This window comes from Pleurodeles waltl, unplaced genomic scaffold (genome assembly GCF_031143425.1).
Source record: "Pleurodeles waltl isolate 20211129_DDA unplaced genomic scaffold, aPleWal1.hap1.20221129 scaffold_91, whole genome shotgun sequence".
Classification (NCBI taxonomy): Eukaryota; Metazoa; Chordata; class Amphibia; order Caudata; family Salamandridae; genus Pleurodeles; species Pleurodeles waltl.
This window is the reverse complement of record NW_027150403.1, coordinates 741,456-869,690: the sequence shown is the minus strand read 5'-3', so window position 1 is coordinate 869,690 and position 128,235 is coordinate 741,456. Positions and strand designations below refer to the sequence as shown.

At 48.5% G+C, this 128,235-nt stretch overlaps 25 non-coding genes across 25 annotated transcripts; all 25 read right to left on the bottom strand.

The window, feature by feature from the left end:
• Window positions 1–9,975: 9,975 nt before the first annotated feature.
• TRNAP-CGG (transfer RNA proline (anticodon CGG)) lies at window positions 9,976–10,047 on the bottom strand. Its single transcript has one exon. It is a non-coding gene; the product is annotated as a tRNA-Pro (tRNA).
• A 3,504-nt stretch (window positions 10,048–13,551) lies between these two features.
• On the bottom strand, window positions 13,552–13,623 carry TRNAP-CGG (transfer RNA proline (anticodon CGG)). The gene has a single exon. It is a non-coding gene; the product is annotated as a tRNA-Pro (tRNA).
• Window positions 13,624–17,128: 3,505 nt separating this feature from the next.
• On the bottom strand, window positions 17,129–17,201 carry TRNAP-CGG (transfer RNA proline (anticodon CGG)). The gene has a single exon. It is a non-coding gene; the product is annotated as a tRNA-Pro (tRNA).
• Window positions 17,202–20,706: 3,505 nt separating this feature from the next.
• TRNAP-CGG (transfer RNA proline (anticodon CGG)) lies at window positions 20,707–20,778 on the bottom strand. The gene has a single exon. It is a non-coding gene; the product is annotated as a tRNA-Pro (tRNA).
• Window positions 20,779–24,280: 3,502 nt separating this feature from the next.
• TRNAP-CGG (transfer RNA proline (anticodon CGG)) lies at window positions 24,281–24,352 on the bottom strand. The gene has a single exon. It is a non-coding gene; the product is annotated as a tRNA-Pro (tRNA).
• Window positions 24,353–35,570: 11,218 nt separating this feature from the next.
• On the bottom strand, window positions 35,571–35,642 carry TRNAP-CGG (transfer RNA proline (anticodon CGG)). Its single transcript has one exon. It is a non-coding gene; the product is annotated as a tRNA-Pro (tRNA).
• Window positions 35,643–39,155: 3,513 nt separating this feature from the next.
• Window positions 39,156–39,227, bottom strand: TRNAP-CGG (transfer RNA proline (anticodon CGG)). Its single transcript has one exon. It is a non-coding gene; the product is annotated as a tRNA-Pro (tRNA).
• Window positions 39,228–41,939: 2,712 nt separating this feature from the next.
• On the bottom strand, window positions 41,940–42,011 carry TRNAT-CGU (transfer RNA threonine (anticodon CGU)). Its single transcript has one exon. It is a non-coding gene; the product is annotated as a tRNA-Thr (tRNA).
• A 4,868-nt stretch (window positions 42,012–46,879) lies between these two features.
• Window positions 46,880–46,951, bottom strand: TRNAP-CGG (transfer RNA proline (anticodon CGG)). Its single transcript has one exon. It is a non-coding gene; the product is annotated as a tRNA-Pro (tRNA).
• A 4,856-nt stretch (window positions 46,952–51,807) lies between these two features.
• TRNAP-CGG (transfer RNA proline (anticodon CGG)) lies at window positions 51,808–51,879 on the bottom strand. The gene has a single exon. It is a non-coding gene; the product is annotated as a tRNA-Pro (tRNA).
• A 4,429-nt stretch (window positions 51,880–56,308) lies between these two features.
• TRNAP-CGG (transfer RNA proline (anticodon CGG)) lies at window positions 56,309–56,380 on the bottom strand. Its single transcript has one exon. It is a non-coding gene; the product is annotated as a tRNA-Pro (tRNA).
• Window positions 56,381–60,807: 4,427 nt separating this feature from the next.
• Window positions 60,808–60,879, bottom strand: TRNAP-CGG (transfer RNA proline (anticodon CGG)). Its single transcript has one exon. It is a non-coding gene; the product is annotated as a tRNA-Pro (tRNA).
• Window positions 60,880–65,310: 4,431 nt separating this feature from the next.
• On the bottom strand, window positions 65,311–65,382 carry TRNAP-CGG (transfer RNA proline (anticodon CGG)). Its single transcript has one exon. It is a non-coding gene; the product is annotated as a tRNA-Pro (tRNA).
• Window positions 65,383–72,455: 7,073 nt separating this feature from the next.
• TRNAP-CGG (transfer RNA proline (anticodon CGG)) lies at window positions 72,456–72,527 on the bottom strand. The gene has a single exon. It is a non-coding gene; the product is annotated as a tRNA-Pro (tRNA).
• Window positions 72,528–79,613: 7,086 nt separating this feature from the next.
• On the bottom strand, window positions 79,614–79,685 carry TRNAP-CGG (transfer RNA proline (anticodon CGG)). The gene has a single exon. It is a non-coding gene; the product is annotated as a tRNA-Pro (tRNA).
• Window positions 79,686–83,197: 3,512 nt separating this feature from the next.
• On the bottom strand, window positions 83,198–83,269 carry TRNAP-UGG (transfer RNA proline (anticodon UGG)). The gene has a single exon. It is a non-coding gene; the product is annotated as a tRNA-Pro (tRNA).
• Window positions 83,270–86,783: 3,514 nt separating this feature from the next.
• On the bottom strand, window positions 86,784–86,855 carry TRNAT-CGU (transfer RNA threonine (anticodon CGU)). Its single transcript has one exon. It is a non-coding gene; the product is annotated as a tRNA-Thr (tRNA).
• Window positions 86,856–91,724: 4,869 nt separating this feature from the next.
• Window positions 91,725–91,796, bottom strand: TRNAP-CGG (transfer RNA proline (anticodon CGG)). The gene has a single exon. It is a non-coding gene; the product is annotated as a tRNA-Pro (tRNA).
• Window positions 91,797–93,085: 1,289 nt separating this feature from the next.
• TRNAP-CGG (transfer RNA proline (anticodon CGG)) lies at window positions 93,086–93,157 on the bottom strand. Its single transcript has one exon. It is a non-coding gene; the product is annotated as a tRNA-Pro (tRNA).
• A 3,495-nt stretch (window positions 93,158–96,652) lies between these two features.
• TRNAP-CGG (transfer RNA proline (anticodon CGG)) lies at window positions 96,653–96,724 on the bottom strand. Its single transcript has one exon. It is a non-coding gene; the product is annotated as a tRNA-Pro (tRNA).
• An 8,930-nt stretch (window positions 96,725–105,654) lies between these two features.
• On the bottom strand, window positions 105,655–105,726 carry TRNAP-CGG (transfer RNA proline (anticodon CGG)). The gene has a single exon. It is a non-coding gene; the product is annotated as a tRNA-Pro (tRNA).
• A 4,428-nt stretch (window positions 105,727–110,154) lies between these two features.
• Window positions 110,155–110,226, bottom strand: TRNAP-UGG (transfer RNA proline (anticodon UGG)). The gene has a single exon. It is a non-coding gene; the product is annotated as a tRNA-Pro (tRNA).
• Window positions 110,227–113,724: 3,498 nt separating this feature from the next.
• Window positions 113,725–113,796, bottom strand: TRNAP-CGG (transfer RNA proline (anticodon CGG)). Its single transcript has one exon. It is a non-coding gene; the product is annotated as a tRNA-Pro (tRNA).
• A 4,431-nt stretch (window positions 113,797–118,227) lies between these two features.
• TRNAP-UGG (transfer RNA proline (anticodon UGG)) lies at window positions 118,228–118,299 on the bottom strand. Its single transcript has one exon. It is a non-coding gene; the product is annotated as a tRNA-Pro (tRNA).
• A 7,995-nt stretch (window positions 118,300–126,294) lies between these two features.
• On the bottom strand, window positions 126,295–126,365 carry TRNAP-CGG (transfer RNA proline (anticodon CGG)). Its single transcript has one exon. It is a non-coding gene; the product is annotated as a tRNA-Pro (tRNA).
• Between the last annotated feature and the right edge of the window lie 1,870 nt (window positions 126,366–128,235).

The window sequence follows — 128,235 nt, the reverse complement described above, 5'->3', positions numbered from 1 at the left end:
AGGGAAAGCGCTGAATGCTAAGGTGCCGTATTTACAAGGTGGTGTTAAGCCACAAAAAGTGGCTGAACGCCATCTTGTAAATACCGCGCAGTGCATAGTGCCACTGGGGCGTCACTAAAAGTGATGCTCCGTTGGCGATTGGGCCTTGTAAGTCTGGCACCTTATTTGCTCAAGGTGTGTGTTCTTGGTGAGGGCAGGAAAGCTATTTTCGCTCTCATACCTTCCTTCCTTGGCTGGCTTGAATGCGGTAGGCTCAGGCTTCAATGCAAAGGTCAAACAGTGAGCAACTGACTGACGTAAGCTGGCGCAACTCCTCTTGGTGAGCAGTGACAGATGCCCCAGGAGCGTAGTACCTCACGATGGTGAGGGATAGACACAGTCTCTTTTATCTCAGCTTGCCTGTCAGCTGAGTCAGGAAATGCAAATACTGGGAAAAAGCCCAGCGACTTGCTGTTTTTGCTTGGCTTCGAACCAGGGACCTTTTGCATGTGAGGTGCGCATGATAACCACTACACTACACAAACAGACACACTTGCCGGTTTGCTTCATGTGGCTATGCATTGTACTGGAACCACCACACTATGGAAACAGACACACCTGCTTGCTTTATGTGGCTCTGCATTGGACTGGGATGCAAGGACTGAGGGCCAATGTTCATGACGCTCAAAGCTGAGCCTTCCGGAACACGATCTCTTGCCTTGGAAGAAAGGAACTGGCATCACTTTCATTCCAAGAGGTGATTTCAGAACTGGACCTGAAATTACCATGGAGAAGCACTGTGCATTTAATGTTCCTATGAGCACTGCTGCTCCAGCACAGAAAAGCAGTTGCAAAGAAATCTCGCATACCTTCATGATGCTGAACCGTCTCAACGCAGGTATAAAGCATGTATTGCATTGCAACATGACATCTTACAAGAGTGAAAAGCAGAAATACTCCTGTTTAAAACACAGACTGAACCTATAAAGGTAAGGGTTTGTCTAAGATATGAACCAAGGTCCTCTCACACCCGAAGCGAGAATCATACCCCTATACCAACTAGACTGCTGCTGCAGAGGCATTTGAAACATCTTCTGAAGCGTCTTTCAGAAAAGCAGGGCCATTCGGAGGCTCTCTCTCTAAGCGTGCCATAGCAATTGATGTTTTCTGTCAAGGATTTTTTGTTTGTCTCTAGTAAGAAAAGAGGTAGTCAAGATGCCCTGTGCCAGTGAGCTGAACTAGGGCACTGATGTGAAAAGCAGACCCTTTCTGGTAGTTGTAACCCTCTGCAAGTCCTGGACCCTTGCACCTTAGACTTCCAGACCAAAAGCACTGAAGGGCCTGCTAGCTCTTGAGCCAGAGAAGCATGCCTCTTGGGTTCAAGCACACTTGCTCGCTCAGCGCTCGATCAGGCGAGATTTATAGTAGTGGCTCATAGGCCTGAAACACTCACCTGGGAGACGCGGGGTGGCTGATTTCCCGGAATGGCCCTTGATGGGGAAATCACCTCCTTTCCCCCGCCTCATTTCAGAATTGTGTGCAAGTCGCAAGACAGTGTTCAGGGGTTCATGGGTACTGCCTACTCCCAGCTGCCTCTCTGTCTTCTTCATGTAAATTGCAAGTCACGAGGAGGCACCATTGCCAATATGCTCCGCCCACCTAACCAAGAAACCCAGTTTGAGCTTGTCTGCCTGTGTTGTTGCAGGGGCAGTGTCTTCTTTGCCCAAAAGGTGGCAGGAGAGACTCACTTCAAACGATAGAATCAACTGCTTAAGTAGAAACCAGCATGGTAGTTACTGTCATAAAGTGCAGCTCTAACAGAAGGTGTGCCTGAGATGCCCCTTCCAGTAATACACAGAATTTTGATTGAGGGCCCAGCCGATGGGTTGGTGGATTTCTCCTCACATGCCACAGCAGCTTCCAAAGATAGTGGTGTGAGGAGCTGGCTGTGCAAGCAGAGCAAGCTTTAAGGTAAGAAAACACACCTGTTAGGAGTGGGATTTGAACCCACGCCTCCATGAAGAGACCAGAAGGCTCAGCTTCACTGAAGATCAAGCTCTCTTGAGTGTGGCACCTTAGACCACTCGGCCATCCTGACAGCCAAAACATTGTGCAGGTCTGACTCTTCAGTCTGCACTTGTTGATGCTGCCGCTTGCAATGTTCCTATCAAAGTCACAGCTTTAAAGGCCCCACAATATAACATGGCCAAGAAAAAAAAAAAAAACAGAACAAGAAACAAGGCACATGCACGACCACCGAGGGATGCAGATAACTTTTTATCGTCCTGCAATAGTAAAGCACATTTTACACAGGTCACAAGTTTTTAAAGGTCATTTCTGTCTAAGTGTGCATTGAGAGAGACTGAGGTTTTAGTGAGCAAACACAAAAGCTACTGCTGCCCAGTGTCGAACCGGGGACCTTTTGCGTGTGAGGCAAATGTGATAACCACTACACTACAGAAACAAGCTTGCTGGCTTGACTGAAGGAGCACAGTTCCCCTCATATGTTTGCCCGATTTCCTCTATACTTGATCAGCAGTTGCTCAGAATGCGAGGGGTAAGTGTGAAAATTGCAGCGGTGTCAGCCAGCATGCATACACTCAGACGTCCTGAAAAGTCACAGCTGCGGGCAGAGACAGACAAATATCTGATGCCTAAATGCCAGGAATGCAAGCCTGTGAAATCATCACACAGGGCGCACTGAGAGCAAGCAGGAAGGAAGCCAAGGCATTGTAATCCATTTTTCGCCTGAGGCAAAAAATATGTTTTGCGCAACAATGCTTCGAGTGGAATGAGAAATGTTGAGGGGTTGTGTATTTTGAGCAGGATTTGATTGTTTTCCGCTAAAATGGGCTCGTCTGGGATTTGAACCCGGGACCTCTCGCATCCAAAGCGAGAATCATAGCCCTAGACCAACGAGTCTGGGCACAGAAGCGCTACGGCTCCCACCCTGCTCCGAGGGTTGGTGGCAGAGAGTGGGAGACTACATCCCAAAGCAAGAAACGCCACATGGTGCTCTCTTCTGCAGTATGACTAGAGTAATTTGCATGGTCGTCATCGAACATGACATAAAAAGCCTCTATCCTTTAGACATTTTGTCCCAGATTTACAAGAAAATGACTGAGCGCGACGCTGTGCCAAATTTGCAAGCCCCATGCTCCGTCATTTTCAAAATGCAGGGAAGCGCCGTATTAAGTAGAATACAGCGCACCCCTGTGCTTCCCCCTGCGCCAGCTCTAAATTAGCTGCTGAGCGCCAACGCAGCCGTTCTTGCACCATGGTACAAGGATGACTGCGTTGAGGGGGAAATTGTTTTTGTGCAGGAAGGGACACCTTCCTGGCCAAAAGAAAAATCTTCAATGGTGATTTGCTCTTACTTCTATGTGTGCTGCAGAATGCAGCACACATAGAAAGAGAAAAAACGAGGAGAAATGAAAACATTTCTCCTCAGTGCGCCACTCTAACGATACCCCTGGGATGGCGTTGGATTTTGGCGCTGACGCAGATTTACGACAACTCCTAAATCTGGAGCAGCATCAAAATGCTATGGTGTTGCTGTGGCACACTCACAGCAACACCCATTGCACGCCCCTTCCAGGGAAAGCGCTGAATGCTAAGGTGCCGTATTTACAAGGTGGTGTTAAGCCACAAAAAGTCGCTGAACGCCATCTTGTAAATACCGCGCAGTGCATAGTGCCACTGGGGCGTCACTAAAAGTGATGCTCCGTTGGCGATTGGGCCTTGTAAGTCTGGCACCTTATTTGCTCAAGGTGTGTTTTCTTGGTGAGGGCAGGAAAGCTATTTTCGCTCTCATACCTTCCTTCCTTGGCTGGCTTGAATGCGGTAGGCTCAGGCTTCAATGCAAAGGTCAAACAGTGAGCAACTGACTGACGTAAGCTGGCGCAACTCCTCTTGGTGAGCAGTGACAGATGCCCCAGGAGCGTAGTACCTCACGATGGTGAGGGATAGACACAGTCTCTTTTATCTCAGCTTGCCTGTCAGCTGAGTCAGGAAATGCAAATACTGGGAAAAAGCCCAGCGACTTGCTGTATTTGCTTGGCTTCGAACCAGGGACCTTTTGCATGTGAGGTGCGCATGATAACCACTACACTACACAAACAGACACACTTGCCGGTTTGCTTCATGTGGCTATGCATTGTACTGGAACCACCACACTATGGAAACAGACACACCTGCTTGCTTTATGTGGCTCTGCATTGGACTGGGATGCAAGGACTGAGGGCCAATGTTCATGACGCTCAAAGCTGAGCCTTCCGGAACACGATCTCTTGCCTTGGAAGAAAGGAACTGGCATCACTTTCATTCCAAGAGGTGATTTCAGAACTGGACCCGAAATTACCATGGAGAAGCACTGTGCATTTAATGTTCCTATGAGCACTGCTGCTCCAGCACAGAAAAGCAGTTGCAAAGAAATCTCGCATACCTTCATGATGCTGAACCGTCTCAACGCAGGTATAAAGCATGTATTGCATTGCAACATGACATCTTACAAGAGTGAAAAGCAGAAATACTCCTGTTTAAAACACAGACTGAACCTATAAAGGTAAGGGTTTGTCAGGGATTTGAACCAAGGTCCTCTCACACCCGAAGCGAGAATCATACCCCTATACCAACTAGACTGCTGCTGCAGAGGCATTTGAAACATCTTCTGAAGCGTCTTTCAGAAAAGCAGGGCCATTCGGAGGCTCTCTCTCTATGCGTGCCATAGAAATTGATGTTTTCTGTCAAGGATTTTTTGTTTGTCTCTAGTAAGAAAAGAGGTAGTCAAGATGCCCTGTGCCAGTGAGCTGAACTAGGGCACTGATGTGAAAAGCAGACCCTTTCTGGTAGTTGTAACCCTCTGCAAGTCCTGGACCCTTGCACCTTAGACTTCCAGACCAGAAGCACTGAAGGGCCTGCTAGCTCTTGAGCCAGAGAAGCATGCCTCTTGGGTTCAAGCACACTTGCTCGCTCAGCGCTCGATCAGGCGAGATTTATAGTAGTGGCTCATAGGCCTGAAACACTCACCTGGGAGACGCGGGGTGGCTGATTTCCCGGAATGGCCCTTGATGGGGAAATCACCTCCTTTCCCCCGCCTCATTTCAGAATTGTGTGCAAGTCGCAAGACAGTGTTCAGGGGTTCATGGGTACTGCCTACTCCCAGCTGCCTCTCTGTCTTCTTCATGTAAATTGCAAGTCACGAGGAGGCACCATTGCCAATATGCTCCGCCCACCTAACCAAGAAACCCAGTTTGAGCTTGTCTGCCTGTGTTGTTGCAGGGGCAGTGTCTTCTTTGCCCAAAAGGTGGCAGGAGAGACTCACTTCAAACGATAGAATCAACTGCTTAAGTAGAAATCAGCATGGTAGTTACTGTCATAAAGTGCAGCTCTAACAGAAGGTGTGCCTGAGATGCCCCTTCCAGTAATACACAGAATTTTGATTGAGGGCCCAGCCGATGGGTTGGTGGATTTCTCCTCACATGCCACAGCAGCTTCCAAAGATAGTGGTGTGAGGAGCTGGCTGTGCAAGCAGAGCAAGATTTAAGGTAAGAAAACACACCTGTTAGGAGTGGGATTTGAACCCACGCCTCCATGAAGAGACCACAAGGCTCAGCTTCACTGAAGATCAAGCTCTCTTGAGTGTGGCACCTTAGACCACTCGGCCATCCTGACAGCCAAAACATTGTGCAGGTCTGACTCTTCAGTCTGCACTTGTTGATGCTGCTGCTTGCAATGTTCCTATCAAAGTCACAGCTTTAAAGGCCCCACAATATAACATGGCCAAGAAAAAGAAAAAAAAACAGAACAAGAAACAAGGCACATGCACGACCACCGAGGGATGCAGATAACTTTTTATCGTCCTGCAATAGTAAAGCACATTTTACACAGGTCACAAGTTTTTAAAGGTCATTTCTGTCTAAGTGTGCATTGAGAGAGACTGAGGTTTTAGTGAGCAAACACAAAAGCTACTGCTGCCCAGTGTCGAAACGGGGACCTTTTGCGTGTGAGGCAAATGTGATAACCACTACTCTACAGAAACAAGCTTGCTGGCTTGACTGAAGGAGCACAGTTCCCCTCATATGTTTGCCCGATTTCCTCTATACTTGATCAGCAGTTGCTCAGAATGCGAGGGGTAAGTGTGAAAATTGCAGCGGTGTCAGCCAGCATGCATACACTCAGACGTCCTGAAAAGTCACAGCTGCGGGCAGAGACAGACAAATATCTCATGCCTAAATGCCAGGAACGCAAGCCTGTGAAATCATCACACAGGGCGCACTGAGAGCAAGCAGGAAGGAAGCCAAGGCATTGTAATCCATTTTTCGCCTGAGGCAAAAAATATGTTTTGCGCAACAATGCTTCGAGTGGAATGAGAAATGTTGAGGGGTTGTGTATTTTGAGCAGGATTTGATTGTTTTCCGCTAAAATGGGCTCGTATGGGATTTGAACCCGGGACCTCTCGCACCCGAAGCGAGAATCATACCCCTAGACCAACGAGCCTGGGCACAGAAGCGCTACGGCTCCCACCCTGCTCCGAGGGTTGGTGGCAGAGAGTGGGAGACTACATCCCAAAGCAAGAAACGCCACATGGTGCTCTCTTCTGCAGTATGACTAGAGTCATTTGCATGGTCGTCATCGAACATGACATAAAAAGCCTCTATCCTTTAGACATTTTGTCCCAGATTTACAAGAAAATGACTGAGCGCGACGCTGTGCCAAATTTGCAAGCCCCATGCTCCGTCATTTTCAAAATGCAGGGAAGCGCCGTATTTAGTAGAATACAGCGCACCCCTGTGCGTCCCCCTGCGCCAGCTCTAAATTAGCTGCTGAGCGCCAACGCAGCCGTTCTTGCACCATGGTACAAGGATGACTGCGTTGAGGGGGAAATTGTTTTGGTGCAGGAAGGGACACCTTCCTGGCCAAAAGAAAAATCTTCAATGGTGATTTGTTCTTACTTCTATGTGTGCTGCAGAATGCAGCACACATAGAAAGAGAAAAAACGAGGAGAAATGAAAACATTTCTCCTCAGTGCGCCACTCTAACGATACCCCTGGGATGGCGTTGGATTTTGGCGCTGACGCAGATTTACGACAACTCCTAAATCTGGAGCAGCATCAAAATGCTATGGTGTTGCTGTGGCACACTCACAGCAACACCCATTGCACGCCCCTTCCAGGGAAAGCGCTGAATGCTACGGTGCCGTATTTACAAGGTGGTGTTAAGCCACAAAAAGTGGCTGAACGCCATCTTGTAAATACCGCGCAGTGCATAGTGCCACCGGGGCGTCACTAAAAGTGATGCTCCGTTGGCGATTGGGCCTTGTAAGTCTGGCACCTTATTTGCTCAAGGTGTGTGTTCTTGGTGAGGGCAGGAAAGCTATTTTCGCTCTCATACCTTCCTTGGCTGGCTTGAATGCGGTAGGCTCAGGCTTCAATGCAAAGGTCAAACAGTGAGTAACTGACTGACGTAAGCTGGCGCAACTCCTCTTGGTGAGCTGTGACAGATGCCCCAGGAGCGTAGTACCTCACGATGGTGAGGGATAGACATAGTCTCTTTTATCTCAACTTGCCTGTCAGCTGAGTCAGGAAATGCAAATACTGGGAAAAAGCCCAGCGACTTGCTGTTTTTGTTTGGCTTCGAACCAGGGACCTTTTGCATGTGAGGTGCGCATGATAACCACTACACTACACAAACAGACACACTTGCCGGTTTGCTTCATGTGGCTATGCATTGTACTGGAACCACCACAGTATGGAAACAGACACACCTGCTTGCTTTATGTGGCTCTGCATTGGACTGGGATGCAAGGACTGAGGGCCAATGTTCATGACGCTCAAAGCTGAGCCTTCCGGAACACGACCTCTTGCCTTGGAAGAAAGGAACTGGCATCACTTTCATTCCAAGAGGTGATTTCAGAACTGGACCCGAAATTACCAGGGAGAAGCACTGTGCATTTAATGTTCCTATGAGCACTGCTGCTCCAGCACAGAAAAGCAGTTGCAAAGAAATCTCGCATACCTTCATGATGCTGAACCGTCTCAACGCAGGTATAAAGCATGTATTGCATTGCAACATGACATCTTACAAGAGTGAAAAGCAGAAATACTCCTGTTTAAAACACAGACTGAACCTATAAAGGTAAGGGTTTGTCTGGGATTTGAACCAAGGTCCTCTCACACCCGAAGCAAGAATCATACCCCTATACCAACTAGACTGCTGCTGCAGAGGCATTTGAAACATCTTCTGAAGCGTCTTTCAGAAAAGCAGGGCCATTCGGAGGCTCTCTCTCTAAGCGTGCCATAGCAATTGATGTTTTCTGTCAAGGATTTTTTGTTTGTCTCTAGCAAGGAAAGAGGTAGTCAAGATGCCCTGTGCCAGTGAGCTGAACTAGGGCACTGATGTGAAAAGCAAACCCTTTCTGGTAGTTGTAACCCTCTGCAAGTCCTGGACCCTTGCACCTTAGACTTCCAGACCAGAAGCACTGAAGGGCCTGCTAGCTCTTGAGCCAGAGAAGCATGCCTCTTGGATTCAAGCACACTTGCTCACTCAGCGCTCGATCAGGCTCGATTTATAGTAGTGGCTCATAGGCCTGAAACACTCACCTGGGAGACGCGGGGTGGCTGATTTCCCGGAATGGCCCTTGATGGGGAAATCACCTCCTTTCCCCCGCCTCATTTCAGAATTGTGTGCAAGTCGCAAGACAGTGTTCAGGGGTTCATGGGTACTGCCTACTCCCAGCTGCCTCTCTGTCTTCTTCATGTAAATTGCAAGTCACGAGGAGGCACCATTGCCAATATGCTCTGCCCACCTAACCAAGAAACCCAGTTTGAGCTTGTCTGCCTGTGTTGTTGCAGGGGCAGTGTCTTCTTTGCCTAAAAGGTGGCAGGAGAGACTCACTTCAAACGATAGAATCAACTGCTTAAGTAGAAACCAGCATGGTAGTTACTGTCATAAAGTGCAGCTCTAACAGAAGGTGTGCCTGAGATGCCCCTTCCAGTAATTACCAGAATTTTGATTGAGGGCCCAGCCGATTGGTTGGTGGATTTCTCCTCACATGCCACAGCAGCTTCCAAAGATAGTGGTGTGAGGAGCTGGCTGTGCAAGCAGAGCAAGATTTAATGTAAGAAAACACACCTGATAGGAGTGGGATTTGAACCCACGCCTCCATGAAGAGACCAGAAGGCTCAGCTTCACTGAAGATCAAGCTCTCTTGAGTCTGGCACCTTAGAGCACTCGGCCATCCTGACAGCCAAAACATTGTGCAGGTCTGACTCTTCAGTCTGCACTTGTTGATGCTGCCGCTTGCAATGTTCCTATCAAAGTCACAGCTTTAAAGGCCCCACAATATAACATGGCCAAGAAAAAAAAAAAAACAGAACAAGAAACAAGGCACATGCACGACCACCGAGGGATGCAGATAACTTTTTATCGTCCTGCAATAGTAAAGCACATTTTACACAGGTCACAAGTTTTTAAAGGTCATTTCTGTCTAAGTGTGCATTGAGAGAGACTGAGGTTTTAGTGAGCAAACACAAAAGCTACTGCTGCCCAGTGTCGAACCGGGGACCTTTTGCGTGTGAGGCAAATGTGATAACCACTACACTACAGAAACAAGCTTGCTGGCTTGACTGAAGGAGCACAGTTCCCCTCATATGTTTGCCCGATTTCCTCTATACTTGATCAGCAGTTGCTCAGAATGCGAGGGGTAAGTGTGAAAATTGCAGCGGTGTCAGCCAGCATGCATACACTCAGACGTCCTGAAAAGTCACAGCTGCGGGCAGAGACAGACAAATATCTGATGCCTAAATGCCAGGAACGCAAGCCTGTGAAATCATCACACAGGGCGCACTGAGAGCAAGCAGGAAGGAAGCCAAGGCATTGTAATCCATTTTTCACCTGAGGCAAAAAATATGTTTTGCGCAACAATGCTTCGAGTGGAATGAGAAATGTTGAGGGGTTGTGTATTTTGAGCAGGATTTGATTGTTTTCCGCTAAAATGGGCTCGTCCGGGATTTGAACCCGGGACCTCTCGCACCCGAAGCAAGAATCATACCCCTAGACCAACGAGCCTGGGCACAGAAGCGCTACGGCTCCCACCCTGCTCCGAGGGTTGGTGGCAGAGAGTGGGAGTCTACATCCCAAAGCAAGAAACGCCACATGGTGCTCTCTTCTGCAGTATGACTAGAGTCATTTGCATGGTCGTCATCGAACATGACATAAAAAGCCTCTATCCTTTAGACATTTTGTCCCAGATTTACAAGAAAATGACTGAGCGCGACGCTGTGCCAAATTTGCAAGCCCCACGCTCCGTCATTTTCAAAATGCAGGGAAGTGCCGTATTTAGTAGAATACAGCGCACCCCTGTGCTTCCCCCTGCGCCAGCTCTAAATTAGCTGCTGAGCGCCAACGCAGCCGTTCTTGCACCATGGTACAAGGATGACTGCGTTGAGGGGGAAATTGTTTTTGTGCAGGAAGGGACACCTTCCTGGCCAAAAGAAAAATCTTCAATGGTGATTTGCTCTTACTTCTATGTGTGCTGCAGAATGCAGCACACATAGAAAGAGAAAAAACGAGGAGAAATGAAAACATTTCTCCTCAGTGCGCCACTCTAACGATACCCCTGGGATGGCGTTGGATTTTGGCGCTGACGCAGATTTACGACAACTCCTAAATCTGGAGCAGCATCAAAATGCTATGGTGTTGCTGTGGCACACTCACAGCAACACCCATTGCACGCCCCTTCCAGGGAAAGCGCTGAATGCTAAGGTGCCGTATTTACAAGGTGGTGTTAAGCCACAAAAAGTGGCTGAACGCCATCTTGTAAATACCGCGCAGTGCATAGTGCCACCGGGGCGTCACTAAAAGTGATGCTCCGTTGGCGATTGGGCCTTGTAAGTCTGGCACCTTATTTGCTCAAGGTGTGTGTTCTTGGTGAGGGCAGGAAAGCTATTTTCGCTCTCATACCTTCCTTCCTTGGCTGGCTTGAATGCGGTAGGCTCAGGTTTCAATGCAAAGGTCAAACAGTGAGCAACTGACTGACGTAAGCTGGCGCAACTCCTCTTGGTGAGCTGTGACAGATGCCCCAGGAGCGTAGTACCTCACGATGGTGAGGGATAGACACAGTCTCTTTTATCTCAGCTCGCCTGTCAGCTGAGTCAGGAAATGCAAATACTGGGAAAAAGCCCAGCAACTTGCTGTTTTTGCTTGGCTTCGAACCAGGGACCTTTTGCATGTGAGGTGCGCATGATAAAAACTACACTACACAAACAGACACACTTGCCGGTTTGCTTCATGTGGCTATGCATTGTACTGGAACCACCACACTATGGAAACAGACACACCTGCTTGCTTTATGTGGCTCTGCATTGGACTGGGATGCAAGGACTGAGGGCCAATGTTCATGATGCTCAAAGCTGAGCCTTCCGGAACACGATCTCTTGCCTTGGAAGAAAGGAACTGGCATCACTTTCATTCCAAGAGGTGATTTCAGAACTGGACCCGAAATTACCATGGAGAAGCACTGTGCATTTAATGTTCCTATGAGCACTGCTGCTCCAGCACAGAAAAGCAGTTGCAAAGAAATCTCGCATACCTTCATGATGCTGAACCGTCTCAACGCAGGTATAAAGCATGTATTGCATTGCAACATGACATCTTACAAGAGTGAAAAGCAGAAATACTCCTGTTTAAAACACAGACTGAACCTATAAAGGTAAGGGTTTGTCTGGGATTTGAACCAAGGTCCTCTCACACCCGAAGCGAGAATCATACCCCTATACCAACTAGACTGCTGCTGCAGAGGCATTTGAAACATCTTCTGAAGCGTCTTTCAGAAAAGCAGGGCCATTCGGAAGCTCTCTCTCTAAGCGTGCCATAGCAATTGATGTTTCAGTCGAGGATTTTTTGTTTGTCTCTAGCAAGGAAAGAGGTAGGCAAGATGCCCTGTGCCAGTGAGCTGAACTAGGGCACTGATGTGAAAAGCAGACCCTTTCTGTTAATTGTAACCCTCTGCAAGTCCTGGACCCTTGCACCTTAGACTTCCAGACCAGAAGCACTGAAGGGCCTGCTAGCTCTTGAGCCAAAGAAGGATGCCTCTTGGGTTCAAGCACACTTGCTCGCTCAGCGCTCGATCAGGCGAGATTTATAGTAGTGGCTCATAGGCCTGAAACACTCACCTGGGAGACGCAGGGTGGCTGATTTCCCGGAATGGCCCTTGATGGGGAAATCACCTCCTTTCCCCCGCCTCATTTCAGAATTGTGTGCAAGTCACAAGACAGTGTTCAGGGGTTCATGGGTACTGCCTACTCCCAGTTGCCTCTCTGTCTTCTTCATGTAAATTGCAAGTCACGAGGAGGCACCATTGCCAATATGCTCCGCCCACCTAACCAAGAAACCCAGTTTGAGCTTGTCTGCCTGTGTTGTTGCAGGGGCAGTGTCTTCTTTGCCCAAAAGGTGGCAGGAGAGACTCATTTCAAACGATAGAATCAACTGCTTAAGTGGAAACCAGCATGGTTTTTACTGTCATAAAGTGCAGCTCTAACAGAAGGTGTGCCTGAGATGCCCCTTCCAGTAATACACAGAATTTTGATTGAGGGCCCAGCCGATGGGTTGGTGGATTTCTCCTCACATGCCACAGCAGCTTCCAAAGATAGTGGTGTGAGGAGCTGGCTGTGCAAGCAGAGCAAGCTTTAAGGTAAGAAAACACACCTGTTAGGAGTGGGATTTGAACCCACGCCTCCATGAAGAGACCAGAAGGCTCAGCTTCACTGAAGATCAAGCTCTCTTGAGTGTGGCACCTTAGACCACTCGGCCATCCTGACAGCCAAAACATTGTGCAGGTCTGACTCTTCATTCTGCACTTGTTGATGCTGCCGCTTGCAATGTTCCTATCAAAGTCACAGCTTTAAAGGCCCCACAATATAACATGGCCAAGAAAAGAAGAAAAAAAACAGAACAAGAAACAAGGCACATGCACGACCACCGAGGGATGCAGATAACTTTTTATCGTCCTGCAATAGTAAAGCACATTTTACACAGGTCACAAGTTTTTAAAGGTCATTTCTGTCTAAGTGTGCATTGAGAGAGACTTAGGTTTTAGTGAGCAAACACAAAAGCTACTGCTGCCCAGTGTCGAACCGGGGACCTTTTGCGTGAGAGGCAAATGTGATAACCACTACACTACAGAAACAAGCTTGCTGGCTTGACTGAAGGAGCACAGTTCCCCTCATATGTTTGCCCGATTTCCTCTATACTTGATCAGCAGTTGCTCAGAATGCGAGGGGTAAGTGTGAAAATTGCAGCGGTGTCAGCCAGCATGCATACACTCAGACGTCCTGAAAAGTCAGAGCTGCGGGCAGAGATAGACAAATATCTGATGCCTAAATGCCAGGTACGCAAGCCTGTGAAATCATCACACAGGGCGCACTGAGAGCAAGCAGGAAGGATGCCAAGGCATTGTAATCCATTTTTCGCCTGAGGCAAAAAATATGTTTTGCGCAACAATGCTTCGAGTGGAATGAGAAATGTTGAGGGGTTGTGTATTTTGAGCAGGATTTGATTGTTTTCGGCTAAAATGGGCTCGTCTGGGATTTGAACCCGGGACCTCTCGCACCCGAAGCGAGAATCATACCCCTAGACCAACGAGCCTGGGCACAGAAGTGCTATGGCTCCCACCCTGCTCCGAGGGTTGGTGGCAGAGAGTGGGAGACTACATCCCAAAGCAAGAAACGCCACATGGTGCTCTCTTCTGCAGTATGACTAGAGTCATTTGCATGGTCGTCATCGAACATGACATAAAAAGCCTCTATCCTTTAGACATTTTGTCCCAGATTTACAAGAAAATGACTAAGCTGTGCCAAATTTGCAAGCCCCACGCTCCGTCATTTTCAAAATGCAGGGAAGAGCAGTATTTAGTAGAATACAGCGCACCCCTGTGCTTCCCCCTGCGCCAGCTCTAAATTAGCTGCTGAGCGCCAACGCAGCCGTTCTTGCACCATGGTACAAGGATGACTGCGTTGAGGGGGAAATTGTTTTTGTGCAGGAAGGGACACCTTCCTGGCCAAAAGAAAAATCTTCAATGGTGATTTGCTCTTACTTCTATGTGTGCTGCAGAATGCAGCACACATAGAAAGAGAAAAAACGAGGAGAAATGAAAACATTTCTCCTCAGTGCGCCACTCTAACGATACCCCTGGGATGGCTTTGGATTTTGGCGCTGACGCAGATTTAAGACAACTCCTAAATCTGGAGCAGCATCAAAATGCTATGGTGTTGCTGTGGCACACTCACAGCAACACCCATTGCACGCCCCTTCCAGGGAAAGCGCTGAATGCTACGGTGCCGTATTTACAAGGTGGTGTTAAGCCACAAAAAGTGGCTGAACTCCATCTTGTAAATACCGCGCAGTGCATAGTGCCACCGGGGCGTCACTAAAAGTGATGCTCCGTTGGCGATTGGGCCTTGTAAGTTTGGCACCTTATTTGCTCAAGGTGTGTGTTCTTGGTGAGGGCAGGAAAGCTATTTTCGCTCTCATACCTTCCTTCCTTGGCTGGCTTGAATGCGGTAGGCTCAGGCTTCAATGCAAAGGTCAAACAGTGAGCAACTGACTGACGTAAGCTGGCGCAACTCCTCTTGGTGAGCTGTGACAGATGCCCCAGGAGTGTAGTACCTCACGATGGTAAGGGATAGACATAGTCTCTTTTATCTTGACTTGCCTGTCAGCTGAGTCAGGAAATGCAAATACTGGGAAAAAGCCCAGCGACTTGCTGTTTTTGCTTGGCTTCGATCCAGGGACCTTTTGCATGTGAGGTGCGCATGATAACCACTACACTACACAAACAGACACACTTGCCGGTTTGCTTCATGTGGCTATGCATTGTACTGGAACCACCACACTATGGAAACAGACACACCTGCTTGCTTTATGTGGCTCTGCATTGGACTGGGATGCAAGGACTGAGGGCCAATGTTCATGACGCTCAAAGCTGAGCCTTCCGGAACACGATCTCTTGCCTTGGAAGAAAGGAACTGGCATCACTTTCATTCCAAGAGGTGATTTCAGAACTGGACCCGAAATTACCATGGAGAAGAACTGTGCATTTAATGTTCCTATGAGCACTGCTGCTCCAGCACAGAAAAGCAGTTGCAAAGAAATCTCGCATACCTTCATGATGCTGAACCGTCTCAACGCAGGTATAAAGCATGTATTGCATTGCAACATGACATCTTACAAGAGTGAAAAGCAGAAATACTCCTGTTTAAAACACAGACTGAACCTATAAAGGTAAGGGTTTGTCTGGGATTTGAACCAAGGTCCTCTCACACCCGAAGCGAGAATCATACCCCTATACCAACTAGACTGCTGCTGCAGAGGCATTTGAAACATCTTCTGAAGCGTCTTTCAGAAAAGCAGGGCCATTCGGAGGCTCTCTCTCTAAGCGTGCCATAGCAATTGATGTTTTCTGTCAAGGATTTTTTGTTTGTCTCTAGCAAGGAAAGAGGTAGTCAAGATGCCCTGTGCCAGTGAGCTGAACTAGGGCACTGATGTGAAAAGCAGACCCTTTCTGGTAGTTGTAACCCTCTGCAAGTCCTGGACCCTTGCACCTTAGACTTCCAGACCAGAAGCACTGAAGGGCCTGCTAGCTCTTGAGCCAGAGAAGCATGCCTCTTGGATTCAAGCACACTTGCTTACTCAGCGCTCGATCAGGCTCGATCAGGTGAGATTGATAGTAGTGGCTCATAGGCCTGAAACACTCACCTGGGAGACGCGGGGTGGCTGATTTCCCGGAATGGCCCTTGATGGGGAAATCACCTCCTTTCCCCCGCCTCATTTCAGAATTGTGTGCAAGTCGCAAGACAGTGTTCAGGGGTTCATGGGTACTGCCTACTCCCAGCTGCCTCTCTGTCTTCTTCATGTAAATTGCAAGTCACGAGGAGGCACCATTGCCAATATGCTCCGCCCACCTAACCAAGAAACCCAGTTTGAGCTTGTCTGCCTGTGTTGTTGCAGGGGCAGTGTCTTCTTTGCCCAAAAGGTGGCAGGAGAAACTCACTTCAAACGATAGAATCAACTGCTTAAGTAGAAACCAGCATGGTAGTTACTGTCATAAAGTGCAGCTCTAACAGAAGGTGTGCCTGAGATGCCCCTTCCAGTAATACACAGAATTTTGATTGAGGGCCCAGCCGATGGGTTGGTGGATTTCTCCTCACATGCCACAGCAGCTTCCAAAGATAGTGGTGTGAGGAGCTGGCTGTGCAAGCAGAACAAGATTTAAGGTAAGAAAACACACCTGTTAGGAGTGGGATTTGAACCCACGCCTCCATGAAAAGACAAGAAGGCTCAGCTTCACTGAAGATCAAGCTGTCTTGAGTCTGGCACCTTAGACCACTCGGCCATCCTGACAGCCAAAACATTGTGCAGGTCTGACTCTTCAGTCTGCACTTGTTGATGCTGCCGCTTGCAATGTTCCTATCAAAGTCACAGCTTTAAAGGCCCCACAATATAACATGGCCAAGAAAAAAAAAAAAAACAGAACAAGAAACAAGGCACATGCACGACCACCGAGGGATGCAGATAACTTTTTATCGTCCTGCAATAGTAAAGCACATTTTACACAGGTCACAAGTTTTTAAAGGTCATTTCTGTCTAAGTGTGCATTGAGAGAGACTGAGGTTTTAGTGAGCAAACACAAAAGCTACTGCTGCCCAGTGTCGAACCAGGGACCTTTTGCGTGTGAGGCAAATGTGATAACCACTACACTACAGAAACAAGCTTGCTGGCTTGACTGAAGTAGCACAGTTCCCCTCATATGTTTGCCCGATTTCCTCTATACTTGATCAGCAGTTGCTCAGAATGCGAGGGGTAAGTGTGAAAATTGCAGCGGTGTCAGCCAGCATGCATACACTCAGACGTCCTGAAAAGTCACAGCTGCGGGCAGAGACAGACAAATATCTGATGCCTAAATGCCAGGAACGCAAGCCTGTGAAATCATCACACAGGGCGCACTGAGAGCAAGCAGGAAGGAAGCCAAGGCATTGTAATCCATTTTTCGCCTGAGGCAAAAAATATGTTTTGCGCAACAATGCTTCGAGTGGAATGAGAAATGTTGAGGGGTTGTGTATTTTGAGCAGGATTTGATTGTTTTCCGCTAAAATGGGCTCGTCCGGGATTTGAACCCGGGACCTCTCGCACCCGAAGCGAGAATCATACCCCTAGACCAACGAGTCTGGGCACAGAAGCGCTACGGCTCCCACCCTGCTCCGAGGGTTGGTGGCAGAGAGTGGGAGACTACATCCCAAAGCAAGAAACGCCACATGGTGCTCTCTTCTGCAGTATGACTAGAGTCATTTGCATGGTCGTCATCGAACATGACATAAAAAGCCTCTATCCCTTAGACATTTTGTCCCAGATTTACAAGAAAATGACTGAGCGCGACGCTGTGCGACAATTTGCAAGCCCCACGCTCCGTCATTTTCAAAATGCAGGGAAGCGCCGTATTAAGTACAGTATAATACAGCGCACCCCTGTGCTTCTCCCTGCGCCAGCTCTAAATTAGCTGCTGAGCGCCAACGCAGCCGTTCTTGCACCATGGTACAAGGATGACTGCGTTGAGGGGGAAATTGTTTTTGTGCAGGAAGGGACACCTTCCTGGCCAAAAGAAAAATCTTCAATGGTGATTTGCTCTTACTTCTATGTGTGCTGCATTCTGCAGCACACATAGAAAGAGAAAAAACGAGGAGAAATGAAAACATTTCTCCTCAGTGCGCCACTCTAACGATACCCCTGGGATGGCGTTGGATTTTGGCGCTGACGCAGATTTACGACAACTCCTAAATCTGGAGCAGCATCAAAATGCTATGGTGTTGCTGTGGCACACTCACAGCAACACCCATTGCACGCCCCTTCCAGGGAAAGCGCTGAATGCTAAGGTGCCGTATTTACAAGGTGGTGTTAAGCCACAAAAAGTGGCTGAACGCCATCTTGTAAATACCGCGCAGTGCATAGTGCCACTGGGGCGTCACTAAAAGTGATGCTCCGTTGGCGATTGGGCCTTGTAAGTCTGGCACCTTATTTGCTCAAGGTGTGTGTTCTTGGTGAGGGAAGGAAAGCTATTTTCGCTCTCATCCCTTCCTTCCTTGGCTGGCTTGAATGCGGTAGGCTCAGGCTTCAATCAAAGGTCAAACAGTGAGCAACTGACTGACGTAAGCTGGCGCAACTCCTCTTGATGAGCTGTGACAGATGCCCCAGGAGCGTAGTACCTCACGATGGTGAGGGATAGACACAGTCTCTTTTATCTCAGCTTGCCTGTCAGCTGAGTCAGGAAATGCAAATACTGGGAAAAAGCCCAGCGACTTGCTGTTTTGGCTTGGTTTCGAACCAGGGACCTTTTGCATGTGAGGTGCGCATGATAACCACTACACTACACAAACAGACACACTTGCCTGTTTGCTTCATGTGGCTATGCATTGTACTGGAACCACCACACTATGGAAACAGACACAGCTGCTTGCTTTATGTGGCTCTGCATTGGACTGGGATGCAAGGACTGAGGGCCAATGTTCATGACGCTCAAAGCTGAGCCTTCCGGAACACGATCTCTTGCCTTGGAAGAAAGGAACTGGCATCACTTTCATTCCAAGAGGTGATTTCAGAACTGGACCCGAAATTACCATGGAGAAGCACTGTGCATTTAATGTTCCTATGAGCACTGCTGCTCCAGCACAGAAAAGCAGTTGCAAAGAAATATTGCATACCTTCATGATGCTGAACCGTCTCAACGCAGGTATAAAGCATGTATTGCATTGCAACATGACATCTTACAAGAGTGAAAAGCAGAAATACTCCTGTTTAAAACACAGACTGAACCTATAAAGGTAAGGGTTTGTCTGGGATTTGAACCAAGGTCCTCTCACACCCGAAGCGAGAATCATACCCCTATACCAACTAGACTGCTGCTGCAGAGGCATTTGAAACATCTTCTGAAGCGTCTTTCAGAAAAGCAGGGCCATTCAGAGGCTCTCTCTCTAAGCGTGCCATAGCAATTGATGTTTTCTGTCAAGGATTTTTTGTTTGTCTCTAGCAAGGAAAAAGGTAGTCAAGATGCCCTGTGCCAGTGAGCTGAACTAGGGCACTGATGTGAAAAGCAGACCCTTTCTGGTAGTTGTAACCCTCTGCAAGTCCTGGACCCTTGCACCTTAGACTTCGAGACCAGAAGCACTGAAGGGCCTGCTAGCTCTTGAGCCAGAGAAGCATGCCTCTTGGATTCAAGCACACTTGCTCACTCAGCGCTCGATCAGGCTCGATTTATAGTAGTGGCTCATAGGCCTGAAAGACTCACCTGGGAGACGCGGGGTGGCTGATTTCCCGGAATGGCCCTTGATGGGGAAATCACCTCCTTTCCCCCGCCTCATTTCAGAATTGTGTGCAAGTCGCAAGACAGTGTTCAGGGGTTCATGGGTACTGCCTACTCCCAGCTGCCTCTCTGTCTTCTTCATGTAAATTGCAAGTCACGAGGAGGCACCATTGCCAATATGCTCCGCCCACCTAACCAAGAAACCCAGTTTGAGCTTGTCTGCCTGTGTTGTTGCAGGGGCAGTGTCTTCTTTGCCCAAAAGGTGGCAGGAGAGACTCACTTCAAACGATAGAATCAACTGCTTAAGTAGAAACCAGCATGGTAGTTACTGCCATAAAGTGCAGCTCTAACAGAAGGTGTGCCTGAGATGCCCCTTCCAGTAATTACCAGAATTTTGATTGAGGGCCCAGCCGATGGGTTGGTGGATTTCACCTCACATGCCACAGCAGCTTCCAAAGATAGTGGTGTGAGGAGCTGGCTGTGCAAGCAGAGCAAGATTTAAGGTAAGAAAACACACCTGTTAGGAGTGGGATTTGAACCCACGCCTCCATGAAAGAGACCAGAAGGCTCAGCTTCACTGAAGATCAAGCTCTCTTGAGTCTGGCACCTTAGACCACTCGGCCATCCTGACAGCCAAAACATTGTGCAGGTCTGACTCTTCAGTCTGCACTTGTTGATGCTGCCGCTTGCAATGTTCCTATCAAAGTCACAGCTTTAAAGGCCCCACAATATAACATGGCCAAGAAAAAAAAAAAAACAGAACAAGAAACAAGGCACATGCACGACCACCGAGGGATGCAGATAACTTTTTATCGTCCTGCAATAGTAAAGCACATTTTACACAGGTCACAAGTTTTTAAAGGTCATTTCTGTCTAAGTGTGCATTGAGAGAGACTAAGGTTTTAGTGAGCAAACACAAAAGCTACTGCTGGCCAGTGTCGAACCGGGGACCTTTTGCGTGGGAGGCAAATGTGATAACCACTACTCTACAGAAACAAGCTTGCTGGCTTGACTGAAGGAGCACAGTTCCCCTCATATGTTTGCCCGATTTCCTCTATACATCAGCAGTTGCTCAGAATGCGAGGGGTAAGTGTGAAAATTGCAGCGGTGTCAGCCAGCATGCATACACTCAGACGTCCTGAAAAGTCACAGCTGCGGGCAGAGACGGACAAATATCTGATGCCTAAATGCCAGGAACGCAAGCCTGTGAAATCATCACACAGGGCGCACTGAGAGCAAGCAGGAAGGAAGCCAAGGCATTGTAATCCATTTTTCGCCTGAGGCAAAAAATATGTTTTGCGCAACAATGCTTCGAGTGGAATGAGAAATGTTGAGGGGTTGTGTATTTTGAGCAGGATTTGATTGTTTTCCGCTAAAATGGGCTCGTCCGGGATTTGAACCCGGGACCTCTCGCACCCGAAGCGAGAATCAAACCCCTAGACCAACGAGCCTGGGCACAGAAGCGCTACGGCTCCCACCCTGCTCCGAGGGTTGGTGGCAGAGAGTGGGAGACTACATCCCAAAGCAAGAAACGCCACATGGTGCTCTCTTCTGCAGTATGACTAGAGTCATTTGCATGGTCGTCATCGAACATGACATAAAAAGCCTCTATCCTTTAGACATTTTGTCCCAGATTTACAAGAAAATGACTGAGCGCGACGCTGTGCCAAATTTGCAAGCCCCACGCTCCGTCATTTTCAAAATGCAGGGAAGAGCCGTATTTAGTAGAATACAGCGCACCCCTGTGCTTCCCCCTGCGCCAGCTCTAAATTAGCTGCTGAGCGCCAACGCAGCCGTTCTTGCACCATGGTACAAGGATGACTGCGTTGAGGGGGAAATTGTTTTTGTGCAGGAAGGGACACCTTCCTGGCCAAAAGAAAAATCTTCAATGGTGATTTGCTCTTACTTCTATGTGTGCTGCAGAATGCAGCACACATAGAAAGAGAAAAAACGAGGAGAAATGAAAACATTTCTCCTCAGTGCGCCACTCTAACGATACCCCTGGGATGGCTTTGGATTTTGGCGCTGACGCAGATTTACGACAACTCCTAAATCTGGAGCAGCATCAAAATGCTATGGTGTTGCTGTGGCACACTCACAGCAACACCCATTGCACGCCCCTTCCAGGGAAAGCGCTGAATGCTACGGTGCCGTATTTACAAGGTGGTGTTAAGCCACAAAAAGTGGCTGAACGCCATCTTGTAAATACCGCGCAGTGAATAGTGCCACCGGGGCGTCACTAAAAGTGATGCTCCGTTGGCGATTGGGCCTTGTAAGTCTGGCACCTTATTTGCTCAAGGTGTGTGTTCTTGGTGAGGGCAGGAAAGCTATTTTCGCTCTCATACCTTCCTTCCTTGGCTGGCTTGAATGCGGTAGGCTCAGGCTTCAATGCAAAGGTCAAACAGTGAGCAACTGACTGACGTAAGCTGGCGCAACTCCTCTTGGTGAGCTGTGACAGATGCCCCAGGAGTGTAGTACCTCACGATGGTGAGGGATAGACATAGTCTCTTTTATCTCAACTTGCCTGTCAGCTGAGTCAGGAAATGCAAATACTGGGAAAAAGCCCAGCGACTTGCTGTTTTTGCTTGGCTTCGAACCAGGGACCTTTTGCATGTGAGGTGCGCATGATAACCACTACACTACACAAACAGACACACTTGCCGGTTTGCTTCATGTGGCTATGCATTGTACTGGAACCACCACACTATGGAAACAGACACACCTGCTTGCTTTATGTGGCTCTGCATTGGACTGGGATGCAAGGACTGAGGGCCAATGTTCATGACGCTCAAAGCTGAGCCTTCCGGAACACGATCTCTTGCCTTGGAAGAAAGGAACTGGCATCACTTTCATTCCAAGAGGTGATTTCAGAACTGGACCCGAAATTACCATGGAGAAGCACTGTGCATTTAATGTTCCTATGAGCACTGCTGCTCCAGCACAGAAAAGCAGTTGCAAAGAAATCTCGCATACCTTCATGATGCTGAACCGTCTCAACGCAGGTATAAAGCATGTATTGCATTGCAACATGACATCTTACAAGAGTGAAAAGCAGAAATACTCCTGTTTAAAACACAGACTGAACCTATAAAGGTAAGGGTTTGTCTGGGATTTGAACCAAAGTCCTCTCACACCCGAAGCGAGAATCATACCCCTATACCAACTAGACTGCTGCTGCAGAGGCATTTGAAACATCTTCTGAAGCGTCTTTCAGAAAAGCAGTGCCATTCGGAGGCTCTCTCTCTAAGCGTGCCATAGCAATTGATGTTTTCTGTCAAGGATTTTTTGTTTGTCTCTAGCAAGGAAAGAGGTAGTCAAGATGCCCTGTGCCAGTGATCTGAACTAGGGCACTGATGTGAAAAGCAGACCCTTTCTGGTAGTTGTAACCCTCTGCAAGTCCTGGACCCTTGCACCTTAGACTTCCAGACCAGAAGCACTGAAGGGCCTGCTAGCTCTTGAGCCAGAGAAGCATGCCTCTTGGATTCAAGCACACTTGCTCACTCAGCGCTCGATCAGGCGAGATTTATAGTAGTGGCTCATAGGCCTGAAACACTCACCTGGGAGACGCGGGGTGGCTGATTTCCCGGAATGGCCCTTGATGGGGAAATTACCTCCTTTCCCCCGCCTCATTTCAGAATTGTGTGCAAGTCGCAAGACAGTGTTCAGGGGTTCATGGGTACTGCCTACTCCCAGCTGCCTCTCTGTCTTCTTCATGTAAATTGCAAGTCACGAGGAGGCACCATTGCCAATATGCTCCGCCCACCTAACCAAGAAACCCAGTTTGAGCTTGTCTGCCTGTGTTGTTGCAGGGGCAGTGTCTTCTTTGCCCAAAAGGTGGCAGGAGAGACTCACTTCAAACGATAGAATCAACTGCTTAAGTAGAAACCAGCATGGTAGTTACTGTCATAAAGTGCAGCTCTAACAGAAGGTGTGCCTGAGATGCCCCTTCCAGTAATACACAGAATTTTGATCTAGGGCCCAGCCGATGGGTTGGTGGATTTCTCCTCACATGCCACAGCAGCTTCCAAAGATAGTGGTGTGAGGAGCTGGCTGTGCAAGCAGAGCAAGCTTTAAGGTAAGAAAACACACCTGTTAGGAGTGGGATTTGAACCCACGCCTCCATGAAGAGACCAGAAACCTCAGCTTCACTGAAGATCAAGCTCTCTTGAGTCTGGCACCTTAGACCACTCGGCCATCCTGACAGCCAAAACATTGTGCAGGTCTGACTCTTCAGTCTGCACTTGTTGATGCTGCCGCTTGCAATGTTCCTATCAAAGTCACAGCTTTAAAGGCCCCACAATATAACATGGCCAAGAAAAAAAAAAAAACAGAACAAGAAACAAGGCACATGCACGACCACCGAGGGATGCAGATAACTTTTTATCATCCTGCAATAGTAAAGCACATTTTACACAGGTCACAAGTTTTTAAAGGTAATTTCTGTCTAAGTGTGCATTGAGAGAGACTGAGGTTTTAGTGAGCAAACACAAAAGCTACTGCTGCCCAGTGTCGAACCGGGGACCTTTTGCGTGTGAGGCAAATGTGATAACCACTACACTACAGAAACAAGCTTGCTGGCTTGACTGAAGGAGCACAGTTCCCCTCATATGTTTGCCCGATTTAATCTATACTTGATCAGCAGTTGCTCAGAATGCGAGGGGTAAGTGTGAAAATTGCAGCGGTGTCAGCCAGCCTGCATACACTCAGACGTCCTGAAAAGTCACAGCTGCGGGCAGAGACAGACAAATATCTGATGCCTAAATGCCAGGAACGCAAGCCTGTGAAATCATCACACAGGGCGCACTGAGAGCAAGCAGGAAGGAAGCCAAGGCATTGTAATCCATTTTTCGCCTGAGGCAAAAAATATGTTTTGCGCAACAATGCTTCGAGTGGAATGAGAAATGTTGAGGGGTTGTGTATTTTGAGCAGGATTTGATTGTTTTCCGCTAAAATGGGCTCGTCCGGGATTTGAACCCGGGACCTCTCGCACCCGAAGTGAGAATCACACCCCTAGACCAACGAGCCTGGGCACAGAAGCACTACGGCTCCCACCCTGCTCCGAGGGTTGGTGGCAGAGAGTGGGAGACTACATCCCAAAGCAAGAAACGCCACATGGTGCTCTCTTCTGCAGTATGACTAGAGTCATTTGCATGGTCGTCATCGAACATGACATAAAAAGCCTCTATCCTTTAGACATTTTGTCCCAGATTTACAAGAAAATGAGTGAGCGTGACGCTGTGCCAAATTTGCAAGCCCCATGCTCCGTCATTTTCAAAATGCAGGGAAGCGCCGTATTTAGTAGAATACAGCGCACCCCTGTGCTTCCCCCTGCGCCAGCTCTAAATTAGCTGCTGAGCGCCAACGCAGCCGTTCTTGCACCATGGTACAAGGATGACTGCGTTGAGGTGGAAATTTTTTTTGTGCAAGAAGGGACACCTTCCTGGCCAAAAGAAAAATCTTCAATGGTGATTTGCTCTTACTTCTATGTGTGCTGCAGAATGCAGCACACATAGAAAGAGAAAAAACGAGGAGAAATGAAAACATTTCTCCTCAGTGCGCCACTCTAACGATACCCCTGGGATGGCGTTGGATTTTGCCGCTGACGCAGATTTACGACAACTCCTAAATCTGGAGCAGCATCAAAATGCTATGGTGTTGCTGTGGCACACTCACAGCAACACCCATTGCACGCCCCTTCCAGGGAAAGCGCTGAATGCTACGGTGCCGTATTTACAAGGTGGTGTTAAGCCACAAAAAGTGTCTGAATGCCATCTTGTAAATACCGCGCAGTGCATAGTGCCACCGGGGCATCACTAAAAGTGATGCTCCGTTGGCGATTGGGCCTTGTAAGTCTGGCACCTTATTTGCTCAAGGTGTGTGTTCTTGGTGAGGGCAGGAAAGCTATTTACGCTCTCATACCTTCCTTCCTTGGCTGGCTTGAATGCGGTAGGCTCAGGCTTCAATGCAAAGGTCAAACAGTGAGCAACTGACTGACGTAAGCTGGCGCAACTCCTCTTGGTGAGCTGTGACAGATGCCCCAGGAGCGTAGTACCTCACAATGGTGAGGGATAGAGACAGTCTCTTTTATCTCAGCTTGCCTGTCAGCTTAGTCAGGAAATGCAAATACTGGGAAAAAGCCCAGCGACTTGCTGTTTTTGCTTGGCTTCGAACCAGGGACCTTTTGCATGTGAGGTGCGCATGATAACCACTACACTACACAAACAGACACACTTGCCGGTTTGCTTCATGTGGCTATGCATTGTACTGGAACCACCACACTATGGAAACAGACACACCTGCTTGCTTTATGTGGCTCTGCATTGGACTGGGATGCAAGGACTGAGGGCCAATGTTCATGACGCTCAAAGCTGAGCCTTCCGGAACACGATCTCTTGCCTTGGAAGAAAGGAACTGGCATCACTTTCATTCCAAGAGGTGATTTCAGAACTGGACCCGAAATTACCATGGAGAAGCACTGTGCATTTAATGTTCCTATGAGCACTGCTGCTCCAGCACAGAAAAGCAGTTGCAAAGAAATCTTGCATACCTTCATGATGCTGAACCGTCTCAACGCAGGTATAAAGCATGTATTGCATTGCAACATGACATCTTACAAGAGTGAAAAGCAGAAATACTCCTGTTTAAAACACAGACTGAACCTATAAAGGTAAGGGTTTGTCTGGGATTTGAACCAAGGTCCTCTCACACCCGAAGCGAGAATCATACCCCTATACCAACTAGACTGCTGCTGCAGAGGCATTTGAAACATCTTCTGAAGCGTCTTTCAGAAAAGCAGGGCCATTTGTTGGAAAATGGGTTATTGGTAGGGCAGGTAGGTACCTACACCTAGCAACAAGCCACTAACCTCCACAAAGGTACAGTTAGGTCTCAGTAAATTAATCCCAGCTCAACCCTTGGTAGCTTGGCAACGAGCGTCAAGGCTTAACTTAGGAGACAAAGTGTAAAGCATTCAAATATCACAAAACAGTAATTAAATAAAACACAGGAAACAGTTTAAAAATCCAAAACCAATTTATAAAAATAGTTTATATTTTTATCTTTAAAATGACACAAAAACGATTAAAATCGGTTCAGGGGAACTGGAGATATGAATTTTTAAAGAATTATTACTTTTCTAGCGCTTAGAAACAAAAAGCGCCAATCGGGTCATCTGGTTGCACCTCGACCGGGGCAAAGTCAAACATTCAGGCCGACCGCGATGGAGCCCTGCTCGGCTACAGGTCGCGGGAGGCCTCGGTTAAAAAGTTACCTTCTGACTTAGTCTTTATTTTGAAGTTTTTCTTCACCGGGACGAACCTGCCAGTTGAATCCGACCTCCTGGAGCCCTTGTCCGGATACGCGATGTGGGTTTCCTCGGTGGAGACTTTTACCTTCGGACTTAGTCGTTTTTTCGAGATGAAAATCCTTCGACCGGGGTAAACCTGGATCTTGATCCGACGTCCATGGAGCCCTTCTCGGATACGATGGCTGGGAGGTCCTGGTCAACTTTTTACGTTCGGACTTAGTCTCTTTTTTGGATGTTTTTCTTTACCGGGACGAACCACGAAGTCAGGCCGGGTCGCGGTTGAGGCAAGCCGGCTAGAATTTCCGCGGCGGGTCGGTCCCTCTCTGGAGCTTTTTGCCAAAAATTCTCAAATCTTTTCCAAACTTCTGGGGCTTCACCCAGATGTTCTTTTAAGGTTCTTTTGGGGTCCACAGCTCACCCCAAGGGTCCAGAAGTTCTGTGATGGTCCTTGGGGGGTGCGGACTTCAACTCCCAGAATGCACCTGGCGCAAACTCCTTTTTGGCCACTGGACAGTGGTCAGCTGGTCGCTTTCTTCAGGAGTTGGTGCAGGGGACTCTGGTTTAGCAATTTTTCACCTGTAGCAAACAAGGAGTCCCTCCTTGAACCAGTTGAAGCCAGGCAAAGTCCTTCTTGTGGTGAAGCCCAAGTGTGCAGCTGGTGCAGTCCTTCTGAGTGCAGGGTCCAGGTGCAGGCCAGGGGTCCAGCAGGGCAGTCCTTCTTCTTCTTTAGTTCCTTTCTTGTTGAATTCTGGAGGGGATCTGAGGCGTGGGTGCAGGTCTGACAGTTTTATCCTTGCTCCTGGGTGAAAAGCAGGGGGGCCCTGGTTCTCCAATCAGGGACAGGGTCGTCCCCCTGTGATGACCACTTCCTGGGAAGTGTGGCAAAAATCCATCCCAGAAGGCAACAGTCTCTAAAAATCCAACATGGATGAATCTGATTTTTGGAGGTTACATCTGGCTGAGCCCACCCACTGGTGTGGCTAAAAATCATAACCACACCCCTCTCCTGCCCTCTCCTAATCTAATCAAGGGGGCACCTAGTTGTCTGGGGTTGCAGGATGTGGGGGTGTTGCTGGGTGCTGCAAATGTCCTTCTCTGCCTTTGAAGACCAGTTTGGCAGCCCTCCCCCTTCCAGCCTCACCATCTGCTGAGGGGAGATTCTCTCCCCCAAGCACATTCCTTTGTGTGAAGCCTGGCCACTTCACACCTCATCAAGGCAGCCTGGCAGAAGCTGCTGCAGGCTGGCCAATCAGAGCACAGCAGCAAAAACAATGCAGAGCTGAAATTGGCAACTTTTTAGGTAAAGTCTAAACTTTTTACCTGGACAAGTTATATTAAATCCAACAACTGGAAGTTGTGGGATTTATTACAACAATCAATTTGATACCAAATTCTTGGTATGTAACATTTAAGGAGACTTTAAAATTTAAAATAAAGTCTGCCCATTCTAGCCTATGAAGGCCATTTACTTCAATGAGGGAAAAACGAATTTGGCTGTTTTTACCTCAGCAGGGCTTATAAATCTATTTTTATAAAGTCCCTGCTTATAGTTACATGGCACCCAGCCCTAGGGGCACATAGGGCACACCTTAGGGGTGACTTATATGTAAAAATAAGGTAGTTTAAGACTTTGGAAGTACCTTTAATTCCAAAGTCGAATTTGCATATAACTTTAATTTAAAAGCAGCCAGCAAGGCAGGCTTGCTTTTAAAATGACACTGGGCACCTCAGCAATGCACCTAGGTGTGCACCACCTATGCTGTGGTCCCTAAACCTACATGCCCTACCATATACTAGGGACTTATAGGTAGGTTAACTTAGCCAATTATAATTAGCCTAATTTGCATATCCATTTTACTCAGAGCACAGGCCCTGGGACTGGTTAGCAGTACCCAGGGCACCATCAAAGTCAGGAAAACACCAGCATAAAGTGGAAAATGGGGGCAAAAAGTTAGGGGGCCTCTGCAATCAGCCCTGTTTTCCCACACAACCCCCACCCAGCCCACACGCCCAGGAGACTCAGCCCAACCCTGGGAGAGTCTTCCTGGCTTGTTAGGCGAGGAAGACAGTGAAGAAAACTGGCTGTCCCTTTGCAGGGCCTACTCTGCCTTATATCCTCCTGTCAGGGTCACTCCCTCTGGGTAGTGAACCCACCCCAACAATGAAAGGACCCATTTCAAACTGAAACTTCCCTCTAGGGTGGTCTTCCTCCTCTCTCTCTGCCAACTTGGGTAGTGAGGTGCCCACCTCCCCTACTCCTAACTTTGCTAGGGCAACACCTAGCTTACCCAAAGAGGTCACCCAACACTTGAGCAACCCCACCATGACCAATAGGGTCAGGGGGCCTACTTTGCTATTGGCCCTGGGGTCTGCCTCCCAGGCCAAGTACAGTGCTGCCAGGAAGGCTAGCACCCAGCAGAGGCTACTGACAGCTGTCAGTACCCAGAACCACACCCTAAGCTCTCCACTGACAGGTGGCTGAGCTGCTTTAGGGGCATCTTTGGGGTCCTGGCACCCCTCTTGCTGTCTAGAGTGGGGGGCTACCACCTCCTGTGGCAGACACCCTCCTTCCACTCTCCCTTCTGTCAGTGCAGGGGCAACACCTTGCATCTGGACAGCTGCCTGACTACTCAGGACTTCCTTGGGGTCAGGTGAGGCCTCACCAGTGCCAACTCTGGGCTCCCCCCCTACTGGGGCAGAAGGCCCTTGGCTCCCTGGACCTCTCTTTAAGAGTGGCCTACCCTTCCTTTTCTTCTTTCCTTTTCTTGGGGACCCCTGCCTCCTAACTGTAGGGACTGACTCCCCAGGACTTTGGGTTGGGGGGGCGCCCTGGGCGACCACCCCATCTGTGACCAGACTCACCTCTGGGAGGTCATTGCCCAGGATACAATCTAGGGGAAGGTCAGCACTGACTACCACCCTAATCCAGTCAAGGATACCCTCCCTTTCTAGGGGCACTATGGCTACAGGTTTGGAGGTGACCTCCCCTGTGGCTATCCTGACTTTCTTTGTCTTTCCTGGGACATACATGTCTGGGGTCACTAACCAGTCACTCACTATAGTGTGACTGGCACCGGTGTCTCTCAGGCCAGTGGTAGGGATCCCATTCACTTGAATGTGGTGGAAGTGCCTACTCCCACCCTCAGGGATCACCAGCTTACCATCTGGTCCTGTCTCCCAGCTCAATGCTAGGAGGACTTCATCATCTGAGGAATCCTCCTCTATGGCTACACTGGACAGCCCAGTGCTAACCACCTTCTTTGGACAGGCTGCATCTCCTCTGAAGTGACCTGTCTGCTGACAGTCAAAGCAAGCCCTACTGTCCAAGAGTTTTTTTAACCCTGGGTCTCCCTGTCTCTGCTTGTCAGAGTGGGAGTGGGATTTACTCTCTTCCTTCTTAGGGTTCTGGGGTACAGAGGGAGTCTCTGTGGTGGGCTTACCACCTCCCTCCTTAGGTTTTTGGGGACCTGTCCCCCCCTTCTTGGAGTCTCCCCCCTGGGACTTGACAACCACCCTGGTTCTCAACCACTCATCAGCTGCCTCCCCTAGCTCTCTAGGGTTGGTCTGCTTAGAGTCCACTAGATGCTGGCGTAACCTTTCTTGGATACAATTGGTCAAGATGTGCTCTCTCATGATCAGATTGTATAACCCCTCATAAGTATCTACTTTGTTAAAAATAATCCAGCCCTCTAGTGCCTTTAGTGAAATGTCCACAAAGTCAACCCAAGACAGGGTACTGACCTTCTGGGTGTCCCTGAACTTCATTCTATATTGCTCTGGGGTCAGACCAAACTTCTTGGCTAAGCACCTCTTCATACTAGGGTATGAATCTGCCTCCTCCCCCCTTAAGGTCAGAAGCCTATCCCTCCCTGAGTTGGGGACCAACTCCCACAAAATGGAACCCCAGTATTGAGGCCTAACCCTTCTCATTTGGAGTGCCCTCTCAAAGGCCCCCAGCCACTTATCTATGTCATCCCCCTCTACATAAGCAGGAACTACCCCCTTGGGTAACCTGGGGAAAACTCCCCCACCCATGGACACCTCGGCTTCTTTATCGCTGCTTCCATCTCTTTTCTCTTTGTATGCCCACTTTTTCTTTTCTAGGGCCAGCTTCTCTGCTTCCAAAGCTATGTATGCTAGCTGGGCCTCCAGCTCTCTTTCTCTGATGGATGGGTTCTCTCCTCCTGAAAGGACCCCCTTCCCACCACTAGCTTTGGATCTGCCCCTAGTGACTGTGTTTACTGAGGACCGTTCTTCCTCATCCTCACTTGGGCTCAGATGCCTTCCCTCCCCTGAGTGGTTAGAGCTTGCATCCTCCCTTCTTTCTCCCTCCTCTGGAGCTTCTTCTGACTCTACCTCTTGGGCCTCAGCCCATGCTGTCAGGGATGTGATCAGGATTTGCTTCCTGAGATCAGTGGTTGCAGGCAACCCTCTTTCAATACACAACCCCCTAAGCTGGACTACTGTCAGTGTGGGCAGGCTAGCCAGATCAAGCTCCATGGTTCCCTAGTTTTGTGTCAACAAAAACTTTTTGCAAAAATTGGAAACAAGAATTTAGAAAAAATAAAAAAAATCAATAATTGAAATTAATCCAAATTAAAAATTAAAAACAATTTTTGCACTAGGACAATTTAAAGGATTTTTAATTTGTTTTACCTAAAACTGTAACGTGATATTGAACACAAGTACAGGATCCCGTCGCTGCTTCCAATTATGTTGGAAAATGGGTTATTGGTAGGGCAGGTAGGTACCTACACCTAGCAACAAGCCACTAACCTCCACAAAGGTACAGTTAGGTCTCAGTAAATTAATCCCAGCTCAACCCTTGGTAGCTTGGCAACGAGCGTCAAGGCTTAACTTAGGAGACAAAGTGTAAAGCATTCAAATATCACAAAACAGTAATTAAATAAAACACAGGAAACAGTTTAAAAGTCCAAAACCAATTTATAAAAATAGTTTATATTTTTATCTTTAAAATGACACAAAAACAATTAAAATCGGTTCAGGGGAACCGGAGATATGAATTTTTAAAGAATTATTACTTTTCTAGCACTTAGAAACAAAAAGCGCCAATCGGGTCATCTGGTTGCACCTCGACCGGGGCAAAGTCAAACTTTCAGGCCGACCGCGATGGAGCCCTGCTCGGCTACAGGTCGCGGAAAGCCTCGGTTAAAAAGTTACCTTCTGACTTAGTCTTTATTTTGAAGTTTTTCTTCACCGGGACGAACCTGCCAGTTGAATCCGACCTCCTGGAGCCCTTGTCCGGATACGCGATGTGGGTTTCCTCGGTGGAGACTTTTACCTTCGGACTTAGTCGTTTTTTCGAGATGATAATCCTTCGACCGGGGTAAACCTGGATCTTGATCCGACGTCCATGGAGCCCTTCTCGGATACGATGGCTGGGAGGTCCCGGTCAACTTTTTACGTTCGGACTTAGTCTCTTTTTTGGATGTTTTTCTTTACCGGGACGAACCACGAAGTCAGGCCGGGTCGCGGTTGAGGCAAGCCGGCTAGAATTTCCGCGGCGGGTCGGTCCCTCTCTGGAGCTTTTTTCCAAAAATTCTCAAATCTTTTCCAAACTTCTGGGGCTTCACCCAGATGTTCTTTTAAGGTTCTTTTGGGGTCCACAGCTCACCCCAAGGGTCCAGAAGTTCTGTGATGGTCCTTGGGGGGTGCGGACTTCAACTCCCAGAATGCACCTGGCGCAAACTCCTTTTTGGCCACTGGACAGTGGTCAGCTGGTCGCTTTCTTCAGGAGCTGGTGCAGGGGACTCTGGTTTAGCAATTTTTCACCTGTAGCAAACAGGGAGTCCCTCCTTGAACCAGTTGAAGCCAGGCAAAGTCCTTCTTGTGGTGAAGCCCAAGTGTGCAGCTGGTGCAGTCCTTCTGAGTGCAGGGTCCAGGTGCAGGCCAGGGGTCCAGCAGGGCAGTCCTTCTTCTTCTTTAGTTCCTTTCTTGTTGAATTCTGGAGGGGATCTGAGGCGTGGGTGCAGGTCTGACAGTTTTATCCTTGCTCCTGGGTGAAAAGCAGGGGGGCCCTGGTTCTCCAATCAGGGACAGGGTCGTCCCCCTGTGATGACCACTTCCTGGGAAGTGTGGCAAAAATCCATCCCAGAAGGCAACAGTCTCTAAAAATCCAACATGGATGAATCTGATTTTTGGAGGTTACATCTGGCTGAGCCCACCCACTGGTGTGGCTAAAAATCATAACCACACCCCTCTCCTGCCCTCTCCTAATCTAATCAAGGGGGCACCTAGTTGTCTGGGGTTGCAGGATGTGGGGATGTTGCCGGGTGCTGCAAATGTCCTTCTCTGCCTTTGAAGACCAGTTTGGCAGCCCTCCCCCTTCCTGCCTCACCATCTGCTGAGGGGAGATTCTCTCCCCCAAGCACATTCCTTTGTGTGAAGCCTGGCCACTTCACACCTCATCAAGGCAGCCTGGCAGAAGCTGCTGCAGGCTGGCCAATCAGAGCACAGCAGCAAAAACAATGCAGAGCTGAAATTGGCAACTTTTTAGGTAAAGTCTAAACTTTTTACCTGGACAAGTTATATTAAATCCAACAACTGGAAGTTGTGGGATTTATTACAACAATCAATTTGATACCAAATTCTTGGTATGTAACATTTAAGGAGACTTTAAAATTTAAAATAAAGTCTGCCCATTCTAGCCTATGAAGGCCATTTACTTCAATGAGGGAAAAACGAATTTGGCTGTTTTTACCTCACCAGGGCTTATAAATCTATTTTTATAAAGTCCCTGCTTATAGTTACATGGCACCCAGCCCTAGGGGCACATAGGGCACACCTTAGGGGTGACTTATATGTAAAAATAAGGTAGTTTAAGACTTTGGAAGTACCTTTAATTCCAAAGTCGAATTTGCATATAACTTTAATTTAAAAGCAGCCAGCAAGGCAGGCTTGCTTTTAAAATGACACTGGGCACCTCAGCAATGCACCTAGGTGTGCACCACCTATGCTGTGGTCCCTAAACCTACATGCCCTACCATATACTAGGGACTTATAGGTAGGTTAACTTAGCCAATTATAATTAGCCTAATTTTCATATCCATTTTACTCAGAGCACAGGCCCTGGGACTGGTTAGCAGTACCCAGGGCACCATCAAAGTCAGGAAAACACCAGCATAAAGTGGAAAATGGGGGCAAAAAGTTAGGGGGCCTCTGCAATCAGCCCTGTTTTCCCACAGAGGCTCTCTCTCTAAGCGTGCCATAGCAATTGATGTTTTCTGTCAAGGATTTTTTGTTTGTCTCTAGCAAGGAAAGAGGTAGTCAAGATGCCCTGTGCCAGTGAGCTGAACTAGGGCACTGATGTGAAAAGCAGACCCTTTCTGGTAGTTGTTACCCTCTGCAAGTCCTGGACCCTTGCACCTTAGACTTCCAGACCAGAAGCACTGAAGGGCCTGCTAGCTCTTGAGCCAGAGGAGCATGCCTCTTGGATTCAAGCACACTTGCTCACTCAGCGCTCGATCAGGCGAGATCAGGCGAGATTTATAGTAGTGGCTCATAGGCCTGAAACACTCACCTGGGAGACGCGGGGTGGCTGATTTCCCGGAATGGCCCTTGAAGGGGAAATCACCTCCTTTCCCCCGCCTCATTTCAGAATTGTGTGCAAGTCGCAAGACAGTGTTCAGGGGTTCATGGGTACTGCCTACTCCCGTCTGCCTCTCTGTCTTCTTCATGTAAATTGCAAGTCACGAGGAGGCACCATTGCCAATATGCTCTGCCCACCTAACCAAGAAACCCCGTTTGAGCTTGTCTGCCTGTGTTGTTGCAGGGGCAGTGTCTTCTTTGCCCAAAAGGTGGCAGGAGAGACTCACTTCAAACGATAGAATCAACTGCTTAAGTAGAAACCAGCATGGTAGTTACTGTCATAAAGTGCAGCTCTAACAGAAGGTGTGCCTGAGATGCCCCTTCCAGTAATACACAGAATTTTGATTGAGGGCCCAGCCGATGGGTTGGTGGATTTCTCCTCACATGCCACAGCAGCTTCCAAAGATAGTGGTGTGAGGAGCTGGCTGTGCAAACAGAGCAAGATTTAAGGTAAGAAAACACACCTGTTAGGAGTGGGATTTGAACCCACGCCTCCATGAAGAGACCAGAAGGTTCAGCTTCACTGAAGATCAAGCTCTCTTGAGTCTGGCACCTTAGAACACTCGGCCATCCTGACAGCCAAAACATTGTGCAGGTCTGACTCTTCAGTCTGCACTTGTTGATGCTGCCGCTTGCAATGTTCCTATCAAAGTCACAGCTTTAAAGGCCCCACAATATAACATGGCCAAGAAAAAAAAAAAAAACAGAACAAGAAACAAGGCACATGCACGACCACCGAGGGATGCAGATAACTTTTTATCGTCCTGCAATAGTAAAGCACATTTTACACAGGTCACAAGTTTTTAAAGGTCATTTCTGTCTAAGTGTGCATTGAGAGAGACTGAGGTTTTAGTGAGCAAACACAAAAGCTACTGCTGCCCAGTGTCGAACCGGGGACCTTTTGCGTGTGAGGCAAAAGTGATAACCACTACACTACAGAAACAAGCTTGCTGGCTTGACTGAAGGAGCACAGTTCCCCTCATATGTTTGCCCGATTTCCTCTATACTTGATCAGCAGTTGCTCAGAATGCGAGGGGTAAGTGTGAAAATTGCAGCAGTGTCAGCCAGCATGCATACACTCAGACGTCCTGAAAAGTCACAGCTGCGGGCAGAGACAGACAAATATCTGATGCCTAAATGCCAGGAACGCAAGCCTGTGAAATCATCACACAGGGCGCACTGAGAGCAAGCAGGAAGGAAGCCAAGGCATTGTAATCCATTTTTCGCCTGAGGCAAAAAATATGTTTTGCGCAACAATGCTTCGAGTGGAATGAGAAGTGTTGAGGGGTTGTGTATTTTGAGCAGGATTTGATTGTTTTCCGCTAAAATGGGCTTGTCCGGGATTTGAACCCGGGACTTCTCGCACCCGAAGCGAGAATCATACCCCTAGACCAACGAGCCTGGGCACAGAAGCGCTACAGCTCCCACCCTGCTCCGAGGGTTGGTGGCAGAGAGTGGGAGACTACATCCCAAAGCAATAAACGCCACATGGTGCTCTCTTCTGCAGTATGACTAGAGTCATTTGCATGGCCGTCATCGAACATGACATAAAAAGCCTCTATCCTTTAGACATTTTGTCCCAGATTTACAAGAAAATGACTGAGCGCGACGCTGTGCCAAATTTGCAAACCCCACGCTCCGTCATTTTCAAAATGCAGGGAAGCGCCGTATTTAGTAGAATACAGCGCACCCCTGTGCTTCCCCCTGCGCCAGCTCTAAATTAGCTGCTGAGCGCCAACGCAGCCGTTCTTGCACCATGGTACAAGGATGACTGCGTTGAGGGGGAAATTGTTTTTGTGCAGGAAGGGACACCTTCCTGGCCAAAAGAAAAATCTTCAATGGTGATTTGCTCTTACTTCTATGTGTGCTGCAGAATGCAGCACACGTAGAAAGAGAAAAAACGAGGAGAAATGAAAACATTTCTCCTCAGTGCGCTACTCTAACGATACCCCTGGGATGGCATTGGATTTTGGCGCTGACGCAGATTTACGACAACTCCTAAATCTGGAGCAGCATCAAAATGCTATGGTGTTGCTGTGGCACACTCACAGCAACACCCATTGCAGGCCCCTTCCAGGGAAAGCGCTGCGTGCTAAGGTGCCGTATTTACAAGGTGGTGTTAAGCCACAAAAAGTGGCTGAACGCCATCTTGTAAATACCGCGCAGTGCATAGTGCCACTGGGGCGTCACTAAAAGTGATGCTCCGTTGGCGATTGGGCCTTGTAAGTCTGGCACCTTATTTGCTCAAGGTGTGTGTTCTTGGTGAGGGCAGGAAAGCTATTTTCGCTCTCATACCTTCCTTCCTTGGCTGGCTTGAATTCGGTAGGCTCAGGCTTCAATGCAAAGGTCAAACAGTGAGCAACTGACTGACGTAAGCTGGCGCAACTCCTCTTGGTGAGCTGTGACAGATGCCCCAGGAGCGTAGTACCTCACGATGGTGAGGGATAGACACAGTCTCTTTTATCTCAGCTCGCCTGTCAGCTGAGTCAGGAAATGCAAATACTGGGAAAAAGCCCAGCAACTTGCTGTTTTTGCTTGGCTTCGAACCAGGGACCTATTGCATGTGAGGTGCGCATGATAAAAACTACACTACACAAACAGACACACTTGCCGGTTTGCTTCATGTGGCTATGCATTGTACTGGAACCACCACACTATGGAAACAGACACACCTGCTTGCTTTATGTGGCTCTGCATTGGACTGGGATGCAAGGACTGAGGGCCAATGTTCATGACGCTTTAAGCTGAGCCTTCCGGAACACGATCTCTTGCCTTGGAAGAAAGGAACTGGCATCACTTTCATTCCAAGAGGTGATTTCAGAACTGGACCCGAAATTACCATGGAGAAGCACTGTGCATTTAATGTTCCTATGAGCACTGCTGCTCCAGCACAGAAAAGCAGTTGCAAAGAAATCTCGCATACCTTCATGATGCTGAACCGTCTCAACGCAGGTATAAAGCATGTACTGCATTGCAACATGACATCTTACAAGAGTGAAAAGCAGAAATACTCCTGTTTAAAACACAGACTGAACCTATAAAGGTAAGGGTTTGTCTGGGATTTGCACCAAGGTCCTCTCACACCCGAAGCGAGAATCATACCCCTACACCAACTAGACTGCTGCTGCAGAGGAATTTGAAACATCTTCTGAAGCGTCTTTCAGGAAAGCAGGGCCATTTGGAGGCTCTCTCTCTAAGCGTGCCATAGCAATTGATGTTTTCTGTCAAGGATTTTTTGTTTGTCTCTAGCAAGGAAAGAGGTAGTCAAGATGCCCTGTGCCAGTGAGCTGAACTAGGGCACTGATGTGAAAAGCAGACCCTTTCTGGTAGTTGTAACCCTCTGCAAGTCCTGGACCCTTGCACCTTAGACTTCCAGACCAGAAGCACTGAAGGGCCTGCTAGCTCTTGAGCCAGAGAAGCATGCCTCTTGGATTCAAGCACACTTGCTCGCTCAGCGCTCAATCAGGCTCGATCAGGCGAGATTTATAGTAGTGGCTCATAGGCCTGAAACACTCACCTGGGAGACGCGGGGTGGCTGATTTCCCGGAATGGCCCTTGATGGGGAAATCACCTCCTTTCCCCCGCCTCATTTCAGAATTGTGTGCAAGTCGCAAGACAGTGTTCAGGGGTTCATGGGTACTGCCTACTCCCAGCTGCCTCTCTGTCTTCTTCATGTAAATTGCAAGTCACGAGGAGGCACCATTGCCAATATGCTCTGCCCACCTAACCAAGAAACCCAGTTTGAGCTTGTCTGCCTGTGTTGTTGCAGGGGCAGTGTCTTCTTTGCCCAAAAGGTGGCAGGAGAGACTCACTTCAAACGATAGAATCAACTGCTTAAGTAGAAACCAGCATGGTAGTTACTGTCATAAAGTGCAGCTCTAACAGAAGGTGTGCCTGAGATGCCCCTTCCAGTAATACACAGAATTTTGATTGAGGGCCCAGCCGATGGGTTGCTGGATTTCTCCTCACATGCCACAGCAGCTTCCAAAGATAGTGGTGTGAGGAGCTGGCTGTGCAAACAGAGCAAGATTTAAGGTAAGAAAAAACACCTGTTAGGAGTGGGATTTGAACCCACGCCTCCATGAAGAGACCAGAAGGCTCAGCTTTACTGAAGATCAAGCTCTCTTGAGTCTGGCACCTTAGACCACTCGGCCATCCTGACAGCCAAAACATTGTGCAGGTCTGACTCTTCAGTCTGCACTTGTTGATGCTGCCGCTTGCAATGTTCCTATCAAAGTCACAGCTTTAAAGGCCCCACAATATAACAAGGCCAAGAAAAAAAAAAAAAACAGAACAAGAAACAAGGCACATGCACGACCACCGAGGGATGCAGATAACTTTTTATCGTCCTGCAATAGTAAAGCACATTTTACACAGGTCACAAGTTTTTAAAGGTCATTTCTGTCTAAGTGTGCATTGAGAGAGACTGAGGTTTTAGTGAGCAAACACAAAAGCTACTGCTGCCCAGTGTCGAACCGGGGACCTTTTGCGTGTGAGGCAAATGTGATAACCACTACACTACAGAAACAAGCTTGCTGGCTTGACTGAAGGAGCACAGTTCCCCTCATATGTTTGCCCGATTTCCTCTATACTTGATCAGCAGTTGCTCAGAATGCGAGGGGTAAGTGTGAAAATTGCAGCGGTGTCAGCCAGCATGCATACACTCAGACGTCCTGAAAAGTCACAGCTGCGGGCAGAGACAGACAAATATCTGATGCCTAAATGCCAGGAACGCAAGCCTGTGAAATCATCACACAGGGCGCACTGAGAGCAAGCAGGAAGGAAGCCAAGGCATTGTAATCCATTTTTCGCCTGAGGCAAAAAATATGTTTTGCGCAACAATGCTTCGAGTGGAATGAGAAATGTTGAGGGGTTGTGTATTTTGAGCAGGATTTGATTGTTTTCCGCAAAAATGGGCTCGTCCGGGATTTGAACCCAGGACTTCTCGCACCCGAAGCGAGAATCATACCCCTAGACCAACGAGCCTGGGCACAGAAGCGCTACGGCTCCCACCCTGCTCCGAGGGTTGGTATCAGAGAGTGGGAGACTACATCCCAAAGCAAGAAACGCCACATGGTGCTCTCTTCTGCAGTATGACTAGAGTCATTTGCATGGCCGTCATCGAACATGACATAAAAAGCCTCTATCCTTTAGACATTTTGTCCCAGATTTACAAGAAAATGACTGAGCGCGACGCTGTGCCAAATTTGCAAGCCCCACGCTCCGTCATTTTCAAAATGCAGGGAAGCGCCGTATTTAGTAGAATACAGCGCACCCCTGTGCTTCCCCCTGCGCCAGCTCTAAATTAGCTGCTGAGCGCCAACGCAGCCGTTCTTGCACCATGGTACAAGGATGACTGCGTTGAGGGGGAAATTGTTTTTGTGCAGGAAGGGACACCTTCCTGGCCAAAAGAAAAATCTTCAATGGTGATTTGCTCTTACTTCTATGTGTGCTGCAGAATGCAGCACACATAGAAAGAGAAAAAACGAGGAGAAATGAAAATATTTCTCCTCAGTGCGCTACTCTAACGATACCCCTGGGATGGCATTGGATTTTGGCGCTGACGCAGATTTACGACAACTCCTAAATCTGGAGCAGCATCAAAATGCTATGGTGTTGCTGTGGCACATTCACAGCAACACCCATTGCACGCCCCTTCCAGGGAAAGCGCTGAATGCTAAGGTTCCGTATTTACAAGGTGGTGTTAAGCCACAAAAAGTGGCTGAACGCCATCTTGTAAATACCGCGCAGTGCATAGTGCCACCGGGGCGTCACTAAAAGTGATGCTCCGTTGGCGATTGGGCCTTGTAAGTCTGGCACCTTATTTGCTCAAGGTGTGTGTTCTTGGTGAGGGCAGGAAAGCTATTTTCGCTCTCATACCTTCCTTCCTTGGCTGGCTTGAATGCGGTAGGCTCAGGCTTCAATGCAAAAATAATTCTTCTATTTTTTCTTTCAGGAAAGCAGGGCCATTTGGAGGCTCTCTCTCTAAGCGTGCCATAGCAATTGATGTTTTCTGTCAAGGATTTTTTGTTTGCCTCTAGCAAGGAAAGAGGTAGTCAAGATGCCCTGTGCCAGTGAGCTGAACTAGGGCACTGATGTGAAAAGCAGACCCTTTCTGGTAGTTGTAACCCTCTGCAAGTCCTGGACTCTTGCACCTTAGACTTCCAGACCAGAAGCACTGAAGGGCCTGCTAGCTCTTGAGCCAGAGAAGCATGCTTCTTGAATTCAAGCACACTTGCTCGCTCAGGGCTCGATCAGGCGAGATTTATAGTAGTGGCTCATAGGCCTGAAACACTCACCTGGGAGACGCGGGGTGGCTGATTTCCCGGAATGGCCCTTGATGGGGAAATCACCTCCTTTCCCCCGCCTCATTTCAGAATTGTGTGCAAGTCGCAAGACAGTGTTCAGGGGTTCATGGGTACTGCCTACTCCCAGCTGCCTCTCTGTCTTCTTCATGTAAATTGCAAGTCACGAGGAGGCACCATTGCCAATATGCTCCGCCCACCTAACCAAGAAACCCAGTTTGAGCTTGTCTGCCTGTGTTGTTGCAGGGGCAGTGTCTTCTTTGCCCAAAAGGTGGCAGGAGAGACTCACTTCAAACGATAGAATCAACTGCTTAAGTAGAAACCAGCATGGTAGTTATTGTCATAAAGTGCAGCTCTAACAGAAGGTGTGCCTGAGATGCCCCTTCCAGTAATACACAGAATTTTGATTGAGGGCCCAGCCGATGGGTTGGTGGATTTCTCCTCACATGCCACAGCAGCTTCCAAAGATAGTGGTGTGAGGAGCTGGCTGTGCAAGCAGAGCAAGATTTAAGGTAAGAAAACACACCTGTTAGGAGTGGGATTTGAACCAACGCCTCCATGAAAAGACCAGAAGGCTCAGCTTCACTGAAGATCAAGCTCTCTTGAGTCTGACACCTTAGACCACTCGGCCATCCTGACAGCCAAAACATTGTGCAGGTCTGACTCTTCAGTCTGCACTTGTTGATGCTGCCGCTTGCAATGTTCCTATCAAAGTCACAGCTTTAAAGGCCCCACAATATAACATGGCCAAGAAAAAAAAAAAAAAAACAGAACAAGAAACAAGGCACATGCACGACCACCGAGGGATGCAGATAACTTTTTATCGTCCTGCAATAGTAAAGCACATTTTACACAGGTCACAAGTTTTTAAAGGTCATTTCTGTCTAAGTGTGCATTGAGAGAGACTGAGGTTTTAGTGAGCAAACACAAAAGCTACTGCTGCCCAGTGTCGAACCGGGGACCTTCTGCGAGAGAGGCAAATGTGATAACCACTACCCTACAGAAACAAGCTTGCTGGCTTGACTGAAGGAGCACAGTTCCCCTCATATGTTTGCCCGATTTCCTCTATACTTGATCAGCAGTTGCTCAGAATGCGAGGGGTAAGTGTGAAAATTGCAGCGGTGTCAGCCAGCATGCATACACTCAGACGTCCTGAAAAGTCACAGCTGCGGGCAGAGACAGACAAATATCTGATGCCTAAATGCCAGGAACGCAAGCCTGTGAAATCATCACACAGGGAGCACTGAGAGCAAGCAGGAAGGAAGCCAAGGCATTGTAATCCATTTTTCGCCTGAGGCAAAAAATATGTTTTGCGCAACAATGCTTCGAGTGGAATGAGAAATGTTGAGGGGTTGTGTATTTTGAGCAGGATTTGATTGTTTCCTGCTAAAATGGGCTCGTCCGGGATTTGAACCCGGGACCTCTCGCACACGAAGCGAGAATCATACCCCTAGACCAACGAGCCTGGGCACAGAAGCGCTACGGCTCCCACCCTGCTCCGAGGGTTGGTGGCAGAGAGTGGGAGACTACATCCCAAAGCAAGAAACGCCACATGTTGTCGCTTCTGCAGTATGACTAGAGTCATTTGCATGGCCGTCATCGAACATTACATAAAAAGCCTCTATCCTTTAGACATTTTGTCCCAGATTTACAAGAAAATGACTGAGCGTGACGCTGTGCCAAATTTGCAAGCCCCACGCTCCGTCATTTTCAAAATGCAGGGAAGCGCCGTATTTAGTAGAATACAGCGCACCCCTGTGCTTCCCCCTGCGCCAGCTCTAAATTAGCTGCTGAGCGACAACGCAGCCGTTCTTGCACCATGGTACAAGGATGACTGCGTTGAGGGGGAAATTGTTTTTGTGCAGGAAGGGACACCTTCCTGGCCAAAAGAAAAATCTTCAATGGTGATTTGCTCTTACTTCTATGTGTGCTGCAGAATGCAGCACACATAGAAAGAGAAAAAACGAGGAGAAATGAAAACATTTCTCCTCAGTGCACCACTCTAACGATACCCCTGGGATGGCGTTGGATTTTGGCGCTGACGCAGATTTACGACAACTCCTAAATCTGGAGCAGCATTAAAATGCTATGGTGTTGCTGTGGCACACTCACAGCAACACCCATTGCACGCCCCTTCCAGGGAAAGCGCTGAATGCTAAGGTGCCGTATTTACAAGGTGGTGTTAAGCCACAAAAAGTGGCTGAACGCCATCTTGTAAATACCGCGCAGTGCATAGTGCCACCGGGGCGTCACTAAAAGTGATGCTCCGTTGGCGATTGGGCCTTGTAAGTCTGGCACCTTATTTGCTCAAGGTGTGTGTTCTTGGTGAGGGCAGGAAAGCTATTTTCGCTCTCATACCTTCCTTCCTTGGCTGGCTTGAATGCGGTAGGCTCAGGCTTCAATGCAAAGGTCAAACAGTGAGCAACTGACTGACATAAGCTGGCGCAACTCCTCTTGGTGAGTTGTGACAGATGCCCCAGGAGCGTAGTACCTCACGATGGTGAGGGATAGACGCAGTCTCTTTTATCTCAGCTTGTCTGTCAGCTGAGTCAGGAAATGCAAATACTGGGAAAAAGCCCAGCGACTTGCTGTATTTGCTTGGCTTCGAACCAGGGACCTTTTGCATGTGAGGTGCGCATGATAACCACTACACTACACAAACAGACACACTTGCTGGCTTGCTTCATGTGGCTATGCATTGTACTGGAACCACCACACTATGGAAACAGACACACCTGCTTGCTTTATGTGGCTCTGCATTGGACTGGGATGCAAGGACTGAGGGCTAATGTTCATGACGCTCAAAGCTGAGCCTTCCGGAACACGATCTCTTGCCTTGGAAGAAAGGAACTGGCATCACTTTCATTCCAAGAGGTGATTTCAGAACTGGACCCGAAATTACCATGGAGAAGCACTGTGCATTTAATGTTCCTATGAGCACTGCTGCTCCAGCACAGAAAAGCAGTTGCAAAGAAATCTCGCATACCTTCATGATGCTGAACCGTCTCAACGCAGGTATTAAGCATGTATTGCATTGCAACATGACATCTTACAAGAGTGAAAAGCAGAAATACTCCTGTTTAAAACACAGACTGAACCTATAAAGGTAAGGGTTTGTCTGGGATTTGAACCAAGGTCCTCTCACACCCGAAGCGAGAATCATACCCCTATACCAACTAGACTGCTGCTGCAGAGGTATTTGAAACATCTTCTGAAGCGTCTTTCAGAAAACCAGGGCCATTCGGAGGCTCTCTCTCTAAGCGTGCCATAGCAATTGATGTTTTCTATCAAGGATTTTTTGTTTGTCTCTAGCAAGGAAAGAGGTAGTCAAGATGCCCTGTGCCAGTGAGCTGAACTAGGGCACTGATGTGAAAAGCAGACCCTTTCTGGTAGTTGTAACCCTCTGCAAGTCCTGGACCCTTGCACCTTAGACTTCCAGACCAGAAGCACTGAAGGGCCTGCTAGCTCTTGAGCCAGAGAAGCATGCCTCTTGGATTCAAGCACACTTGCTCACTCAGCGCTCGATCAAGCGAGATTTATAGTAGTGGCTCATAGGCCTGAAACACTCACCTGGGAGACGCGGGGTGGCTGATTTCCCGGAATGGCCCTTGATGGGGAAATCACCTCCTTTCCCCCGCCTCATTTCAGAATTGTGTGCAAGTCGCAAGACAGTGTTCAGGGGTTCATGGGTACTGCCTACTCCCAGCTGCCTCTCTGTCTTCTTCATGTAAATTGCAAGTCACGAAGAGGCACCATTGCCAATATGCTCCGCCCACCTAACCAAGAAACCCAGTTTGAGCTTGTCTGCCTGTGTTGTTGCAGGGGCAGTGTCTTCTTTGCCCAAAAGGTGGCAGGAGAGACTCACTTCAAACGATAGAATCAACTGCTTAAGTAGAAACCAGCATGGTAGTTACTGTCATAAAGTGCAGCTCTAACAGAAGGTGTGCCTGAGATGCCCCTTCCAGTAATACACAGAATTTTGATTGAGGGCCCAGCCGATGGGTTGGTGGATTTCTCCTCACATGCCACAGCAGCTTCCAAAGATAGTGGTGTGAGGAGCTGGCTGTGCAAGCAGAGCAAGACTTAAGGTTTAGAAAACACACCTGTTAGGAGTGGGATTTGAACCCACGCCTCCATGAAGATACCAGAAGGCTCAGCTTCACTGAAGATCAAGCTCTCTTGAGTCTGGCACCTTAGACCACTCGGCCATCCTGACAGCCAAAACATTGTGCAGGTCTGACTCTTCAGTCTGCACTTGTTGATGCTGCCGCTTGCAATGTTCCTATCAAAGTCACAGCTTTAAAGGCCCCACAATATAACATGGCCAAGAAAAAAAAAAAAACAGAACAAGAAACAAGGCACATGCACGACCACCGAGGGATGCAGATAACTTTTTATCGTCCTGCAATAGTAAAGCACATTTTGCACAGGTCACAAGTTTTTAAAGGTCATTTCTGTCTAAGTGTGCATTGAGAGAGACTGAGGTTTTAGTGAGCAAACACAAAAGCTACTGCTGCCCAGTGTCGAACCTGGGACCTTTTGCGTGTGAGGCAAATGTGATAACCACTACACTACAGAAACAAGCTTGCTGGCTTGACTGAAGGAGCACAGTTCCCCTCATATGTTTGCCCGATTTCCTCTATACTTGATCAGCAGTTGCTCAGAATGCGAGGGGTAAGTGTGAAAATTGCAGCAGTGTCAGCCAGCATGCATACACTCAGACGTCCTGCAAAGTCACAGCTGCGGGCAGAGACAGACAAATATCTGATGCCTAAATGCCAGGAACGCAAGCCTGTGAAATCATCACACAGGGCGCACTGAGAGCAAGCAGGAAGGAAGCGAAGGCATTGTAATCCATTTTTCGCCTGAGGCAAAAAATATGTTTTGCGCAACAATGCTTCGAGTGGAATGAGAAATGTTGAGGGGTTGTGTATTTTGAGCAGGATTTGATTGTTTTCAGCTAAAATGGGCTTGTTCAGGATTTGAACCCGGGACTTCTCGCACCCGAAGCGAGAACCATACCCCTAGACCAACGAGCATGGGCACAGAAGTGCTACGACGCCCACCCTGCTCCGAGGGTTGGTGGCAGAGAGTGGGAGACTACATCCCAAAGCAAGAAACGCCACATGGTGCTCTCTTCTGCAGTATGACTAGAGTCATTTGCATGGTCGTCATCGAACATGACATAAAAAGCCTCTATCCTTTAGACATTTTGTCCCAGATTTACAAGAAAATGACTGAGCGCGACGCTGTGCCAAATTTGCAAGCCCCACGCTCCGTCATTTTCAAAATGCAGGGAAGCGCCGTATTTAGTAGAATACAGCGCACCCCTGTGCTTCCCCTGCGCCAGCTCTAAATTAGCTGCTGAGCGCCAACGCAGCCATTCTTGCACCATGGTACAAGGATGACTGTGTTGAGGGGGAATTTGTTTTTGTGCAGGAAGGGACACCTTCCTGGCCAAAAGAAAAATCTTCAATTGTGATTTGCTCTTACTTCTATGTGTGCTGCAGAATGCAGCACACATAGAAAGAGAAAAAACGAGGAGAAATGAAAACATTTCTCCTCAGTGCGCCACTCTAACGATACCCCTGGGATGGCGTTGGATTTTGGCGCTGACGCAGATTTACGACAACTCCTAAATCTGGAGCAGCATCAAAATGCTATGGTGTTGCTGTGGCACACTCACAGCAACACCCATTGCACGCCCCTTCCAGGGAAAGCGCTGAATGCTAAGGTGCCGTATTTACAAGGTGGTGTTAAGCCACAAAAAGTGGCTGAACGCCATCTTGTAAATACCGCGCAGTGTATAGTGCCACCGGGGCGTCACTAAAAGTGATGCTCCGTTGGCGATTGGGCCTTGTAAGTCTGGCACCTTATTTGCTCAAGGTGTGTGTTCTTGGTTCTTTTGCGTGTGAGGCAAATGTGATAACCACTACACTACAGAAACAAGCTTGCTGGCTTGACTGAAGGAGCACAGTTCCCCTCATATGTTTGCCCGATTTCCTCTATACTTGATCAGCAGTTGCTCAGAATGCGAGGGGTAAGTGTGAAAATTGCAGCGGTGTCAGCCAGCATGCATACACTCAGACGTCCTGAAAAGTCACAGCTGCGGGCAGAGACAGACAAATATCTGATGCCTAAATGCCAGGAACGCAAGCCTGTGAAATCATCACACAGGGCGCACTGAGAGCAAGCAGGAAGGAAGCCAAGGCATTGTAATCCATTTTTCGCCTGAGGCAAAAAATATGTTTTGCGCAACAATGCTTCGAGTGGAATGAGAAATGTTGAGGGGTTGTGTATTTTGAGCAGGATTTGATTGTTTTCCGCTAAAATGGGCTCGTCCGGGATTTGAACCTGGGACCTCTCGCACCCGAAGCGAGAATCATACCCCTAGACCAACGAGCCTGGGCACAGAAGCGCTACGGCTCCCACCCTGCTCCGAGGGTTGGTGGCAGAGAGTGGGAGACTACATCCCAAAGCAAGAAACGCCACATGGTGCTCTCTTCTGCAGTATGACTAGAGTCATTTGCATGGTCGTCATCGAACATGACATAAAAAGCCTCTATCCTTTAGACATTTTGTCCCAGATTTACAAGAAAATGACTGAGCGCGACGCTGTGCCAAATTTGCAAGCCCCACGCTCCGTCATTTTCAAAATGCAGGGAAGCGCCGTATTTAGTAGAATACAGCGCACCCCTGTGCTTCCCCCTGCTCTAAATTAGCTGCTGAGCGCCAACGCAGCCGTTCTTGCACCATGGTACAAGGATGACTGCGTTGAGGGGGAAATTGTTTTTGTGCAGGAAGGGACACCTTCCTGGCCAAAAGAAAAATCTTCAATTGTGATTTGCTCTTACTTCTATGTGTGCTGCAGAATGCAGCACACATAGAAAGAGAAAAAACGAGGAGAAATGAAAACATTTCTCCTCAGTGCGCCACTCTAACGATACCCCTGGGATGGCGTTGGATTTTGGCGCTGACGCAGATTTACGACAACTCCTAAATCTGGAGCAGCATCAAAATGCTATGGTGTTGCTGTGGCACTCTCACAGCAACACCCATTGCACGCCCCTTCCAGGGAAAGCGCTGAATGCTAAGGTGCCGTATTTACAAGGTGGTGTTAAGCCACAAAAAGTGGCTGAACGCCATCTTGTAAATACCGCGCAGTGCATAGTGCCACCGGGGCGTCACTAAAAGTGATGCTCCGTTGGCGATTGGGCCTTGTAAGTCTGGCACCTTATTTGCTCAAGGTGTGTGTTCTTGGTTCTTTTGCGTGTGAGGCAAATGTGATAACCACTACACTACAGAAACAAGCTTGCTGGCTTGACTGAAGGAGCACAGTTCCCCTCATATGTTTGCCCGATTTCCTCTATACTTGATCAGCAGTTGCTCAGAATGCGAGGGGTAAGTGTGAAAATTGCAGCGGTGTCAGCCAGCATGCATACACTCAGACGTCCTGAAAAGTCACAGCTGCGGGCAGAGACAGACAAATATCTGATCCCTAAATGCCAGGAACGCAAGCCTGTGAAATCATCACACAGGGCGCACTGAGAGCAAGCAGGAAGGAAGCCAAGGCATTGTAATCCATTTTTCGCCTGAGGCAAAAAATATGTTTTGCGCAACAATGCTTCGAGTGGAATGAGAAATGTTGAGGGGTTGTGTATTTTGAGCAGGATTTGATTGTTTTCCGCTAAAATGGGCTCGTCCAGGATTTGAGCCCAGGACCTCTCGCACCCGAAGCGAGAATCATACCCCTAGACCAACGAGCCTGGGAACAGAAGCGCTACGGCTCCCACCCTGCTCTGAGGGTTGGTGGCAGAGAGTGGGAGACTACATCCCAAAGCAAGAAACGCCACATGGTGCTCTCTTCTGCATTATGACTAGAGTCATTTGCATGGTCGTCATCGAACATGACATAAAAAGCCTCTATCCTTTAGACATTTTGTCCCAGATTTACAAGAAAATGACTGAGCGCGACGCTGTGCCAAATTTGCAAGCCCCACGCTCCGTCATTTTCAAAATGCAGGGAAGCGCCGTATTTAGTAGAATACAGCGCACCCCTGTGCTTCCCCCTGCTCTAAATTAGCTGCTGAGCGCCAACGCAGCCGTTCTTGCACCATGGTACAAGGATGACTGCGTTGAGGGGGAAATTGTTTTTGTGCAGGAAGGGACACCTTCCTGGCCAAAAGAAAAATCTTCAATGGTGATTTGCTCTTACTTCTATGTGTGCTGCAGAATGCAGCACACATAGAAAGAGAAAAAACGAGGAGAAATGAAAACATTTCTCCTCAGTGCGCCACTCTAACGATACCCCTGGGATGGCGTTGGATTTTGGCGCTGACGCAGATTTACGACAACTCCTAAATCTGGAGCAGCATCAAAATGCTATGGTGTTGCTGTGGCACACTCACAGCAACACCCATTGCACGCCCCTTCCAGGGAAAGTGCTGAATGCTAAGGTGCCGTATTTACAAGGTGGTGTTAAGCCACAAAAAGTGGCTGAACGCCATCTTGTAAATACCGCGCAGTGCATAGTGCCACCGGGGCGTCACTAAAAGTGATGCTCCGTTGGCGATTGGGCCTTGTAAGTCTGGCACCTTATTTGCTCAAGGTGTGTGTTCTTGGTGAGGGCAGGAAAGCTATTTTCGCTCTCATACCTTCCTTCCTTGGCTGGCTTGAATGCGGTAGGCTCAGGCTTCAATGCAAAGGTCAAACAGTGAGCAACTGACTTACATAAGCTGGCGCAACTCCTCTTGGTGAGCTGTGACAGATGCCCCAGGAGCGTAGTACCTCACGATGGTGAGGGATAGACACAGTCTCTTTTATCTCAGCTTGCCTGTCAGCTGAGTCAGGAAAGGCAAATACTGGGAAAAAGCCCAGCGACTTGCTGTTTTTGCTTGGCTTCGAACCAGGGACCTTCTGCATGTGAGGTGCGCATTATAACCACTACACTACACAAACAGACACACTTGCGGGTTTGCTTCATGTGGCTATGCATTGTACTGGAACCACCACACTATGGAAACAGACACACCTGCTTGCTTTATGTGGCTCTGCATTGGACTGGGATGCAAGGACTGAGGGCCAATGTTCATGACGCTCAAAGCTGAGCCTCCGGAACACGATCTCTTGCCTTGGAAGAAAGGAACTGGCATCACTTTCATTCCAAGAGGTGATTTCAGAACTGGACCCGAAATTACCATGGAGAAGCACTGTGCATTTAATGTTCCTATGAGCACTGCTGCTCCAGCACAGAAAAGCAGTTGCAAAGAAATCTCGCATACCTTCATGATGCTGAACCGTCTCAACGCAGGTATAAAGCATGTATTGCATTGCAACATGACATCTTACAAGAGTGAAAAGCAGAAATACTCCTGTTTAAAACACAGACTGAACCTATAAAGGTAAGGGTTTGTCTGGGATTTGAACCAAGGTCCTCTCACACCCGAAGGGAGAATCATACCCCTATACCAACTAGACTGCTGCTGCAGAGGCATTTGAAACATCTTCTGAAGCGTCTTTCAGAAAAGCAGGGCCATTCGGAGGCTCTCTCTCTAAGCGTGCCATAGCAATTGATGTTTTCTGTCAAGGATTTTTTGTTTGTCTCTAGCAAGGAAAGAGGTAGTCAAGATGCCCTGTGCCAGTGAGCTGAACTAGGGCACTGATGTGAAAAGCAGACCCTTTCTGGTAGTTGTAACCCTCTGCAAGTCCTGGACCCTTGCAACTTAGACTTTCAGACCAGAAGCACTGAAGGGCCTGCTAGCTCTTGAGCCAGAGAAGCATGCCTCTTGGATTCAAGCACACTTGCTCGCTCAGCGCTCGATCAGGCGAGATTTATAGTAGTGGCTCATAGGCCTGAAACACTCACCTGGGAGACGCGGGGTGGCTGATTTCCCGGAATGGCCCTTGATGGGGAAATCACCTCCTTTCCCCTGCCTCATTTCAGAATTGTGTGCAAGTCGCAAGACAGTGTTCAGGGGTTCATGGGTACTGCCTACTCCCAGCTGCCTCTCTGTCTTCTTCATGTAAATTGCAAGTCACGAGGAGGAACCATTGCCAATATGCTCCGCCCACCTAACCAAGAAACCCAGTTTGAGCTTGTCTGCCTGTGTTGTTGCAGGGGCAGTGTCTTCTTTGCCCAAAAGGTGGCAGGAGAGACTCACTTCAAACGATAGAATCAACTGCTTAAGTAGAAACCAGCATGGTAGTTACTGTCATAAAGTGCAGCTCTAACAGAAGGTGTGCCTGAGATGCCCCTTCCAGTAATACACAGAATTTTGATTGAGGGCCCAGCCGATGGGTTGGTGGATTTCTCCTCACATGCCACAGCAGCTTCCAAAGATAGTGGTGTGAGGAGCTGGCTGTGCAAGCAGAGCAAGCTTTAAGGGAAGAAAACACACCTGTTAGGAGTGGGATTTGAAACCATGCCTCCATGAAGAGACCAGAAGGCTCAGCTTCACTGAAGATCAAGCTCTCTTGAGTCTGGCACCTTAGACCACTCGGCCATCCTGACAGCCAAAACATTGTGCAGGTCTGACTCTTCAGTCTGCACTTGTTGATGCTGCCGCTTGCAATGTTCCTATCAAAGTCACAGCTTTAAAGGCCCCACAATATAACATGGCCAAGAAAAAAACCAAAAACAGAACAAGAAACAAGGCACATGCACGACCACCGAGGGATGCAGATAACTTTTTATCGTCCTGCAATAGTTAAGCACATTTTACACAGGTCACAAGTTTTTAAAGGTCATTTCTGTCTAAGTGTGCATTGAGAGAGACTGAGGTTTTAGTGAGCAAACACAAAAGCTACTGCTGCCCAGTGTCGAACCGGGGACCTTTTGCGAGTGCGCAAATGTGATAACCACTACACTACAGAAACAAGCTTGTTGGCTTGACTGAAGGAGCACAGTTCCCCTCATATGTTTGCCCGATCTCCTCTATACTTGATCAGCAGTTGCTCAGAATGCGAGGGGTAAGTGTGAAAATTGCAGCGGTGTCAGCCAGCATGCATACACTCAGACGTCCTGAAAAGTCACAGCTGCGGGCAGAGACAGACAAATATCTGATGCCTAAATGCCAGGAACGCAAGCCTGTGAAATCATCACACAGGGCGCACTGAGAGCAAGCAGGAAGGAAGCCAAAGCATTGTAATCCATTTTTCGAATGAGGCAAAAAATATGTTTTGCGCAACAATGCTTCAAGTGGAATGAGAAATGTTGAGGGGTTGTGTATTTTGAGCAGGATTTGATTGTTTTCCGCTAAAATGGGCTCGTCCGGGATTTGAACCCGGGACCTCTCGCACCCGAAGCAAGAATCATACCCCTAGACCAACGAGCCTGGGCACGGAAGCGCTCCGGCTCCCACCCTGCTCCGAGGGTTGGTGGCAGAGAGTGGGAGACTACATCCCAAACCAAGAAACGCCACCTGGTGCTCTCTTCTGCAGTATGACTAGAGTCATTTGCATGGTCGTCATCGAACATGACGTAAAAAGCCTCTATCCTTTAGACATTTTGTCCCAGATTTACAAGAAAATGACTGAGCGCGGCGCTGTGCCAAATTTGCAAGCCCCACGCTCCGTCATTTTCAAAATGCAGGGAAGCGCCGTATTTAGTAGAATACAGCGCACCCCTGTGCTTCCCCCTGCGCCAGCTCTAAATTAGCTGCTGAGCGCCAATGCAGCCGTTCTTGCACCATGGTACAAGGATGACTGCGTTGAGGGGGAAATTGTTTTTGTGCAGGAAGGGACACCTTCCTGGCCAAAAGAAAAATCTTCAATGGTGATTTGCTCTTACTTCTATGTGTGCTGCAGAATGCAGCACACATTGAAAGAGAAAAAACGAGGAGAAATGAAAAAATTTCTCCTCAGTGCGCCACTCTAACGATACCCCTGGGATGGCGTTGGATTTTGGCGCTGACGCAGATTTACGACAACTCCTAAATCTGGAGCAGCATTAAAATGCTATGGTGTTGCTGTGGCACACTCACAGCAACACCCATTGCACGCCCCTTCCAGGGAAAGCGCTGAATGCTAAGGTGCCGTATTTACAAGGTGGTGTTAAGCCACAAAAAGTGGCTGAACGCCATCTTGTAAATACCGCGCAGTGCATAGTGCCACCGGGGCGTCACTAAACGTGATGCTCCATTGGCGATTGGGCCTTGTAAGTCTGGCACCTTATTTGCTCAAGGTGTGTGTTCTTGGTGAGGGCAGGAAAGCTATTTTCGCTCTCATACCTTCCTTCCTTGGCTGGCTTGAATGCGGTAGGCTCAGGCTTCAATGCAAAGGTCAAACAGTGAGCAACTGACTGACGTAAGCTGGCGCAACTCCTCTTGGTGAGCTGTGACAGATGCCCCAGGAGCCTAGTACCTCACGATGGTGAGGGATAGACACAGTCTCTTTTATCTCAGCTTGCCTGTCAGCTGAGTCAGGAAATGCAAATACTGGGAAAAAGCCCAGCGACTTGCTGTATTTGCTTGGCTTCGAACCAGGGACCTTTTGCATGTGAGGTGCGCATGATAACCACTACACTACACAAACAGACACACTTGCCGGCTTGCTTCATGTGGCTATGCATTGTACTGGAACCACCACACTATGGAAACAGACACACCTGCTTGCTTTATGTGGCTCTGCATTGGACTGGGATGCAAGGACTGAGGGCTAATGTTCATGACGCTCAAAGCTGAGCCTTCCGGAACACGATCTCTTGCCTTGGAAGAAAGGAACTGGCATCACTTTCATTCCAAGAGGTGATTTCAGAACTGGACCCGAAATTACCATGGAGAAGCACTGTGCATTTAATGTTCCTATGAGCACTGCTGCTCCAGCACAGAAAAGCAGTTGCAAAGAAATCTCGCATACCTTCATGATGCTGAACCGTCTCAACGCAGGTATAAAGCATGTATTGCATTGCAACATGACATCTTACAAGAGTGAAAAGCAGAAATACTCCTGTTTAAAACACAGACTGAACCTATAAAGGTAAGGGTTTGTCTGGGATTTGAACCAAGGTCCTCTCACACCCGAAGCGAGAATCATACCCCTATACCAACTAGACTGCTGCTGCAGAGGCATTTGAAACATCTTCTGAAGCGTCTTTCAGAAAAGCAGGGCCATTCGGAGGCTCTCTCTCTAAGCGTGCCATAGCAATTGATGTTTTCTGTCAAGGATTTTTTGTTTGTCTCTAGCAAGGAAAGAGGTAGTCAAGATGCCCTGTGCCAGTGAGCTGAACTAGGGCACTGATGTGAAAAGCAGACCCTTTCTGGTAGTTGTAACCCTCTGCAAGTCCTGGACCCTTGCAACTTAGACTTTCAGACCAGAAGCACTGAAGGGCCTGCTAGCTCTTGACCCAGAGAAGCATGCTTCTTGAATTCAAGCACACTTGCTCGCTCAGGGCTCGATCAGGCGAGATTTATAGTAGTGGCTCATAGGCCTGAAACACTCACCTGGGAGACGCGGGGTGGCTGATTTCCCGGAATGGCCCTTGATGGGGAAATCACCTCCTTTCCCCCGCCTCATTTCAGAATTGTGTGCAAGTCGCAAGACAGTGTTCAGGGGTTCATGGGTACTGCCTACTCCCAGCTGCCTCTCTGTCTTCTTCATGTAAATTGCAAGTCACGAGGAGGCACCATTGCCAATATGCTCCGCCCACCTAACCAAGAAACCCAGGCCCGTATTTATACTTTTTGACGCTAAACAGCGCTAACGCAGTTTAGCGTCAAAAAATTTTGCGCCGGCTAACGTCATTCTGAAGCGCAATGCGGGCGCCGTATTTATTGAATGGCGTTAGCCGGCGCAAGCAGACCGGCGCTGCCCGGTGTGCGTGGAAAAAAACCACGTACACCAGGCAGCGCCGGCGTTGGGAAAAATGGCGCTAGGGCGTCTTAAAAATGGTGCAAGTCAGGTTGACGCAAAAAATCGCCTCCACTCGATTTGCGCCATTTTTAACGACGCCCAGACGCCATTGAAATGACTCCTGTCTTAGTAAAGACAGGAGTCATGCCCCCTTGCCCAATGGCCATGCCCAGGGGACTTATGTCCCATGGGCATGGTCATTGGGCATTGTGGCATGTAGGGGGGCACAAATCAGGCCCCCCTATGCCAAAAAAAAAATATAAAAAAAAAAATGTTATACTTACCTGAACTTACCTGAATGTCCCTGGGGTGGGTCCCTCCATCCTTGGGTGTCCTCCTGGGGTGGGCAAGGGTGGCAGGGGGGGTCCCTGGGGGCATGGGAGGGCAGCTGTGGGCTCATTTTGAGCCCACAGGTCCCTTAACGCCTGCCCTGACCCAGGCGTTAAAAAGAGGCGCAAATGCGGGTTTTTTTGACCCGACCACTCCCGGGCGTGATTTTTGCCCGGGAGTATAAATACGACGCATTTGCGTCGCAGACATTTTTTGGGACGGGAACGCCTACCTTGCATCTCATTAACGCAAGGAAGGCGTTCACGCAAAAAAATGACGCTCTTTACTCCTACTTTGGCGCTAGACGCTTCTAACGCCAAAGTATAAATATGGCGTTAGTTTTGCGCCGAATATGCGTCGAAAAAAACAACGCTTATTCAGCGCAAACGGAGTATAAATATGCCCCCCAGTTTGAGCTTGTCTGCCTGTGTTGTTGCAGGGGCAGTGTCTTCTTTGCCCAAAAGGTGGCAGGAGAGACTCACTTCAAACGATAGAATCAACGGCTTAAGTAGAAACCAGCATGGTAGTTACTGTCATAAAGTGCAGCTCTAACAGAAGGTGTGCCTGAGATGCCCCTTCCAGTAATACACAGAATTTTGATTGAGGGCCCAGCCGATGGGTTGGTGGATTTCTCCTCACATGCCACAGCAGCTTCCAAAGATAGTGGTGTGAGGAGCTGGCTGTGCAAGCAGAGCAAGCTTTAAGGGAAGAAAACACACCTGATAGGAGTGGGATTTGAAACCACGCCTCCATGAAGAGACCAGAAGGCTCAGCTTCACTGAAGATCAAGCTCTCTTGAGTCTGGCACCTTAGACCACTCGGCCATCCTGACAGCCAAAACATTGTGCAGGTCTGACTCTTCAGTCTGCACTTGTTGATGCTGCCGCTTGCAATGTTCCTATCAAAGTCACAGCTTTAAAGGCCCCACAATATAACATGGCCAAGAAAAAAAAAAAAAACAGAACAAGAAACAAGGCACATGCACGACCACCGAGGGATGCAGATAACTTTTTATCGTCCTGCAATAGTAAAGCACATTTTACACAGGTCACAAGTTTTTAAAGGTCATTTCTGTCTAAGTGTGCATTGAGAGAGACTGAGGTTTTAGTGAGCAAACACAAAAGCTACTGCTGCCCAGTGTCGAACCGGGGACCTTTTGCGTATGAGTCAAATGTGATAACCACTACACTACAGAAACAAGCTTGTTGGCTTGACTGAAGGAGCACAGTTCCCCTCATATGTTTGCCCGATTTCCTCTATACTTGATCAGCAGTTGCTCAGAATGCGAGGGGTAAGTGTGAAAATTGCAGCGGTGTCAGCCAGCATGCATACACTCAGACGTCCTGAAAAGTCACAGCTGCGGGCAGAGACAGACAAATATCTGATGCCTAAATGCCAGGAACGCAAGCCTGTGAAATCATCACACAGGGCGCACTGAGAGCAAGCAGGAAGGAAGCCAAAGCATTGTAATCCATTTTTCGCCTGAGGCAAAAAATATGTTTTGCGCAACAATGCTTCGAGTGGAATGAGAAATGTTGAGGGGTTGTGTATTTTGAGCAGGATTTGATTGTTTTCCGCTAAAATGGGCTCGTCTGGGATTTGAACCCGGGACCTCTCGCACCCGAAGCGAGAATCATACCCCTAGACCAACGAGCCTGGGCACAGAAGCGCTACGGCTCCCACCCTGCTCCGAGGGTTGGTGGCAGAGAGTGGGAGACTACATCCCAAACCAAGAAACGCCACCTGGTGCTCTCTTCTGCAGTATGACTAGAGTCATTTGCATGGTCGTCATCGAACATGACGTAAAAAGCCTCTATCCTTTAGACATTTTGTCCCAGATTTACAAGAAAATGACTGAGCGCGGCGCTGTGCCAAATTTGCAAGCCCCACGCTCCGTCATTTTCAAAATGCAGGGAAGCGCCGTATTTAGTAGAATACAGCGCACCCCTGTGCTTCCCCCTGCGCCAGCTCTAAATTAGCTGCTGAGCGCCAACGCAGCCGTTCTTGCACCATGGTACAAGGATGACTGCGTTGAGGGGGAAATTGTTTTTGTGCAGGAAGGGACACCTTCCTGGCCAAAAGAAAAATCTTCAATGGTGATTTGCTCTTACTTCAATGTGTGCTGCAGAATGCAGCACACATTGAAAGAGAAAAAACGAGGAGAAATGAAAAAATTTCTCCTCAGTGCGCCACTCTAACGATACCCCTGGGATGGCGTTGGATTTTGGCGCTGACGCAGATTTACGACAACTCCTAAATCTGGAGCAGCATTAAAATGCTATGATGTTGCTGTGGCACACTCACAGCAACACCAATTGCACGCCCCTTCCAGGGAAAGCGCTGAATGCTAAGGTGCCGTATTTACAAGGTGGTGTTAATCCACAAAAAGTGGCTGAACGCCATCTTGTAAATACCGCGCAGTGCATAGTGCCACCGGGGCGTCACTAAACGTGATGCTCCATTGGCGATTGGGCCTTGTAAGTCTGGCACCTTATTTGCTCAAGGTGTGTGTTCTTGGTGAGGGCAGGAAAGCTATTTTCGCTCTCATACCTTCCTTCCTTGGCTGGCTTGAATGCGGTAGGCTCAGGCTTCAATGCAAAGGTCAAACAGTGAGCAACTGACTGACGTAAGCTGGCGCAACTCCTCTTGGTGAGCTGTGACAGATGCCCCAGGAGCCTAGTACCTCACGATGGTGAGGGATAGACACAGTCTCTTTTATCTCAGCTTGCCTGTAAGCTGAGTCAGGAAACGCAAATACTGGGAAAAAGCCCAGCGACTTGCTGTATTTGCTTGGCTTCGAACCAGGGACCTTTTGCATGTGAGGTGCGCATGATAACCACTACACTACACAAACAGACACACTTGCCGGCTTGCTTCATGTGGCTATGCATTGTACTGGAACCACCACACTATGGAAACAGACACACCTGCTTGCTTTATGTGGCTCTGCATTGGACTGGGATGCAAGGACTGAGGGCTAATGTTCATGACGCTCAAAGCTGAGCCTTCCGGAACACGATCTCTTGCCTTGGAAGAAAGGAACTGGCATCACTTTCATTCCAAGAGGTGATTTCAGAACTGGACCCGAAATTACCATGGAGAAGCACTGTGCATTTAATGTTCCTATGAGCACTGCTGCTCCAGCACAGAAAAGCAGTTGCAAAGAAATCTCGCATACCTTCATGATGCTGAACCGTCTCAACGCAGGTATAAAGCATGTATTGCATTGCAACATGACATCTTACAAGAGTGAAAAGCAGAAATACTCCTGTTTACAACACAGACTGAACCTATAAAGGTAAGGGTTTGTCTGGGATTTGAACCAAGGTCCTCTCACACCCGAAGCGAGAATCATACCCCTATACCAACTAGACTGCTGCTGCAGAGGCATTTGAAACATCTTCTGAAGCGTCTTTCAGAAAAGCAGGGCCATTCGGAGGCTCTCTCTCTAAGCGTGCCATAGCAATTGATGTTTTCTGTCAAGGATTTTTTGTTTGTCTCTAGCAAGGAAAGAGGTAGTCAAGATGCCCTGTGCCAGTGAGCTGAACTAGGGCACTGATGTGAAAAGCAGACCCTTTCTGGTAGTTGTAACCCTCTGCAAGTCCTGGACCCTTGCAACTTAGACTTTCAGACCAGAAGCACTGAAGGGCCTGCTAGCTCTTGAGCCAGCGAAGCATGCCTCTTGAATTCAAGCACACTTGCTCGCTCAGGGCTCGATCAGGCGAGATTTATAGTAGTGGCTCATAGGCCTGAAACACTCACCTGGGAGACGCGGGGTGGCTGATTTCCCGGAATGGCCCTTGATGGGGAAATCACCTCCTTTCCCCCGCCTCATTTCAGAATTGTGTGCAAGTCGCAAGACAGTGTTCAGGGGTTCATGGGTACTGCCTACTCCCAGCTGCCTCTCTGTCTTCTTCATGTAAATTGCAAGTCACGAGGAGGCACCATTTCCAATATGCTCCGCCCACCTAACCAAGAAACCCAGGCCCGTATTTATACTTTTTGACGCTAAACTGCGCTAACGCAGTTTAGCGTCAACATTTTTTGCGCAGGCTAACGTCATTCTGAAGCCTCATGCGGGCGCCGTATTTATTGAATGGCGTTAGCCGGCGCAAGCAGACCGGCGCTGCCTGGTGTGCGTGGAAAAAAACCACGTACACCAGGCAGCGCCGGCGTTGGGAAAAATGGCGCTAGGGCGTCTTAAAAATGGTGCAAGTCAGGTTGACGCAAAAAATCGCCTCCACTCGATTTGCGCCATTTTTAACGACGCCCAGACGCCATTGAAATGACTCCTGTCTTAGTAAAGACAGGAGTCATGCCCCCTTGCCCAATGGCCATGCCCAGGGGACTTATGTCCCCTGGGCATGGTCATTGGGCATTGTGGCATGTAGGGGGGCACAAATCAGGCCCCCCTATGCCAAAAAAAAAATATTAAAAAAAAAATGTTATACTTACCTGAACTTACCTGAATGTCCCTGGGGTGGGTCCCTCCATCCTTGGGTGTCCTCCTGGGGTGGGCAAAGGTGGCGGGGGGGTCCCTGGGGGCATGGGAGGGCAGCTGTGGGCTCATTTTGAGCCCACAGGTCCCTTAACGCATGCCCTGACCCAGGCGTTAAAAAGAGGCGCAAATGCGGGGTTTTTTGACCCGACCACTCCCGGGCGTGATTTTTGCCTGGGAGTATAAATACGACGCATTTGCGTCGCAGACATTTTTTTGGACGGGAACGCCTACCTTGCATCTCGTTAACGCAAGGAAGGCGTTCACGCAAAAAAATTACGCTCTTTACTCCTACTTTGGCGCTAGACGCGTCTAACGCCAAAGTATAAATATGGCGTTAGTTTTGCGCCAAATTTGCGTCGAAAAAAACAACGCTTATTCGGCGCAAACGGAGTATACATATGCCCCCCAGTTTGAGCTTGTCTGTCTGTGTTGTTGCAGGGGCAGTGTCTTCTTTGCCCAAAAGGTGGCAGGAGAGACTCACTTCAAACGATAGAATCAACTGCTTAAGTAGAAACCAGCATGGTAGTTACTGTCATAAAGTGCAGCTCTAACAGAAGGTGTGCCTGAGATGCCCCTTCCAGTAATACACAGAATTTTGATTGAGGGCCCAGCCGATGGGTTGGTGGATTTCTCCTCACATGCCACAGCAGCTTCCAAAGATAGTGGTGTGAGGAGCTGGCTGTGCAAGCAGAGCAAGCTTTAAGGGAAGAAAACACACCTGTTAGGAGTGGGATTTGAAACCACGCCTCCATGAAGAGACCAGAAGGCTCAGCTTCACTGAAGATCAAGCTCTCTTGAGTCTGGCACCTTAGACCACTCGGCCATCCTGACAGCCAAAACATTGTGCAGGTCTGACTCTTCAGTCTGCACTTGTTGATGCTGCCGCTTGCAATGTTCCTATCAAAGTCACAGCTTTAAAGGCCCCACAATATAACATGGCCAAGAAAAAAAAAAAAACAGAACAAGAAACAAGGCACATGCACGACCACCGAGGGATGCAGATAACTTTTTATCGTCCTGCAATAGTTAAGCACATTTTACACAGGTCACAAGTTTTTAAAGGTCATTTCTGTCTAAGTGTGCATTGAGAGAGACTGAGGTTTAAGTGAGCAAACACAAAAGCTACTGCTGCCCAGTGTCGAACCGGGGACCTTTTGCGAGTGAGGCAAATGTGATAACCACTACACTACAGAAACAAGCTTGTTGGCTTGACTGAAGGAGCACAGTTCCCCTCATATGTTTGCCCGATCTCCTCTATACTTGATCAGCAGTTGCTCAGAATGCGAGGGGTAAGTGTGAAAATTGCAGCGGTGTCAGCCAGCATGCATACACTCAGACGTCCTGAAAAGTCACAGCTGCGGGCAGAGACAGACAAATATCTGATACCTAAATGCCAGGAACGCAAGCCTGTGAAATCATCACACAGGGCGCACTGAGAGCAAGCAGGAAGGAAGCCAAAGCATTGTAATCCATTTTTCGAATGAGGCAAAAAATATGTTTTGCGCAACAATGCTTCAAGTGGAATGAGAAATGTTGAGGGGTTGTGTATTTTGAGCAGGATTTGATTGTTTTCTGCTAAAATGGGCTCGTCCGGGATTTGAACCCGGGACCTCTCGCACCCGAAGCAAGAATCATACCCCTAGACCAACGAGCCTGGGCACGGAAGCGCTCCGGCTCCCACCCTGCTCCGAGGGTTGGTGGCAGAGAGTGGGAGACTACATCCCAAACCAAGAAACGCCACCTGGTGCTCTCTTCTGCAGTATGACTAGAGTCATTTGCATGGTCGTCATCGAACATGACGTAAAAAGCCTCTATCCTTTAGACATTTTGTCCCAGATTTACAAGAAAATGATTGAGCGCGGCGCTGTGCCAAATTTGCAAGCCCCACGCTCCGTCATTTTCAAAATGCAGGGAAGCGCCGTATTTAGTAGAATACAGCGCACCCCTGTGCTTCCCCCTGCGCCAGCTCTAAATTAGCTGCTGAGCGCCAATGCAGCCGTTCTTGCACCATGGTACAAGGATTACTGCGTTGAGGGGGAAATTGTTTTTGTGCAGGAAGGGACACCTTCCTGGCCAAAAGAAAAATCTTCAATGGTGATTTGCTCTTACTTCTATGTGTGCTGCAGAATGCAGCACACATTGAAAGAGAAAAAACGAGGAGAAATGAAAAAATTTCTCTTCAGTGCGCCACTCTAACGATACCCCTGGGATGGCGTTGGATTTTGGCGCTGACGCAGATTTACGACAACTCCTAAATCTGGAGCAGCATTAAAATGCTATGGTGTTGCTGTGGCACACTCACAGCAACACCCATTGCACGCCCCTTCCAGGGAAAGCGCTGAATGCTAAGGTGCCGTATTTACAAGGTGGTGTTAAGCCACAAAAAGTGGCTGAACGCCATCTTGTAAATACCGCGCAGTGCATAGTGCCACCGGGGCGTCACTAAACGTGATGCTCCATTGGCGATTGGGCCTTGTAAGTCTGGCACCTTATTTGCTCAAGGTGTGTGTTCTTGGTGAGGGCAGGAAAGCTATTTTCGCTCTCATACCTTCCTTCCTTGGCTGGCTTGAATGCGGTAGGCTCAGGCTTCAATGCAAAGGTCAAACAGTGAGCAACTGACTGACGTAAGCTGGCGCAACTCCTCTTGGTGAGCTGTGACAGATGCCCCAGGAGCCTAGTACCTCACGATGGTGAGGGATAGACACAGTCTCTTTTATCTCAGCTTGCCTGTCAGCTGAGTCAGGAAATGCAAATACTGGGAAAAAGCCCAGCGACTTGCTGTATTTGCTTGGCTTCGAACCAGGGACCTTTTGCATGTGAGGTGAGCATGATAACCACTACACTACACAAACAGACACACTTGCCGGCTTGCTTCATGTGGCTATGCATTGTACTGGAACCACCACACTATGGAAACAGACACACCTGCTTGCTTTATGTGGCTCTGCATTGGACTGGGATGCAAGGACTGAGGGCTAATGTTCATGACGCTCAAAGCTGAGCCTTCCGGAACACGATCTCTTGCCTTGGAAGAAAGTAACTGGCATCACTTTCATTCCAAGAGGTGATTTCAGAACTGGACCAGAAATTACCATGGAGAAGCACTGTGCATTTAATGTTCCTATGAGCACTGCTGCTCCAGCACAGAAAAGCAGTTGCAAAGAAATCTCGCATACCTTCATGATGCTGAACCGTCTCAACGCAGGTATAAAGCATGTATTGCATTGCAACATGACATCTTACAAGAGTGAAAAGCAGAAATACTCCTGTTTAAAACACAGACTGAACCTATAAAGGTAAGGGTTTGTCTGGGATTTGAACCAAGGTCCTCTCACACCCGAAGCGAGAATCATACCCCTATACCAACTAGACTGCTGCTGCAGAGGCATTTGAAACATCTTCTGAAGCGTCTTTCAGAAAAGCAGGGCCATTCGGAGGCTCTCTCTCTAAGTGTGCCATAGCAATTGATGTTTTCTGTCAAGGATTTTTTGTTTGTCTCTAGCAAGGAAAGAGGTAGTCAAGATGCCCTGTGACAGTGAGCTGAACTAGGGCACTGATGTGAAAAGCAGACCCTTTCTGGTAGTTGTAACCCTCTGCAAGTCCTGGACCCTTGCAACTTAGACTTTCAGACCAGAAGCACTGAAGGGCCTTGAGCCAATGAAGCATGCCTCTTGGATTCAAGCACACTTGCTCGCTCAGCGCTCAATCAGGCTCGATCAGGCGAGATTTATAGTAGTGGCTCATAGGCCTGAAACACTCACCTGGGAGACGTGGGGTGGCTGATTTCCCGGAATGGCCCTTGATGGGGAAATCACCTCCTTTCCCCCGCCTCATTTCAGAATTGTGTGCAAGTCGCAAGACAGTGTTCAGGGGTTCATGGGTACTGCCTACTCCCAGCTGCCTCTCTGTCTTCTTCATGTAAATTGCAAGTCACGAGGAGGCACCATTGCCAATATGCTCCGCCCACCTAACCAGGAAACCCAGGCCCGTATTTATACTTTTTGACGCTAAACTGCGCTAACGCAGTTTAGCGTCAAAAAATTTTGCGCCGGCTAACGTCATTCTGAAGCGCCATGCGGGCGCCGTATTTATTGAATGGCGTTAGCCGGCGCAAGCAGACCGGCGCTGCCTGGTGTGCGTGGAAAAAAAACACGTACACCAGGCAGCGCCGGCGTTGGGAAAAATGGCGCTAGGGCGTCTTAAAAATGGTGCAAGTCAGGTTGACGCAAAAAATTGCCTCCACACGATTTGCGCCATTTTTAACGACGCCCAGACGCCATTGAAATGACTCCTGTCTTAGTAAAGACAGGAGTCATGCCCCCTTGCCCAATGGCCATGCCCAGGGGACTTATGTCCCCTGGGCATGGTCATTGGGCATTGTGGCATGTAGGGGGGCACAAATCAGGCCCCCCTATGCCAAAAAAATAAAATAAAAATAAAAAAAATTATACTTACCTGAACTTACCTGAATGTCCCTGGGGTGGGTCCCTCCATCCTTGGGTGTCCTCCTGGGGTGGGCAAGGGTGGCAGGGGGGGTCCCTGGGGGCATGGGAGGGCAGCTGTGGGCTCATTTTGAGCCCACAGGTCCCTTAACGCCTGCCCTGACCCAGGCGTTAAAAAGAGGCACAAATGCGGGGTTTTTTGACCCGACCACTCCCGGGCGTGATTTTTGCCCGGGAGTATAAATACGACGCATTTGCGTCGCAGACATTTTTTTGGACGGGAACGCCTACCTTGCATCTCATTAACGCAAGGAAGGCGTTCACGCAAAAAAATGACGCTCTTTACTCCTACTTTGGCGCTAGACGCGTCTAACGCCAAAGTATAAATATGGCGTTAATTTTGCGCCGAATTTGCGTCGAAAAAAAACGACGCTTATTCGGCGCAAACGGAGTATAAATATGCCCCCCAGTTTGAGCTTGTCTGCCTGTGTTGTTGCAGGGGCAGTGTCTTCTTTTCCCAAAAGGTGGCAGGAGAGACTCACTTCAAACGATAGAATCAACTGCTTAAGTAGAAACCAGCATGGTAGTTACTGTCATAAAGTGCAGCTCTAACAGAAGGTGTGCCTGAGATGCCCCTTCCAGTAACACACAGAATTTTGATTGAGGGCCCAGCCGATGGGTTGGTGGATTTCTCCTCACATGCCACAGCAGCTTCCAAAGATAGTGGTGTGAGGAGCTGGCTGTGCAAGCAGAGCAAGATTTAAGGGAAGAAAACACACCTGTTAGGAGTGGGATTTGAGACCACGCCTCCATGAAGAGACCAGAAGGCTCAGCTTCACTGAAGATCAAGCTCTCTTGAGTCTGGAACCTTAGACCACTCGGCCATCCTGACAGCCAAAACATTGTGCAGGTCTGACTCTTCAGTCTGCATTTGTTGATGCTGCCGCTTGCAATGTTCCTATCAAAGTTACAGCTTTAAAGGCCCCACAATATAACATGGCCAAGAAAAAAAAAAAAAACAGAACAAGAAACAAGGCACATGCACGACCACCGAGGGATGCAGATAACTTTTTATCGTCCTGCAATAGTAAAGCACATTTTACACAGGTCACAAGTTTTTAAAGGTCATTTCTGTCTAAGTGTGCATTGAGAGAGACTGAGGTTTTAGTGAGCAAACACAAAAGCTCCTGCTGCCCAGTGTCGAACGGGGACCTTTTGCGTGTGAGGCAAATGTGATAACCACTACACTACAGAAACAAGTTTGCTGGCTTGACTGAAGGAGCACAGTTCCTCTCATATGTTTGCCCGATTTCCTCTATACTTGATCAGCAGTTGCTCAGAATGCGAGGGGTAAGTGTGAAAATTGCAGCGGTGTCAGCCAGCATGCATACACTCAGACGTCCTGAAAAGTCACAGCTGCGGGCAGAGACAGACAAATATCTGATGCCTAAATGCCAGGAACGCAAGCCTGTGAAATCATCACACAGGGCGCACTGATAGCAAGCAGGAAGGAAGCCAAAGCATTGTAATCCATTTTTCGCCTGAGGCAAAAAATATGTTTTGCGCAACAATGCTTCGAGTGGAATGAGAAATGTTGAGGGGTTGTGTATTTTGAGCAGGATTTGATTGTTTTCCGCTAAAATGGGCTCGTCCGGGATTTGAACCCGGGACCTCTCGCACCCGAAGTGAGAATCATACCCCTAGACCAACGAGCCTGGGGACAGAAGCGCTACGGCTCCCACCCTGCTCCGAGGGTTGGTGGCAGAGAGTGAGAGACTACATCCCAAAGCAAGAAACGCCACATGGTGCTCTCTTCTGCAGTATGACTAGAGTCATTTGCATGGTCGTCATCGAACATGACATAAAAAGCCTCTATCCTTTAGACATTTTGTCCCAGATTTACAAGAAAATGACTGAGCGCGACGCTGTGCCAAATTTGCAAGCCCCACGCTCCGTCATTTTCAAAATGCAGGGAAGCGCCGTATTTAGTAGAATACAGCGCACCCCTGTGCTTCCCCCTGCGCCTGCTCTAAATTAGCTTCTGAGCGCCAAAGCAGCCGTTCTTGCACCATGGTACAAGGATGACTGCGTTGAGGGGGAAATTGTTTTTGTGCAGGAAGGGACACCTTCCTGGCCAAAAGAAAAATCTTCAATGGTGATTTGCTCTTACTTCTATGTGTGCTGCAGAATGCAGCACACATAGAAAGAGAAAAAACGAGGAGAAATGAAAACATTTCTCCTCAGTGCGCCACTCTAACGATACCCCTGGGATGGCGTTGGATTTTGGCGCTGACGCAGATTTACGACAACTCCTAAATCTGGAGCAGCATTAAAATGCTATGGTGTTGCTGTAGCACATTCACAGCAACACCCATTGCACGCCCCTTCCAGGGAAAGCGCTGAATGCTAAGGTGCCGTATTTACAAGGTGGTGTTAAGCCACAAAAAGTGGCTGAACGCCATCTTGTAAATACCGCGCAGTGCATAGTGCCACCGGGGCGTCACTAAAAGTGATGCTCCGTTGGCGATTGGGCCTTGTAAGTCTGGCACCTTATTTGCTCAAGGTGTGTGTTCTTGGTGAGGGCAGGAAAGCTATTTTCGCTCTCATACCTTCCTTCCTTGGCTGGCTTGAATGCGGTAGGCTCAGGCTTCAATGCAAAGGTCAAACAGTGAGCAACTGACTGACGTAAGCTGGCGCAACTCCTCTTGGTGAGCTGTGACAGATGCCCCAGGAGCGTAGTACCTCACGATGGTGAGGGATAGACACAGTCTCTTTTATCTCAGCTTGCCTGTCAGCTGAGTCAGGAAATGCAAATACTGGGAAAAAGCCCAGCGACTTGCTGTATTTGCTTGGCTTCGAACCAGGGACCTTTTGCATGTGAGGTGCGCATGATAACCACTACACTACACAAACAGACACACTTGCCAGCTTGCTTCATGTGGCTATGCATTGTACTGGAACCACCACACTATGGAAACAGACACACCTGCTTGCTTTATGTGGCTCTGCATTGGACTGGGATGCAAGGACTGAGGGCTAATGTTCATGACGCTCAAAGCTGAGCCTTCCGGAACACGATCTCTTGCCTTGGAAGAAAGGAACTGGCATCACTTTCATTCCAAGAGGTGATTTCAGAACTGGACCCGAAATTACCATGGAGAAGCACTGTGCATTTAATGTTCCTATGAGCACTGCTGCTCCAGCACAGAAAAGCAGTTGCAAAGAAATCTCGCATACCTTCATGATGCTGAACCGTCTCAACGCAGGTATAAAGCATGTATTGCATTGCAACATGACATCTTACAAGAGTGAAAAGCAGAAATACTCCTGTTTAAAACACAGACTGAACCTATAAAGGTAAGGGTTTGTCTGGGATTTGAACCAAGGTCCTCTCACACCCGAAGCGAGAATCATACCCCTATACCAACTAGACTGCTGCTGCAGAGGCATTTGAAACATCTTCTGAAGCGTCTTTCAGAAAAGCAGGGCCATTCGGAGGCTCTCTCTCTAAGCGTGCCATAGCAATTGATGTTTTCTGTCAAGGATTTTTTGTTTGTCTCTAGCAAGGAAAGAGGTAGTCAAGATGCCCTGTGCCAGTGAGCTGAATTAGGGCACTGATGTGAAAAACAGACCCTTTCTGGTAGTTGTAACCCTCTGCAAGTCCTGGACCCTTGCACCTTAGACTTCCAGACCAGAAGCACTGAAGGGCCTGCTAGCTCTTGAGCCAGAGAAACATGCCTCTTGGATTCAAGCACACTTGCTCGATCAGGCTCGATTTAGAGGAGTGGCTCATAGGCCTGAAACACTCACATGGGAGACGCGGGGTGGCTGATTTCCCGGAATGGCCCTTGATGGGGAAATCACCTCCTTTCCCCCGCCTCATTTCAGAATTGTGTGCAAGTTGCAAGACAGTGTTCAGGGGTTCATGGGTACTGCCTACTCCCAGCTGCCTCTCTGTCTTCTTCATGTAAATTGCAAGTCACGAGGAGGCACCATTGCCAATATGCTCCGCCCACCTAACCAAGAAACCCAGTTTGAGCTTGTCTGCCTGTGTTGTTGCAGGGGCAGTGTCTTCTTTGCCCAAAAGGTGGCAGGAGAGACTCACTTCAAACGATAGAATCAACTGCTTAAGTAGAAACCAGCATGGTAGTTACTGTCATAAAGTGCAGCTCTAACAGAAGGTGTGCCTGAGATGCCCCTTCCAGTAATACACAGAATTTTGATTGAGGGCCCAGCCGATGGGTTGGTGGATTTCTCCTCACATGCCACAGCAGCTTCCAAAGATAGTGGTGTGAGGAGCTGGCTGTGCAAGCAGAGCAAGATTTAAGGGAAGAAAACACACCTGTTAGGAGTGGGATTTGAACCCACGCCTCCATGAAGAGACCAGAAGGCTCAGCTTCACTGAAGATCAAGCTCTCTTGAGTCTGGCACCTTAGACCACTCGGCCCTCCTGACAGCCAAAACATTGTGCAGGTCTGACTATTCAGTCTGCACTTGTTGATGCTGCCGCTTGCAATGTTCCTATCAAAGTCACAGCTTTAAAGGCCCCACAATATAACATGGCCAAGAAAAAAAAAAAACAGAACAAGAAACAAGGCACATGCACGACCACCGAGGGATGCAGAAAACTTTTTATCGTCCTGCAATAGTAAAGCACATTTTACACAGGTCACAAGTTTTTAAAGGTCATTTCTGTCTAAGTGTGCATTGAGAGAGACTGAGGTTTTAGTGAGCAAACACAAAAGCTACTGCTGCCCAGTGTCGAACCGGGGACCTTTTGCGTGTGAGGCAAATGTGATAACCACTACACTACAGAAACAAGCTTGCTGGCTGGACTGAAGGAGCACAGTTCCTCTCATATGTTTGCCCGATTTCCTCTATACTTGATCAGCAGTTGCTCAGAATGCGAGCGGTAAGTGTGAAAATTGCAGCGGTGTCAGCCAGCATGCATACACTCAGACGTCCTGAAAAGTCACAGCTGCGGGCAGAGACAGACAAATATCTGATGCCTAAATGCCAGGAACGCAAGCCTGTGAAATCATCACACAGGGCGCACTGAGAGCAAGCAGGAAGGAAGCCAAGGCATTGTAATCCATTTTTCACCTGAGGCAAAAAATATGTTTTGCGCAACAATGCTTCGAGTGGAATGAGAAATGTTGAGGGGTTGTCTATTTTGAGCAGGATTTGATTGTTTTCCGCTAAAATGGGCTCGTCCAGGACTTGAACCCAGGCCCTCTCACACCCAAAGCGAGAATCATACCCCTAGACCAACCAGCCTGGGCACAGAAGTGCTACGGCTCCCACCCTGCTCCGAGGGTTGGTGGCAGAGAGTGGGAGACTACATCCCAAAGCAAGAAACGCCACATGGTGCTCTCTTCTGCAGTATGACTAGAGTCATTTGCATGGTCGTCATCGAACATGACATAAAAAGCCTCTATCCTTTAGACATTTTGTCCCAGATTTACAAGAAAATGACTGAGCGCGACGCTGTGCCAAATTTGCAAGCCCCACGCTCCGTCATTTTCAAAATGCAGGGAAGCGCCGTATTTAGTAGAATACAGCGCACCCCTGTGCTTCCCCCTGCGCCAGCTCTAAATTAGCTGCTGAGCGCCAACGCAGCCGTTCTTGCACCATGGTACAAGGATGACTGCGTTGATGGGGAAATTGTTTTTGTGCAGGAAGGGACACCTTCCTGGCCAAAAGAAAAATCTTCAATGGTGATTTGCTCTTACTTCTATGTGTGCTGCAGAATGCAGCACACATAGAAAGAGAAAAAACGAGGAGAAATGAAAACATTTCTCCTCAGTGCGCCACTCTAACGATACCCCTGGGATGGCGTTGGATTTTGGCGCTGACGCAGATTTACGACAACCCGTAAATCTGGAGCAGCATTAAAATGCTATGGTGTTGCTGTGGCACACTCACAGCAACACCCATTGCACGCCCCTTCCAGGGAAAGCGCTGAATGCTAAGGTGCCGTATTTACAAGATGGTGTTAAGCCACAAAAAGTGGCTGAATGCCATCTTGTAAATACCGCGCAGTGCATAGTGCCACCGGGGCGTCACTAAAAGTGATGCTCCGTTGGCGATTGGGCCTTGTAAGTCTGGCACCTTATTTGCTCAAGGTGTGTGTTCTTGGTGAGGGCAGGAAAGCTATTTTCGCTCTCATACCTTCCTTCCTTGGCTGGCTTGAATGCGGTAGGCTCAGGCTTCAATGCAAAGGTCAAACAGTGAGCAACTGACTGACGTAAGCTGGCGCAATTCCTCTTGGTGAGCTGTGACAGATGCCCCAGGAGCGTAGTACCTCACGATGGTGAGGGATAGACACAGTCTCTTTTATCTCAGCTTGCCTGTCAGCTGAGTCAGGAAATGCAAATACTGGGAAAAAGCCCAGCGACTTGCTGTATTTGCTTGGCTTCGAACCAGGGACCTTTTGCATGTGAGGTGCGCATGATAACCACTACACTACACAAACAGACACATTTGCCGGCTTGCTTCATGTGGCTATGCATTGTACTGGAACCACCACACTATGGAAACAGACACACCTGCTTGCTTTATGTGGCTCTGCATTGGACTGGGATGCAAGGACTGAGGGCCAATGTTCATGACGCTCAAAGCTGAGCCTTCCGGAACACGATCTCTTGCCTTGGAAGAAAGGAACTGGCATCACTTTCATTCCAAGAGGTGATTTCAGAACTGGACCCGAAATTACCATGGAGAAGCACTGTGCATTTAATGTTCCTATGAGCACTGCTGCTCCAGCACAGAAAAGCAGTTGCAAAGAAATCTCGCATACCTTCATGATGCTGAACCGTCTCAACGCAGGTATAAAGCATGTATTGCATTGCAACATGACATCTTACAAGAGTGAAAAGAAGAAATACTCCTGTTTAAAACACAGACTGAACCTATAAAGGTAAGGGTTTGTCTGGGATTTGAACCAAGGTCCTCTCACACCCGAAGCAAGAATCATACCCCTATACCAACTAGACAGCTGCTGCAGAGGCATTTGAAACATCTTCTGAAGCGTCTTTCAGAAAAGCAGGGCCATTCGGAGGCTCTCTCTCTAAGCGTGCCATAGCAATTGATGTTTTCTGTCAAGGATTTTTTGTTTGTCTCTAGCAAGGAAAGAGGTAGTCAAGATGCCCTGTGCCAGTGAGCTGAACTAGGGCACTGATGTGAAAAGCAGACCCTTTCTGGTAGTTGTAACCCTCTGCAAGTCCTGGACCCTTGCAACTTAGACTTCCAGACCAGAAGCACTGAAGGGCCTGCTAACTCTTGAGCCAGAGAAGCATGCCTCTTGGATTCAAGCACACTTGCTTGCTCAGCGCTCAATAGGCTCGATCAGGCGAGATTTATAGTAGTGGCTCATAGGCCTGAAACACTCACCTGGGAGACGCGGGGTGGCTGATTTCCCGGAATGGCCCTTGATGGGGAAATCACCTCCTTTCCCCCGCCTCATTTCAGAATTGTGTGCAAGTCGCAAGACAATGTTCAGGGGTTCATGGGTACTGCCTACTCCCAGCTGCCTCTCTGTCTTCTTCATGTAAATTGCAAGTCACGAGGAGGCACCATTGCCAATATGCTCCGCCCACCTAACCAAGAAACCCAGTTTGAGCTTGTCTGCCTGTGTTGTTGCAGGGGCAGTGTCTTCTTTGCCCTAAAGGTGGCAGGAGAGACTCACTTCAAACGATAGAATCAACTGCTTAAGTAGAAACCAGCATGGTAGTTACTGTCATAAAGTGCAGCTCTAACAGAAGGTGTGCCTGAGATGCCCCTTCCAGTAATACACAGAATTTTGATTGAGGGCCCAGCCGATGGGTTGGTGGATTTCTCCTCACATGCCACAGCAGCTTCCAAAGATAGTGGTGTGAGGAGCTGGCTGTGCAAGCAGAGCAAGATTTAAGGGAAGAAAACACACCTGTTAGGACTGGGATTTGAACCCACGCCTCCATGAAGAGACCAGAAGGCTCAGCTTCACTGAAGATCAAGCTCTCTTGAGTCTGGCACCTTAGACCACTCGGCCATCCTGACAGCCAAAACATTGTGCAGGTCTGACTCTTCAGTCTGCACTTGTTGATGCTGCCGCTTGCAAAGTTCCTATCAAAGTCACAGCTTTAAAGGCCCCACAATATAACATGGCCAAGAAAAAAAAAAAAAAAAGAACAAGAAACAAGGCACATGCACGACCACCGAGGGATGCAGATAACTTTTTATCGTCCTGCAATAGTAAAGCACATTTTACACAGGTCACAAGTTTTTAAAGGTCATTTCTGTCTAAGTGTGCATTGAGAGAGACTGAGGTTTTAGTGAGCAAACACAAAAGCTACTGCTGCCCTGTGTCGAACGGGGACCTTTTGCGTGTGAGGCAAATGTGATAACCACTACACTACAGAAACAAGCTTGCTGGCTTGACTGAAGGAGCACAGTTCCTCTCATATGTTTGCCCGATTTCCTCTATACTTGATCAGCAGTTGCTCAGAATGCGAGGGGTAAGTGTGAAAATTGCAGCGGTGTCAGCCAGCATGCATACACTCAGACGTCCTGAAAAGTCACAGCTGCGGGCAGAGACAGACAAATATCTGATGCCTAAATGCCAGGAACGCAAGCCTGTGAAATCATCACACAGGGCGCACTGAGAGCAAGCAGGAAGGAAGCCAAGGCATTGTAATCCATTTTTCGCCTGAGGCAAAAAATATGTTTTGCGCAACAATGCTTCGAGTGGAATGAGAAAAGTTGAGGGGTTGTGTATTTTGAGCAGGATTTGATTGTTTTCCGCTAAAATGGGCTCGTCCAGGATTTGAACCCGGGACCTCTCGCACCCGAAGCGAGAATCATACCCCTAGACCAACGAGCCTGGGGACAGAAGCGCTACGGCTCCCACCCTGCTCCGAGGGTTGGTGGCAGAGAGTGGGAGACTACATCCCAAAGCAAGAAACGCCACATGGTGCTCTCTTCTGCAGTATGACTAGAGTCATTTGCATGGTCGTCATCGAACATGACATAAAAAGCCTCTATCCTTTAGACATTTTGTCCCAGATTTACAAGAAAATGACTGAGCGCGACGCTGTGCCAAATTTGCAAGCCCCACGCTCCGTCATTTTTAAAATGCAGGGAAGCGCCGTATTTAGTAGAATACAGCGCACCCCTGTGCTTCCCCCTGCGCCAGCTCTAAATTAGCTGCTGAGCGCCAACGCAGCCGTTCTTGCACCATGGTACAAGGATGACTGCGTTGAGGGGGAAATTGTTTTTGTGCAGGAAGGGACACCTTCCTGGCCAAAAGAAAAATCTTCAATGGTGATTTGCTCTTACTTCTATGTGTGCTGCAGAATGCAGCACACATAGAAAGAGAAAAAACGAGGAGAAATGAAAACATTTCTCCTCAGTGCGCCACTCTAACGATACCCCTGGGATGGCGTTGGATTTTGGCGCTGACGCAGATTTACGACAACTCCTAAATCTGGAGCAGCATTAAAATGCTATGGTGTTGCTGTGGCACACTCACAGCAACACCCATTGCACGCCCCTTCCAGGGAAAGCGCTGAATGCTAAGGTGCCGTATTTACAAGGTGGTGTTAAGCCACAAAAAGTGGCTGAACGCCATCTTGTAAATACCGCGCAGTGCATAGTGCCACCGGGGCGGCACTAAAAGTGATGCTCCGTTGGCGATTGGGCCTTGTAAGTCTGGCACCTTATTTGCTCAAGGTGTGTGTTCTTGGTGAGGGCAGGAAAGCTATTTTCGCTCTCATACCTTCCTTCCTTGGCTGGCTTGAATGCGGTAGGCTCAGGCTTCAATGCAAAGGTCAAACAGTGAGCAACTGACTGACGTAAGCTGGCGCAACTCCTCTTGGTGAGCTGTGACAGATGCCCCAGGAGCGTAGTACCTCACGATGGTGAGGGATAGACACAGTCTCTTTTATCTCAGCTTGCCTGTCAGCTGAGTCAGGAAATGCAAATACTGGGAAAAAGCCCAGCGATTTGCTGTATTTGCTTGGCTTCGAACCAGGGACCTTTTGCGTGTGAGGTGCGCATGATAACCACTACACTACACAAACAGACACACTTGCCGGCTTGCTTCATGTGGCTATGCATTGTACTGGAACCACCACACTATGGAAACAGACACACCTGCTTGCTTTATGTGGCTCTGCATTGGACTGGGATGCAAGGACTGAGGGTTAATGTTCATGACGCTCAAAGCTGAGCCTTCCGGAACACGATCTCTTGCCTTGGAAGAAAGGAACTGGCATCACTTTCATTCCAAGAGGTGATTTCAGAACTGGACCCGAAATTACCATGGAGAAGCACTGTGCATTTAATGTTCCTATGAGCACTGCTGCTCCAGCACAGAAAAGCAGTTTCAAAGAAATCTCGCATACCTTCATGATGCTGAACCGTCTCAACGCAGGTATAAAGCATGTATTGCACTGCAACATGACATCTTACAAGAGTGAAAAGCAGAAATACTCCTGTTTAAAACACAGACTGAACCTATAAAGGTAAGGGTTTGTCTGGGATTTGAACCAAGGTCCTCTCACACCCGAAGCGAGAATCATACCCCTATACCAACTAGACTGCTGCTGCAGAGGCATTTGAAACATCTTCTGAAGCGTCTTTCAGAAAAGCAGGGCCATTCGGAGGCTGTCTCTCTAAGCGTGCCATAGCAATTGATGTTTTCTGTCAAGGATTTTTTGTTTGTCTCTAGCAAGGAAAGAGGTAGTCAAGATGCCCTGTGCCAGTGAGCTGAATTAGGGCACTGATGTGAAAAACAGACCCTTTCTGGTAGTTGTAACCCTCTGCAAGTCCTGGACCCTTGCACCTTAGACTTCCAGACCAGAAGCACTGAAGGGCCTGCTAGCTCTTGAGCCAGAGAAACATGCCTCTTGGATTCAAGCACACTTGCTCGATCAGGCTCGATCAGGCGAGATTTATAGTAGTGGCTCATAGGCCTGAAACACTCACATGGGAGACGCGGGGTGGATGATTTCCCGGAATGGCCCTTGATGGGGAAATCACCTCCTTTCCCCCGCCTCATTTCAGAATTGTGTGCAAGTCGCAAGACAGTGTTCAGGGGTTCATGGGTACTGCCTACTCCCAGCTGCCTCTCTGTCTTCTTCATGTAAATTGCAAGTCACGAGGAGGCACCATTGCCAATATGCTCCGCCCACCTAACCAAGAAACCCAGTTTGAGCTTGTCTGCCTGTGTTGTTGCAGGGGCAGTGTCTTCTTTTCCCAAAAGGTGGCAGGAGAGACTCACTTCAAACGATAGAATCAACTGCTTAAGTAGAAACCAGCATGGTAGTTACTGTCATAAAGTGCAGCTCTAACAGAAGGTGTGCCTGAGATGCCCCTTCCAGTAATACACAGAATTTTGATTGAGGGCCCAGCCGATGGGTTGGTGGATTTCTCCTCACATGCCACAGCAGCTTCCAAAGATAGTGGTGTGAGGAGCTGGCTGTGCAAGCAGAGCAAGATTTAAGGGAAGAAAACACACCTGTTAGGAGTGGGATTTGAACCCACGCCTTCATGAAGAGACCAGAAGGCTCAGCTTCACTGAAGATCAAGCTCTCTTGAATCTGGCACCTTAGACCACTCGGCCATCCTGACAGCCAAAACATTGTGCAGGTCTGACTATTCAGTCTGCACTTGTTGAAGCTGCCGCTTGCAATGTTCCTATCAAAGTCACAGCTTTAAAGGCCCCACAATATAACATGGCCAAGAAAAAAAAAAAAAACAGAACAAGAAACAAGGCACATGCACGACCACCGAGGGATGCAGATAACTTTTTATCGTCCTGCAATAGTAAAGCACATTTTACACAGGTCACAAGTTTTTAAAGGTCATTTCTGTCTAAGTGTGCATTGAGAGAGACTGAGGTTTTAGTGAGCAAACACAAAAGCTACTGCTGCCCTGTGTCGAACGGGGACCTTTTGCGTGTGAGGCAAATGTGATAACCACTACACTACAGAAACAAGCTTGCTGGCTTGACTGAAGGAGCACAGTTCCTCTCATATGTTTGCCCGATTTCCTCTATACTTGATCAGCAGTTGCTCAGAATGCAAGGGGTAAGTGTGAAAATTGCAGCGGTGTCAGCCAGCATGCATACACTCAGACGTCCTGAAAAGTCACAGCTGCGGGCAGAGACAGACAAATATCTGATGGCCTAATGCCGGGAACGCAAGCCTTTGAAATCATCACACAGGGCGCACTGAGAGCAAGCAGGAAGGAAGCCAAGGCATTGTAATCCATTTTTCGCCTGAGGCAAAAAATATGTTTTGCGCAACAATGCTTCGAGTGGAATGAGAAATGTTGAGGGGTTGTGTATTTTGAGCAGGATTTGATTGTTTTCCGCTAAAATGGGCTCGTCTGGGATTTCAACCCTGGACCTCTCGCACCCGAAGCGAGAATCATACCCCTAGACCAACGAGCCTGGGCACAGAAGTGCTACGGCTCCCACCCTGCCCTGAGGGTTGGTGGCAGAGAGTGGGAGACTACATCCCAAAGCAATAAACGCCACATGGTGCTCTCTTCTGCAGTATGACTAGAGTCATTTGCATGGCCGTCATCGAACATGACATAAAAAGCCTCTATCCTTTAGACATTTTGTCCCAGATTTACAAGAAAATGACTGAGCGCGACGCTGTGCCAAATTTGCAAACCCCACGCTCCGTCATTTTCAAAATGCAGGGAAGCGCCGTATTTAGTAGAATACAGCGCACCCCTGTGCTTCCCCCTGCGCCAGCTCTAAATTAGCTGCTGAGCGCCAACGCAGCCGTTCTTGCACCATGGTACAAGGATGACTGCGTTGAGGGGGAAATTGTTTTTGTGCAGGAAGGGACACCTTCCTGGCCAAAAGAAAAATCTTCAATGGTGATTTGCTCTTACTTCTATGTGTGCTGCAGAATGCAGCACACGTAGAAAGAGAAAAAACGAGGAGAAATGAAAACATTTCTCCTCAGTGCGCTACTCTAACGATACCCCTGGGATGGCATTGGATTTTGGCGCTGACGCAGATTTACGACAACTCCTAAATCTGGAGCAGCATCAAAATGCTATGGTGTTGCTGTGGCACACTCACAGCAACACCCATTGCAGGCCCCTTCCAGGGAAAGCGCTGCGTGCTAAGGTGCCGTATTTACAAGGTGGTGTTAAGCCACAAAAAGTGGCTGAACGCCATCTTGTAAATACCGCGCAGTGCATAGTGCCACTGGGGCGTCACTAAAAGTGATGCTCCGTTGGCGATTGGGCCTTGTAAGTCTGGCACCTTATTTGCTCAAGGTGTGTGTTCTTGGTGAGGGCAGGAAAGCTATTTTCGCTCTCATACCTTCCTTCCTTGGCTGGCTTGAATTCGGTAGGCTCAGGCTTCAATGCAAAGGTCAAACAGTGAGCAACTGACTGACGTAAGCTGGCGCAACTCCTCTTGGTGAGCTGTGACAGATGCCCCAGGAGCGTAGTACCTCACGATGGTGAGGGATAGACACAGTCTCTTTTATCTCAGCTCGCCTGTCAGCTGAGTCAGGAAATGCAAATACTGGGAAAAAGCCCAGCAACTTGCTGTTTTTGCTTGGCTTCGAACCAGGGACCTATTGCATGTGAGGTGCGCATGATAAAAACTACACTACACAAACAGACACACTTGCCGGTTTGCTTCATGTGGCTATGCATTGTACTGGAACCACCACACTATGGAAACAGACACACCTGCTTGCTTTATGTGGCTCTGCATTGGACTGGGATGCAAGGACTGAGGGCCAATGTTCATGACGCTTTAAGCTGAGCCTTCCGGAACACGATCTCTTGCCTTGGAAGAAAGGAACTGGCATCACTTTCATTCCAAGAGGTGATTTCAGAACTGGACCCGAAATTACCATGGAGAAGCACTGTGCATTTAATGTTCCTATGAGCACTGCTGCTCCAGCACAGAAAAGCAGTTGCAAAGAAATCTCGCATACCTTCATGATGCTGAACCGTCTCAACGCAGGTATAAAGCATGTACTGCATTGCAACATGACATCTTACAAGAGTGAAAAGCAGAAATACTCCTGTTTAAAACACAGACTGAACCTATAAAGGTAAGGGTTTGTCTGGGATTTGCACCAAGGTCCTCTCACACCCGAAGCGAGAATCATACCCCTACACCAACTAGACTGCTGCTGCAGAGGAATTTGAAACATCTTCTGAAGCGTCTTTCAGGAAAGCAGGGCCATTTGGAGGCTCTCTCTCTAAGCGTGCCATAGCAATTGATGTTTTCTGTCAAGGATTTTTTGTTTGTCTCTAGCAAGGAAAGAGGTAGTCAAGATGCCCTGTGCCAGTGAGCTGAACTAGGGCACTGATGTGAAAAGCAGACCCTTTCTGGTAGTTGTAACCCTCTGCAAGTCCTGGACCCTTGCACCTTAGACTTCCAGACCAGAAGCACTGAAGGGCCTGCTAGCTCTTGAGCCAGAGAAGCATGCCTCTTGGATTCAAGCACACTTGCTCGCTCAGCGCTCAATCAGGCTCGATCAGGCGAGATTTATAGTAGTGGCTCATAGGCCTGAAACACTCACCTGGGAGACGCGGGGTGGCTGATTTCCCGGAATGGCCCTTGATGGGGAAATCACCTCCTTTCCCCCGCCTCATTTCAGAATTGTGTGCAAGTCGCAAGACAGTGTTCAGGGGTTCATGGGTACTGCCTACTCCCAGCTGCCTCTCTGTCTTCTTCATGTAAATTGCAAGTCACGAGGAGGCACCATTGCCAATATGCTCTGCCCACCTAACCAAGAAACCCAGTTTGAGCTTGTCTGCCTGTGTTGTTGCAGGGGCAGTGTCTTCTTTGCCCAAAAGGTGGCAGGAGAGACTCACTTCAAACGATAGAATCAACTGCTTAAGTAGAAACCAGCATGGTAGTTACTGTCATAAAGTGCAGCTCTAACAGAAGGTGTGCCTGAGATGCCCCTTCCAGTAATACACAGAATTTTGATTGAGGGCCCAGCCGATGGGTTGGTGGATTTCTCCTCACATGCCACAGCATCTTCCAAAGATAGTGGTGTGAGGAGCTGGCTGTGCAAACAGAGCAAGATTTAAGGTAAGAAAAAACACCTGTTAGGAGTGGGATTTGAACCCACGCCTCCATGAAGAGACCAGAAGGCTCAGCTTTACTGAAGATCAAGCTCTCTTGAGTCTGGCACCTTAGACCACTCGGCCATCCTGACAGCCAAAACATTGTGCAGGTCTGACTCTTCAGTCTGCACTTGTTGATGCTGCCGCTTGCAATGTTCCTATCAAAGTCACAGCTTTAAAGGCCCCACAATATAACAAGGCCAAGAAAAAAAAAAAAAACAGAACAAGAAACAAGGCACATGCACGACCACCGAGGGATGCAGATAACTTTTTATCGTCCTGCAATAGTAAAGCACATTTTACACAGGTCACAAGTTTTTAAAGGTCATTTCTGTCTAAGTGTGCATTGAGAGAGACTGAGGTTTTAGTGAGCAAACACAAAAGCTACTGCTGCCCAGTGTCGAACCGGGGACCTTTTGCGTGTGAGGCAAATGTGATAACCACTACACTACAGAAACAAGCTTGCTGGCTTGACTGAAGGAGCACAGTTCCCCTCATATGTTTGCCCGATTTCCTCTATACTTGATCAGCAGTTGCTCAGAATGCGAGGGGTAAGTGTGAAAATTGCAGCGGTGTCAGCCAGCATGCATACACTCAGACGTCCTGAAAAGTCACAGCTGCGGGCAGAGACAGACAAATATCTGATGCCTAAATGCCAGGAACGCAAGCCTGTGAAATCATCACACAGGGCGCACTGAGAGCAAGCAGGAAGGAAGCCAAGGCATTGTAATCCATTTTTCGCCTGAGGCAAAAAATATGTTTTGCGCAACAATGCTTCGAGTGGAATGAGAAATGTTGAGGGGTTGTGTATTTTGAGCAGGATTTGATTGTTTTCCGCAAAAATGGGCTCGTCCGGGATTTGAACCCAGGACTTCTCGCACCCGAAGCGAGAATCATACCCCTAGACCAACGAGCCTGGGCACAGAAGCGCTACGGCTCCCACCCTGCTCCGAGGGTTGGTATCAGAGAGTGGGAGACTACATCCCAAAGCAAGAAACGCCACATGGTGCTCTCTTCTGCAGTATGACTAGAGTCATTTGCATGGCCGTCATCGAACATGACATAAAAAGCCTCTATCCTTTAGACATTTTGTCCCAGATTTACAAGAAAATGACTGAGCGCGACGCTGTGCCAAATTTGCAAGCCCCACGCTCCGTCATTTTCAAAATGCAGGGAAGCGCCGTATTTAGTAGAATACAGCGCACCCCTGTGCTTCCCCCTGCGCCAGCTCTAAATTAGCTGCTGAGCGCCAACGCAGCCGTTCTTGCACCATGGTACAAGGATGACTGCGTTGAGGGGGAAATTGTTTTTGTGCAGGAAGGGACACCTTCCTGGCCAAAAGAAAAATCTTCAATGGTGATTTGCTCTTACTTCTATGTGTGCTGCAGAATGCAGCACACATAGAAAGAGAAAAAACGAGGAGAAATGAAAACATTTCTCCTCAGTGCGCTACTCTAACGATACCCCTGGGATGGCATTGGATTTTGGCGCTGACGCAGATTTACGACAACTCCTAAATCTGGAGCAGCATCAAAATGCTATGGTGTTGCTGTGGCACATTCACAGCAACACCCATTGCACGCCCCTTCCAGGGAAAGCGCTGAATGCTAAGGTGCCGTATTTACAAGGTGGTGTTAAGCCACAAAAAGTGGCTGAACGCCATCTTGTAAATACCGCGCAGTGCATAGTGCCACCGGGGCGTCACTAAAAGTGATGCTCCGTTGGCGATTGGGCCTTGTAAGTCTGGCACCTTATTTGCTCAAGGTGTGTGTTCTTGGTGAGGGCAGGAAAGCTATTTTCGCTCTCATACCTTCCTTCCTTGGCTGGCTTGAATGCGGTAGGCTCAGGCTTCAATGCAAAGGTCAAACAGTGAGCAACTGACTGACGTAAGCTGGCGCAACTCCTCTTGGTGAGCTGTGACAGATGCCCCAGGAGCGTAGTACCTCACGATGGTGAGGGATAGACACAGTCTCTTTTATCTCAGCTTGCCTGTCAGCTGAGTCAGGAAATGCAAATACTGGGAAAAAGCCCAGCGACTTGCTGTTTTCGCTTGGCTTCGAACCAGGGACCTTTTGCATGTGAGGTGCACATGATAACCACTACACTACACAAACAGACACACTTGCCGGTTTGCTTCATGTGGCTATGCATTGTACTGGAACCACCACACTATGGAAACAGACACACCTGCTTGCTTTATGTGGCTCTGCATTGGACTGGGATGCAAGGACTGAGGGCCAATGTTCATGACGCTTTAAGCTGAGCCTTCCGGAACACGATCTCTTGCCTTGGAAGAAAGGAACTGGCATCACTTTCATTCCAAGAGGTGATTTCAGAACTGGACCCGAAATTACCATGGAGAAGCACTGTGCATTTAATGTTCCTATGAGCACTGCTGCTCCAGCACAGAAAAGCAGTTGCAAAGAAATCTCGCATACCTTCATGATGCTGAACCGTCTCAACGCAGGTATAAAGCATGTATTGCATTGCAACATGACATCTTACAAGAGTGAAAAGCAGAAATACTCCTGTTTAAAACACAGACTGAACCTATAAAGGTAAGGGTTTGTCTGGGATTTGAACCAAGGTCTCTCACAACCGAAGCGAGAATCATACCCCTACACCAAATAGACTGCTGCTGCAGAGGCATTTGAAACATCTTCTGAAGCGTCTTTCAGGAAAGCAGGGCCATTTGGAGGCTCTCTCTCTAAGCGTGCCATAGCAATTGATGTTTTCTGTCAAGGATTTTTTGTTTGCCTCTAGCAAGGAAAGAGGTAGTCAAGATGCCCTGTGCCAGTGAGCTGAACTAGGGCACTGATGTGAAAAGCAGACCCTTTCTGGTAGTTGTAACCCTCTGCAAGTCCTGGACCCTTGCACCTTAGACTTCCAGACCAGAAGCACTGAAGGGCCTGCTAGCTCTTGAGCCAGAGAAGCATGCATCTTGGATTCAAGCACACTTGCTCGCTCAGCGCTCAATCAGGCTCGATCAGGCGAGATTTATAGTAGTGGCTCATAGGCCTGAAACACTCACCTGGGAGACGCGGGGTGGCTGATTTCCCGGAATGGCCCTTGATGGGGAAATCACCTCCTTTCCCCCGCCTCATTTCAGAATTGTGTGCAAGTCGCAAGACAGTGTTCAGGGGTTCATGGGTACTGCCTACTCCCAGCTGCCTCTCTGTCTTCTTCATGTAAATTGCAAGTCACGAGGAGGCACCATTGCCAATATGCTCTGCCCACCTAACCAAGAAACCCAGTTTGAGCTTGTCTGCCTGTGTTGTTGCAGGGGCAGTGTCTTCTTTGCCCAAAAGGTGGCAGGAGAGACTCACTTCAAACGATAGAATCAACTGCTTAAGTAGAAACCAGCATGGTAGTTACTGTCATAAAGTGCAGCTCTAACAGAAGGTGTGCCTGAGATGCCCCTTCCAGTAATACACAGAATTTTGATTGAGGGCCCAGCCGATGGGTTGGTGGATTTCTCCTCACATGCCACAGCAGCTTCCAAAGATAGTGGTGTGAGGAGCTGGCTGTGCAAACAGAGCAAGATTTAAGGTAAGAAAAAACACCTGTTAGGAGTGGGATTTGAACCCACGCCTCCATGAAGAGACCAGAAGGCTCAGCTTCACTGAAGATCAAGCTCTCTTGAGTCTGGCACCTTAGACCACTCGGCCATCCTGACAGCCAAAACATTGTGCAGGTCTGACTCTTTAGTCTGCACTTGTTGATGCTGCCGCTTGCAATGTTCCTATCAAAGTCACAGCTTTAAAGGCCCCACAATATAACATGGCCAAGAAAAAAAAAAAAAACAGAACAAGAAACAAGGCACATGCACGACCACCGAGGGATGCAGATAACTTTTTATCGTCCTGCAATAGTAAAGCACATTTTACACAGGTCACAAGTTTTTAAAGGTCATTTCTGTCTAAGTGTGCATTGAGAGAGACTGAGGTTTTAGTGAGCAAACACAAAAGCTACTGCTGCCCAGTGTCGAACCGGGGACCTTTTGCGTGTGAGGCAAATGTGATAACCACTACACTACAGAAACAAGCTTGCTGGCTTGACTGAAGGAGCACAGTTCCCCTCATATGTTTGCCCGATTTCCTCTATACTTGATCAGCAGTTGCTCAGAATGCGAGGGGTAAGTGTGAAAATTGCAGCAGTGTCAGCCAGCATGCATACACTCAGACGTCCTGAAAAGTCACAGCTGCGGGCAGAGACAGACAAATATCTGATGCCTAAATGCCAGGAACGCAAGCCTGTGAAATCATCACACAGGGCGCACTGAGAGCAAGCAGGAAGGAAGCCAAGGCATTGTAATCCATTTTTCGCCTGAGGCAAAAAATATGTTTTGCGCAACAATGCTTCGAGTGGAATGAGAAATGTTGAGGGGTTGTGTATTTTGAGCAGGATTTGATTGTTTTCCGCAAAAATGGGCTCGTCCGGGATTTGAACCCAGGACTTCTCGCACCCAAAGCGAGAATCATACCCCTAGACCAACGAGCCTGGGCACAGAAGCGCTACGGCTCCCACCCTGCTCCGAGGGTTGGTATCAGAGAGTGGGAGACTTCATCCCAAAGCAAGAAACGCCACATGGTGCTCTCTTCTGCAGTATGACTAGAGTAATTTGCATGGCCGTCATCGAACATGACATAAAAAGCCTCTATCCTTTAGACATTTTGTCCCAGATTTACAAGAAAATGACTGAGCGCGACGCTGTGCCAAATTTGCAAGCCCCACGCTCCGTCATTTTCAAAATGCAGGGAAGCGCCGTATTTAGTAGAATACAGCGCACCCCTGTGCTTCCCCCTGCGCCAGCTCTAAATTAGCTGCTGAGCGCCAACGCAGCCGTTCTTGCACCATGGTACAAGGATGACTGCGTTGAGGGGGAAATTGTTTTTGTGCAGGAAGGGACACCTTCCTGGCCAAAAGAAAAATCTTCAATGGTGATTTGCTCTTACTTCTATGTGTGCTGCAGAATGCAGCACACATAGAAAGAGAAAAAACGAGGAGAAATGAAAACATTTCTCCTCAGTGCGCTACTCTAACGATACCCCTGGGATGGCATTGGATTTTGGCGCTGACGCAGATTTACGACAACTCCTAAATCTGGAGCAGCATCAAAATGCTATGGTGTTGCTGTGGCACATTCACAGCAACACCCATTGCACGCCCCTTCCAGGGAAAGCGCTGAATGCTAAGGTGCCGTATTTACAAGGTGGTGTTAAGCCACAAAAAGTGGCTGAACGCCATCTTGTAAATACCGCGCAGTGCATAGTGCCACCGGGGCGTCACTAAAAGTGATGCTCCGTTGGCGATTGGGCCTTGTAAGTCTGGCACCTTATTTGCTCAAGGTGTGTGTTCTTGGTGAGGGCAGGAAAGCTATTTTCGCTCTCATACCTTCCTTCCTTGGCTGGCTTGAATGCGGTAGGCTCAGGCTTCAATGCAAAGGTCAAACAGTGAGCAACTGACTGACGTAAGCTGGCGCAACTCCTCTTGGTGAGCTGTGACAGATGCCCCAGGAGCGTAGTACCTCACGATGGTGAGGGATAGACACAGTCTCTTTTATCTCAGCTTGCCTGTCAGCTGAGTCAGGAAATGCAAATACTGGGAAAAAGCCCAGCGACTTGCTGTTTTTGCTTGGCTTCGAACCAGGGACCTTTTGCATGTGAGGTGCGCATGATAACCACTACACTACACAAACAGACACACTTGCCGGTTTGCTTCATGTGGCTATGCATTGTACTGGAACCACCACACTATGGAAACAGACACACCTGCTTGCTTTATGTGGCTCTGCATTGTACTGGGATGCAAGGACTGAGGGCCAATGTTCATGACGCTTTAAGCTGAGCCTTCCGGAACACGATCTCTTGCCTTGGAAGAAAGGAACTGGCATCACTTTCATTCCAAGAGGTGATTTCAGAACTGGACCCGAAATTACCATGGAGAAGCACTGTGCATTTAATGTTCCTATGAGCACTGCTGCTCCAGCACAGAAAAGCAGTTGCAAAGAAATCTCGCATACCTTCATGATGCTGAACCGTCTCAACGCAGGTATAAAGCATGTATTGCATTGCAACATGACATCTTACAAGAGTGAAAAGCAGAAATACTCCTGTTTAAAACACAGACTGAACCTATAAAGGTAAGGGTTTGTCTGGGATTTGAACCAAGGTCCTCTCACAACCGAAGCGAGAATCATACCCCTACACCAAATAGACTGCTGCTGCAGAGGCATTTGAAACATCTTCTGAAGCGTCTTTCAGGAAAGCAGGGCCATTTGGAGGCTCTCTCTCTAAGCGTGCCATAGCAATTGATGTTTTCTGTCAAGGATTTTTTGTTTGCCTCTAGCAAGGAAAGAGGTAGTCAAGATGCCCTGTGCCAGTGAGCTGAACTAGGGCACTGATGTGAAAAGCAGACCCTTTCTGGTAGTTGTAACCCTCTGCAAGTCCTGGACTCTTGCACCTTAGACTTCCAGACCAGAAGCACTGAAGGGCCTGCTAGCTCTTGAGCCAGAGAAGCATGCCTCTTGGATTCAAGCACACTTGCTCGCTCAGCGCTCGATCAGACTCGATCAGGCGAGATTTATAGTAGTGGCTCATAGGCCTGAAACACTCACCTGGGAGACGCGGGGTGGCTGATTTCCCGGAATGGCCCTTGATGGGGAAATCACCTCCTTTCCCCCGCCTCATTTCAGAATTGTGTGCAAGTCGCAAGACAGTGTTCAGGGGTTCATGGGTACTGCCTACTCCCAGCTGCCTCTCTGTCTTCTTCATGTAAATTGCAAGTCACGAGGAGGCACCATTGCCAATATGCTCCGCCCACCTAACCAAGAAACCCAGTTTGAGCTTGTCTGCCTGTGTTGTTGCAGGGGCAGTGTCTTCTTTGCCCAAAAGGTGGCAGGAGAGACTCACTTCAAACGATAGAATCAACTGCTTAAGTAGAAACCAGCATGGTAGTTACTGTCATAAAGTGCAGCTCTAACAGAAGGTGTGCCTGAGATGCCCCTTCCAGTAATACACAGAATTTTGATTGAGGGCCCAGCCGATGGGTTGGTGGATTTCTCCTCACATGCCACAGCAGCTTCCAAAGATAGTGGTGTGAGGAGCTGGCTGTGCAAGCAGAGCAAGATTTAAGGTAAGAAAACACACCTGTTAGGAGTGGGATTTGAACCAACGCCTCCATGAAAAGACCAGAAGGCTCAGCTTCACTGAAGATCAAGCTCTCTTGAGTCTGACACCTTAGACCACTCGGCCATCCTGACAGCCAAAACATTGTGCAGGTCTGACTCTTCAGTCTGCACTTGTTGATGCTGCCGCTTGCAATGTTCCTATCAAAGTCACAGCTTTAAAGGCCCCACAATATAACATGGCCAAGAAAAAAAAAAAAAAACAGAACAAGAAACAAGGCACATGCACGACCACCGAGGGATGCAGATAACTTTTTATCGTCCTGCAATAGTAAAGCACATTTTACACAGGTCACAAGTTTTTAAAGGTCATTTCTGTCTAAGTGTGCATTGAGAGAGACTGAGGTTTTAGTGAGCAAACACAAAAGCTACTGCTGCCCAGTGTCGAACCGGGGACCTTCTGCGAGAGAGGCAAATGTGATAACCACTACCCTACAGAAACAAGCTTGCTGGCTTGACTGAAGGAGCACAGTTCCCCTCATATGTTTGCCCGATTTCCTCTATACTTGATCAGCAGTTGCTCAGAATGCGAGGGGTAAGTGTGAAAATTGCAGCGGTGTCAGCCAGCATGCATACACTCAGACGTCCTGAAAAGTCACAGCTGCGGGCAGAGACAGACAAATATCTGATGCCTAAATGCCAGGAACGCAAGCCTGTGAAATCATCACACAGGGAGCACTGAGAGCAAGCAGGAAGGAAGCCAAGGCATTGTAATCCATTTTTCGCCTGAGGCAAAAAATATGTTTTGCGCAACAATGCTTCGAGTGGAATGAGAAATGTTGAGGGGTTGTGTATTTTGAGCAGGATTTGATTGTTTCCTGCTAAAATGGGCTCATCCGGGATTTGAACCCGGGACCTCTCGCACACGAAGCGAGAATCATACCCCTAGACCAACGAGCCTGGGCACAGAAGCGCTACGGCTCCCACCCTGCTCCGAGGGTTGGTGGCAGAGAGTGGGAGACTACATCCCAAAGCAAGAAACGCCACATGTTGCTCTCTTCTGCAGTATGACTAGAGTCATTTGCATGGCCGTCATCGAACATTACATAAAAAGCCTCTATCCTTTAGACATTTTGTCCCAGATTTACAAGAAAATGACTGAGCGTGACGCTGTGCCAAATTTGCAAGCCCCACGCTCCGTCATTTTCAAAATGCAGGGAAGCGCCGTATTTAGTAGAATACAGCGCACCCCTGTGCTTCCCCCTGCGCCAGCTCTAAATTAGCTGCTGAGCGACAACGCAGCCGTTCTTGCACCATGGTACAAGGATGACTGCGTTGAGGGGGAAATTGTTTTTGTGCAGGAAGGGACACCTTCCTGGCCAAAAGAAAAATCTTCAATGGTGATTTGCTCTTACTTCTATGTGTGCTGCAGAATGCAGCACACATAGAAAGAGAAAAAACGAGGAGAAATGAAAAAATTTCTCCTCAGTGCACCACTCTAACGATACCCCTGGGATGGCGTTGGATTTTGGCGCTGACGCAGATTTACGACAACTCCTAAATCTGGAGCAGCATTAAAATGCTATGGTGTTGCTGTGGCACACTCACAGCAACACCCATTGCACGCCCCTTCCAGGGAAAGCGCTGAATGCTAAGGTGCCGTATTTACAAGGTGGTGTTAAGCCACAAAAAGTGGCTGAACGCCATCTTGTAAATACCGCGCAGTGCATAGTGCCACCGGGGCGTCACTAAAAGTGATGCTCCGTTGGCGATTGGGCCTTGTAAGTCTGGCACCTTATTTGCTCAAGGTGTGTGTTCTTGGTGAGGGCAGGAAAGCTATTTTCGCTCTCATACCTTCCTTCCTTGGCTGGCTTGAATGCGGTAGGCTCAGGCTTCAATGCAAAGGTCAAACAGTGAGCAACTGACTGACGTAAGCTGGCGCAACTCCTCTTGGTGAGTTGTGACAGATGCCCCAGGAGCGTAGTACTTCACGATGGTGAGGGATAGACGCAGTCTCTTTTATCTCAGCTTGTCTGTCAGCTGAGTCAGGAAATGCAAATACTGGGAAAAAGCCCAGCGACTTGCTGTATTTGCTTGGCTTCGAACCAGGGACCTTTTGCATGTGAGGTGCGCATGATAACCACTACACTACACAAACAGACACACTTGCTGGCTTGCTTCATGTGGCTATGCATTGTACTGGAACCACCACACTATGGAAACAGACACACCTGCTTGCTTTATGTGGCTCTGCATTGGACTGGGATGCAAGGACTGAGGGCTAATGTTCATGACGCTCAAAGCTGAGCCTTCCGGAACACGATCTCTTGCCTTGGAAGAAAGGAACTGGCATCACTTTCATTCCAAGAGGTAATTTCAGAACTGGACCCGAAATTACCATGGAGAAGCACTGTGCATTTAATGTTCCTATGAGCACTGCTGCTCCAGCACAGAAAAGCAGTTGCAAAGAAATCTCGCATACCTTCATGATGCTGAACCGTCTCAACGCAGGTATTAAGCATGTATTGCATTGCAACATGACATCTTACAAGAGTGAAAAGCAGAAATACTCCTGTTTAAAACACAGACTGAACCTATAAAGGTAAGGGTTTGTCTGGGATTTGAACCAAGGTCCTCTCACACCCGAAGCGAGAATCATACCCCTATACCAACTAGACTGCTGCTGCAGAGATATTTGAAACATCTTCTGAAGCGTCTTTCAGAAAACCAGGGCCATTCGGAGGCTCTCTCTCTAAGCGTGCCATAGCAATTGATGTTTTCTATCAAGGATTTTTTATTTGTCTCTAGCAAGGAAAGAGGTAGTCAAGATGCCCTGTGCCAGTGAGCTGAACTAGGGCACTGATGTGAAAAGCAGACCCTTTCTGGTAGTTGTAACCCTCTGCAAGTCCTGGACCCTTGCACCTTAGACTTCCAGACCAGAAGCACTGAAGGGCCTGCTAGCTCTTGAGCCAGAGAAGCATGCCTCTTGGATTCAAGCACACTTGCTCACTCAGCGCTCGATCAAGCGAGATTTATAGTAGTGGCTCATAGGCCTGAAACACTCACCTGGGAGACGCGGGGTGGCTGATTTCCCGGAATGGCCCTTGATGGGGAAATCACCTCCTTTCCCCCGCCTCATTTCAGAATTGTGTGCAAGTCGCAAGACAGTGTTCAGGGGTTCATGGGTACTGCCTACTCCCAGCTGCCTCTCTGTCTTCTTCATGTAAATTGCAAGTCACGAAGAGGCACCATTGCCAATATGCTCCGCCCACCTAACCAAGAAACCCAGTTTGAGCTTGTCTGCCTGTGTTGTTGCAGGGGCAGTGTCTTCTTTGCCCAAAAGGTGGCAGGAGAGACTCACTTCAAACGATAGAATCAACTGCTTAAGTAGAAACCAGCATGGTAGTTACTGTCATAAAGTGCAGCTCTAACAGAAGGTGTGCCTGAGATGCCCCTTCCAGTAATACACAGAATTTTGATTGAGGGCCCAGCCGATGGGTTGGTGGATTTCTCCTCACATGCCACAGCAGCTTCCAAAGATAGTGGTGTGAGGAGCTGGCTGTGCAAGCAGAGCAAGACTTAAGGTTTAGAAAACACACCTGTTAGGAGTGGGATTTGAACCCACGCCTCCATGAAGATACCAGAAGGCTCAGCTTCACTGAAGATCAAGCTCTCTTGAGTCTGGCACCTTAGACCACTCGGCCATCCTGACAGCCAAAACATTGTGCAGGTCTGACTCTTCAGTCTGCACTTGTTGATGCTGCCGCTTGCAATGTTCCTATCAAAGTCACAGCTTTAAAGGCCCCACAATATAACATGGCCAAGAAAAAAAAAAAAACAGAACAAGAAACAAGGCACATGCACGACCACCGAGGGATGCAGATAACTTTTTATCGTCCTGCAATAGTAAAGCACATTTTGCACAGGTCACAAGTTTTTAAAGGTCATTTCTGTCTAAGTGTGCATTGAGAGAGACTGAGGTTTTAGTGAGCAAACACAAAAGCTACTGCTGCCCAGTGTCGAACCTGGGACCTTTTGCGTGTGAGGCAAATGTGATAACCACTACACTACAGAAACAAGCTTGCTGGCTTGACTGAAGGAGCACAGTTCCCCTCATATGTTTGCCCGATTTCCTCTATACTTGATCAGCAGTTGCTCAGAATGCGAGGGGTAAGTGTGAAAATTGCAGCAGTGTCAGCCAGCATGCATACACTCAGACGTCCTGCAAAGTCACAGCTGCGGGCAGAGACAGACAAATATCTGATGCCTAAATGCCAGGAACGCAAGCCTGTGAAATCATCACACAGGGCGCACTGAGAGCAAGCAGGAAGGAAGCCAAGGCATTGTAATCCATTTTTCGCCTGAGGCAAAAAATATGTTTTGCGCAACAATGCTTCGAGTGGAATGAGAAATGTTGAGGGGTTGTGTATTTTGAGCAGGATTTGATTGTTTTCAGCTAAAATGGGCTTGTTCAGGATTTGAACCCGGGACTTCTCGCACCCGAAGTGAGAACCATACCCCTAGACCAACGAGCATGGGCACAGAAGTGCTACGACGCCCACCCTGCTCCGAGGGTTGGTGGCAGAGAGTGGGAGACTACATCCCAAAGCAAGAAACGCCACATGGTGCTCTCTTCTGCAGTATGACTAGAGTCATTTGCATGGTCGTCATCGAACATGACATAAAAAGCCTCTATCCTTTAGACATTTTGTCCCAGATTTACAAGAAAATGACTGAGCGCGACGCTGTGCCAAATTTGCAAGCCCCACGCTCCGTCATTTTCAAAATGCAGGGAAGCGCCGTATTTAGTAGAATACAGCGCACCCCTGTGCTTCCCCCGCGCCAGCTCTAAATTAGCTGCTGAGCGCCAACGCAGCCATTCTTGCACCATGGTACAAGGATGACTGTGTTGAGGGGGAATTTGTTTTTGTGCAGGAAGGGACACCTTCCTGGCCAAAAGAAAAATCTTCAATTGTGATTTGCTCTTACTTCTATGTGTGCTGCAGAATGCAGCACACATAGAAAGAGAAAAAACGAGGAGAAATGAAAACATTTCTCCTCAGTGCGCCACTCTAACGATACCCCTGGGATGGCGTTGGATTTTGGCGCTGACGCAGATTTACGACAACTCCTAAATCTGGAGCAGCATCAAAATGCTATGGTGTTGCTGTGGCACACTCACAGCAACACCCATTGCACGCCCCTTCCAGGGAAAGCGCTGAATGCTAAGGTGCCGTATTTACAAGGTGGTGTTAAGCCACAAAAAGTGGCTGAACGCCATCTTGTAAATACCGCGCAGTGCATAGTGCCACCGGGGCGTCACTAAAAGTGATGCTCCGTTGGCGATTGGGCCTTGTAAGTCTGGCACCTTATTTGCTCAAGGTGTGTGTTCTTGGTTCTTTTGCGTGTGAGGCAAATGTGATAACCACTACACTACAGAAACAAGCTTGCTGGCTTGACTGAAGGAGCACAGTTCCCCTCATATGTTTGCCCGATTTCCTCTATACTTGATCAGCAGTTGCTCAGAATGCGAGGGGTAAGTGTGAAAATTGCAGCGGTGTCAGCCAGCATGCATACACTCAGACGTCCTGAAAAGTCACAGCTGCGGGCAGAGACAGACAAATATCTGATGCCTAAATGCCAGGAACGCAAGCCTGTGAAATCATCACACAGGGCGCACTGAGAGCAAGCAGGAAGGAAGCCAAGGCATTGTAATCCATTTTTCGCCTGAGGCAAAAAATATGTTTTGCGCAACAATGCTTCGAGTGGAATGAGAAATGTTGAGGGGTTGTGTATTTTGAGCAGGATTTGATTGTTTTCCGCTAAAATGGGCTAGTCCGGGATTTGAACCCGGGACCTCTCGCACCCGAAGCGAGAATCATACCCCTAGACCAACGAGCCTGGGCACAGAAGCGCTACGGCTCCCACCCTGCTCCGAGGGTTGGTGGCAGAGAGTGGGAGACTACATCCCAAAGCAAGAAACGCCACATGGTGCTCTCTTCTGCAGTATGACTAGAGTCATTTGCATGGTCGTCATCGAACATGACATAAAAAGCCTCTATCCTTTAGACATTTTGTCCCAGATTTACAAGAAAATGACTGAGCGCGACGCTGTGCCAAATTTGCAAGCCCCACGCTCCGTCATTTTCAAAATGCAGGGAAGCGCCGTATTTAGTAGAATACAGCGCACCCCTGTGCTTCCCCCTGCTCTAAATTAGCTGCTGAGCGCCAACGCAGCCGTTCTTGCACCATGGTACAAGGATGACTGCGTTGAGGGGGAAATTGTTTTTGTGCAGGAAGGGACACCTTCCTGGCCAAAAGAAAAATCTTCAATTGTGATTTGCTCTTACTTCTATGTGTGCTGCAGAATGCAGCACACATAGAAAGAGAAAAAACGAGGAGAAATGAAAACATTTCTCCTCAGTGCGCCACTCTAACGATACCCCTGGGATGGCGTTGGATTTTGGCGCTGACGCAGATTTACGACAACTCCTAAATCTGGAGCAGCATCAAAATGCTATGGTGTTGCTGTGGCACTCTCACAGCAACACCCATTGCACGCCCCTTCCAGGGAAAGCGCTGAATGCTAAGGTGCCGTATTTACAAGGTGGTGTTAAGCCACAAAAAGTGGCTGAACGCCATCTTGTAAATACCGCGCAGTGCATAGTGCCACCGGGGCGTCACTAAAAGTGATGCTCCGTTGGCGATTGGGCCTTGTAAGTCTGGCACCTTATTTGCTCAAGGTGTGTGTTCTTGGTTCTTTTGCGTGTGAGGCAAATGTGATAACCACTACACTACAGAAACAAGCTTGCTGGCTTGACTGAAGGAGCACAGTTCCCCTCATATGTTTGCCCGATTTCCTCTATACTTGATCAGCAGTTGCTCAGAATGCGAGGGGTAAGTGTGAAAATTGCAGCGGTGTCAGCCAGCATGCATACACTCAGACGTCCTGAAAAGTCACAGCTGCGGGCAGAGACAGACAAATATCTGATCCCTAAATGCCAGGAACGCAAGCCTGTGAAATCATCACACAGGGCGCACTGAGAGCAAGCAGGAAGGAAGCCAAGGCATTGTAATCCATTTTTCGCCTGAGGCAAAAAATATGTTTTGCGCAACAATGCTTCGAGTGGAATGAGAAATGTTGAGGGGTTGTGTATTTTGAGCAGGATTTGATTGTTTTCCGCTAAAATGGGCTCGTCCGGGATTTGAACCCGGGACCTCTCGCACCCGAAGCGAGAATCATACCCCTAGACCAACGAGCCTGGGAACAGAAGCGCTACGGCTCCCACCCTGCTCTGAGGGTTGGTGGCAGAGAGTGGGAGACTACATCCCAAAGCAAGAAACGCCACATGGTGCTCTCTTCTGCATTATGACTAGAGTCATTTGCATGGTCGTCATCGAACATGACATAAAAAGCCTCTATCCTTTAGACATTTTGTCCCAGATTTACAAGAAAATGACTGAGCGCGACGCTGTGCCAAATTTGCAAGCCCCACGCTCCGTCATTTTCAAAATGCAGTGAAGCGCCGTATTTAGTAGAATACAGCGCACCCCTGTGCTTCCCCCTGCTCTAAATTAGCTGCTGAGCGCCAACGCAGCCGTTCTTGCACCATGGTACAAGGATGACTGCGTTGAGGGGGAAATTGTTTTTGTGCAGGAAGGGACACCTTCCTGGCCAAAAGAAAAATCTTCAATGGTGATTTGCTCTTACTTCTATGTGTGCTGCAGAATGCAGCACACATAGAAAGAGAAAAAACTAGGAGAAATGAAAACATTTCTCCTCAGTGCGCCACTCTAACGATACCCCTGGGATGGCGTTGGATTTTGGCGCTGACGCAGATTTACGACAACTCCTAAATCTGGAGCAGCATCAAAATGCTATGGTGTTGCTGTGGCACACTCACAGCAACACCCATTGCACGCCCCTTCCAGGGAAAGTGCTGAATGCTAAGGTGCCGTATTTACAAGGTGGTGTTAAGCCACAAAAAGTGGCTGAACGCCATCTTGTAAATACCGCGCAGTGCATAGTGCCACCGGGGCGTCACTAAAAGTGATGCTCCGTTGGCGATTGGGCCTTGTAAGTCTGGCACCTTATTTGCTCAAGGTGTGTGTTCTTGGTGAGGGCAGGAAAGCTATTTTCGCTCTCATACCTTCCTTCCTTGGCTGGCTTGAATGCGGTAGGCTCAGGCTTCAATGCAAAGGTCAAACAGTGAGCAACTGACTTACATAAGCTGGCGCAACTCCTCTTGGTGAGCTGTGACAGATGCCCCAGGAGCGTAGTACCTCACGATGGTGAGGGATAGACACAGTCTCTTTTATCTCAGCTTGCCTGTCAGCTGAGTCAGGAAATGCAAATACTGGGAAAAAGCCCAGCGACTTGCTGTTTTTGCTTGGCTTCGAACCAGGGACCTTCTGCATGTGAGGTGCGCATTATAACCACTACACTACACAAACAGACACACTTGCGGGTTTGCTTCATGTGGCTATGCATTGTACTGGAACCACCACACTATGGAAACAGACACACCTGCTTGCTTTATGTGGCTCTGCATTGGACTGGGATGCAAGGACTGAGGGCCAATGTTCATGACGCTCAAAGCTGAGCCTCCGGAACACGATCTCTTGCCTTGGAAGAAAGGAACTGGCATCACTTTCATTCCAAGAGGTGATTTCAGAACTGGACCCGAAATTACCATGGAGAAGCACTGTGCATTTAATGTTCCTATGAGCACTGCTGCTCCAGCACAGAAAAGCAGTTGCAAAGAAATCTCGCATACCTTCATGATGCTGAACCGTCTCAACGCAGGTATAAAGCATGTATTGCATTGCAACATGACATCTTACAAGAGTGAAAAGCAGAAATACTCCTGTTTAAAACACAGACTGAACCTATAAAGGTAAGGGTTTGTCTGGGATTTGAACCAAGGTCCTCTCACACCCGAAGCGAGAATCATACCCCTATACCAACTAGACTGCTGCTGCAGAGGCATTTGAAACATCTTCTGAAGCGTCTTTCAGAAAAGCAGGGCCATTCGGAGGCTCTCTCTCTAAGCGTGCCATAGCAATTGATGTTTTCTGTCAAGGATTTTTTGTTTGTCTCTAGCAAGGAAAGAGGTAGTCAAGATGCCCTGTGCCAGTGAGCTGAACTAGGGCACTGATGTGAAAAGCAGACCCTTTCTGGTAGTTGTAACCCTCTGCAAGTCCTGGACCCTTGCAACTTAGACTTTCAGACCAGAAGCACTGAAGGGCCTGCTAGCTCTTGAGCCAGAGAAGCATGCCTCTTGGATTCAAGCACACTTGCTCGCTCAGCGCTCGATCAGGCGAGATTTATAGTAGTGGCTCATAGGCCTGAAACACTCACCTGGGAGACGCGGGGTGGCTGATTTCCCGGAATGGCCCTTGATGGGGAAATCACCTCCTTTCCCCCGCCTCATTTCAGAATTGTGTGCAAGTCGCAAGACAGTGTTCAGGGGTTCATGGGTACTGCCTACTCCCAGCTGCCTCTCTGTCTTCTTCATGTAAATTGCAAGTCACGAGGAGGAACCATTGCCAATATGCTCCGCCCACCTAACCAAGAAACCCAGTTTGAGCTTGTCTGCCTGTGTTGTTGCAGGGGCAGTGTCTTCTTTGCCCAAAAGGTGGCAGGAGAGACTCACTTCAAACGATAGAATCAACTGCTTAAGTAGAAACCAGCATGGTAGTTACTGTCATAAAGTGCAGCTCTAACAGAAGGTGTGCCTGAGATGCCCCTTCCAGTAATACACAGAATTTTGATTGAGGGCCCAGCCGATGGGTTGGTGGATTTCTCCTCACATGCCACAGCAGCTTCCAAAGATAGTGGTGTGAGGAGCTGGCTGTGCAAGCAGAGCAAGATTTAAGGGAAGAAAACACACCTGTTAGGAGTGGGATTTGAAACCACGCCTCCATGAAAAGACCTGAAGGCTCAGCTTCACTGAAGATCAAGCTCTCTTGAGTCTGGCACCTTAGACCACTCGGCCATCCTGACAGCCAAAACGTTGTGCAGGTCTGACTCTTCAGTCTGCATTTGTTGATGCTGCCGCTTGCAATGTTCCTATCAAAGTCACAGCTTTAAAGGCCCCACAATGTAACATGGCCAAGAAAAAAAAAAAAAACAGAACAAGAAACAAGGCACATGCACGACCACCGAGGGATGCAGATAACTTTTTATCGTCCTGCAATAGTAAAGCACATTTTACACAGGTCACAAGTTTTTAAAGGTCATTTCTGTCTAAGTGTGCATTGAGAGAGACTGAGGTTTTAGTGAGCAAACACAAAAGCTACTGCTGCCCAGTGTCGAACGGGGACCTTTTGCGTGTGAGGCAAATGTGATAACCACTACACTTCAGAAACAAGCTTGCTGGCTTGACTGAAGAAGCACAGTTCCTCTCATATGTTTGCCCGATTTTCTCTATACTTGATCAGCAGTTGCTCAGAATGCGAGGGGTAAGTGTGAAAATTGCAGCGGTGTCAGCCAGCATGCATACAATCAGACGTCCTGAAAAGTCACAGCTGCGGGCAGAGACAGACAAATATCTGATGCCTAAATGCCAGGAACGCAAGCCTGTGAAATCATCACACAGGGCGCACTGAGAGCAAGCAGGAAGGAAGCCAAGGCATTGTAATCCATTTTTCGCCTGAGGCAAAAAATATGTTTTGCGCAACAATGCTTCGGGTGGAATGAGAAATGTTGAGGGGTTGTGTATTTTGAGCAGGATTTGATTGTTTTCCGCTAAAATGGGCTCGTCCGGGATTTGAACCCGGGACCTCTCGCACCCGAAGCGAGAATCATACCCCTAGACCAACGAGCCTGGGGACAGAAGCGCTGCGGCTCCCACCCTGCTCCGAGGGTTGGTGGCAGAGAGTGGGAGACTACATCCCAAAGCAAGAAACGCCACATGGTGCTCTCTTCTGCAGTATGACTAGAGTCATTTGCATGGTCGTCATCGAACATGACATAAAAAGCCTCTATCCTTTAGACATTTTGTCCCAGATTTACAAGAAAATGACTGAGCGCGACGCTGTGCCAAATTTGCAAGCCCCACGCTCCGTCATTTTCAAAATGCAGGGAAGCGCCGTATTTAGTAGAATACAGCGCACCCCTGTGCTTCCCCCTGCGCCAGCTCTAAATTAGCTGCTGAGCGCCAACGCAGCCGTTCTTGCACCATGGTACAAGGATGACTGCGTTGAGGGGGAAATTGTTTTTGTGCAGGAAGGGACACCTTCCTGGCCAAAAGAAAAATCTTCAATGGTGATTTGCTCTTACTTCTATGTGTGCTGCAGAATGCAGCACACATAGAAAGAGAAAAAACGAGGAGAAATGAAAACATTTCTCCTCAGTGCGCCACTCTAACGATACCCCTGGGATGGCGTTGGATTTTGGCGCTGACGCAGATTTACGACAACTCCTAAATCTGGAGCAGCATTAAAATGCTATGGTGTTGCTGTGGCACACTCACAGCAACACCCATTGCACGCCCCTTCCAGGGAAAGTACTGAATGCTAAGGTGCCGTATTTACAAGATGGTGTTAAGCCACAAAAAGTGGCTGAACGCCATCTTGTAAATACCGCGCAGTGCATAGTGCCACCGGGGCGTCACTAAAAGTGATGCTCCGTTGGCGATTGGGCCTTGTAAGTCTGGCACCTTATTTGCTCAAGGTGTGTGTTCTTGGTGAGGGCAGGAAAGCTATTTTCGCTCTCATACCTTCCTTCCTTGGCTGGCTTGAATGCGGTAGGCTCAGGCTTCAATGCAAAGGTCAAACAGTGAGCAACTGACTGACGTAAGCTGGCGCAATTCCTCTTGGTGAGCTGTGACAGATGCCCCAGGAGCGTAGTACCTCACGATGGTGAGGGATAGACACAGTCTCTTTTATCTCAGCTTGCCTGTCAGCTGAGTCAGGAAATGCAAATACTGGGAAAAAGCCCAGCGACTTGCTGTATTTGCTTGGCTTCGAACCAGGGACCTTTTGCATGTGAGGTGCGCATGATAACCACTACACTACACAAACAGACACATTTGCCGGCTTGCTTCATGTGGCTATGCATTGTACTGGAACCACCACACTATGGAAACAGACACACCTGCTTGCTTTATGTGGCTCTGCATTGGACTGGGATGCAAGGACTGAGGGCCAATGTTCATGACGCTCAAAGCTGAGCCTTCCGGAACACGATCTCTTGCCTTGGAAGAAAGGAACTGGCATCACTTTCATTCCAAGAATTGATTTCAGAACTGGACCCGAAATTACCATGGAGAAGCACTGTGCATTTAATGTTCCTATGAGCACTGCTGCTCCAGCACAGAAAAGCAGTTGCAAAGAAATCTCGCATACCTTCATGATGCTGAACCGTCTCAACGCAGGTATAAAGCATGTATTGCATTGCAACATGACATCTTACAAGAGTGAAAAGCAGAAATACTCCTGTTTAAAACACAGACTGAACCTATAAAGGTAAGGGTTTGTCTGGGATTTGAACCAAGGTCCTCTCACACCCGAAGCGAGAATCATACCCCTATACCAACTAGACTGCTGCTGCAGAGGCATTTGAAACATCTTCTGAAGCGTCTTTCAGAAAAGCAGGGCCATTCGGAGGCTCTCTCTCTAAGCGTGCCATAGCAATTGACGTTTTCTGTCAAGGATTTTTTGTTTGTCTCTAGCAAGGAAAGAGGTAGTCAAGATGCCCTGTACCAGTGAGCTGAACTAGGGCACTGATGTGAAAAGCAGACCCTTTCTGGTAGTTGTAACCCTCTGCAAGTCCTGGACCCTTGCAACTTAGAATTTCAGACCAGAAGCACTGAAGGGCCTGCTAGCTCTTGAGCCAGAGAAACATGCCTCTTGGATTCAAGCACACTTGCTCGCTCAGCGCTCGATCAGGCGAGATTTATAGTAGTGGCTCATAGGCCTGAAACACTCACCTGGGAGACGCGGGGTGGCTGATTTCCCGGAATGGCCCTTGATGGGGAAATCACCTCCTTTCCCCCGCCTCATTTCAGAATTGTGTGCAAGTCGCAAGACAGTGTTCAGGGGTTCATGGGTACTGCCTACTCCCAGCTGCCTCTCTGTCTTCTTCATGTAAATTGCAAGTCACGAGGAGGCACCATTGCCAATATGCTCCGCCCACCTAACCAAGAAACCCAGGCCCGTATTTATACTTTTTGACGCTAAACTGCGCTAACGCAGTTTAGCGATAAAAATTTTTGCGCCGGCTAACGTCATTCTGAAGCGCCATGCGGGCGCCTTATTTATTGAATGGCGTTAGCCGGCGCAAGCAGACCGGCGCTGCCTGGTGTGCGTGGAAAAAAACCACGTACACCAGGCAGCGCCGGCGTTGGGAAAAATGGCGCTAGGGCGTCTTAAAAATGGTGCAAGTCAGGTTGACGCAAAAAATCGCCTCCACTCGATTTGCGCCATTTTTAACGACGCCCAGACGCCATTGAAATGACTCCTGTCTTAGTAAAGACAGGAGTCTTGCCCCCTTGCCCAATGGCCATGCCTAGGGGACTTATGTCCCCTGGGCATGGTCATTGGGCATTGTGGCATGTAGGGGGGCACAAATCAGGCCCCCCTATGCCCAAAAAAATATATAATTTTTTTTTTTTTTATACTTACCTGAACTTACCTGAATGTCCCTGGGGCGGGTCCCTCCATCCTTGGGTGTCCTCCTGGGGTGGGCAAGGGTGGCAGGAGGGGTCCCTGGGGGCATGGGAGGGCAGCTGTGGGCTCATTTTGAGCCCACAGGTCCCTTAACGCCTGCCCTGACCCAGGCGTTAAAAAGAGGCGCAAATGCAGGGTTTTTTGACCCGACCACTCCCGGGCGTGATTTTTGCCCGGGAGTATAAATACGACGCATTTGCGTCGCAGACATTTTTTTGGACGGGAACGCCTACCTTGCATCTCATTAACGCAAGGAAGGCGTTCACGCAAAAAAATGACGCTCTTTACTCCTACTTTGGCGCTAGACGCGTCTAACGCCAAAGTATAAATATGGCGTTAGTTTTGCGCCGAATTTGCGTCGAAAAAAACGATGCGTATTCGGCGCAAACGGAGTATAAATATGCCCCCCAGTTTGAGCTTGTCTGCCTGTGTTGTTGCATGGGCAGTGTCTTCTTTGCCCAAAAGGTGGCAGGAGAGACTCACTTCAAACGATACAATCAACTGCTTAAGTAGAAACCAGCATGGTAGTTACTGTCATAAAGTGAAGCTCTAACAGAAGGTGTGCCTGAGATGCCCCTTCCAGTAATACACAGAATTTTGATTGAGGGCCCAGCCGATGGGTTGGTGGATTTCTCCTCACATGCCACAGCAGCTTCCAAAGATAGTGGTGTGAGGAGCTGGCTGTGCAAGCAGAGCAAGATTTAAGGGAAGAAAACACACCTGTTAAGAGTGGGATTTGAACCCACGCCTCCATGAAGAGACCAGAAGGCTCAGCTTCACTGAAGATCAAGCTCTCTTGAGTCTGGCGCCTTAGACCACTCAGCCATCCAGACAGCCAAAACAGTGTGCAGGTCTGACTCTTCAGTCTGCACTTGTTGATGCTGCCGCTTGCAATGTTCCTATCAAAGTCACAGCTTTAAAGGCCCCACAATATAACATGGCCAAGAAAATAAAAAAACAGAACAGGAAACAAGGCACATGCACGACCACCGAGGGATGCAGATAACTTTTTATCGTCCTGCAATAGTAAAGCACATTTTACACAGGTCACAAGTTTTTAAAGGTCATTTCTGTCTAGGTGTGCATTGAGAGAGACTGAGGTTTTAGTGAGCACACACAAAAGCTACTGCTGCCCAGTGTCGAACCGGGGACCTTTTGCGTGTGAGGCAAATGTGATAACCACTACACAACAGAAACAAGCTTGCTGGCTTGACTGAAGGAGCACAGTTCCTCTCATATGTTTGCCCGATTTCCTCTATACTTGATCAGCAGTTGCTCAGAATGCGAGGGGTAAGTGTGAAAATTGCAGCGGTGTCAGCCAGCATGCATACACTCAGACGTCCTGAAAAGTCACAGCTGCGGGCAGAGACAGACAAATATCTGATGCCTAAATGCCAGGAACGCAAGCCTGTGAAATCATCACACAGGGCGCACTGAGAGCAAGCAGGAAGGAAGACAAGGCATTGTAATCCATTTTTCGCCTGAGGCAAAAAATATGTTTTGCGCAACAATGCTTCGAGTGGAATGAGAAATGTTGAGGGGTTGTGTATTTTGAGCAGGATTTGATTGTTTTCCGCTAAAATGGGCTCGTCCGGGATTTGAACCCGGGACCTCTCGCACCCAAAGCGAGAATCATACCCCTAGACCAACCATCCTGGGGACAGAAACGCTACGGCTCCCACCCTGCTCCGAGGGTTGGTGGCAGAGAGTGGGAGACTACATCCCAAAGCAAGAAACGCCACATGGTGCTCTCTTCTGCAGTATGACTAGAGACATTTGCATGGTCGTCATCGAACATGACATAAAAAGCCTCTATCCTTTAGACATTTTGTCCCAGATTTACAAGAAAATGACTGAGCGCGACGCTGTGCCAAATTTGCAAGCCCCACGCTCCGTCATTTTCAAAATGCAGGGAAGCGCCGTATTTAGTAGAATACAGCGCACCCCTGTGCTTCCCCCTGCGCCAGCTCTAAATTAGCTGCTGAGCGCCAACGCAGCCATTCTTGCACCATGGTACAAGGATGACTGCGTTGAGGGGGAAATTGTTTTTGGGCAGGAAGGGACACCTTCCTGGCCAAAAGAAAAATCTTCAATGGTGATTTGCTCTTACTTCTATGTGTGCTGCAGAATGCAGCACACATAGAAAGAGAAAAAACGAGGAGAAATGAAAACATTTCTCCTCAGTGCGCCACTCTAACGATACCCCTGGGATGGCGTTGGATTTTGGCGCTGACGCAGATTTACGACAACTCCTAAATCTGGAGCAGCATTAAAATGCTATGGTGTTGCTGTGGCACACTCACAGCAACACCCATTGCACGCCCCTTCCAGGGAAAGCGCTGAATGCTAAGGTGCCGTATTTACAAGATGGTGTTAAGCCACAAAAAGTGGCTGAACGCCATCTTGTAAATACCGCGCAGTGCATAGTGCCACAGGGGCGTCACTAAAAGTGATGCTCCGTTGGCGATTGGGCCTTGTAAGTCTGGCACATTATTTGCTCAAGGTGTGTGTTCTTGGTGAGGGCAGGAAAGCTATTTTCGCTCTCATACCTTCCTTCCTTGGCTGTTTTGAATGCGTTAGGCTCAGGCTTCAATGCAAAGGTCAAACAGTGAGCAACTGACTGACGTAAGCTGGCGCAACTCCTCTTGGTGAGCTGTGACAGATGCCCCAGGAGCGTAGTACCTCACGATGGTGAGGGATAGACACAGTCTCTTTTATCTCAGCTTGCCTGTCAGCTGAGTCAGGAAATGCAAATACTGGGAAAAAGCACAGCGACTTGCTGTATTTGCTTGGCTTCGAACCAAGGACCTTTTGCATGTTAGGTGCGCATGATAACCACTACACTACACAAACAGACACACTTGCCGGCTTGCTTCATGTGGCTATGCATTGTACTGGAACCACCACACTATGGAAACAGACACACCTGCTTGCTTTATGTGGCTCTGCATTGGACTGGGATGCAAGGACTGAGGGCCAATGTTCATGACGCTCAAAGCTGAGCCTTCCGGAACACGATCTCTTGCCTTGGAAGTAAGGAACTGGCATCACTTTCATTCCAAGAGGTGATTTCAGAACTGGACCCGAAATTACCATGGAGAAGCACTGTGTATTTAATGTTCCTATGAGCACTGCTGCTCCAGCACAGAAAAGCAGTTGCAAAGAAATCTCGCATACCTTCATGATGCTGAACCGTCTCAACGCAGGTATAAAGCATGTATTGCATTGCAACATGACATCTTACAAGAGTGAAAAGCAGAAATACTCCTGTTTAAAACACAGACTGAACCTATAAAGGTAAGGGTTTGTCTGGGATTTGAACCAAGGTCCTCTCACACCCGAAGCAAGAATCATACCCCTATACCAACTAGACTGCTGCTGCAGAGGCATTTGAAACATCTTCTGAAGCGTCTTTCAGAAAAGCAGGGCCATTCGGAGGCTCTCTCTCTAAGCGTGCCATAGCAATTGATGTTTTCTGTCAAGGATTTTTTGTTTGTCTCTAGCAAGGAAAGAGGTAGTCAAGATGCCCTGTGCCAGTGAGCTGAACTAGGGCACTGATGTGAAAAGCAGACCCTTTCTGGTAGTTGTAACCCTCTGCAAGTCCTGGACCCTTGCAACTTAGAATTTCAGACCAGAAGCACTGAAGGGCCTGCTAGCTCTTGAGCCAGAGAAGCATGCCTCTTGGATTCAAGCACACTTGCTCGCTCAGCGCTCGATCAGGCGAGATTTATAGTAGTGGCTCATAGGCCTGAAACACTCACCTGGGAGACGCGGGGTGGCTGATTTCCCGGAATGGCCCTTGATGGGGAAATCACCTCCTTTCCCCCGCCTCATTTCAGAATTGTGTGCAAGTCGCAAGACAGTGTTCAGGGGTTCATGGGTACTGCCTACTCCCAGCTGCCTCTCTGTCTTCTTCATGTAAATTGCAAGTCACGAGGAGGCACCATTGCCAATATGCTCCGCCCACCTAACCAAGAAACCCAGGCGCGTATTTATACTTTTTGACGCTAAACTGCGCTAACGCAGTTTGGCGTCAAAAAATTTTGCGCCGGCTAACGTCATTCTGAAGCGCCATGCGGGCGCCGTATTTATTGAATGGCGTTAGCCAGCGCAAGCAGACCGGCGCTGCCCGGTGTGCGTGGAAAAAAACCACGTACACCAGGCAGCGCCGGCGTTGGGAAAAATGGCGCTAGGGCGTCTTAAAAATGGTGCAAGTCAGGTTGACGCAAAAAATCGCCTCCACTCGATTTGCGCCATTTTTAACGACGCCCAGACGCCATTGAAATGACTCCTGTCTTAGTAAAGACAGGAGTCATGCCCCCTTGCCCAATGGCCATGCCCAGGGGACTTATGTCCCATGGGCATGGTCATTGGGCATTGTGGCATGTAGGGGGGCACAAATCAGGCCCCCCTATGCCAAAAAAAAAATATAAAAAACAAAAAAGTTATACTTACCTGAACTTACCTGAATGTCCCTGGGGTGGGTCCCTCCATCCTTGGGTGTCCTCCTGGGGTGGGCAAGGGTGGCAGGGGGGGTCCCTGGGGGCATGGGAGGGCAGCTGTGGGCTCATTTTGAGCCCACAGGTCCCTTAACGCCTGCCCTGACCCAGGCGTTAAAAAGAGGCGCAAATGCGGGGTTTTTTGACCCGACCACTCCCGGGCGTGATTTTTGCCCGGGAGTATAAATACGACGCATTTGCGTCGCAGACATTTTTTGGGACGGGAACGCCTACCTTGCATCTCATTAACGCAAGGAAGGCGTTCACGCAAAAAAATGACGCTCTTTACTCCTACTTTGGCGCTAGACGCGTCTAACGCCAAAGTATAAATATGGCGTTATTTTTGCGCCGAATATGCGTCGAAAAAAACAACGCTTATTCGGCGCAAACGGAGTATAAATATGCCCCCCAGTTTGAGCTTGTCTGCCTGTGTTGTTGCAGGGGCAGTGTCTTCTTTGCCCAAAAGGTGGCAGGAGAGACTCACTTCAAACGATAGAATCAACGGCTTAAGTAGAAACCAGCATGGTAGTTACTGTCATAAAGTGCAGCTCTAACAGAAGGTGTGCCTGAGATGCCCCTTCCAGTAATACACAGAATTTTGATTGAGGGCCCAGCCGATGGGTTGGTGGATTTCTCCTCACATACCACAGCAGCTTCCAAAGATAGTGGTGTGAGGAGCTGGCTGTGCAAGCAGAGCAAGCTTTAAGGGAAGAAAACACACCTGATAGGAGTGGGATTTGAAACCACGCCTCCATGAAGAGACCAGAAGGCTCAGCTTCACTGAAGATCAAGCTCTCTTGAGTCTGGCACCTTAGACCACTCGGCCATCCTGACAGCCAAAACATTGTGCAGGTCTGACTCTTCAGTCTGCACTTGTTGATGCTGCCGCTTGCAATGTTCCTATCAAAGTCACAGCTTTAAAGGCCCCACAATATAACATGGCCAAGAAAAAAAAAAAAAACAGAACAAGAAACAAGGCACATGCACGACCACCGAGGGATGCAGATAACTTTTTATCGTCCTGCAATAGTAAAGCACATTTTACACAGGTCACAAGTTTTTAAAGGTCATTTCTGTCTAAGTGTGCATTGAGAGAGACTGAGGTTTTAGTGAGCAAACACAAAAGCTACTGCTGCCCAGTGTCGAACCGGGGACCTTTTGCGTGTGAGTCAAATGTGATAACCACTACACTACAGAAACAAGCTTGTTGGCTTGACTGAAGGAGCACAGTTCCCCTCATATGTTTGCCCGATTTCCTCTATACTTGATCAGCAGTTGCTCAGAATGCGAGGGGTAAGTGTGAAAATTGCAGCGGTGTCAGCCAGCATGCATACACTCAGACGTCCTGAAAAGTCACAGCTGCGGGCAGAGACAGACAAATATCTGATGCCTAAATGCCAGGAACGCAAGCCTGTGAAATCATCACACAGGGCGCACTGAGAGCAAGCAGGAAGGAAGCCAAAGCATTGTAATCCATTTTTCGCCTGAGGCAAAAAATATGTTTTGCGCAACAATGCTTCGAGTGGAATGAGAAATGTTGAGGGGTTGTGTATTTTGAGCAGGATTTGATTGTTTTCCGCTAAAATGGGCTCGTCTGGGATTTGAACCCGGGACCTCTCGCATCCGAAGCGAGAATCATACCCCTAGACCAACGAGCCTGGGCACAGAAGCGCTACGGCTCCCACCCTGCTCCGAGGGTTGGTGGCAGAGAGTGGGAGACTACATCCCAAACCAAGAAACGCCACCTGGTGCTCTCTTCTGCAGTATGACTAGAGTCATTTGCATGGTCGTCATCGAACATGACGTAAAAAGCCTCTATCCTTTAGACATTTTGTCCCAGATTTACAAGAAAATGACCGAGCGCGGCGCTGTGCCAAATTTGCAAGCCCCACGCTCCGTCATTTTCAAAATGCAGGGAAGCGCCGTATTTAGTAGAATACAGCGCACCCCTGTGCTTCCCCCTGCGCCAGCTCTAAATTAGCTGCTGAGCGCCAACGCAGCCGTTCTTGCACCATGGTACAAGGATGACTGCGTTGAGGGGGAAATTGTTTTTGTGCAGGAAGGGACACCTTCCTGGCCAAAAGAAAAATCTTCAATGGTGATTTGCTCTTACTTCAATGTGTGCTGCAGAATGCAGCACACATTGAAAGAGAAAAAACGAGGAGAAATGAAAAAATTTCTCCTCAGTGCACCACTCTAACGATACCCCTGGGATGGCGTTGGATTTTGGCGCTGACGCAGATTTACGACAACTCCTAAATCTGGAGCAGCATTAAAATGCTATGATGTTGCTGTGGCACACTCACAGCAACACCAATTGCACGCCCCTTCCAGGGAAAGCGCTGAATGCTAAGGTGCCGTATTTACAAGGTGGTGTTAATCCACAAAAAGTGGCTGAACGCCATCTTGTAAATACCGCGCAGTGCATAGTGCCACCGGGGCGTCACTAAACGTGATGCTCCATTGGCGATTGGGCCTTGTAAGTCTGGCACCTTATTTGCTCAAGGTGTGTGTTCTTGGTGAGGGCAGGAAAGCTATTTTCGCTCTCATACCTTCTTTCCTTGGCTGGCTTGAATGCGGTAGGCTCAGGCTTCAATGCAAAGGTCAAACAGTGAGCAACTGACTGACGTAAGCTGGCGCAACTCCTCTTGGTGAGCTGTGACAGATGCCCCAGGAGCCTAGTACCTCACGATGGTGAGGGATAGACACAGTCTCTTTTATCTCAGCTTGCCTGTAAGCTGAGTCAGGAAACGCAAATACTGGGAAAAAGCCCAGCGACTTGCTGTATTTGCTTGGCTTCGAACCAGGGACATTTTGCATGTGAGGTGCGCATGATAACCACTACACTACACAAACAGACACACTTGCCGGCTTGCTTCATGTGGCTATGCATTGTACTGGAACCACCACACTATGGAAACAGACACACCTGCTTGCTTTATGTGGCTCTGCATTGGACTGGGATGCAAGGACTGAGGGCTAATGTTCATGACGCTCAAAGCTGAGCCTTCCGGAACACGATCTCTTGCCTTGGAAGAAAGGAACTGGCATCACTTTCATTCCAAGAGGTGATTTCAGAACTGGACCCGAAATTACCATGGAGAAGCACTGTGCATTTAATGTTCCTATGAGCACTGCTGCTCCAGCACAGAAAAGCAGTTGCAAAGAAATCTCGCATACCTTCATGATGCTGAACCGTCTCAACGCAGGTATAAAGCATGTATTGCATTGCAACATGACATCTTACAAGAGTGAAAAGCAGAAATACTCCTGTTTACAACACAGACTGAACCTATAAAGGTAAGGGTTTGTCTGGGATTTGAACCAAGGTCCTCTCACACCCGAAGCGAGAATCATACCCCTATACCAACTAGACTGCTGCTGCAGAGGCATTTGAAACATCTTCTGAAGCGTCTTTCAGAAAAGCAGGGCCATTCGGAGGCTCTCTCTCTAAGCGTGCCATAGCAATTGATGTTTTCTGTCAAGGATTTTTTGTTTGTCTCTAGCAAGGAAAGAGGTAGTCAAGATGCCCTGTGCCAGTGAGCTGAACTAGGGCACTGATGTGAAAAGCAGACCCTTTCTGGTAGTTGTAACCCTCTGCAAGTCCTGGACCCTTGCAACTTAGACTTTCAGACCAGAAGCACTGAAGGGCCTGCTAGCTCTTGAGCCAGAGAAGCATGCTTCTTGAATTCAAGCACACTTGCTCGCTCAGGGCTCGATCAGGCGAGATTTATAGTAGTGGCTCATAGGCCTGAAACACTCACCTGGGAGACGCGGGGTGGCTGATTTCCCGGAATGGCCCTTGATGGGGAAATCACCTCCTTTCCCCCGCCTCATTTCAGAATTGTGTGCAAGTCGCAAGACAGTGTTCAGGGGTTCATGGGTACTGCCTACTCCCAGCTGCCTCTCTGTCTTCTTCATGTAAATTGCAAGTCACGAGGAGGCACCATTTCCAATATGCTCCGCCCACCTAACCAAGAAACCCAGGCCCGTATTTATACTTTTTGACGCTAAACTGCGCTAACGCAGTTTAGCGTCAAAATTTTTTGCGCCGGCTAACGTCATTCTGAAGCCTCATGCGGGCGCCGTATTTATTGAATGGCGTTAGCCGGCGCAAGCAGACCGGCGCTGCCTGGTGTGCGTGGAAAAAACCCACGTACACCAGGCAGCGCCGGCGTTGGGAAAAATGGCGCTAGGGCGTCTTAAAAATGGTGCAAGTCAGGTTGACGCAAAAAATCGCCTCCACTCGATTTGCGCCATTTTTAACGACGCCCAGACGCCATTGAAATGACTCCTGTCTTAGTAAAGACAGGAGTCATGCCCCCTTGCCCAATGGCCATGCCCAGGGGACTTATGTCCCCTGGGCATGGTCATTGGGCATTGAGGCATGTAGGGGGGCACAAATCAGGCCCCCCTATGCCAAAAAAAAAATATTAAAAAAAAAATGTTATACTTACCTGAACTTACCTGAATGTCCCTGGGGTGGGTCCCTCCATCCTTGGGTGTCCTCCTGGGGTGGGCAAGGGTGGCGGGGGGGTCCCTGGGGGCATCGGAGGGCAGCTGTGGGCTCATTTTGAGCCCACAGGTCCCTTAACGCATGCCCTGACCCAGGCGTTAAAAAGAGGCGCAAATGCGGGGTTTTTTGACCCGACCACTCCCGGGCGTGATTTTTGCCTGGGAGTATAAATACGACGCATTTGCGTCGTATACATTTTTTTGGACGGGAACGTCTACCTTGCATCTCATTAACGCAAGGAAGGCGTTCACGCAAAAAAATGACGCTCTTTACTCCTACTTTGGCGCTAGACGCGTCTAACGCCAAAGTATAAATATGGCGTTAGTTTTGCGCCGAATTTGCGTCGAAAAAAACAACGCTTATTCGGCGCAAACGGAGTATAAATATGCCCCCCAGTTTGAGCTTGTCTGCCTGTGTTGTTGCAGGGGCAGTGTCTTCTTTGCCCAAAAGGTGGCAGGAGAGACTCACTTCAAACGATAGAATCAACTGCTTAAGTAGAAACCAGCATGGTAGTTACTGTCATAAAGTGCAGCTCTAACAGAAGGTGTGCCTGAGATGCCCCTTCCAGTAATACACAGAATTTTGATTGAGGGCCCAGCCGATGGGTTGGTGGATTTCTCCTCACATGCCACAGCAGCTTCCAAAGATAGTGGTGTGAGGAGCTGGCTGTGCAAGCAGAGCAAGCTTTAAGGGAAGAAAACACACCTGTTAGGAGTGGGATTTGAAACCACGCCTCCATGAAGAGACCAGAAGGCTCAGCTTCACTGAAGATCAAGCTCTCTTGAGTCTGGCACCTTAGACCACTCGGCCATCCTGACAGCCAAAACATTGTGCAGGTCTGACTCTTCAGTCTGCACTTGTTGATGCTGCCGCTTGCAATGTTCCTATCAAAGTCACAGCTTTAAAGGCCCCACAATATAACATGGCCAAGAAAAAAAACAAAAACAGAACAAGAAACAAGGCACATGCACGACCACCGAGGGATGCAGATAACTTTTTATCGTCCTGCAATAGTTAAGCACATTTTACACAGGTCACAAGTTTTTAAAGGTCATTTCTGTCTAAGTGTGCATTGAGAGAGACTGAGGTTTTAGTGAGCAAACACAAAAGCTACTGCTGCCCAGTGTCGAACCGGGGACCTTTTGCGAGTGAGGCAAATGTGATAACCACTACACTACAGAAACAAGCTTGTTGGCTTGACTGAAGGAGCACAGTTCCCCTCATATGTTTGCCCGATTTCCTCTATACTTGATCAGCAGTTGCTCAGAATGCGAGGGGTAAGTGTGAAAATTGCAGCGGTGTCAGCCAGCATGCATACACTCAGACGTCCTGAAAAGTCACAGCTGCGGGCAGAGACAGACAAATATCTGATGCCTAAATGCCAGGAACTCAAGCCTGTGAAATCATCACACAGGGCGCACTGAGAGCAAGCAGGAAGGAAGCCAAGGCATTGTAATCCATTTTTCGCCTGAGGCAAAAAATATGTTTTGCGCAACAATGCTTCGAGTGGAATGAGAAATGTTGAGGGGTTGTGTATTTTGAGCAGGATTTGATTGTTTTCCGCTAAAATAGGCTCGTCCGGGACTTGAACCCGGGACCTCTCGCACCCAAAGCGAGAATCATACCCCTAGACCAACCAGCCTGGGGACAGAAGCGCTACGGCTCCCACCCTGCTCCGAGGGTTGGTGGCAGAGAGTGGGAGACTACATCCCAAAGCAAGAAACGCCACATGGTGCTCTCTTCTGCAGTATGACTAGAGTCATTTGCATGGTCGTCATCGAACATGACGTAAAAAGCCTCTATCCTTTAGACATTTTGTCCCAGATTTACAAGAAAATGACCGAGCGCGACGCTGTGCCAAATTTGCAAGCCCCACGCTCCGTCATTTTTAAAATGCAGGGAAGCGCCGTATTTAGTAGAATACAGCGCACCCCTGTGCTTCCCCCTGCGCCAGCTCTAAATTAGCTGCTGAGCGCCAACGCAGCCGTTCTTGCACCATGGTACAAGGATGACTGCGTTGAGGGGGAAATTGTTTTTGTGCAGGAAGGGACACCTTCCTGGCCAAAAGAAAAATCTTCAATGGTGATTTGCTCTTACTTCTATGTGTGCTGCAGAATGCAGCACACATAGAAAGAGAAAAAACGAGGAGAAATGAAAACATTTCTCCTCAGTGCGCCACTCTAACGATACCCCTGGGATGGCGTTGGATTTTGGCGCTGACGCAGATTTACGACAACTCCTAAATCTGGAGCAGCATTAAAATGCTATGGTGTTGCTGTGGCACACTCACAGCAACACCCATTGCACGCCCCTTCCAGGGAAAGCGCTGAATGCTAAGGTGCCGTATTTACAAGGTGGTGTTAAGCCACAAAAAGTGGCTGAACGCCATCTTGTAAATACCGCGCAGTGCATAGTGCCACCGGGGCGGCACTAAAAGTGATGCTCCGTTGGCGATTGGGCCTTGTAAGTCTGGCACCTTATTTGCTCAAGGTGTGTGTTCTTGGTGAGGGCAGGAAAGCTATATTCGCTCTCATACCTTCCTTCCTTGGCTGGCTTGAATGCGGTAGGCTCAGGCTTCAATGCAAAGGTCAAACAGTGAGCAACTGACTGACGTAAGCTGGCGCAACTCCTCTTGGTGAGCTGTGACAGATGCCCCAGGAGCGTAGTACCTCACGATGGTGAGGGATAGACACAGTCTCTTTTATCTCAGCTTGCCTGTCAGCTGAGTCAGGAAATGCAAATACTGGGAAAAAGCCCAGCGATTTGCTGTATTTGCTTGGCTTCGAACCAGGGACCTTTTGCGTGTGAGGTGCGCATGATAACCACTACACTACACAAACAGACACACTTGCCGGCTTGCTTCATGTGGCTATGCAATGTACTGGAACCACCACACTATGGAAACAGACACACCTGCTTGCTTTATGTGGCTCTGCATTGGACTGGGATGCAAGGACTGAGGGCTAATGTTCATGACGCTCAAAGCTGAGCCTTCCGGAACACGATCTCTTGCCTTGGAAGAAAGGAACTGGCATCACTTTCATTCCAAGAGGTGATTTCAGAACTGGACCCGAAATTACCATGGAGAAGCACTGTGCATTTAATGTTCCTATGAGCACTGCTGCTCCAGCACAGAAAAGCAGTTTCAAAGAAATCTTGCATACCTTCATGATGTTGAACCGTCTCAACGCAGGTATAAAGCATGTATTGCACTGCAACATGACATCTTACAAGAGTGAAAAGCAGAAATACTCCTGTTTAAAACACAGACTGAACCTATAAAGGTAAGGGTTTGTCTGGGATTTGAACCAAGGTCCTCTCACACCCGAAGCGAGAATCATACCCCTATACCAACTAGACTGCTGCTGCAGAGGCATTTGAAACATCTTCTGAAGCGTCTTTCAGAAAAGCAGGGCCATTCGGAGGCTGTCTCTCTAAGCGTGCCATAGCAATTGATGTTTTCTGTCAAGGATTTTTTGTTTGTCTCTAGCAAGGAAAGAGGTAGTCAAGATGCCCTGTGCCAGTGAGCTGAATTAGGGCACTGATGTGAAAAACAGACCCTTTCTGGTAGTTGTAACCCTCTGCAAGTCCTGGACCCTTGCACCTTAGACTTCCAGACCAGAAGCACTGAAGGGCCTGCTAGCTCTTGAGCCAGAGAAACATGCCTCTTGGATTCAAGCACACTTGCTCGATCAGGCTCGATCAGGCGAGATTTATAGTAGTGGCTCATAGGCCTGAAACACTCACATGGGAGACGCGGGGTGGCTGATTTCCCGGAATGGCCCTTGATGGGGAAATCACCTCCTTTCCCCCGCCTCATTTCAGAATTGTGTGCAAGTCGCAAGACAGTGTTCAGGGGTTCATGGGTACTGCCTACTCCCAGCTGCCTCTCTGTCTTCTTCATGTAAATTGCAAGTCACGAGGAGGCACCATTGCCAATATGCTCCGCCCACCTAACCAAGAAACCCAGTTTGAGCTTGTCTGCCTGTGTTGTTGCAGGGGCAGTGTCTTCTTTGCCCAAAAGGTGGCAGGAGAGACTCACTTCAAACGATAGAATCAACTGCTTAAGTAGAAACCAGCATGGTAGTTACTGTCATAAAGTGCAGCTCTAACAGAAGGTGTGCCTGAGATGCCCCTTCCAGTAATACACAGAATTTTGATTGAGGGCCCAGCCGATGGGTTGGTGGATTTCTCCTCACATGCCACAGCAGCTTCCAAAGATAGTGGTGTGAGGAGCTGGCTGTGCAAGCAGAGCAAGATTTAAGGGAAGAAAACACACCTGTTAGGAGTGGGATTTGAACCCACGCCTCCATGAAGAGACCAGAAGGCTCAGCTTCACTGAAGATCAAGCTCTCTTGAATCTGGCACCTTAGACCACTCGGCCCTCCTGACAGCCAAAACATTGTGCAGGTCTGACTATTCAGTCTGCACTTGTTGAAGCTGCCGCTTGCAATGTTCCTATCAAAGTCACAGCTTTAAAGGCCCCACAATATAACATGGCCAAGAAAAAAAAAAAAAACAGAACAAGAAACAAGGCACATGCACGACCACCGAGGGATGCAGATAACTTTTTATCGTCCTGCAATAGTAAAGCACATTTTACACAGGTCACAAGTTTTTAAAGGTCATTTCTGTCTAAGTGTGCATTGAGAGAGACTGAGGTTTTAGTGAGCAAACACAAAAGCTACTGCTGCCCAGTGTCGAACCGGGGACCTTTTGCGTGTGAGGCAAATGTGATAACCACTACACTACAGAAACAAGGTTGCTGGCTTGACTGAAGGAGCACAGTTCCTCTCATATGTTTGCCCGATTTCCTCTATACTTGATCAGCAGTTGCTCAGAATGCGAGCGGTAAGTGTGAAAATTGCAGCGGTGTCAGCCAGCATACACTCAGACGTCCTGAAAAGTCACAGCTGCGGGCATAGACAGACAAATATCTAATGCCTAAATGCCAGGAACGCAAGCCTGTGAAATCATCACACAGGGCGCACTGAGAGCAAGCAGGAAGGAAGCCAAGGCATTGTAATCCATTTTTCGCCTGAGGCAAAAAATATGTTTTGCGCAACAATGCTTCGAGTGGAATGAGAAATGTTGAGGGGTTGTGTATTTTGAGCAGGATTTGATTGTTTTCTGCTAAAATGGGCTCGTCCGGGATTTGAACCCGGGACCTCTCGCACCCGAAGCAAGAATCATACCCCTAGACCAACGAGCCTGGGCACGGAAGCGCTCCGGCTCCCACCCTGCTCAGAGGGTTGGTGGCAGAGAGTGGGAGACTACATCCCAAACCAAGAAACGCCACCTGGTGCTCTCTTCTGCAGTATGACTAGAGTCATTTGCATGGTCGTCATCGAACATGACGTAAAAAGCCTCTATCCTTTAGACATTTTGTCCCAGATTTACAAGAAAATGATTGAGCGCGGCGCTGTGCCAAATTTGCAAGCCCCACGCTCCGTCATTTTCAAAATGCAGGGAAGCGCCGTATTTAGTAGAATACAGCGCACCCCTGTGCTTCCCCCTGCGCCAGCTCTAAATTAGCTGCTGAGCGCCAATGCAGCCGTTCTTGCACCATGGTACAAGGATTACTGCGTTGAGGGGGAAATTGTTTTTGTGCAGGAAGGGACACCTTCCTGGCCAAAAGAAAAATCTTCAATGGTGATTTGCTCTTACTTCTATGTGTGCTGCAGAATGCAGCACACATTGAAAGAGAAAAAACGAGGAGAAATGAAAAAATTTCTCCTCAGTGCGCCACTCTAACGATACCCCTGGGATGGCGTTGGATTTTGGCGCTGACGCAGATTTACGACAACTCCTAAATCTGGAGCAGCATTAAAATGCTATGGTGTTGCTGTGGCACACTCACAGCAACACCCATTGCACGCCCCTTCCAGGGAAAGCGCTGAATGCTAAGGTGCCGTATTTACAAGGTGGTGTTAAGCCACAAAAAGTGGCTGAACGCCATCTTGTAAATACCGCGCAGTGCATAGTGCCACCGGGGCGTCACTAAACGTGATGCTCCATTGGCGATTGGGCCTTGTAAGTCTGGCACCTTATTTGCTCAAGGTGTGTGTTCTTGGTGAGGGCAGGAAAGCTATTTTCGCTCTCATACCTTCCTTCCTTGGCTGGCTTGAATGCGGTAGGCTCAGGCTTCAATGCAAAGGTCAAACAGTGAGCAACTGACTGACGTAAGCTGGCGCAACTCCTCTTGGTGAGCTGTGACAGATGCCCCAGGAGCCTAGTACCTCACGATGGTGAGGGATAGACACAGTCTCTTTTATCTCAGCTTGCCTGTCAGCTGAGTCAGGAAATGCAAATACTGGGAAAAAGCCCAGCGACTTGCTGTATTTGCTTGGCTTCGAACCAGGGACCTTTTGCATGTGAGGTGCGCATGATAACCACTACACTACACAAACAGACACACTTGCCGGCTTGCTTCATGTGGCTATGCATTGTACTGGAACCACCACACTATGGAAACAGACACACCTGCTTGCTTTATGTGGCTCTGCATTGGACTGGGATGCAAGGACTGAGGGCTAATGTTCATGACGCTCAAAGCTGAGCCTTCCGGAACACGATCTCTTGCCTTGGAAGAAAGTAACTGGCATCACTTTCATTCCAAGAGGTGATTTCAGAACTGGACCAGAAATTACCATGGAGAAGCACTGTGCATTTAATGTTCCTATGAGCACTGCTGCTCCAGCACAGAAAAGCAGTTGCAAAGAAATCTCGCATACCTTCATGATGCTGAACCGTCTCAACGCAGGTATAAAGCATGTATTGCATTGCAACATGACATCTTACAAGAGTGAAAAGCAGAAATACTCCTGTTTAAAACACAGACTGAACCTATAAAGGTAAGGGTTTGTCTGGGATTTGAACCAAGGTCCTCTCACACCCGAAGCGAGAATCATACCCCTATACCAACTAGACTGCTGCTGCAGAGGCATTTGAAACATCTTCTGAAGCGTCTTTCAGAAAAGCAGGGCCATTCGGAGGCTCTCTCTCTAAGTGTGCCATAGCAATTGATGTTTTCTGTCAAGGATTTTTTGTTTGTCTCTAGCAAGGAAAGAGGTAGTCAAGATGCCCTGTGACAGTGAGCTGAACTAGGGCACTGATGTGAAAAGCAGACCCTTTCTGATAGTTGTAACCCTCTGCAAGTCCTGGACCCTTGCAACTTAGACTTTCAGACCAGAAGCACTGAAGGGCCTTGAGCCAATGAAGCATGCCTCTTGGATTCAAGCACACTTGCTCGCTCAGCGCTCAATCAGGCTCGATCAGGCGAGATTTATAGTAGTGGCTCATAGGCCTGAAACACTCACCTGGGAGACGTGGGGTGGCTGATTTCCCGGAATGGCCCTTGATGGGGAAATCACCTCCTTTCCCCCGCCTCATTTCAGAATTGTGTGCAAGTCGCAAGACAGTGTTCAGGGGTTCATGGGTACTGCCTACTCCCAGCTGCCTCTCTGTCTTCTTCATGTAAATTGCAAGTCACGAGGAGGCACCATTGCCAATATGCTCCGCCCACCTAACCAGGAAACCCAGGCCCGTATTTATACTTTTTGACGCTAAACTGCGCTAACGCAGTTTAGCGTCAAAAAATTTTGCGCCGGCTAACGTCATTCTGAAGCGCCATGCGGGCGCCGTATTTATTGAATGGCGTTAGCCGGCGCAAGCAGACCGGCGCTGCCTGGTGTGCGTGGAAAAAAAACACGTACACCAGGCAGCGCCGGCGTTGGGAAAAATGGCGCTAGGGCGTCTTAAAAATGGTGCAAGTCAGGTTGACGCAAAAAATTGCCTCCACACGATTTGCGCCATTTTTAACGACGCCCAGACGCCATTGAAATGACTCCTGTCTTAGTAAAGACAGGAGTCATGCCCCCTTGCCCAATGGCCATGCCCAGGGGACTTATGTCCCCTGGGCATGGTCATTGGGCATTGTGGCATGTAGGGGGGCACAAATCAGGCCCCCCTATGCCAAAAAAATAAAATAAAAATAAAAAAAATGATACTTACCTGAACTTACCTGAATGTCCCTGGGGTGGGTCCCTCCATCCTTGGGTGTCCTCCTGGGGTGGGCAAGGGTGGCAGGGGGGGTCCCTGGGGGCATGGGAGGGCAGCTGTGGGCTCATTTTGAGCCCACAGGTCCCTTAACGCCTGCCCTGACCCAGGCGTTAAAAAGAGGCACAAATGCGGGGTTTTTTGACCCGACCACTCCCGGGCGTGATTTTTGCCCGGGAGTATAAATACGACGCATTTGCGTCGCAGACATTTTTTTGGACGGGAACGCCTACCTTGCATCTCATTAACGCAAGGAAGGCGTTCACGCAAAAAAATGACGCTCTTTACTCCTACTTTGGCGCTAGACGCGTCTAACGCCAAAGTATAAATATGGCGTTAATTTTGCGCCGAATTTGCGTCGAAAAAAAACGACGCTTATTCGGCGCAAACGGAGTATAAATATGCCCCCCAGTTTGAGCTTGTCTGCCTGTGTTGTTGCAGGGGCAGTGTCTTCTTTGCCCAAAAGGTGGCAGGAGAGACTCACTTCAAACGATAGAATCAACTGCTTAAGTAGAAACCAGCATGGTAGTTACTGTCATAAAGTGCAGCTCTAACAGAAGGTGTGCCTGAGATGCCACTTCCAGTAACACACAGAATTTTGATTGAGGGCCCAGCCGATGGGTTGGTGGATTTCTCCTCACATGCCACAGCAGCTTCCAAAGATAGTGGAGTGATGAGCTGGCTGTGCAAGCAGAGCAAGATTTAAGGGAAGAAAACACACCTGTTAGGAGTGGGATTTGAGACCACGCCTCCATGAAGAGACCAGAAGGCTCAGCTTCACTGAAGATCAAGCTCTCTTGAATCTGGCACCTTAGACCACTCGGCCCTCCTGACAGCCAAAACATTGTGCAGGTCTGACTATTCAGTCTGCACTTGTTGAAGCTGCCGCTTGCAATGTTCCTATCAAAGTCACAGCTTTAAAGGCCCCACAATATAACATGGCCAAGAAAAAAAAAAAAACAGAACAAGAAACAAGGCACATGCACGACCACCGAGGGATGCAGATAACTTTTTATCGTCCTGCAATAGTAAAGCACATTTTACACAGGTCACAAGTTTTTAAAGGTCATTTCTGTCTAAGTGTGCATTGAGAGAGACTGAGGTTTTAGTGAGCAAACACAAAAGCTACTGCTGCCCAGTGTCGAACCGGGGACCTTTTGCGTGTGAGGCAAATGTGATAACCACTACACTACAGAAACAAGCTTGCTGGCTTGACTGAAGGAGCACAGTTCCTCTCATATGTTTGCCCGATTTCCTCTATACTTGATCAGCAGTTGCTCAGAATGCGAGGGGTAAGTGTGAAAATTGCACCGGTGTCAGCCAGCATGCATACACTCAGACGTCCTGAAAAGTCACAGCTGCGGGCATAGACAGACAAATATCTAATGCCTAAATGCCAGGAACGCAAGCCTGTGAAATCATCACACAGGGCGCACTGAGAGCAAGCAGGAAGGAAGCCAAGGCATTGTAATCCATTTTTCGCCTGAGGCAAAAAATATGTTTTGCGCAACAATGCTTCGAGTGGAATGAGAAATGTTGAGGGGTTGTGTATTTTGAGCAGGATTTGATTGTTTTCCGCTAAAATAGGCTCGTCCGGGACTTGAACCCGGGACCTCTCGCACCCAAAGCGAGAATCATACCCCTAGACCAACCAGCCTGGGGACAGAAGCGCTACGGCTCCCACCCTGCTCCGAGGGTTGGTGGCAGAGAGTGGGAGACTACATCCCAAAGCAAGAAACGCCACATGGTGCTCTCTTCTGCAGTATGACTAGAGTCATTTGCATGGTCGTCATCGAACATGATATAAAAAGCCTCTATCCTTTAGACATTTTGTCCCAGATTTACAAGAAAATGACTGAGCGCGACGCTCTGCCAAATTTGCAAGCCCCACGCTCCGTCATTTTCAAAATGCAGGGAAGCGCCGTATTTAGTAGAATACAGCGCACCCCTGTGCTTCCCCCTGCGCCAGCTCTAAATTAGCTGCTGAGCGCCAACGCAGCCGTTCTTGCACCATGGTACAAGGATGACTGCGTTGAGGGGGAAATTGTTTTTGTGCAGGAAGGGACACCTTCCTGGCCAAAAGAAAAATCTTCAATGGTAATTTGCTCTTACTTCTATGTGTGCTGCAGAATGCAGCACACATAGAAAGTGAAAAAACGAGGAGAAATGAAAACATTTCTCCTCAGTGCGCCACTCTAACGATACCCCTGGGATGGTGTTGGATTTTGGCGCTGACGCAGATTTACGACAACTCCTAAATCTGGAGCAGCATTAAAATGCTATGGTGTTGCTGTGGCACACTCACAGCAACACCCATTGCACGCCCCTTCCAGGGAAAGCGCTGAATGCTAAGGTGCCGTATTTACAAGATGGTGTTAAGCCACAAAAAGTGGCTGAACGCCATCTTGTAAATACCGCGCAGTGCATAGTGCCACCGGGGCGCCACTAAAAGTGATGCTCCGTTGGCGATTGGGCCTTGTAAGTCTGGCACATTATTTGCTCAAGGTGTGTGTTCTTGGTGAGGGCAGGAAAGCTATTTTCGCTCTCATACCTTCCTTCCTTGGCTGGCTTGAATGCGGTAGGCTCAGGCTTCAATGCAAAGGTCAAACAGTGAGCAACTGACTGACGTAAGCTGGCGCAATTCCTCTTGGTGAGCTGTGACAGATGCCCCAGGAGCGTAGTACCTCACGATGGTGAGGGATAGACACAGTCTCTTTTATCTCAGCTTGCCTGTCAGCTGAGTCAGGAAATGCAAATACTGGAAAAAAGCCCAGCGACTTGCTGTATTTGCTTGGCTTCGAACCAGGGACCTTTTGCATGTGAGGTGCGCATGATAACCACTACACTACACAAACAGACACATTTGCCGGCTTGCTTCATGTGGCTATGCATTGTACTGGAACCACCACACTATGGAAACAGACACACCTGCTTGCTTTATGTGGCTCTGCATTGGACTGGGATGCAAGGACTGAGGGCCAATGTTCATGACGCTCAAAGCTGAGCCTTCCGGAACACGATCTCTTGCCTTGGAAGAAAGGAACTGGCATCACTTTCATTCCAAGAGGTGATTTCAGAACTGGACCCGAAATTACCATGGAGAAGCACTGTGGATTTAATGTTCCTATGAGCACTGCTGCTCCAGCACAGAAAAGCAGTTGCAAAGAAATCTCGCATACCTTCATGATGCTGAACCGTCTCAACGCAGGTATAAAGCATGTATTGCATTGCAACATGACATCTTACAAGAGTGAAAAGCAGAAATACTCCTGTTTAAAACACAGACTGAACCTATAAAGGTAAGGGTTTGTCTGGGATTTGAACCAAGGTCCTCTCACAACCGAAGCGAGAATCATACCCCTATACCAACTAGACTGCTGCTGCAGAGGCATTTGAAACATCTTCTGAAGCGTCTTTCAGAAAAGCCGGGCCATTCGGAGGCTCTCTCTCTAAGCGTGCCATAGCAATTGATGTTTTCTGTCAAGGATTTTTTGTTTGTCTCTAGCAAGGAAAGAGATAGTCAAGATGCCCTGTGCCAGTGAGCTGAACTAGGGCACTGATGTGAAAAGCAGACCCTTTCTGGTAGTTGTAACCCTCTGCAAGTCCTGGACCCTTGCAACTTAGAATTTCAGACCAGAAGCACTGAAGGGCCTGCTAGCTCTTGAGCCACAGAAGCATGCCTCTTGGATTCAAGCACACTTGCTCGCTCAGCGCTCAATCAGGCTCGATCAGGTGAGATTTATAGTAGTGGCTCATAGGCCTGAAACACTCACCTGGGAGACGCGGGGTGGCTGATTTCCCGGAATGGCCTTTGATGGGGAAATCACCTCCTTTCCCCCGCCTCATTTCAGAATTGTGTGCAAGTCGCAAGACAGTGTTCAGGGGTTCATGGGTACTGCCTACTCCCAGCTGCCTCTCTGTCTTCTTCATGTAAATTGCAAGTCACGAGGAGGCACCATTGCCAATATGCTCCGCCCACCTAACCAAGAAACCCAGGCCCGTATTTATACTTTTTGACGCTAAACTGCGCTAACGCAGTTTAGCGTCAAAAAATTTTGCGCCGGCTAACGTCATTCTGAAGCGCCATGCGGGCGCCGTATTTATTGAATGGCGTTAGCCGGCGCAAGCAGACCGGCGCTGCCTGGTGTGCGTGGAAAAAAACCACGTACACCAGGCAGCGCCGGCGTTGGGAAAAATGGCGCTAGGGCGTCTTAAAAATGGTGCAAGTCAGGTTGACGCAAAAAATCGCCTCCACTCGATTTGCGCTATTTTTAACGACGCCCAGACGCCATTGAAATGACTCCTGTCTTAGTAAAGACAGGAGTCATGCCCCCTTGCCCAATGGCCATGCCCAGGGGACTTATGTCCCCTGGGCATGGTCATTGGGCATTGTGGCATGTAGGGGGGCACAAATCAGGCCCCCCTATGCCAAAAAAAATATATATATATATTTTTTTTGTACTTACCTGAAATTACCTGAATGTCCCTGGGGTGGGTCCCTCCAGGGTGTCCTCCTGGGGTGGGCAAGGGTGGCAGGGGGGGTCCCTGGGGGCATGGGAGGGCAGCTGTGGGCTCATTTTGAGCCCACAGGTCCCTTAACGCCTGCCCTGACCCAGGCGTTAAAAAGAGGCGCAAATGCGGGGTTTTTTGCCCCGACCACTCCCGGGCGTGATTTTTGCCCGGGAGTATAAATACGACGCATTTGCGTTGCAGACATTTTTTGGGACGGGAACGCCTACCTTGCATCTCATTAACGCAAGGAAGGCGTTCACGCAAAAAAATGACGCTCTTTACTCCTACTTTGGCGCTAGACGCGTCTAACGCCAAAGTATAAATATGGCGTTAGTTTTGCGCCGAATTTGCGTCGAAAAAAACGACGCTTATTCGGCGCAAACGGAGTATAAATATGCCCCCAGTTTGAGCTTGTCTGCCTGTGTTGTTGCAGGGGCAGTGTCTTCTTTGCCCAAAAGGTGGCAGGAGAGACTCACTTCAAACGATAGAATCAACTGCTTAAGTAGAAACCAGCATGGTAGTTACTGTCATAAAGTGAAGCTCTAACAGAAGGTGTGCCTGAGATGCCCCTTCCAGTAATACACAGAATTTTGATTGAGGGCCCAGCCGATGGGTTGGTGGATTTCTCCTCACATGCCACAGCAGCTTCCAAAGATAGTGGTGTGAGGAGCTGGCTGTGCAAGCAGAGCAAGATTTAAGGGAAGAAAACACACCTGTTAAGAGTGGGATTTGAACACACGCCTCCATGAAGAGACCAGAAGGCTCAGCTTCACTGAAGATCAAGCTCTCTTGAGTCTGGCACCTTAGACCACTCGGCCATCCTGACAGCCAAAACATTGTGCAGGTCTGACTCTTCAGTCTGCACTTGTTGATGCTGCCACTTGCAATGTTCCTATCAAAGTCACAGCTTTAAAGGCCCCACAATATAACATGGCCAAGAAAAAAAAAAAAACAGAACAAGAAACAAGGCACATGCACGACCACCGAGGGATGCAGATAACTTTTTATCGTCCTGCAATAGTAAAGCACATTTTACACAGGTCACTAGTTTTTAAAGGTCATTTCTGTCTAGGTGTGCATTGAGAGAGACTGAGGTTTTAGTGAGCAAACACAAAAGCTACTGCTGCCCAGTGTCGAACCGGGGACCTTTTGCGTGTGAGGCAAATGTGATAACCACTACACTACAGAAACAAGCTTGTTGGCTTGATTGAAGGAGCACAGTTCCTCTCATATGTTTGCCCGATTTCCTCTATACTTGATCAGCAGTTGCTCAGAATGCGAGGGGTAAGTGTGAAAATTGCAGCGGTGTCAGCCAGCATGCATACACTCAGACGTCCTGAAAAGTCACAGCTGAGGGCAGAGACAGACAAATATCTGATGCCTAAATGCCATTAACGCAAGCCTGTGAAATCATCACACAGGGCGCACTGAGAGCAAGCAGGAAGGAAGCCAAGGCATTGTAATCCATTTTTCGCCTGAGGCAAAAAATATGTTTTGCGCAACAATGCTTCGAGTGGAATGAGAAATGTTGAGGGGTTGTGTATCTTGAGCAGGATTTGATTGTTTTCCGCTAAAATGGGCTCGTCCGGGATTTGAAACCAGGACCTCTCGCACCCAAAGCGAGAATCATACCCCTAGACCAACCAGCCTGGGGACAGAAACGCTACGGCTCCCACCCTGCTCCGAGGGTTGGTGGCAGAGAGTGGGAGACTACATCCCAAAGCAAGAAACGCCACATGGTGCTCTCTTCTGCAGTATGACTAGAGTCATTTGCATGGTCGTCATCGAACATGACATAAAAAGCCTCTATCCTTTAGACATTTTGTCCCAGATTTACAAGAAAATGACTGAGCGCGACGCTGTGCCAAATTTGCAAGCCCCACGCTCCGTCATTTTCAAAATGCAGGGAAGCGCCGTATTTAGTAGAATACAGCGCACCCCTGTGCTTCCCTCTGCGCCAGCTCTAAATTAGCTGCTGAGCACCAACGCAGCCGTTCTTGCACCATGGTACAAGGATGACTGCGTTGAGGGGGAAATTGTTTTTGTGCAGGAAGGGACACCTTCCTGGCCAAAAGAAAAATCTTCAATTGTGATTTGCTCTTACTTCTATGTGTGCTGCAGAATGCAGCACACATAGAAAGAGAAAAAACGAGGAGAAATGAAAACATTTCTCCTCAGTGCGCCACTCTAACGATACCCCTGGGATGGCGTTGGATTTTGGCGCTGACGCAGATTTACGACAACTCCTAAATCTGGAGCAGCATTAAAATGCTATGGTGTTGCTGTGGCACACTCACAGCAACACCCATTGCACGCCCCTTCCAGGGAAAGCGCTGAATGCTAAGGTGCCGTATTTACAAGATGGTGTTAAGCCACAATAAGTGGCTGAACGCCATCTTTTAAATACCGCGCAGTGCATAGTGCCACCGGGGCGTCACTAAAAGTGATGCTCCGTTGGCGATTGGGCCTTGTAAGTCTGGCACATTATTTGCTCAAGGTGTGTGTTCTTGGTGAGGGCAGGAAAGCTATTTTTGCTCTCATACCTTCCTTCCTTGGCTGGCTTGAATGCGGTACGCTCAGGCTTCAATGCAAAGGTCAAACAGTGAGCAACTGACTGACATAAGCTGGCGCAACTCCTCTTGGTGAGCTGTGACAGATGCCCCAGGAGCGTAGTACCTCACGATGGTGAGGGATAGACACAGTCTCTTTTATCTCAGCTTGCCTGTCAGCTGAGTCAGGAAATGCAAATACTGGGAAAAAGCACAGCGACTTGCTGTATTTGCTTGGCTTCGAACCAAGGACCTTTTGCATGTTAGGTGCGCATGATAACCACTACACTACACAAACAGACACACTTGCCGGCTTGCTTCATGTGGCTATGCATTGTACTGGAACCACCACACTATGGAAACAGACACACCTGCTTGCTTTATGTGGCTCTGCATTGGACTGGGATGCAAGGACTGAGGGCCAATGTTCATGACGCTCAAAGCTGAGCCTTCCGGAACACGATCTCTTGCCTTGGAAGAAAGGAACTGGCATCACTTTCATTCCAAGAGGTGATTTCAGAACTGGACCCGAAATTACCATGGAGAAGCACTGTGTATTTAATGTTCATATGAGCACTGCTGCTCCAGCACAGAAAAGCAGTTGCAAAGAAATCTCGCATACCTTCATGATGCTGAACCGTCTCAACGCAGGTATAAAGCATGTATTGCATTGCAACATGACATCTTACAAGAGTGAAAAGCAGAAATACTCCTGTTTAAAACACAGACTGAACCTATAAAGGTAAGGGTTTGTCTGGGATTTGAACCAAGGTCCTCTCACACCCGAAGCGAGAATCATACCCCTATACCAACTAGACTGCTGCTGCAGAGGCATTTGATACATCTTCTGAAGCGTCTTTCAGAAAAGCAGGGCCATTCGGAGGCTCTCTCTCTAAGCGTGCCATAGCAATTGATGTTTTCTGTCAAGGATTTTTTGTTTGTCTCTAGCAAGGAAAGAGGTAGTCAAGATGCCCTGTGCCAGTGAGCTGAATTAGGGCACTGATGTGAAAAACAGACCCTTTCTGGTAGTTGTAACCCTCTGCAAGTCCTGGACCCTTGCACCTTAGACTTCCAGACCAGAAGCACTGAAGGGCCTGCTAGCTCTTGAGCCAGAGAAACATGCCTCTTGGATTCAAGCACACTTGCTCGATCAGGCTCGATTTATAGTAGTGGCTCATAGGCCTGAAACACTCACATGGGAGACGCGGGGTGGCTGATTTCCCGGAATGGCCCTTGATGGGGAAATCACCTCCTTTCCCCCGCCTCATTTCAGAATTGTGTGCAAGTCGCAAGACAGTGTTCAGGGGTTCATGGGTACTGCCTACTCCCAGCTGCCTCTCTGTCTTCTTCATGTAAATTGCAAGTCACGAGGAGGCACCATTGCCAATATGCTCCGCCCACCTAACCAAGAAACCCAGTTTGAGCTTGTCTGCCTGTGTTGTTGCAGGGGCAGTGTCTTCATTTCCCAAAAGGTGGCAGGAGAGACTCACTTCAAACGATAGAATCAACTGCTTAAGTAGAAACCAGCATGGTAGTTACTGTCATAAAGTGCAGCTCTAACAGAAGGTGTGCCTGAGAGGCCCCTTCCAGTAATACACAGAATTTTGATTGAGGGCCCAGCCGATGGGTTGGTGGATTTCTCCTCACATGCCACAGCAGCTTCCAAAGATAGTGGTGTGAGGAGCTGGCTGTGCAAGCAGAGCAAGATTTAAGGGAAGAAAACACACCTGTTAGGACTGGGATTTGAACCCACGCCTCCATGAAGAGACCAGAAGGCTCAGCTTCACTGAAGATCAAGCTCTCTTGAGTCTGGCACCTTAGACCACTCGGCCATCCTGACAGCCAAAACATTGTGCAGGTCTGACTCTTCAGTCTGCACTTGTTGATGCTGCCGCTTGCAAAGTTCCTATCAAAGTCACAGCTTTAAAGGCCCCACAATATAACATGGCCAAGAAAAAAAAAAAAAAAAGAACAAGAAACAAGGCACATGCACGACCACCGAGGGATGCAGATAACTTTTTATCGTCCTGCAATAGTAAAGCACATTTTACACAGGTCACAAGTTTTTAAAGGTCATTTCTGTCTAAGTGTGCATTGAGAGAGACTGAGGTTTTAGTGAGCAAACACAAAAGCTACTGCTGCCCTGTGTCGAACGGGAACCTTTTGCGTGTGAGGCAAATGTGATAACCACTACACTACAGAAACAAGCTTGCTGGCTTGACTGAAGGAGCACAGTTCCTCTCATATGTTTGCCCGATTTCCTCTATACTTGATCAGCAGTTGCTCAGAATGCAAGGGGTAAGTGTGAAAATTGCAGCGGTGTCAGCCAGCATGCATACACTCAGACGTCCTGAAAAGTCACAGCTGCGGGCAGAGACAGACAAATATCTGATGCCTAAATGCCAGGAACGCAAGCCTGTGAAATCATCACACAGGGCGCACTGAGAGCAAGCAGGAAGGAAGCCAAGGCATTGTAATCCATTTTTCGCCTGAGGCAAAAAATATGTTTTGCGCAACAATGCTTCGAGTGGAATGAGAAAAGTTGAGGGGTTGTGTATTTTGAGCAGGATTTGATTGTTTTCCGCTAAAATGGGCTCGTCCGGGTTTGAACCCGGGACCTCTCGCACCCGAAGCGAGAATCATACCCCTAGACCAACGAGCCTGGGGACAGAAACGCTACGGCTCCCACCCTGCTCCGAGGGTTGGTGGCAGAGAGTGGGAGACTACATCCCAAAGCAAGAAACGCCACATGGTGCTCTCTTCTGCAGTATGACTAGAGTCATTTGCATGGTCGTCATCGAACATGACATAAAAAGCCTCTATCCTTTAGACATTTTGTCCCAGATTTACAAGAAAATGACTGAGCGCGACGCTGTGCCAAATTTGCAAGCCCCACGCTCCGTCATTTTTAAAATGCAGGGAAGCGCCGTATTTAGTAGAATACAGCGCACCCCTGTGCTTCCCCCTGCGCCAGCTCTAAATTAGCTGCTGAGCGCCAACGCAGCCGTTCTTGCACCATGGTACAAGGATGACTGCGTTGAGGGGGAAATTGTTTTTGTGCAGGAAGGGACACCTTCCTGGCCAAAAGAAAAATCTTCAATGGTGATTTGCTCTTACTTCTATGTGTGCTGCAGAATGCAGCACACATAGAAAGAGAAAAAACGAGGAGAAATGAAAACATTTCTCCTCAGTGCGCCACTCTAACGATACCCCTGGGATGGCGTTGGATTTTGGCGCTGACGCAGATTTACGACAACTCCTAAATCTGGAGCAGCATTAAAATGCTATGGTGTTGCTGTGGCACAATCACAGCAACACCCATTGCACGCCCCTTCCAGGGAAAGCGCTGAATGCTAAGGTGCCGTATTTACAAGGTGGTGTTAAGCCACAAAAAGTGGCTGAACGCCATCTTGTAAATACCGCGCAGTGCATAGTGCCACCGGGGCGGCACTAAAAGTGATGCTCCGTTGGCGATTGGGCCTTGTAAGTCTGGCACCTTATTTGCTCAAGGTGTGTGTTCTTGGTGAGGGCAGGAAAGCTATTTTCGCTCTCATACCTTCCTTCCTTGGCTGGCTTGAATGCGGTAGGCTCAGGCTTCAATGCAAAGGTCAAACAGTGAGCAACTGACTGACGTAAGCTGGCGCAACTCCTCTTGGTGAGCTGTGACAGATGCCCCAGGAGCGTAGTACCTCACGATGGTGAGGGATAGACACAGTCTCTTTTATCTCAGCTTGCCTGTCAGCTGAGTCAGGAAATGCAAATACTGGGAAAAAGCCCAGCAATTTGCTGTATTTGCTTGGCTTCGAACCAGGGACCTTTTGCGTGTGAGGTGCACATGATAACCACTACACTACACAAACAGACACACTTGCCGGCTTGCTTCATGTGGCTATGCATTGTACTGGAACCACCACACTATGGAAACAGACACACCTGCTTGCTTTATGTGGCTCTGCATTGGACTGGGATGCAAGGACTGAGGGCTAATGTTCATGACGCTCAAAGCTGAGCCTTCCGGAACACGATCTCTTGCCTTGGAAGAAAGGAACTGGCATCACTTTCATTCCAAGAGGTGATTTCAGAACTGGACCCGAAATTACCATGGAGAAGCACTGTGCATTTAATGTTCCTATGAGCACTGCTGCTCCAGCACAGAAAAGCAGTTTCAAAGAAATCTCGCATACCTTCATGATGCTGAACCGTCTCAACGCAGGTATAAAGCATGTATTGCATTGCAACATGACATCTTACAAGAGTGAAAAGCAGAAATACTCCTGTTTAAAACACAGACTGAACCTTTAAAGGTAAGGGTTTGTCTGGGATTTGAACCAAGGTCCTCTCACACCTGAAGCGAGAATCATACCCCTATACCAACTAGACTGCTGCTGCAGAGGCATTTGAAACATCTTCTGAAGCGTCTTTCAGAAAAGCAGGGCCATTCGGAGGCTGTCTCTCTAAGCGTGCCATAGCAATTGATGTTTTCTGTCAAGGATTTTTTGTTTGTCTCTAGCAAGGAAAGAGGTAGTCAAGAT